The sequence below is a fragment of the Cryptomeria japonica genome, chromosome 7 (assembly GCF_030272615.1).
Source record: "Cryptomeria japonica chromosome 7, Sugi_1.0, whole genome shotgun sequence".
In the NCBI taxonomy this organism is placed as follows: domain Eukaryota; kingdom Viridiplantae; phylum Streptophyta; class Pinopsida; order Cupressales; family Cupressaceae; genus Cryptomeria; species Cryptomeria japonica.
Window position 1 is genome coordinate 51,689,937 of NC_081411.1, and position 144,179 is coordinate 51,834,115.

General features: G+C 37.4%; 1 protein-coding gene and 1 long non-coding RNA gene across 3 annotated transcripts; one reads left to right on the top strand and one right to left on the bottom strand.

The window, feature by feature from the left end:
* Positions 1-46,912: 46,912 nt before the first annotated feature.
* LOC131046468 (2-alkenal reductase (NADP(+)-dependent)-like) lies at positions 46,913-108,655 on the bottom strand. 2 transcript variants are annotated; one of them, XM_059209364.1, is made up of 5 exons: positions 108,354-108,655; positions 78,626-78,803; positions 52,382-52,548; positions 52,057-52,139; positions 46,913-47,434 (listed from the first exon to the last, which is right to left on the bottom strand). In XM_059209364.1, exons 1-5 carry the CDS (start codon positions 108,582-108,584, stop codon positions 47,056-47,058), a joined length of 1,038 nt encoding a protein of 345 aa, XP_059065347.1. In that variant the 5' UTR covers positions 108,585-108,655; the 3' UTR covers positions 46,913-47,055. The 2 variants fall into 2 exon arrangements, with proteins under 2 accessions (XP_059065347.1, XP_059065346.1); XM_059209363.1 differs by lacking the exon at positions 108,354-108,655 and adding an exon at positions 106,552-106,776.
* Positions 108,656-115,928: 7,273 nt separating this feature from the next.
* On the top strand, positions 115,929-116,378 carry LOC131857177 (uncharacterized). The gene is made up of 3 exons (XR_009358579.1): positions 115,929-116,007; positions 116,127-116,195; positions 116,304-116,378. It is a non-coding gene; the product is annotated as an uncharacterized LOC131857177 (long non-coding RNA).
* The last annotated feature ends 27,801 nt before the right edge of the window (positions 116,379-144,179 follow it).

Genomic DNA, 144,179 nt, shown 5'->3' on the forward strand with positions numbered 1-144,179 from the left:
TTATTCCTCCCCGAGGAAGCACAGTCTATGAACAAATTCAGAAAGTGGAGGATGGATCTGACACAGAATCAACAAAAACCATCAAAATGGTATCCATCATCAAAGATTTGTTTTCACCCTACAACATACCAGTTTACAGTACAGATAAAATCTGGGATGATGCCTATGAAACTGATTCAAATGAATATGAATGGGGTACCTGCTCCAATGCTACTACAGACATCTCTAGTGATACTGATTCTATATCTATCTCCTAAGAAGAACATAACTTAGAAGATAGTCCTCTGGAATTTGGACCGCAGAATATCTATGACACCGAGGAAAGCGAACAGGATCATTATGAGCAAGTATATGTAGAGGATAATACCATCGAAGACCTCGACAAAATCCTGAACTTCTTTAAAACCAAGAACCATCATGATGAAAACTCTGTCCTAACACTCACAGTAGCCGAACTTGATCCACCTAACGATTCCTTACCACTTGTCTTTCCTGACCTCATCGACTGGGATGAACCTGAAATCCATAATATACCAATTTTCCCAAATGACGAATCTATTATCCATTACCTATGTACTATAAATCCGAAAACAGGCTCTACCAATGAACAAAATAATGATGTCTACAAGCCAGGGAGTGCCAAGTCTCTCAGTCGCAAAAATGAACCAGATAAAGGATCTGATGCTGAAAACCAGACAATGGCAGCTCTAGATCATTCAAAAGTAAAAATAAAGGACGCATCAGGGGGTAAAAACCTTTTTAAGGCACCTAACGATGGGAGACTTGACACTCTTCCTAAGCACTTTCATGAGCGATCACCCATATTGATTGAGCCCACTCAATCAATCAACATTGGTACCACAGAAGCAATTAGGAACCTACACCTTGTAGAATCTCTGACAAAGGAAGAAAAATTAGCGTTCATCATTTTCTTTAAAGGATAGCAAATCAACTTTTCTTGGTCATATGCTGATATGCCTGGAGTGGATCCACACTTAATCATGCATCATCTGTCCATTTCTACAGGAGTTAAGCTAGTCAAGCAAAAGCTACAAAAGATGAATCCACAGGTGGCACTTATGGTCAAAACTGAACTAAAGAAATTATTAGACGTCGGATTCATCCAACCCATTGACTATGCGGAATGGATTTCCAACATCGTTCCAGTATCAAAACCAGATGGTAGTATCAGAATCTGCATTGACTTTAGAGATGTCAACAAAGCTTGTCCAAAAGACGACTTTCCTTTGCCTAGTATCGACATCATTGTAGATCTCATAGCAGGCCATGCAATGCTCTCACTAATGGATGGTTTCTCAGGCTATAACCAAATCAAAATCACCCCAGAAGATCAAGATAAAACCACGTTCACCTGTCCTTGGGGAGCGTATTGTTGGAATGTTATGCCTTTTGGCTTAAAGAATGCAGGGGCCACTTATCAAAGAGCAATGACCACAATATTCCATGACATGATGCACACATTTATGGAAGACTATGTGGATGACTTACTAGCTAAATCCTTCACCAGAGCAGAACATCTTGGCATCCTAACAAAAATATTTGATCTATTGGAGAAATTCCAAGTCAGGCTTAACCCTAAGAAGTGTGTCTTCAGGGTTACATCAGGCAAGTTACTAGGCTACATAGTCTCAGCTAAGGGTATTGAAGTAGATCCAGCAAAGGTACAAGCCATCATGGACATGCCACCACCAAAGAATATCAATCAACTCAGATCTCTGCAAGGATGACTTCAATCAATCAGGTGATTCATCGCTCAGCTAGCCGATAAAAGTCTACCATTTAACCATTTACTACACAAAAATGTACCATTCAAATGGGAGGCTAAGTGTGCAGAATCTTTTTACCAAATCAAATAGTACCTGATGAATCCACCAGTTCTAGTACCCCTGGTCGCAGGAAAGCCTCTTATTTTATATATCTCAACCACAGACATATCACTAGGGGCATTATTGGCACAAGAGGATCAACAAGGAAAGGAACGCACCATATATTACATCAGTAGAACATTGAATGGCTATGAACTCAACTATACATTCATTGAAAAGGCTTGCCTAATAGTGGTATTCACATCTCAGAAATTCTGACATTATATGCTAGCACACACCATCAAGCTAGTGGCAAAAATTGATCCTCTCAAATATCTACTCAGCAAGGCAGCTCTCGCAGGCCGATTAGCTAAATGGGTCATGATTCTCAGTGAATGTGACATCCAATACACAGAAAGACGAGCCATCAAAGGACAAGCAATTCCAGATCAGTTAGCCGAAGCACCCCTACCAGGAAAACACACCATAAAGGTTGAATTTCCAGATAGAGATGTTCTTGCTCTTTCTACCAAAAACTAGACCCTATACTTTGACGGATCCTATACACAACATGGTTCCGGTGCTGGCATTCTATTCATCACTCCTGAAGAACACACTATACAAAGATCATACAGACTTATGTTTCCATGCACCAATAATGTCGCTGAATATGAGGCACTGGTCATAGGCATCAAAATGGTCGTAGAATGGAAAATCACAGAGTTAAAAGTCTATGGGGACTCGCAACTGGTCATCCATCAAATCAACAATGACTATCAAACAAAGGACGACAAGCTCTTACCCTACAAGCGAATGGTGGATGACTTCAAACAGTATTTTGTGCACATCACCTTCGAGCAAATACCAAGGTTGAACAACAAAGCAACTAATGCAATGGCTACTATCGCTTCATTATTACAAATTCCAGAGCAAAAAAGTCGTTATGAGTTCCTGGTAGAGCAACTGTTCTCCCCCGCCTATGACCACTCTGAATCCCATGTTATCTATGACTTAACTGGTTCAAATTCTCCGTTATATGGACCAATATACGACTACCTCAAACACAATATCTTACCCATTGACCAATCCCGCAACCAAAAACATAACTTTATCCAACAAGCTACTCGTTACACCCTTACCGCTGATACTTTATATCGTCGAGGTCTCGATGGTACTCTTCTTCGTTGTCTTGATCGTAATGATTCTGATTCTTCTTTACACAAGCTTCACGAAGGTATTTGCGGCACACATTCAAGCGACACTACTCTTGCTAAAAAGCTTCTAAGGATGGGATACTACTGGCCTACAATGGAGAAAGACTCATATCACTTTGCCAAGAAATGTCCTAAATGCCAAATCCATGGTAATTTGATACATGCACCAGCACAAGAACTGCAGCCATTTACAACATCCTGGCCCTTTTGCCAGTGGGGACTGGACATCGTTGGCAAAATTCATCCTTCATCTTCAAATAGACATAAGTTCATTATAACAGCAACAGAGTACTTTACCAAATGGATTGAAGCAGTTCCCATGACCACAGTAATCGAGAAACAGATTGCCTCTTTTATCCTCAATTATCTGATCTGCAGATATGGTATTCCAAATTCAATCATTACAGATAATGGATGACCCTTCAAGAATCAAGATGTCCAAGAACTATGTGAAAAATTCAAAATCCAACATAGGTTCTCTACACCATATTACCCACAGGGAAATGGTCAAGTGGAAGCATCTAACAAGACAATACTGAAAATCCTCAAGAAAACCGTGAATGATGCAGGCAAAGATTGGCATGTACAACTCAATCCAGCACTTTGGGCATACAGGACCAGCATCCGCACACCTACCGGAGCAACACCATACTCATTGGTTTATGGATCAGAGGCTATTTTACCCCTGGAGGTAGAGATCCCATCTCTCAGAGTCTCTTTGAAAGGCTTAATCCCAGATGAAGAGTATCAAGTTAACCGCCTACAAGAACTTGAGCTATTGGATGAAAGACGCTAACATGCTTATACTCATCTCAAAGCATATCAGCAACGCATGTGCAGGAGCTACAATCACAAAGTCATTCCCCGCAACTTCAAGGTTGGTGACCTAGTCCTTAAAGAAAATCCAAGAAATCAGCAAGATCGAGAAAAGAAAGGGAAATTTGAGCCTAACTGGTTGGGTCCCTATGTTATCATATCAGTTTATGGATCAGGTGCTTATCAGCTAACAAATTCTGAAGGCGATGTGCTCGACGAACCAACTAACAGCATCCATCTGAAAAAGGTACTATACTTAAAGTAGCCTAGTGCACGGAAAAAGCCCAAAACAAAAAAAAACAAAAAAATCAAAAAATCCAGAAAAAGCAAAAACAAAGTATAATAAAAACAAAGGGTGAAAACCTGGTAAACAGGCGCTCTTGTGAAAGAATGGCTCCTCCATCTATATCCATGCCATTTTATCCCTACAAACACTATCGGCCATCACCCGACACTTAGCAAATATCCATTCAGGACATACTTAGCGTAGTCACTATCCTGATTTATCTATATATATCCTCTTACCACTAATCCACCATGGCTTGGAATCACTGTATATATTCACATCAAGAGGCACACTCAGCTAGGGGCCTATAAATCATATCAAGATTGCAAACAATTAAGACATCAAGACTAGATGCAAAACTCAATAGCATGACATCCAACAAACCACTACGCTTCATCGCCAAACAAAACCAAACAAAACACAAAACTACCAAAGATGGATGATTTTCTGAAGTACTGAATGTTGCGCTATAGCATAAAATCTTAACTAGTTTTGCATTTTGAACTTTTGGCATTATTGGATTCTCTTCCTTGTCTCACTAAATGCTTCACAGCTAGAGGTCAAGGGGAACTTCCAATATTTTCTTAGTCTTCTGTCTGAGAGGCGATCACTTGTACTGTGTGAATACTTGCCTTGAGACGTGATACATCAAATATCACTGAAGGCCTGATTCCACTTCACGCATACAAATAATCAAATCTTGTCTATTTACGCAATACACACTCAGGTCGTCTTGGTTCAATTATACCTTGATGCTTGTGCTATCTTGCAAAATTAAATATCATGTAAATTTTTCTCAGGTCATTATGGTTCAATTATACCATTATGCTTGTATAAATTTTCAACATATCCTAAACAAATCAATGGTCAATGATGATATCTACAAAGAAAGCAAAAATATGGTTCTATCGGATGGCAAATACAGAACGAGGGATGCTCCAAAAACAATTAGTTACATATCATTTTACAATTAGTTGCACATCATTTTACAATTAATTGCATATCATTATTGCATGTCATTTTATAAATAATTTGCATATCATTTAGCATCATTTACATATCACGATACATTTAGCAGCATATTAAAACATACATCTTATTTTCAAGATACATCTCACAACATATAAAAAGCATACATCCTGCATCATGCATTACATCATATATTGCATCATCACATAAAATACCTCATATAACATGCATCCATATAAACACATCACATAGATCAAAAATGGTGTCGTATATATATCTCAAAAATAATCAAAATCTACAAAATGTGTCCAAACACTATGTCCAGTACAAAGTATAACAATGATCCAAAAATACAACAGAGACCCTGTCTCTCAAGTATGACTATCTCCTGACGGAGATGGTCTCGCTCCAGATGCACCCGCCCCTGGATCCCCAGGAGGGTCCTGTCTTGGTGGCCCCGTCACCCCTCGGCTCTCAGATCGCGATCTAGTATCTTGAGGTCAACTAGATCTCGACTATGCAAAACTCTGTACTCGGCGATCCCTGGGTACTGTAGCCTCATAATGCCGCCTATAATACTCGGCCTCCTGCACTCTCTGCGTTAGCTCTCTAAGGGTGTCTCTCAACGGACCACCCGCCGCTGCTCTCTGTACACTCGCCACCACCTCCTCCGTTCGTCCTCGCCGCTCTATCTCATTATCTCTCTCAGTGGTCAATTGAGAAATCTATCGCTGATAGGTCAAAATCTGCGCCTGCAGCTGCTAAACGGTAATCTGCAAGGTCCGGATCTGCACATCCTCCACATGACCTGGCACTCAAACCCGCAGCGGTACTTGTGCTGGAGGAACCCCTCCCACTCGCCTTGACCTCGGTGCTAGAGGTGGGAGTACAAATGTCTTCCTCCTCTGTGTCGATCTACTCAGCTCCTCCTCACCCCCCACTGCAGCTAGCACCTCCGCCACTCTCCCCTCTCTCTCGGCTCCAATAGCGAATCCTCCTCTCCCCCTCTCAATCCTCCCCTGCCGTACCGCTCTCTCCACACCTCTACCTCCCCACCTCCCTCTGGCTCCTCTACCTCCTCCTCCTCCATCCTCCCCATCATCTCCATCATCTCCCCCATCTCCCTCCTCCTCATCCGAGTCAAACGCTGGCCTCATCTCCTCCGGATCTGAGATCCTCGTGATCGCCCGCGCAGCAAACAAATGGGCGAACTCATCTATCATCCCTGCGTCCTGAATCTCTGGGGCATAGTCCCAAATCTGCCTGGCCAACCCCGTAAACTCCTCCACTGCCATGGCACTATCAATAGTCGGCCCCCAATCGGCCACATCTTGCTGCCACCGTGCATACAAACATGCTCCCTGAGGAATCCCCTGCTGGCGCCCGAACTGCCTCAAAACTCGGGTCACCACAAACCGCTCAATGACGAAGGGGGTCCTCCCAATCAGATACCTCGTCATAAATACAAAGGGCATCTCCAGCCCATCCTCTGCCCATACCTCACAACCTGTATACGGTCTCCAGGTGACCGTATCTATGTCGTCAAAAACCCTCCTCCAATGCTCTAGTTTGCCCAGCTTACGTTGGACAACTAGACCTCTATATCCGTAGGCATATGCTGCACCTACGGGCCTGTCTCTATCTGCTAGTGGCCTCGCTGTTGGAATGTGCTCCCAGCACCAGACCTGTAATAGGGTCACACCAGCTGACAAACTGCCGTACCCGAGGTATACTACCTCATGCAAACTCCAGTATAAATGAGCCAGCATCGCTGACCCCCATGCAAATCTCTGGCCCTGTGTGACCATCTCCTCCAACACTAACCCCCATCCCATCGAGAATCCCTTTGGCCTACGATCAGGACAAAAGAATCCCCCAATGAATCCTGCCAGTACAGATGGCAGCGGTGCATAACCCAATTCCAAAAACTCCTACCAGGGGATCTCATAGCCACAAACTGTGTCATCCTGAAATATGCGGCGTAGTGCCTCTGTGCCACCCTCCTCTAACTGCTCATAGGGAAGTAGTGCCCCTACTACAGGAATCCACAAAATCTGGTAGCAATCCTCCAGTGTCACTGTCATCTCTCTAGTGGCAAAATGAAAGGTGTTCATCTCGCTATGCCACCTCTCTGCCAATGCTGTCAAAAGCCCCCGGTTCACAGTGAACCGAGGCATATCCAGAAGAGAAGTCAATCCACATTTCTCTATAATGTCCAAATCTGCCTGTGACAATCGCGGTATCAACGTCCACGGTCTCGGGAATCTCTCCCTCGACTGAACAACACCCAATCGCTCCTGTCAACAAACAAAACATATCCAATATCAGTTTCCACATCAACACAAAGATATCAAAATCAAAGTTACATCAACAACATGAAACAATTTGCTCATCTACAATCAAAGTTCAAAATCCTATCATTTCATATCAACTTGTAAAATAACTCAAGTTCTCAAAAACCATATCAAAACTTGTAATACAACTCAAGTCTCCACAATCACATAAACTTGTAAAACAACTCAAGCTTCCCACCCATATCAGCTTGTAAAACAACTCAAGTTTCCAACCCATATCGACTTGTAATACAACTCAAGCTTTCCACACATTGAATTTGAAACAGAGCACGCAAATACATCATATTCTGATTAACAAACACGTTGATATCTATACATAACTTGGAAAATTGCAAATCAAAACAAGTTATACAAACACTCATATTGGATAAATTCATCAAAACATGACAGACAAACAAAACAAATTTTCAAATCGGCCAAAACTGCAAAAATTTTTAGATGCGCTAAAACAGATATTCAATGCGCTAAAACACCCCCACGCGCTAGGCTGCCTCTCCTACATGCTATTCTATCTAACCTATGCGCTAGATTCTATCCACATGCTAAATTTTTCACCCAATGCGCTACCTAAACCACCCCATGCGCTAGTCTCTACCTACGCGCTAATCTACCCCTCTTAGGCGCGACCCTTTTAGCCCTATGCGCTAGGTTAGTCCTACGTGCTAAACCCCCTTCCCTATGCGAACCCCTGTGGCCCCTATGCGCTAGGTTAGTCCTACGCGCTAACCTGTTGACGTGATGCGCTACCCAACACTTTCCATGCACTATTCTACATGCACGGGCTAACCTAATAATTTTATGTGCTACCCTATCTTTTTCGGACGCAACCCCTAAAATAGACCTCGATGCGCTACTCTACACTTCGTATGCACTATTCTAGACCTTAGACGCGCTAAACCATTAAACCCAAACTTTAAAATTCAAAAGCTCACTAAAAACGACAAAATAAAAAATCCAAAAGGGGTCAAAAACGTTGACTTACTGGTGGTCCATGCGCTATAGGTCTCCGGTACCTCCGGACGCGCTCGAAATAGTGTCGGTGATAGGGAATAGGCATTTTCTCTCCAGAGCAAATTCTCTTTCTCCAAAGTCAATAAAGCACAAATGAACCTAAATCAAGCCCTTTCCCCCTCTTATAGGAGGTAAATGAAATTAGGGTTAGCCGACTGGACCTGTAATATGGTCGCGGTCTCCCCTATACCATAAAATTTGTAACTTATCGGGAGATGAATCAATTCACACACATTTTACATGCATGAATACATACACATCATATGCAACTCATCAACTTAAATCAATTTTTTTTTATTTTTTTCAAAATATTGATTTATCTCCCGAGGGGGCATCACCATCAAATATCGAATCTGGGGCATCACATCAAATCTGGGGCACGACTGGCAAATCAAAAGAACGACACAAAAATTGCATTTGATCATAAATCATGATAAGGCATCATTTTCTTTGAAATAACATGTGCACACACGTCACTTCAAAGAGGGGCAAAATGTAGACATATAAAAATGACCACATTCCTAAATGAATATTTTATGTTCATTTCTCCATTTGATTAAATCCAATTTAATTAAATTATCCACATTCTTCTATTTTATTAAGTAAATTATTCAATTTATTTAAATTAAATTCACTATACCTATTTAATGAATAAATCATTTTATTCAATTAAATTCCCCCTATCCACTTTTAATTAAATTCAAATTTAATTAAATAGTTATCCCAAATTGAATAAATCAAATTTATTTAATTTCTCCAAATTGCAACCAAATTGAATTAAATCATTTAATTCAATTAAATCCTATTATCCCTCCATCCACTTGCAAAATCCCAAACCGCTTTCTAATTCCTTCTAGAATCTTCTAATCACTTCTAATTAACCTAACCCCTCTTCTAAAATTTGTCACATCCCTAAACAAAGGGAAGTCACTTCTCAAATGGCCCAAAGTCTTTGATACCCATTCAAGGCTTCAAGTCTTCAACCACTAAAATCCTCAAAGTCTTTGATAACCATTGAAGGCTTTCAACCTTCAACCACTTAATCCCCAAAGTCTTCAATAACCATTAATGGTTAACTCAAACCCTCCCACATGGTTAAAACATTTTTTTTGACTCAACCTCTACCCAACCCAAAGGTCTCATTAGACCATTAATGCTTTGACCATGATTATCTCTTAATCATTTGCACAAAGGTTTATCCTTGGATTAAATCTTAATCCATTGGGTAAGCCTAATTTAGACTTGACCCTTAGCCTTTAGATAACCATGAGGTCTTCTCAGGCCTTTAATGCCCCCAACCTCTTCTCTCAACCTAATCCTATGTTGACACTTGTCACCATTTCATTGGTGCCAATTGTGCACATGGTTCCCCAACTTTCAAATTTGGCCCTTGATTAAACCATTCAATCTTGACCATCCATTGCCTTGTTTGTGCTATAAATAGAGCTCTCATTCCTCCATTCTTAACAATCATCTTTCAAATTTGAAGCATCACACTTATGCTCAAATTCTTTCAAGCTTTCATTTCATATATGCTCATCATTTAGCCTCTTTTAGATCAGAAATTAGACTAAATATGCATGTTTAGAATAAGTCCTTTATCATTTTAGCTCAATCATAGATTAAATATATCATGCTAGGATAGTATTCATACTAATCTTGTCATCTTATCATCTAGTTTATTGCATTTCTAGAATCATACATAGCTTACAACACATCTCATACTAAAATCAATCAAAGCATCCCTCGTTCTTACAGTTACCATCCTTGAACCATTTTGCTTAGTGATCTGAGAGCAAAACATTGGTTTGAGGGACATTGTGAGATAGAGAACCATGGGACCCACCTTGGGAAGCTGAGTAATACGTTATTACTCCATAGCTTGCACCAAGAAGTCCTCTGTGTGTGTGTGGACAAGTCTTTTACAATATTTTCATATATTGAATTCTATCAGCCCACTTTTCCCGCATACACATACATATAGAATAAAGCATATAGAAACATCTAATAGTCAATTGACACAAGTACAATGAAGTAAAATCAGATCTCGTATATATAATAATGTCAAGTATAAGGGTACAAAATGATGTCCAATGACATGTACAAACTCCCATTAGAGCAAGAATCGTATCGGCTACAAAAAATGGGTGTGTCTACAAAAACATATCCCAACTACAAAAAGAATCATCTAGCTAGCGCCCTCTCCCTCATCACCTGGTGGAGGAGCAGGAGCCTAATGCCTGAGATCTTGGCATGGTGCCTAAGCTCCCTCTGATCTAGCCATATACTGTGAATAGGGTTGCACCTGCTGTGCAACAGGAACTGTGACACTATATGCTGCCACATAATATGCAGCCCTACTGCTCTAGAGAAGCACCTCCTATCGTAGAGACTCTATCTCTGCTCTTGACTCGGCTCTCAATGCTGTGATCTAGTGATCACACTCAGCCCTAACCTCCACCAGCTGTTGGTCTCACTCCACCAGTTGAGTCTTAGCCACTATCAACTGTGACTGCAACTCTGCAAGATGTGCTCTCATCAACCGTCCTGTGTCAGCCCCTGCTCTCTTGCAGGCTCTCCGTCACCATCTCCACCGCCATCTCCACCTGTGGCTGCACCTTGCTCATCCCACTACTGCCAGACTTGCCTTGGAGCTGCTCACTCCTCCTCTCCACCACCCAACCTCACGCCTACTCTCCCAAGGGATCCACCCTCACCCCTCTGTTGTCCAACATTAGCTCGCACCCCGCTGCTGCTAGCACTAGGATCACCACCAGTCCGTCATGGAGCCTCTAATCTCTGTACCTATCCCTGACTCTAGCTCTGTCCCTGTGCCGGTGCGGGGGCATCATCCTCCTTATCCTCAATATGAGGAGCCTGCTCTCCCAGATCTGTAAACCGTGGGAATGGATGCTGCTGAAAGTAATCCCTATACTGGGGCAATACCCCCACATCTACTATATCATCTAGGTAATCCCACCTCAAGCGGTGTAAACTTGTCAGCTCTTGCATCGCTAAAGCATAGGATAGGCTAGGTGACCATCCCTATCTTTCCTCATTGACATATCGAGCATATGTTGTATACTCCTAAGAGATCCCCTGAGGTCGATCGTATTGCCTCATCACTCGTGAAACAACAAATCACTCCACAATAGTTTGTGACCTCCCAATCAGTGGGTGTGTAACAAACAGGTCTCTATGAACCACTCGCCAGACATCCCATGACTCCAACCCTCTGTATGGTCTCCATATGATAGCTATCAAATCATCGAGCTGTCATCGCCTAAAGTCTGTCTTGCCCAACTGGGGTTGTGTAATATATCTGGCATACCTATAAATGATCGGCTTCCCTGGCTCTCTGCTATCATTAACTATCGGCCAACAAACCGGAAGGTGCTCCCAAGCCCACACCTTTAAAATGTACACCCCTGCAGCCATGCTCCACCCATCTCTATAAAAAATCTCATGCATCTCCCAATACATGTGGGCCAATAGACAAGAGCCCCATCCAAGTCTCTGAGGGGTCTCTATCAACCTCTCGAGCATACGGCCCCATCTGCTCTGGAAACCCTGTTGCCCTCTATCTGACATCAAAAAGCAACTAATGAAACCTGCTAGGACACATGCCAGCAAATACTCCTCACTATACCTGCTCATCAATATATCCCAACTCATGGAATGAGTCAAGATATCGGGATCCCTGAATACATTCCTAAGAGCTTGTAGTCTAGGTAACAATGTAGTATCATAATCCACCTTATCCCCAGCAAAAGGGATACGAAGGATCCTGTACACATCCTTGGGAGTGATAGTCAACTCCCTAATTGGCAAATGAAAGGTATTATGCTCTGAATGAAACTACTCTACCAACGCTATGAGCATCCCGTGGTTCACATGGATATCAGGTAACCTCATCAGGTGAGTCAAGCCACACATATCAACATGAGCCTACTCAACGTCAAACAAATCATGAACTAAAGCCATAGTGGGAGGATATACACATCTGAAGAGCACAGGAGGTAAACACACCTACAAAAAAACCCAACAAAGATCATCAGAAAACATTCTAAATGAGCCTACAAGAGAAGTTAAACATCACGCAAATCCAAATAAGTCAAATTTCATGTTTACACTTTCAAAAATTATCACTGTCTTTTGAACAACAAAACACAGTCAAGCAACATATCGTACAAGTCAGGAATGGCTCTCGTATGAGAAAACAGCCTCAAACGACAAACTTTTACACATCGTACGACAAAATTGTCTTCTAACCGACTTGTCGTATGACATAAGGGTGAATCCTGTATGACAAATCTAATGGCTTCAAATGATAAACGAAAATTTGCTAGTTTCTCAAATGAGATAGGATCTTGTCTCGCACGATAAACCACAATGCCTGACCCAAAACCCATGAAAAACATGAAAAATGCAAAAAAAACCTCAAAATTGAAAACATAAACAGGCTTAAGATCAATCACTTACCGCTGGCTCGTAGTTTCGGGGTTGATTATTTCTTCTCTGGCGCTCAAATCGATGCTGACGAATAAGGACCACAATTTTTCTTCGCAGAAGGCTTTTTGAATTTTCAAACTTGGAGGGTTAAAATGAATTGAAAATGACATTTTCGTCCTATATATAGCCTAAAACCTAATTTTTCAACTTGCTTCGATGGTTATGAAAATTGTACCCTTAGCTAATGTTCCTACTCTGATTCCATTTTTGGGATCAAAATCAAAATTTGAGATCATCTTGCTAGTCAATTTCAGAATTTGGTCGACTTAGCGCTCTTTTCATCAAATGCTCATTTTTTTCTTTGATTTGCGCTTAATTTCTCAATTTCAACATTGAATCTCACGAATCAATTTCGCAATCAATGCAATCTTCAAAATTCTTCAAAATCAATTTGTGCTCACATAACTTATCATTTCTCAAAATTGCCTAAAATCAAACACTCTTGCTATCTTTCGATTTCGCTCCCGAGGGGGCATACAAGTGACCTTATGACCTTACATCTTTAATGTCGAGATAATTTTTCAAATCTTCATCAAAAGTCGAGCAAAATCTTTTCAATTAAAGAAAATCAATTCTTATTGCTAAGGGGCATCTCAGCTTCATCGCTTTACATCAAGTTGAGATCTCTCAACCATCTGAATCAAATCAATTGCTAGGGGCATATCAGTTTCATCGCTTCACATCAAGATGATATTTGTCTTTCATCTAAATTAATCTCTTAATGCATATCAGTTTCATCGCTTCAAATCAAACTAATTATTCGTTTAAACTCAATCAAAAGTTTAAAGAGTTTCTTTGATCACACTAAATCTAAGCAGGTGTTCAGTATTCGTTTCTTGATCAAGCTGAATGGTTCATTCTTCGCTCATCATGTCTTGATCAATCAAGTTCAAGATCGATTTTTATCATCACTCACTGTATCTAAGATCAATCAAGTTCTAGATCAGTAAGATCCGTTTCTTGATCAATCAAGTTCAAGTTCAGTATCTTTGTTTTCTATCGTTCCTCAGTTCAATTAAGTTCGGGATCGGTATCACTTTAATCAGACTTCATTCAGCTTTGTCGCTTTGAATCAAGCTAAACACCTTGCTTTTCATCTAGTTCGTGATCAATCAAGTTCAGAACTGGCATCTCCTAGACATCACACATTCTTTGAACCAACGCGCTGCTCACACATTAATTCAAAGAGGGGCAAATGTAATACCCTAAAATTGGTCATCTAAACCATGGGCCCCTAATCTCGACAACATCACCAATGTCCTAACCAAAGGCAATTAAATCAATCTTGAGCACATTATTAATTCTTTAATTATCAAAAATCACATGGCAAATCAACTACTCAATATTAATTAAATATTTATTTAATTAATTGAATCATTTCCAAGAATATCTATTTGATCAATTATCCCATTTTAATTTATTAAATATCCTTGCATATTTAATTAATTAATAAATTTGCCATTCAATCATGCAAAAAGGATTAATTTATTACAAGAGATGAATTAATTTATTACAAAGAGTTGAATTGAAAATAAAACAAAAAAAAGAATTGAATTAAGAGAGAAATCAAACTTGAGATATTATTTCTTTTTCTAAATTTAGAACTTGAAATCAGAAAAGTAATTTAATTGAATTATTGAATTATTCTCTAAAATTGGAACTTAAAGCTTTTCAAAACAGAAAAAGAAGTTCAGTTGCATTGAAAAGACCTTTTTCTTGAATAAATTAAAGAATTGTCTATTTTATCATATATGTATGGAATTAATTTATTATTATTTTCCAATGCAACTTGAACTTCTAATTTGAATGCATTTCAATTAAACTATAATTGGAATCTATCTCAAGGTTAACTAAATCTGATTTCTCAATTATTTTCAATTAATCCTAAATCGAGCTTTTTCTCTTGTGATTCTCTATAAATTCAGTCTTCAGCTCTCATTCCAATTCGCCCTAGAGATTTTTGAGAAAACACTTGGAAATTATTATTACGCTAATTTCGCTCTGGAGTCATAGAAGATTATTGTTCTTTTTTAGATTATTTGCATCCATTCTACATCCATTATCGCTTGCATCCATTGTTGCTTGAATTGATTATTATTGCTTGAATTATGCATCCATCTTGCATCCATATAGCTTAATATCATATAGATTAAATCCTTCGTCTTGGTGTAGTCTAGTTATTGTTATTGCTTATAAAAATTTGAGAGCAATCTTATACTCGCATCTTTTAGAAGGCAATTGGTTGCTTTGCTATGGTTTATTTCTTATTGATTATTGATTACTAACCATGCATATAATGACGTAATTGAAGTGTTTTTCTTGTAGCTACATGTTCACTTTTTCACACACACAATAAGGACAAACATCCTAATCAGGAATAGGAGCAGGTATAGTCATTCTCAAGAAACAAAAAATGATGTACCTAACAATGTATAGTTAATGTACAAACGTAAATAATATTTCCTAAGTAAACTTAAGAAATTGTGAAAAGTGTAAATGTGTATTTCAACACCCCCTTAAGTGTAACTTGGGGAGAGGTATGCAATATGAGATGCATTATGGGTCTTGGAAAATTGCCATGTTAGGTACCCATGCACAACTATAATGCAATGAAATGAAAATCTCTCACAAATGGAGAAAACGAGAAAAATACCGTGGGAGAAAACTTCTTTTCAAAAGAGAGAAAAAAAAATGTTGAAAAGTAAAAGTGAAACGAAGGAGAACTCTTCAAGACCCTCAAATTAATATTTCTTTCACCCCTAACATTGATTGCAAGAAGAGATAGCAAGGATATGATAAAGGTTTAGTGAAGATGTCTGCAACTTGTTGCTTCATAGGAAAATACTCCAAGGAAAGAAAACCATCCCGAATGAGCTTCCAAATTTAGTGCATGTGGATGCCAATATGCTTAGTGCATTGATGCTCCACTAGGTTACAAGAAATATGTATACTTTTTTTTTTATCACACCAAAGAGTAGGGGGTGATTAGTAGGAAGTCAAACTCAACCATCAATTGTCAATCCAAAGAACCTCTTGACTGGCCAAGGCTGATTGTTGATACTTATCCTTAGTTGAGGATAGTGAAATAGTAGTTTGATTCTTACAAGACCAAGCAACTGGATTAGAACCAAGAAAAATGAAAAATCTATAAGTAAAATTTTAAACATCATCACTAGCCCAATCCGAGTAAGTTAAGCCCACTATCTAAGTAGCACCTGATGTGTAGTAAATGCCAAACCACGTAGTGCTCTAAATGTAACTTAAGATATGCTTGGCTACCTTCCAGTGAATCTCATGAGGATCTTTATAGAAATGAGAGAAAAGACTGATTGCAAAGGAAATATTAGCATGATTATGTGTCAAGTACAAAATGTTGCCAACCAATTGCCAATACAAGGTAGCAATAATTGATGGAGTAGTACAACTAGTAGATAACACAACACCTGACTAAAAATGAGTGGTGGTTGTCTTGCAATCATCCATCCCAAATATTTGAATAAAATCAAGAGCATACTTCTACTAAAAGATAGAAATACCAACAAAATATTGATGAACCTAGATACTAAGGAAGTAATGCAACATACCAAAGTTAGTCATATCGAAGCACTCAAACAAAGCTGGTTGAGTGTCCTCAATCATGGTAGGAGAACTCCTTATTATTATCAATGCATCCACATAGAGAAGAATAATGAGATGATCCACCCCATGCCTGTGAATGTAAAATGTAGGATCATAGTAACATTTAGTGAATCTAGAAGCAAGGAAAAAATTGTCCTTCTCATAACAAGCTTTAGGAGCTTGTTTGAGACCATACAATGAATGGAATAGCCTACAAACAAGTGAAGAATCCTTCAGAAAACCTGGTGGTTGTTCCATATAGATCTCCTCCTGAAAATCACCATGTAGGAAATCACTCTTCACATCCATCTAATACATTAACGAACCCTAAGATGCAGTAATGGAAAGTACAAGATCTACAAAAGAAAACTTCATAGAATATACAATACCCTCAACTTGACAAAATCCCTCACACTAAACAAGCCTTATACTTATTAGTTATAGAACCATCATCTACAAATTTGGTATGATACACCCACTTGCATTGAATCAACTTTCTCCCTTAGAAAGAGGAACTAAATCCCAAGTATGATTTCCATTATGAAATACTTGAATCATTATAAAACTTTTGAAGATCAGTAGAAACTACATGACTCAAAAGACTAATACTTGTAGTATGAGAAATAGTACAATGTGTAGCACTGGTATCACCTACACGAGGACTAACATCCTTAAGAAGTGTATAAGTTTATAAAATTCGACTGGGTGCTAGTGGAGGGCAAGGAGAAGATAGAGTAATGTCGACAACTAGATAAATACCATCATAAAAAATATCATCATTAGGAAAAACATTATGAGGAGCATCATCATCATTGTCATCTTGAAGCAAAACATCCTCTAAAGAAGATCCAGGAAAAAGAGGAGAGGCCTTTGATGGAGAATCCTTTAGAGTGAAAGACTCATCAAATTGAACATCACATTGAAAATTTACCTCTCGAGGGTCAAGATCAAACAAACAATAACCCTTAACATCTTCACAATAGCCAATAGATATTAAATATTGAATCTTCTTCTCTATTGTGTTACACCTACAATCTAGAATGAATGTCCATGCATCATTCCAAAATACTCTAAAGTACTCGAAACCTTGGGCTTGACATGAGACTGAGCCTCTTTGGGAGTCATATTATTCACTCCCTTGGCATACATATAGCTCTAAATGTAGTTAGCATAATTGATAGCCTCTACCCAAAATGTTGGAGCGATGGACCTATATAGTAACATGGAATTGGACATCTCCCATGAGGTTATATTCTTCCACTTAGCCACACCATTTTGATGAAGATTGTATGACAATTGGTGGTAATGAATAGGACCTCTAGCACAACAGAATTCTTGGAATACCTGATTGACATACTCCCCCCATTATTTGTGGAAATATTCTGAAGGGAATGACCTAAAGTATTCTCCAAAAATACAAGGAAGGTTACAAAATTACGTTGGTTGTAAAATTAAGGTTTCACCAATTAATATAATAAAACCATTAATCTTACCTAATAATCATTACATTAAAAGAGGGGTGTCCCATAAATCTAGCCACAGTTCAATAGGAAAAGGGCTAAAATTATGGTTAGATTCACTTGTTTGTTTTCCAGCGCCTTTTAGTTGAAATTGGATTTAAATTGTAGGGTTTAGGGTAAAGCAATCGGTAATTAAGATGAAATAGTAATAACAGACTGCTATAGATATTAGACAAAGCTTGTATATAGGGATTCAGGTAGAAGAATAAGATCAACACCTATTCCTGAAATCTTACCTTGAATTGTCAAGACCAGGATGAAAGATTAGCCTAGTCCTATAGCCCCAAGATAGGCAAGTGGGATCTTTTTCGAATCAGGGAGATGCTCTGGATTGACTATTAGAGGGTCGGGAAATTTTTTGAGACCAAGATGCTAGGTTTCCTTGGTCCTCCGCTTTTCACTTCATCAAATTTTGAACTTGTTTGTTGTCATCAACTCTGTTAAAATCTTTTCTTACAACTCCTGAGTCAATTCCCTAGACATAGAAAGAGAGAGAAAGGGGTTTTAGATAGGGGTTTTCCTTCACTCAAACCCTAGTTTAGGAATTTACCTTGAATTTAATAATGTAAATACTAAAGTAAATGCTAGGAGATATACCTTAGATTTGAAATGGCTGATGAGAATATTGATGATGCAATGCTCTTTTGATATGATAACAAGTGTTGAATGTAATAACAAGACAAAAAATGAACATAAAAGACCTAATCAAACACACATGCTTACATGAAGATTGATGTGAATTTTCTCCATGATGCTTGAAGGATGGGATGTTTCCTTGAATACTTGAGAATTATTGATGACAAGTGTCATGCGTGTGAAGTAGGGTACCTGCAGCTGCAACACAAACACTCAATAGATCATTAAAAGCATGGTTAGCAAATTGAAATCAAATGAAAGATAAACCATGACAAAGCGACCTATCGCTTCCTAAGAGATGCGAGTATGGATTTTCTTTTAGATTTGGATAAGCAATCCCAGTGACTTGACTACACAAAGACACATGATTTGAAATGATGATGATATGCGAGCTAGATGAGATTGATTATGCTAAATTGATCCAAGAGTCTAATTAAGCTATGATGATGATGCAATTAAGATAGAAAATGATTGATTAAGCTATATGATTCAATAATTGTGCTAGAAAATGATCAAATTAAGCTAGATCTAAGCTAAAATTGCCTATAATAACAATTCTCAAATGACATTCTAGAATGGATATGCCTATAGTAACAATGCCTAAATTGATATGAGATGGGATCCTTTGTTATCCAAAATAGGGGATATTTATAGGATTTCCAAGGCCAGGGGTGAGGTGGTAGGAATCAATGGTCAAGATTGAGTTTGAAGATATCAAGGGTGAAATCAGAGAAGGTTGGAGAAGAGGTTGGAGGGAGGGACACTTGTCATCTCTGTGGTGACAAGTGTCAAGGAGCCTTGCTCCTAAGAGGCAAAGTGTCCAAGGGAGGAGACATGTGGCATAAGTGCCATGTGTCTCAAGGGGAGAATATTCATGCAATAGGAGGCTAGGATGTGCAAGATAGGATAGGGTTAGTTAAACCCAAGGTTAGGTGGAATGGTTGAGGTTAGGGGATGGTTAGGTTAGGTGGTTAGAAGTTAGGAGGCATGTGGGTAATTTGAATTTAAAAATTAAAATAATAGAAAAAGGTTAATTAACTTTCAACACTTCATAAATTGATTTGTTTTAATTAATTAGGGGATTAGAAGAAATGAATTTAATGGGAGGAGGATTAATTAATCAAAGGGAACTATTGAGATGAACCTATTAAATAAATCCTTAGATTTATTAATAAGTAGATGAATAGGAGAACTTAATCAAATTGCTAATGAATTAAATTAAATTGGGAAGGGGGATTAATTAAATATTTACTTATTCAATTAATTATCTTCAGACCATTTTTAGGTGTATATATTTTGCCCCTCTTTGAATCGAGGTGTGATGACGCGTTGATTCAAAGAATAATCCCATTTTGATGATGATATTGGTTCGATAGGATGCCCCAAACATTGATTGATAAATTGTAGTACGATGATGCCCCCTTGGGAGATCAATTGAGATAATTGACCTTTGGAGTGTTTGAATCGGTGCAAAATTGATTTCTCGATTAGAATTGATTTGATTTCAGCAAATGTGGTTGATGAATGTGCGAGTTCTTCGATCACTATGATGTGATTTTAGATGTGATTATTGATAAAGCTTGGTTGATTAGATTGATAAGATTGAGATTTACTCTAGTTTTAGGAATGACACTTCCTGTATAAGACACGAATGATCAAAGCGTTTAGTTTCAAGAATGATATATCTTGTATAAGACTTGATCAGAAGGTCTGGTTCCAAGAAAGATACATCTTGAATAAGATATGATAGAATAGATCAGATGTGATTGATTGATAAAATTGATAAGATTGATTGGATAAAGAACTGACAGTTTGTTGATATCATGTTGCAAGAAAATTCATATATGCTGATGTTGGCTTATTTGAGGGGGGAGCATAAGATTTGCGTTGGGTTGACAATATCTGGAGAGAGATGAGTTATTGGTATGATTATGTATACACCTATGATGATACATTGATGATTCCTAAGATAGATTGGCCTTGGATAAGATGAGATTTTATGATCCTATGCAAGCATGAAATGCAAGCTAAATGCAAATGCAAATGCAATGATGTGATCAGACTAGTTACTGGGTTATTGCATTTTGTCATCATTGAGCTTTTTAAAATGTGGGAAGTGAGTGCAAACATCAATGGTATAATTAAACCATGATGACATGAGCACCACTTTCCTGGATTTTGATATTGCAAGTTAGCACAAGCATCAAGTTATAATTGAACCAAGATGACCTGAGTGTTGCTTGCATAAAATAGGCAGTATTAACTATTGCTATACACAAATCAGAAATGTCTTCGATGATACTCTAATGATCATATCCTGAGACAAATTTGCACATATTAATGATTAATTTATAGACAACAAACAAGAAAAATATCACGTTCCTTCCTTGTTCCTCTAGCCAGAGACATCATGGAGGCACTCAACAATCATGATAGCGAAAATCAAGATAGAAAAGTTGAACCAAAGTGTGAAAAGCATTATCCTAAAGATATCATCCATTGAAAAGTGTGTGATGTGCTTAGACTGACATGTGATAGTTTGATGGTTGACAATTTGATCTCATATTCAATGTTGTATGTGTCTTAGTTTTTGCTTGACAAGTGTTGCCTAACTGTTGTTCTTCCTATTTGATTAAGCTCAAAATGATAAAAAAATTTGCCCCCAGCCAGGTGCAGGATTTTGCCCCAAGCCTAGACTCAAAGTCATTATGATATACCCAATGATCCAAACCATGGCAAGAAACCAACTGTGATGCCTACGTATGCACAAAGGCTTATTATGGATATGAGCAACGTTGATGGAAACTGAATGCAAGCGGAAGGATGCAAGAACTAATAGATGGAAGAGCTAGCTGACATATAGCACCTGTTTGCCAAGTTTTCACCATCTGTTTTTATTGCACTTTTTCTCATATTTGATTTTTTTTTGTTTATTTTTCATTGTTTATGCTGTTTTTGTATTTTTGTATTTTCCATTATTTTTGAATTTTTCTGCTTTTTCACTGTTTTTGGATTTTCCGCTTTTTCAAACATAAAACTTCTTCAGATGCATGCTATTGATGGCTTCCTCGAGTTGATCCCTATCTTATGTTGATAGCTGATATGATCCTGACCCAAATACTATTGTAACCAGAAACACACCTAACCAATTTGGTTCAAACTTCCCTTTCTTTTCTCAATCTGACTGGTTTCGTGGATTTTCCTTTAGTACTAGTTCTCCAACTTGAAATTCTCTCGGTTTGAACTTATGATTATAACTGCAACACATTCTTTTCTGATATACCTTTAAATGATCAAAGGCATTTGTCGTCATTCATGGGTCAATTATAACTCTTGCAATCTAGATACTCGTTGATCTTCATCTGGGATAAGGCCTTTTAATGATACTCGTAGAGAAGATATCTCTACTTCTATTAACAGTATTTCTTTTGATCCATAGAAAAGAGAGAAAGGTGTGGCACCTATTGGTGTGTGGATACTGGTATGATAGGGTAGGCCCATAAAGCAAGGTTTAATTGAATATACCAATCTTTGCCAGCATCATTCACTATCTTTTTGAGGATTTTCAAAATGGTTTTGTTTGATGCCTTTGCTTTCCCATTCCCTTGTGGATAGTAGGGTGTACAAAATCTATGTTAAATCTTGAATTTCTCACATAGCTCTTGTACATCTTGATTCTTGAATGGTCGCCCATTATTAATGATAATGTTCATGGGTATGCCATAGCGACATATGATGTAGTTCAAGATAAATGCAACAATTTCTTTTCCTATGATGTTGATGAGAGGTATTGCCTCAATCCATTTTGTAAAATATTTTGTAGCTACAAGGATGAATTTGTGACCATTGGATGAATAAGGATCTATCTTTCCTACTCGATCAAGTCCCCATTGGCAGAAAGGCCAAGATGTTGCCAAAGCATGAAGTTCCTGTGCTGGTGCATGAATCAAGTTCCCATGGATCTGGCATTGTTTGCATCTTTTAGCTATCTAAAAATAATCTCCTTCCAGAGTTGGCCAATAATAGCCCAAGCATATGAGGTTTTTCAAAAGGGTAAGACCACTTGAATTAGTGCCACAAATATCGTTATGGACTTCATTTAAGGCCTTCTCAGATTCTTCTTGTTCGAGACATCTTAAAAGAGTACCGTCCAGACCTCGTTTAAAAGGGTATCCACGACAAGAGTATAATGGCAGGATTGTCGGATAAAGTTTCTCTTTTGGTTTTTTGATAAGTTGGGAGGGAGGATATTATCTTTCAGGTATGTGTAAGTTTGGCCATAGCGGGAGGAATCATGCCTAACAAGGTGACATATAGTTTGGGAATCAGGACAATTATGAGTAGGGTAAAACAACTCTTCCACTAGGAATTCATAACACTCTTGATTTTCCTGTGTCTAAAGGAGATAAGCGAGTGTTGCCATGACATTTGTTGCTTTGTTGTCATTCCTTGGAATTTGCTGAAAAGTTATTTCGACAAAGTATTTATTGACATCATCAACCATCTTCTTATAAGGCATTAAGTTTTCATTCTTTGTTTGATAATCATTATTGATTTGATTTATGATGAGCTAAGAGTCTTGAAAGACTTAAAGTTGTGTAATGTTCCATTCTACAGCCATTTTGATGCTTGTAACCAAAGCTTCATATTCCGCTATATTGTTGGTGCATGGAAAGCTTAATTTATATGCTTTCAAAATTGTATCACCTTGTGGTGTAATGAATAGAATGCCTGCTCCTGATCAATGTTGTGTATATGAACCATCAAAGTATAATTTCCATTTTTTTGTGGTGATCGTTAGGATATCAGCATCGAGAAACTCAATGTGTAAAGGATGATCTTCCTAAAGTGGTGCCTCTACTAGCTGGTCGAAAATGACTTGCCCCTTTATAGCTTTTATATCAACATACTCAATATCAAACTCACTTAGAATCATTATCAATTTTGCTAATCTGCCTATTAATTCTGCGTTGCTAAGCAAATACTTCAATGGATTGATTTTAGCTATCAACTTGATGGAGTGAGATAGGAGATAGTGTCTTAATTTTTGAGAAGCAAAAACTACAACCAAGCATACTTTTTCTATTGTGGAATAGTTGAGCTTGTATCCCACTAGTGTTCTGCTGATATAGTAGATGGCTCATTCTTTTCCTTCATTATCCCGTTGTGGGAGCATAACTCCTAATGATTACTTTGGTGGGTGATACATAGAGTAACAACGACTTTCCTAGAATTGATGACATGAGGAGAGGTGGTTGCATGAGATAAGCCTTGATCTTGTTGAATGCATCCTTGCATTGATGATCCCACTTGAAATTAATATTTTTGTGCAAGAGATGAGTAAATGGTTGACATTTATTGGCTATTTGAGCAACAAATCTTCTCATTGGCTACAGTCTTCCTTGGAGTGATCTGAGTTGATGGATATTCTTGGGAGATTCCATTTCCATGATTTTTTTGACCTTAGCTGGATCCACTTGGATACCTCTAGCTGAAATAATGTATCCCAATAGCTTTCCTGAAGTGACACCAAAATCACATTTCTTGGGATTTAGTCTTAGCTTATACTGTTCTAACCTGTCAAAGATCTTTTCTAGTATTTCTATATGGTCTTCTCTATTGTATGATTTTGCTAAGATGTCATCCACATAATCTTCAATGAATCTATGTATCATGTCATGGAATATCATTGTCATAGCTCTCTGATATGTAGCACTTGCGTTCTTTTGTTCAAAAGGCATCATGTTAAAGTAGAAAGTACCCAACAGACATGTGAAAGTTGTCTTTTCTTGACCTTCAGGTGCTATTTTAATCTGAATGTATTAGGAAAAACCATCCATTAGCAAAAACATGGAGTGTACAGTAGTTAAGTCCATAATGATGTCAATGTTAGGCAAAGAAAAGTCATCCTTTGGACATGCATTATTAAGATCTCTAAAGTCTGTGCATACTCTGATACTTTTGTTTGGTTTGGAAATAGGAATGATGTTTCATACCCATTGAGGATATGCTATAGGTCTGATGAATCCAACATCCCCTAATTTCTTTAGTTTTGCTTTGACAAGAAGAGCGATATGAGGATGCATCTTCCTTAATTTCTATTTAATTGGTTTTTCTCTTGGAATGACATTTAAGTGATGCATAATAAGCTCTGGATCCAACCCTAGCATGTCTGCATATGATCAGGCAAAATTGATTTGTTGTCGTTTGAAGAATTCCATATATTGTTGCATTTCTTTCTCTGACAGAGAAGTCACTAGATGTAGGATCTTTGGTTGCTCTTGTGTGCCAATGTTAACTACCTCTATTGGTTTGATCAAAATGGATGACCTTTCTTGATAGTGCTCAGGTAAAGTGTCAAATATCCCATCTTTTGGTGCCTCGAGGAGGTTTTCACCATTAGATGCATCCTTTCTTTTTACTTTTTTGTGATCCATTGTTGCCAAGAAATGGTTTTCAACATTAGATCTGATATTGTTTTCTTTAGTTTCCTTTTTGCGACTGGGAGATTTGGCACTCACTTGAATGGAAGATGCGTTGCTGAAATTCCTGGTGAAATTTGTTGTGGGTTCGATTGCATTAAGATATACAGATATGGCATGGCCATTAGGAAAGGTATCAATGGTAGTATATCTTTCATTTTTCCAATCAATAAGTTCCGGATGGATTAGAGGTAAGGGATCTTCAGGTTGAGATGCTTTGAGGGTATTTAGGGTCATATTGAGCTATCAAATTTTTTGATATATAGGTCCATGTCTAGAACGGTACTCTCGTCAGAATGATCTCACACAAGGAGCTCTCGATCATCCTCGATTAAGTCCAAGTCAACTAAATGTGATTCTAGTTCAAGTGAGCTAGTTCCTAACGTTTGCCTTGCATACGTGTGAACTACATAGACTCCTACATCTTCTTTAAAGCAATTTATTTAGCTGATTCTTCAAAGTGATAGGAATCCCATTCCCATTCATTAGAATCTGTCTCACTTACAACTTGCAATCTACATATTTGTTCATATAGCATTTGATGTTTTTCTTCTATTTTTCTTGCTATATCTTTTCTTCTTTGATATTCAACATCTTCTGGACTGAGATTGAGTTCTGTCAGCCTTGCTATCAACTCTCCTTGATTTGTACTAGCTTCTTTCTTGTTTTGATTAAGAGTTAATGCTTCTTGGGAGATATTATTGGTTTGTTTCTCTTATTGATTAGGAGTTTGCTTCTTTTTTCATTTCATGTTTGTTTGTGCTTGTTGCTTGGTAGCTATTTCTTCCCCTTCAATTGCAAGTTGTTCTTGTCTGTTTTCATATTCACTTTTTTGTTGGCTAGAAAATGTGTTTTTCGGTAGAGTAAGTTGTCCATATCCTAAGCCTGATTTGTCTATAGCCTGCTGAGTATGAGGTTGGATAGGTTTTGAGATACCTTCTTGTCATTTTCCTTCAAGACCTATTCCAATGAATCCCATTTTTTGAAGAATGTTAAATCCTTTTCCATACTTTTCAGTGGGTATTTTAACATTGTTGATATTTTGCTGGACTTCTTCATCTTTGTATAGCCACTGCAGCACATCCTTGTCTTTTATTTCCTCTTATAGGGTCCCAACGCTAACAAATGCTCCATCAAATATTGGAAGATGTTTTCCAATTGGTTGTTGTTTAGAATTTGATGGTTTTCCATAGGATTTAGGAGAAAGTGGTAGTTACGATATTAAATATTCTTCATTCCCTTGATCTCTTAGCTACATTTGTCTTTCCATACTTGAAAAAATTGAGGCAAATGATTTTTCTTTGTTTTGTGTGTTTGAAGATGATGCCTCCCTATTATGAGGAACAATGACTTCTTGAGATGGTTTTAGATTACTGCAGTATTGAAATGGATTTGAATCTACTAAGATCGTGATTTCTTGTCCATAGTAGGGAAATTTTAGGCACTGATGATATGTTGATGGAACAACTTGTATGTCATGTATCCAAGGTCTTCCCAGGAGTATGTTGTATGATAAGTCTAAGTATAGAACTTGACACGCTGTGTCTTTCTCTAAAGGTCCCACTCTGATGGGTAATATCACAATTCCTTTAGAGGAACGTTCTTCTTCATCACATGCTTTGACGGTGATGTTTTTTGGGGGATCAATTGCATCTTTTGATAACCTAGATCACAGACAAGACTCAATGAACAAATGTTTAAGCTAGCTCCCCCATCTATTAGGACATGTTTAACTCGTGTCTTATGAATGAGAACTTCGATATGCAAGGGAGAGTTATGGGGATGTTGCAAGGAAACGTCATCTTCTTCAGTGAATGATAAGCAGTGAGCGGTTGTGAGGTGTCCCACCATGGTTTGGAATTGATCTATATCAAGATCTTTGGATATTGTTGTATCTACTAATGCTCATTCAAGAATTTCTTTATGTGCAGGTGAAAGCTTTAAAATTTATAAGATGGATATTTATGCGGGCGTTTTCTGCAATTTATCCACTATACTGTTGGTAATGGATGACATGTTTGTTGTAGGACCCAACAAAAAAAAATTGGCTTTGCATCTTGTAATAACATGAGCAGATTTGTGATGTTGTTTCTCTTTAACCACGATCACATTTACCACATTATCATATGCATGACCATGGTTTACCTTTGCTTTACCTTTATCATGTTGCATTATTGATGATTCACCCTTCTCATAGCTAGGAAGTGGATTTTTGAAATCTATATGAGATTCATTTGTCATATGTCCATCCATAGTTATTACTCCATTATCTATCAAATCTTGGATGACATGTTTCAACTTCTGACAATTATCTTTGTGATGTCCTTTATTTCAATGGAAATCATAATAGTGGCTATTGTTCCACCAAGGGGGGTTTTTTTTGAGGTTCATAGTTTCTTGCTTTTGGTAAAGTAATCAATTTGTTTGCAAGAAGCGTCTTTAATGCGGATCCAAGTGGTTCACCAATGTTTATAAATTTCCTTCGAAATAAATTGTTGATAGTTGATTTTTATTGATTGTTGTTTTGCTGAGCCTCTGCTGCGTGATTGGATAAATTAAAAACCATTTGTTTTGGTTTTACATTGTTGTTATCCACTATTCCATCATTGATGACATTACAATTTCTATTCCAAAACTTTGTCTTATCATTGTTGTTGATGTTATTTTTGTTTGGAGGATGGACTCCTTCTTTGTATATCTTCAATTCACCCTTCTTTATCATGGCTTCTTCCATTCTGATTCCATTATCAATCATCTTTCCAAAACTTTGATGTCCTTGCATTTTTAGATGATAACTCATTTGATCATTTAGGTTGTCAATGAATATGTCCATTTTCTCTTATTCTGGCACCGTACAAGGATATCATGAAGCTAATCATCTCCATCTCTGTAGAAATGTCATGAAAGGTTCTCCACTTTTTGTTTGGTATTACATAGGTCTAGCATTGTTACTTCATGTTGTATGTTGTAAGAGTATTACGAAACAAACTTATCCACCAATTTTGAGAATGATCCGATTCCAGGTGGAAGTTTGGAAAACCATTCCATAGCTAGTCCACTTAAGCTTTTTGGAAATAACCTCATCAAGTAGGTATCCTCATGTGCAAACTCCATACTCATTGGGCAAAATTCTTGGATATGATCTTGGGGATCAGTGCTTCCATCATAATTTTCGTATCTAGGAGTTTCACAACCTATAGTAAATGGTATCATGTTTAGGTTTCTGTCGAATGGATAGGGACAAATTTCTTGGAGTGAGTATCTTCTAACATTTCCTCTCTGCATATCTTGAATCTGGATTTACAGTGTTTGTATTTGTTGTGTAAGAGTTGTGATAGGATTATCAACATGATTTATTTTTATATAACCATGAGTGTGCATTATAGTACAATCTTGATCTCTTTGTGTATCATCTCTACCCCTTCTTGTGTCCACATTAGATTTGACATGGTTGAGAATTTCTACGTCATCCTTCTTGGGAAGGGAAGTTTCCTCATTAGTTCTTGTGTTATCAGTAATGGGGGGGTCATCAAATCTGAGACCAAAAATATCCTCATGTTGTTATTAGGGGAAGATTCACTTCTCTTTTGTGCCAATTTTCTCACGTCAAAATCTTGGGGGAGTGTAGCACTAGATTTCGCTAACATTAGGAAATATTTTTCTTTTTCTCCTTCCAATATTTTCTCCACAAATTTATCAAATTTAGGATATTTTCTAATTTCTCTGAGATGTTGCTCTGTTATTTCCTCTTCTTCTTGTATTTCATTTTCATGTTCCATGTTTCTATGATTTTTTCATTATTTCAAATGTTTTGATTTCTGTTTCTATGATCTTCTGTCTCTGCGCTCTAGTTGAAATGGGCATACACGTGTGTTGGATATTGTGCAAGGATTCGATTGTCTGAAAGTTGTTTCAATAAGTGATCAAATGTCAATGTATATGTGATAGAGTGATAGGACATGAAAAGATAATTCAAGTGTTTAAAAGTTTTCAATTTTTTTGATCTTTGATTTTGGAGTGCAATGATGATGATTTTGATAAAACCAAGTCCAATAGGAATGATATATCCTATGATGTGGGACAAGGTTATCCTGACCAAGCGTTGCAATTTCGTAACAGAGGATGATAGATCATGATGAGAAACTATGTTTGAGTGATTAGTTTATCAAAGAAGGTGATAATGCACTTTGAGATGTTTAGATCTTGAACTTGTTGAAGGTGAATACTTGAAAATCTTGAGGTGTTTATTTTTAGAATTTGATTTGATAGATGATGACTTGATCAAGCGAACCAAGAAGACAATTTACGCACAAAATGATAGATATCAGGTGTTTATGCTCATGACAAATTTGAAAAAGACACGCAAGAAGACAACTCTAGACCAACAGAGATAGGAATTCGTATGACAGTTTAGACAACCCTAGACGACAATTTAGATAGGCCCATATGATAAACTAGGAATCTCGCACGATAAAAGATCAAACTTGTACGAGCTTTCTCATAGAACCAGATGACAAAAGATAACACAAAGATCTTTATTATGATGAATTGTACGATAATTCTCGCTGGACCATACGATAAATTAGATTTCGCGTATGACAAATGCATAAACTTGTACGACGTAGGACAAAACAATGACAAAAATGTTTGTTTGGACAAATTTTTGATCAATGAAGTTTGATGTTTTGCTAATATTTTCTAGTTTTAGATGTCTAATTTTCTTTATTTCAGGGATTGAGACACAACAAACACGTGATATGATAATTGACCTCAAGCACAACACGCTAAATCCTAAGGAGGTTGGCTAAGAGAGAAAACCTCGGCTTGCAAACTCAGATACACACCCAATAGGTAATCAGAATACGACCATTGAGTCTCATGCAATGGATTGTCAACGTCGTATTATCTGACTCCAAATGCTAATGGGGGAACGATATGACAAGTGTCTTGGGAGAGTTACTATCTCTCTTGCACAAAGATTATCCCCCTTTCGGAGTTGAATCCTGTAGCTTCTATCTTGGGGTTCTTAGTAAGAGTTTCCGTTTGAAATTACCCCTTGCAATCACGCAAGAGTGATTGAGGCCTATAGCCCAACAAGGTACCGAAACAATAAGTAGGCATGCAAGTGTGATTTAGACCGCGAGGCCCTACTAGATGCATGGTATGAGAGATCTCAAAAGAGAACTAAAATAATCCTTGTAGACACCCAGAATTGTCCAGTCTAATTAAATAAATATTTTATTTATTTAATTATCTAAGCTTAATTCTTCTATTAATTAAATAAATCTTTATTTATTTAATTAATTCATTTATCCTCTTCTAGCCTTATTTCTCATTTAAATAAATACATTTATTTATTTAAATTATCCTTTTCCTAAATTAAATAAATATTTTTATTTATTTAACTATCCCACTTCTTCTATTAATTAAATAAATCTTTATTTATTTAATTAATTCATTAGTCTTTTCTACCCATGACACATGTCATTCATCTCTTAATTCCTACACTACCTACCCCTTTCATTATTTTATTATTTCTTTTACCTACCCTCTAATCATAGCCGACCTTTTACACCTCTCAATCTTATCCCTCCATTTCATATAGTGTCTTCTATATAAGGAGATGCTTCCTTCATTATCAAACCCTAATCATTCTATGCATTCTAATCATCTTTTATGCACTTGACTACACTACGATCCTACTTGCAACCACATTCCGTTCTTTGTTGAGCTCTTGTGCACATAAAATCTGAGAGCAAATATATCAAGCAAGATCAATGGAGATAGGAAGAATGGAGATTCAAACCCTATTGGACATGTGATGGTATCATCTTTATGATTTCGTTTGATTTGCATTGTCTTAGGTAATCTTCATATGTTATGGTGGATCTTTGTTGTTGTTAGGCTAGGGTTTTTGTGGTTGAATTCATTTAGCCTTTCAATATTGTTATTATTGTTATCCATTTTCACCATATACAATCCTATCCTCTGAGACTTTAATCCCAAGAGGTCTATTTTTTAGAGTGAGTCAAAAATCTTAAGTCTAGCTATACTCACTTGGGTCATTCTCACAAGGTGATTACTTTTTCCCACTATGACAGGCCTGCTAAAGGTAATCAAATCTCAAACATAGAAGCGCTTCAAGGGTCAACATTTTTGATTGTCCAAATAGACAAAACCTTATTCTGCTACCTTTTAGACAACTTATCAAGTATAGAAAACAAGATGTTCATTTACCATTAGCAAAATAAGTGTGCCTAGAAAACTTAAAGAAGACACAAAGTTTGGTTGAGTCCTCCTAGACAACCTGCAAAACAGATACATTAGTATTCATGTTGTTTTGATGAAATGGAATTTTGACACATGCAATCTTTGACTATCGTCTTGCAAAAAGCCAATTAGGCTGTTGAAAAAATCACAAACAGACCAAGGTTAGCATTAGTAATAACCAAATTTAGGCATGAAAACCCTAAAATGCAATCTATTTTGAAAACATGTAAGCAAAAATTCGTACTACAATTCTCACATGCTCATACGACAATTCTTACATGCTCGTATGAGGGCACAAAGGAGCTCATACGAGATAGAAAGGGAACTCGTACGCAATTATGAATCAGACTTGACCATAAACCTGTGAGATTGAAAATTTGATGATGCTAAGAGGCCAAAAATGAGATTTCCAGCCCCATGATGGGTGCCAAAATGTTGTGCATGTGAAATAGGGTACCTTCACCTGCAACACAAACACTCAATAGATCATTACAAACATGGTTAGCAAATTAAAGTCAAACAAAAGATAAACCATGACAAAGCGATCTATCGCCTCCTAAGAGATGCAAGTATAGTTTGCTCTCAAATCTGGCTAAGCAATTCCAGTGACTTGACTACACCTAGACAGAGGATTTGAAATGATGATGATATACAAGCTAGATGAGATTGATTATCCTAAATTGATCCAAGAGTGTAATTAAGCTAATGATATGCATGATTAAGCTATGATGATGATGCACTTAATATAGAAAATGATTGGTTAAGCCACATGATTCAATAATTATGCTAGAAAATGATCAAATTAAGCTAGACCTAAGATGCAATTGCCTATAATAACAATGCCCAAATGATATTCTAGAATGGATATGCCTATAGTAATAATGCCTAAATTGATATGAGATGGGATCCTTTGGGCTCCAAAATAGGGGATATTTCTAGGATTTCCAAGGCCAGGGGTGAGGTGGCAGGAATCCACGGTCAAGATTGAGTCTGAAGATATCAAGGGTGAAATTGGAGGAGGTTGGAGAAGCGGTTGGAGGGAGGGACACTTGTCATCTCTGTGGTGACAAGTGTCAAGGAGCCTTGCTCCTAAGAGGGCAAGTGTCCAAGTGTCCAAGGGAGGAGACATGTGGCATAAGTGCCATGTGTCTCTAGGGGAGAATATCCACACCATAGGAGGTTACGATGAGGACATTAGGATGTGCAAGATAGGATAGGGTTAGTTAAACGCAAGGTTAGGTGGAATGGTTGAGGTTAGGGGATGGTAAGGTTAGGTGGTTAGAAGCTAGGAGGCATGTGGGTAATTTGAATTTAAAAATTCAAATAATAGAAAAAAGGCTAATTAACTTTCAACACTTCATAAATTGATTTGTTTTAATTAATTAGGGGATTAGAAGAAATGAATTTAATGGGGGGAGGATTAATTAATTTGGATTAATTAATCACAGGGAACTATTGAGATGAACCTATTAAATAAATCCTTAGATTTATTAATAAGTAGATGAATGGGAGAACTTAATCAAATTGCTAATGAGTTCAATTAATGTTGGAAGGGGGATTAATTAAATAATTACTTATTCAATTAATTATCTTTAGACCATTTTTAGGTGTATACAACAAGTACTTGACTAATGCATGCATGATGGGGTATTTTTTTGATATCAAATTGAATTGATAGGATGTTCTTATATAGGGTTCCCTAAGTAAATTATTGATTAGGCCAAGCTCCAATGGTCACATTGAGGCATGGGGACCAAAATTCATTGGGGAGGGGGAGAGACCACCCATATTTAAAATGGATCCTGATTAAGGGGGACTAGGGCACCATGGCACCATGGTCCAGGAAGGGGTACAACAACACTCTTATGCTCCAAAAGTTGGACAAGAAGCAATTAAACATAGGGCATAGCCTTGAGATGAGGCCCACTCAACCATGTATGCAAGTGATATTAGATTCAGAGTAAAAGAGGCCAAAACAAGCCAAGGGGGAATGAAGATGGGACATGCTAAAGTAGGAGCACAAATATGACGTGTGAATTGTACTAGTTAAAATTTACAATGCTACATTTAGCTCCCAATTTAATGGGAGTATGAGCCTATGAAAATACCCGTGGTAAAATTTAAAGATGAGGAAGAGGGAGAGGAGAAATTGGGAGTGAGATCACAAATAGATAAGACATCACTAATTTTGAGGAACCAAGCCCACAATATTAGGATCTTAACTCACCCAATCACATACAAGGACACACAAAACAAGGCAGACAAAAAATCCAAACAAAAACAAACAAAGACAAAAGACACACAACACAAGGGGTTAATAGTAAAAATAAAAATCTCCAAGTCAACTAGGTGAAGAGACCTCGATAGTAAAAATGTCTCAACCACTAATCTCATTCTTGGAATGCTATTACCAGAACACAAGTGGTCACATTAAAAGAGAAAGATCATACATCAAATGATGAAATAGGATCCAACAAGTAGCAACGATATGAGCTCATGGGGAGGAGAAAGGAGAGAACATGTATGTGACAAGATAGCAAGTTATGTTATGCTAGATGATTCATGAGGAGACAAACAAGATAGATAGTGAAATCCATAAGCTAGCAAGTTGTGTTAATCTAGGTGATCCATTAGAACATGAATACCTATGGGAAAACAAGCTATGTTATGTTGTATGATTCATGTATAAAAGGAGAGTCAGAATAGTCTAGCCAATTATATTATCCAAGTCCCACTAATCTTGAAAATTCTACACAAGGAGGGTTGAATAATCTAGCAAGATGTGTAATGATAGTCAACCTACCTTGAAGAAGTTGAAAAAGAAAGAGCTGAAAGATCTAGTGATTTGTGTTATGATAGTCAACTCACCCTGATGCATATGTCACCACTTGGTCTGAGGAGTTAAGCATCTCGTCAAGAGTTAGGTCTGATTTCAAGCATGCAACAACCTATATAAGACTTGTAATGAAAACATAATATGTCTAGTTTTAGGAACATCTCATTTAATAGTTAGGTCTAGTTTCGAGCATATGTATATTTTGTAAAAGATATACAAAAGGACTATGTCTTGTTTCAAGAATGAAGCACCTCGTCTAAGAGTTAGATCTAGTTTCAAGCATGCAAAATAAAAAAATATGGTACAAGGAGGGTGTGCTGTATGTCCCCCCTTAATATGTCAACATAGCAGTAGGTTGATGTCTTAAGGAAGATAGAAATAAGGATACACACCTTCCTCACCAAGGAGATATAATTTAGGCAATAATGGACATAAATCCAAGCTAAAGAGGCGTGACTTTTATATGTAAGGAAAAAATAGTTATCAAAGAAATAGATCTTGCAACAAGTGTAAAGGGAACCCTTTGGATGAGAAGGAGGAAGAGATATTTTCTCAAAGACATCTACATCCAAGAAGAGATTTTGAACAAAAATAACATCATTGACCAAAATAAAGGAAGGAAAACAAGAGTTCACACCTTCCCCCTATTTCTAGGTAAAGGGATTCTTGATGAAGGATAACGTTATTTTGACCCAAAGTGTTATTTATAATAAGTATACATCATGAAGTGAAGAAGAGGTTGTACTTAAGGGTACATACCTCTTACATAAGAGAGAATCCTTGAGAAAACAAACAACTTCATACAAGGAATAGCATTGTATCATTAGAAAACACCACTGATCATAGGAAAAGTCGATCCTTATAAAGGATAGGAGATATAAGATAGAATGAATGAATCTTAATAATATGGACAAAGAGAAGGATTGCACTCCTTCTAAAGAGAGTTTATACATAAAAGACTCATCACTTCAAGCAAAGAATAGATCCCAACCGAGAAACACACATGTACTTACATGAAGAACAATTCAATGCAAGAAAAAGACATCAAGTTATGAAAAATACAATTCAAAGGAAGAGGCAATCTTTGAAAAGAAGATAGAGAAATGAGAATATACTATCCTTGGACCCCAAGCGAGGAGACAAGGAAGAATTATGTTGTTGTCCAAGTATATGATTGGAATTGAAGATGCATCACCACACATGACAAAGAGCCCTCGATAAAGTTAACTACTAATGTCATCAGGTAGGGAGCAACATAATAGGATGAATGGAGCAAATACACTACCTCTTTGCCAAAGAAAATTTCAAGATCAGTCATAAGAGATATGGGAGCTTGATCATATTGGTATTAAAAAAATCCTTTAAAAACTACAATTTCCTAGAGAATGAGAATAACAACGATAAAATGACAATACTCATTACCTTATTTATTCTTATTATTATATCTTATGAAAGAAAATATCACATGCTTATCATACTTCAATATCCAAAAGATTCTTGTAGATAATTTTTCTTCATTGTCAATATCGTTAGGTCTTATCTCTTGAGATGGAGGACAAGTTGTGCTAGTGGAAGGAGAAGAATGATTTTTTTGAGATACAAGAATTGGTTTGATGTAGAAGCATGTTTGGATGGGTGATAGTTTCTATGTCTTGAAAATAATCCTTAAGCATTTGAACCTTATGAGAATCCTCCATAGATGTCTAAGAATTAAGATATTCTAGGCCTTCTTTAGTAAATTGTGTGGGAGGGTCTACATGGATCTTAATTCCTTGTTCATGTTTTCCAAATCCTTGTCCTGTATAGCCTTGTTTTGAAATAATATCATATACAACTGCATAAGATGTTATCAATTGTGAAGGAGAAGGGTTTTCATTATGTTTTTTTTTTAAATTGTAGTGTAAGGACATAGAGAAGAGTCAAAGGGCCGATTAAATGAAAAAGAGATATTTGTTGTAGGGAAATTCTCCTTTCTAGCCTCATTATTTATGTCCTCTTTGATAGGAGGGAAATAAGTGTCCTTATTATATAAGGCTTCGTCTCTGCTTAATGTTATGTGAGGAGAAAGGTCATGAATAAAATGCATAATATCACCTTCCCTACAAATATGTTAATGATTAAGATAAGCCCTAGGAGAATAAGGAGGATCTAGAGAAATTGATATACCAACATTTTGACCTTTCCCCCATGCACTAGAGTATGTGTATGAGAAGAAGATGGTGTCATGTTTCTCTTCAATGCTTTATCTCCATTAGAGAGATCATTGATAAGAGTATTGACTCTTACTTCCTTCTTATTAGATACCCTAGGAGAGGTACAAGTTTTAGCCTTTTCTATGTCATCTCTAGGATTATCATTGTCCACAAAAGATTTTTTATGATCTAAATATGTAATATACTTTCTTAAAAATATCATCATGAAATAACATAGAATATGAATAAATTTTTTGAGAAATGATTTGCAAGTAGGAAATATTTCAAAATTCTAATGATGCCATATGCAAGAGTACTATGAATGAAAAGAAGTAACGTAAAGTGAAAGAAACCATTATCCAACACATGATTTTGGTAAATTCAACTAAGAAGAAATGTAGCCACATGTGAAATAGAAAATTGATCAGTTTTAGTAAATTCCATCATGAAAAAGCCCAAATCAGATTTGAAGACACGATTGAAAACTTATGAAACCCACAAGTCAAATTTAGAAGAATGATTAGGGGTTTTATGAATTTAACTTATAAATTTATGTAATTTAATTACAATAATGAGTACAAATATTAATTTTGAAGTGCATACAAATCACACCTGAGACAATGAATTAGAAATAAGCATGAAAAAAGTCAGGTTCACCAAAACACATTGGTGAACTAGCTATCAAATGAATGTGACTATGTGTGAATAAGCTATACGTTTAAGAAATGATTGGAAATATGAATCAATTAAGTGCATATGAATCAAATCTAAGGATGAAAATCATAAGTGTTGCAAGCATGAGAGTCAGATTCACCAAAATGTGTTGGTTGTAAAATTAGAGTTTCACCAATTAATATAATAAAACCACTAATCTTACCTAATAAACATCACGTTAAAAGAGGCATAAATCCAATAGATCTAGCCATAATTCTATTAGAAAAAGGGCTGAAATTTTGATTAGATTCACTTGTTTGTTAACTAATCATATGCTAGCGGGTTAATGAACTAACGATTCCCTCCCTCCCGATGGGTGGGGGGCTAAGGGTACTCTAGCAAGTTAATTAATCATATTCTAGCATATTCTAGCAAGCGAATTAATTACTACCCCCTACTGTTTTAAAGGTAAGGGCTAGCAACTATAATTCTAAAAAGCAAGCTGATTAATGAACGTGTAAGGGATAGTAACATAAATTTCATCTATAAAGGAGGAGTTTTGAGAATGACGAGGCCTAACCAATCCCCCTCCTTCGAAAGGAGGGGTATTTGGCCTCGGGGAACAAGGGACAACAATTAATTGCATATTAATATAAAATTATAACTGTAGAATAAAGAACAAGAACAAGAGACAAAGAATTCTAATTCTCATTTCCTAATAGGAAGGATAAGAGACAAGGGATGAGGGACGAGGGAAAAGTTTTTTTATTGGAAGGGCTGACCGAAGGGACCCCACCCCTCAGGAAACCGTGGGGGTGAGGGGAAAGTTGTCTTCTTCTTGGCCTACCCCTACCCCAAGCCCCCCCCCACTAGACAAGGGCTTTCCTTCGTCTTCGTTAGTGAAGTATCCCCTTAGGGATATACTTCCCTCACTCAGTACTTCTGTCAAGCACCTCTTCGTTCATTGTTTTTCCTTCCTCTCCTATCTCTATAGTTCGGGCTTTCTTCCCCTGCGCCTTTATGGACTCTGGGAGAAATCCCTCCTCAGAGTCAGGAGAGTAAGTCAATCAATTCACTCCTCTTGCCCTTCGTCTTTAGGTAAGGGCCCCTCTTGGGAGGGTCCCCTCCCTTAAGCCATCAGGTCGGGTCCTCCCCCCGCTTGACTTCGTCTTCGTTGGTTAAGTCTCCCCTAAGGGGGATACTTAACAAACTCAGTACTTCAGTCAAGCCTACCTCTACATTCTTTGTTTTTCCAATATGGGATGACCGGGAAAGCCGCATGATATGGATGGGATAGGTGGTTATGCCATAGAAAATAGATGGAGGCCGCTCGACCATTTGCCAAGGCTTTGAGGACTCGACCAGGCTATAGTTGGGAGGGTCAACTGTCCAAATTATATACGTCACATGTTATTCGCGGTAGGCTGATGCCATGGCAGTGGGGGGCCCCTACTATTCTAAGGCTAGTTGGAAAGGGTGGGCCCCTACTATTCTAAGGTGCACCGTATATAGACAGCTAAGCTTTTCAACTTCGATAGCATGGATACACTCGCGAGCAGGATACATGTGACGTATATAGACAGCTAAGCTTCTAAACTTCGCACAGAACACTAGCCAGGTAGTCGGTATCTCGAAATTAGGGAGCTATAGTTGTACCGAACATAGCTTTCGATCGTTGGGTGACCAATGAAGAATCACTACTCAGCTCAGAGCCAATAAGCTACGCAGCCTCAGTGAGAGGTAGCTTAAGTGATAAAATAATGGATAATTGAGACAAAATAGTAATAACTTACTTTTATAGGTATCAAATAGAGATACAAATAGGGATTTAGGTAGAAGAATAAGATTAGCTTGTTCTTGAAACTTCAAGTTGAATTATTGGGACCAGGGTGCTAGTTCACCTTGGTCTTGTAACTTCGAGAGAGGCAAGTGGGATTTTTTTTGGATTCATTGTTAGAAGCTACACCAAAAGTTTTGGGACCAGGATGCCAGGTTGTCTCGGTCTTTTCTTTTTCATTCTATCAAAATCTATCTGTTATCATCAACTTTGTTGGAGTCTTTGATTATAATTCCTATGTCAATTCCCTACACATATAAAGAGAGGAAAATTGGTTGTGGATAGGTGTTTGCCTTAGGTCAAAACCCAGTTGAGGAATTAACCTTGAATTGAATAATGTAAATACTAAAATAAATGCTAGGAGATATACCTCAAATTTGCAATGATTGATAAGAATATTGATGATGCAATGCTCTTTTGATATGATCAGAAATGTTGAATGTAATAATATGACAAACACATGAACATAAAAGACCTAATCAAACACCCATGCTTGTATGAAGATTGATGTAACTTTTCTCCATGATGCTTGAAGGATGAGATGTTGTGTTGAATGCCTGATGATGAATACTTGATTAATGCATGAAGGATGGAGTATGTTGTTGATATCCATATGAATTGATAGGATATTCTTATATAGGCTTCCTTAGGTAAATTACCAATTAGGATGACCTTGAACGGTCACATCGAGGCATGAAACCAAAATCCATAAAGGAGGGGGAGAGCCCATCCATATTTAAAATGGGTCTTGATTAAGGGGGACCAAGGCACTGTGGTCCAGAAAAGGGCGCCACAACATCCTTGTCCTCCAAAAGTAGGACAAGAAGCCATTAAACTTAGGGGACAAGGACGTTAACTCAACCATGTATGCAAGTGACATTAAGTTCAAAGTAAAAGGGGCCAAAATGGGCCTAGGGGGAATGATGATGAGACACACTAAAGTAGGAGCATAAATATATGGTGTGAATTATGCTGGTTATAATTTACGATGCTACAGAAATGTTGAAGAACCTCATCCTCATACATCAAAAATTACACTTATGTGTGCCTAGAAAAGTCATCAATAAAGGTGAGCACATAGTTGGCCCTAAAAAATGTAGGAGTGGGGAATGACATGAGGTCACTATACACCAACTCAAGGGGAGCCAAAGCTCCTGTGGCCAAAAACTTAGGAAATGGATCCCTATGATGTTTGAGAAGAGCACAACCTTGAAAAATTCCATCTGAACAAGAGATATTAGGTAAACTAATCACCAACTATGTGCTCATTTGTTGTAGATATCTATAATTAAGGTGCCCAAACAATTTGTGCCAAATCTTGCTCAAAATTTGCATAAGCAATAAGGCATGATCCTGATAAAGACTCAAATCCATCAAACCTATACAAATAGGCTGCATGATCAACTGTGCTCGTAGCAATGACCTTCTCAGGATCTTTCATCTCTTGAATAGTCACATCAGTAGGAGAGAACCCAACAAGTCTTCCAACACCGTGATGAGAAATCTGATAAATGGTTCAAATTAGTTTATGTGAAATATTAGGAACAAGAAGAACATCCTTAATGCTACCATCCTATATTGGAATTGAGCCTATCCCCAAATTGGAATTTAAGAAGAGTTCACAACGACAATATGTAAAATACGTCTGTCAAAAAGAGAATCAAGAAGATCCACATTATAAGTCATGTGATGATAAGCACTAGAATCAAGAATCCAACTATAACTAGTAGAGGACAAAGCCCTAGCTAAAAGAACTTGCCCTTTTCCCAAGGAAGAAGACATAGGCATAAAATTATTTTTCTTCCTCATAGCTTCCTCCAATGTTGCTACCCTTGCAAAACAATGTGCATCAGTGTACTCTGACTTGCCACAAAAGGAACAATTCGGGACTTCTTCTTCTTAGACTTAGAAGACGATTCTCCTAATTTAGGAGGAAGAGGAGTAGTCTTCTGATCATGCTTTGACTTATGCCTGGATGGAGGCTCATCACCGGTAGATAAGTTTGTTTTGGGCTTCTTCTTATTCTTACCCTTGCCCTTGGAAGATTGAGCCATGAAAGCATGACTCATAGGAAAAGCATCCATTTGAATTAACTTGGCTTGCTCCCTAGTCAAATGACCACAAAACACCTCAAAGGAAGGAATCTTATTTTCTTCTCCTATAGCATCCTTAGTAGAATATAAGGTAGAGGAAAACTCTTAGAAAGGGCCTCCGAGCTTAAATAGGATCAAGAAAATACACTTCTTATCTTCTTTGGCATGATCACATTGTTTCAACTACGACAAAATCAGCTTGAATTGTGCAAGGTATTCTTGAATAATGGGAAATGCATTTGGATAGGGAGAAGTGAGATTAGCTTCAAGCTACAAGATTCCAAACTAATCTACCTTACCGTACAACTCTGCAAGCTTATCTACACCTCTTTAGGTTTGTCACCACTCAACAATATGAAACAAGTTATCTGATAATGAAAACCTATGAGTCCTTTCACCTCATCCATTTTGTTCAGATGAACAAACTTGTCGAATTCTTTGGTGTACTTAGGTTGGTTGACGTCCAACATTCGCCAAAGACCACAAGATTGCAACAGTTAGACCATTCTAAATTTCATGTGATAGTTGTGTAGAGTGAGCAATTCAATCTTTGAATTTGACATTATTTATGATGGGTTGAAAAGGACTCCATATGCAAATAGTTATGCAAGTTTGTAAAAAGACACATTGGAAGACTACAATGTCCCCCTATAGCTCCATATGACCAAAAAAAAATTAAAAAATAAAAAAAATAATCAACTAAGCAGATAAAAGGGGCCCCTAAGGGGTCAAAATACTACGTGGGTTCCCACACAAGTGAACTACCAGTTGCCACCAAGAGCTACGTTACATTTCTCCAACTACAACACCTCTATGCGTGAGAAATAATGAACCTTGGGAGTGCTCGTTTGTATTAAGGAGCTGCAGACTATTTAAATAACTAGGAGACTACTAACAAATGCGATGTGAGACTAAAACTCCAATACCAATGTGCTTGCCTCCGAACTGTGGCCCTTATACCCGTCCACTCCTCAAACCCTTACACGATAGAATTGAGCAAATAAAATTTCGAGATGATTAGAAAAGCTTAAATCTTCAGAGAAATAATTATCCGCCAATACAGAAGTGAATACAATAAAACACACAAAACTCTTGCGATGGCAAAAAGAAATCACACTTCTGCGCAGTCCAGACTATGATGCGATGGGAAAATGTACTCACTGCCAATTAATGTTGAATGCATTCAAAAGTAAATGCTACTCATAGATCCTTCATATCAAACGCCTTAAGCAATTGAGCTTTTAATTTGTTAGTTATAGCATATCATCAACATATAACACACAATAATGAATAAATCATTTTTCTAACTTTTAAAGTAAATACAATTATCATATTTATTTCTTGAAAGTTTTGGCTCACCATGAAAGAATCAAACTTCTTGTACCATTGCCTGGGTGAATACTTCATGCCATATAATGACTTCTTGAGTCTTCAAACAAATTTTTGGTTTTGTTCCATATATATATATATATATCCTCATCTAAATCTCCATGTAAAAATGCCGTTTTGACATCTAGTTGCTCTTATTCAAGATCAAGTAATGCAACTCATTCTAACACAACTCGAATAGAAACAAGCTTAACAATTGGTGAAATTTTTTCATGAAAGTCAATACCTTCCTTTTGACAGAATCCTTTTGCTACCAATCTTGCCTTATACCTTTCAATTTTATCTAGAACACCCTTCTTCAGTTTCTAGACCCATTTGCAACAAACAACTTTCCTACCCTTTGGAAGTTCTACCAAGTCCCATGTTTTGTTCTTCTCTAAGGCATCCATTTCTTCTTTCATTGCTACTTTTCATTTATCATTTTTAGTGCTATCCATGGCTTCTTGATAACACCTTGGTTCCCTATCATTAGAAACCAAAGCAATAGTTGAACAAAATCTTCATACCTTTTAGGCATGTTTCTAACTCATGTAGACCTCTTTAGAGGTGGTTGTGGTATTTAAAAATTTTCATAAATGTTTCTTGCTCCTTATTTTCTGTAGATGGTTAAGTTTCCAACTGAACTTGTTGATATTGTGGTACTTGTTCCCACTCCAAATTAACTTTTACAAAATCTAATTTAATTCGAGAAGATTCATCAAACACTACATCTCTTCTAATGATGATCTTACGAGTAGTAGGATCCCATAATCTATATCCATTAATTTCATCACCATAACCAACAAAAATGCATTTCTTTGATTTGGGGTCTAATTTAGAATGTTGATCCTTTGACATAAGAGCATATGCATCACAAAAAAATAAATTTAGTTTGAATAATCAAAATGATGATTTGTCCATACTTCTTTAGGAATCTTACAATCTATTGCAACTAATGGTGATTGATTTACTAGATAGCATGCTGAATTAACTACTTTTGCCCACAATTTTTTCTCTAACTTGGTATTACTAAGTATGCTCCTTGCTCTGTCTAGAAGAGTCCTATTCATGTGTTCAACAACACCATTTTGTTGTGAAGTGTAAACTATGGTTTTATGCCTTTTGATCCTAGCTTCCTTACAGTAATTTTCGAACTCCGAAGATGTGAACTCACCTCCATTATCTATTCTTAAACACTTGATTGTTTTGATAGTACTCTTTTCAATCAAAACTCTAAGTTACTTAAATACACTAAACATGTATCAAATTTATTTTGAAGAAAATAGACCACGCCTTTCTAGAGTAATCATCTATAAAATTTTCAAAATATGACGCTTCTCCAAAGGATGGGCCCCAAACATCTCAATACTTGTATGGCTACTAGTTTTAAACTTTTGTCTACATTGCTTCCCAAAGACACAATGCTTTCAAAAAATTAAATTCAAAGATTCTAAATCTAGAAGTAAGTTACGATTTATCAGTACCTTTAGCCCTTTCTTGCTCATATGACCCAACTATTGATGCCATAAACAAGTAGAATCATTTACTTCATTAGATTTCATTGTTGCTTCATTCATCTCAATAATCCCATCTAACTTGTAAGGGTTTCCAACTTTTGTAGCCTTCATGAAAACAAAATGCCCTTAGATACTTTCAACACTCCACCTTGACAAGAAAATGTATAACCATTACAATCCAATGGTCCCAAAGAAATTAAATTATTTTTCAGTTCTGATACATGTCTTACCTTTGTTAATGCCTTTAGAATGCCATCAAATATTTTAATCCTAATAATCATAATCCCAATAGTCTTACATGAAGCATTGTTTCCCAAAAGAACAAAACAACCATTGATAGCTTGGTAAGTTGAAAACCAACTTCTATGTGGACACATATGGTTAGAAGCACTAGAATATAACAAACCATTCTTTGTGATGTTGTAAAACATTACAAATAGATAAAACTTCATTGATCACACCTTACTTGCCTCTACCAAATTTTCTTCATTTTTGGAGTCGTCATTCTCTTCTTTCTTTTTCTAGCAATCTTTCTTGAGATGCCTTGATTTATTGCAATACCAACATCTTCCCTTACTCTTTTTGCCTTTTGACTTAGATTTGGAAGTACCTCTCGAATTCTCCCTTTTTTCTATGGATTGACCTTTAGCCACCATTACTTTTGGTGTGGAGGCTTTTATATTAGATTTCCTGCATATCTCTTCAAACAATAAAGCTCCCACAATATAAAAAATTCAAGGATGTCAATTGTGCTAAAGCTAATAGAAGTGATTCCATGATTCGGGCAATGAACATGATAGTGTGATTGCCTTGTCTTCATCTTCAACAAATAAGAGTACATTGGAATCATTTAAATGATCTGCAATTTTTATACCTTCATAGAAAAATTGTTTAATTGCCTCTTCAAGTAGATTTGGTTTGTCAAGGATTTTGTTATGTATAGACTTTTCATTCTGCTCCATAAGGCTGCTATTGAATCCTTTCTGAAAATATTAAAAAGAACCTCATTTGCTAAACACAATTGAATTGTGCTAAGAGCTCTTGTATCTAGATCTTCCTAGTCTTCATCAGACATATTTGTTGGTTTCTTTGGCTTTCATACCAGAGTCTTATGCAAACCTTGTTGCACTAACAAATCACACATCTTGAGCTTCCAAAGCTTAAAGTTATTCTTACCATTAAATTTATCCACCTTGACATTCGAAAGCTTTTCCATTTGATGCTACAAAAACACCACCAAATCCTAACATAGATGTAAAAATAATCACTTTGATACCACTTGTGATGAATGCAAAAGAATAAACCCAAAACTATTAAATTATGCAGCACAAATTAGATGCAAAGAAGTAATAAGAAAAATGAAACATAATAATAGAACAACTCAAAAGACATAGATTTATGTGCTAGAATATTGACAATATGCCAAGGAAACATCCACGAGGCAACATATTGGTACTCATCGCTTAGAGGAAATAATAATTACATATGCAATCTTCATAGTTGCTGCAATATCAAATTGCTCTTACAATTCATAATAAATGTGTCTTAAGGATAATAAAGATATTTATAATATATTCAAGAAACTAGCGATCACTCAACATAGAAACGAATTAGATTTATTCCTTTAAAAAATTGGGGATTTTCTTTCAAAGATAAAGACTATTCTTTTTCCTGAAATGCGAGATAAGATTTTGTTTTATTTATTTTTTCCATGTTGTCACAATCCAACAATGTGAATGGCACAAGAATCACCAAAAGAATGTTTGCACTGGAAAAAAATAATGGCACTTCAAACCTAGCGAAAACTCATTCAACGGGAAGGGGTTGCAATAATCATCACTTTGATATTATGTTGATGCATCTAGGAGCCTGTGTTGGAAGCCAAAAATCAAACCTTCACCAAACAATGAGAAGAAACAAGCAAGAATCTATTTCACCGACCAATGACCAATTGCATTGATGAGAATGATATATCATACATTGTATAGACTTGTGCTTATAAAGCAAACTATGGGAGAGAATTGTACATGTGATAATGACAAATGCCCCAATTAGGAAGAGAAGTAGGCATAACCACTCCCAAGAAACAAAAAATGATGTACCTAACAATGTACAAGTGTAAAGAATATTTCCTAAGTAAACTTAAGAAATTCTACACAACATAAATGTGTACACCAACACATATAAGAACATTCATTTTTTACACAATGACAACTAAGTTCATTAGACATTAACAATATTATTCCATATTCAATTTTAAAAATTGATACCATATCCATCACATTTAATTTCTAAATACTTGATAAATTTAACTAATCAAAATTAATTTATATATAATAAATATGAATGCAACAAATTTCATTACACCTATATATATTATTTATTTCAATGACAAACCATATCATAAATTGCTTCAAAAACACCAATTGTTCAAATTCACTCAAATGTGGTAATCTTTATATGTCCACCCATAAGTTAAATATTATTATTAGAATCCTTTGTATGATGGCACAAGCTATGGAGTGATTCAATTTTAATTTAATTAAAATTCGAGATAAAAGTCAGTGGATTAATATAAAGATAAACAAGGCATGTGATCCTTACATTAATAGGATTATAGGAAAATCTTGCTATAATTTATTTAGTCTTGAAAATGGCAATATGTATTATAAAGATTTACAAAGAGAGACATTCTCAAAATCAGATCATTTTGTAATATTTTTTCAATATTAAATTGGGTTGGTCTATTTTTAAAATTAATTTAATTATAAATCATTACTTAAAATTCATCACATAATTTTTTATAAAGATTTGGAAAATGGATTATTTATAATATATAATTTAATATGAAAGATCATCTGTTAGTGTAACAGTGAAATGGTTACATTGATTGCGGTGCAACCAAGGTTCGAATTCCTGCCTGAACCAAAGCAGTTTGTAAGATGCATTAAATTCTCCAAGTCAAATTAATATTTAAGAGATAACATTATTTGGTTGCATTTTTATGCAAAATTAATCTTCCCAGAACTGCACTTGCAATTCCATTACTCATCATTGATATGAACTACTTGCTTGCCAAGATTTTTACCATGAAACAGCCCCACAAAAGCTGCTGGTGCATTTTCAAGTCCTTCAGCAACATCTTCAATGTAAGTTATCTTCCCTTGTTTGATATAATTTATCACATTCTCCAGAAACTGAGGGTACAAGTGCATATAATCAGACTGAAGGAAACCTTCCAACCTTATGCGCTTGGGGATAGCCAGACTTATGTATTGTATGCCTCCTTCATTCTGAAAACTCTTTTGAGAGATCATACCACAAACAGCAATACGGCCATGGACTTTCATATTTCTAAGTACTGCATCAAGCATGCTCCCTCCCACATTGTCAAAATAGATGTCAAATCCTTTTGGAAAATACCTGATGATAAGAAAAATATGTAAATATTAGCTTGATAGTCTGCCAAGAATGCAATACAAAAAGAAAGAAAAGAATACAATTTATGAATTTATTATACAACTAAAAGTGGTTACCTAAAATGTACAGATCAAGTAACTTAAAATTAATAGATTACATTTCCTAAAGCATCTAGTTTTTAGCCTATTGCATTAATCACAATTCCAAAGCAGATATGATGGAATTGGAAATTGTTAAATTTTGTCATTATTATTTACACTGATATCATGATATTGAGAGCTATCTAATAAGTGTCCTAATGCTAAATTAAATCTGCACTATTTTAGGTGAATGGCATGTTCACGCATGAGGTCCCATTGATAGTATTTAGCCTCTATTGTTTGACATATGTTGCTATTATATGACATATGTTTAAGAAATAAGGAAAACTAAAATTTTGATGACTTGGCCCTTACCAAATCAATGGCATCTTGGATTTTGGAATAGACGGATTACAACAATTGGATAACATAGTTTGCAATGCTATATCAATGGAGATTGACATAAACACTATTATACCAATCCAAAATAGAGTTGCCTTGAAGGAAAAGCCAACATTTTGAAAGGGGTGATGATGTTGGAAGAGAAAGGGAAAGCCAAAACATTCAGTATAGATTGTATCACAATTCACAACAAGGAGGTTACAAAGCCTCTTAAATCAAAGAGACACCATCCAAAATAGTAGTAGTAGATATATGGGTCATGTCCTATTGGATAGATATTTGTATGAGTAAAGATGCAATGCAACAAAGAATGGCATGGATGGTACAAATGAGAATATGAGATAGAAGATATAGGAGAATAGATAAAGAGTATGTGTTATATATAAAGGAGATAGTAAAAATCTTGTTGGCATGCACATAATGATTAATGATAATATAATGATATTGGAGTTCTTTATCTAATGTGTTATGACTTATGAGTATCTTAATTTCTGTATTCTATTAATTAGTTAAGATATAGTCCAGATTTACTCCTTACTCTCTTTCTATGGTTGAGTTTGGGGCATAAATACTATATACATAAATTACTTGGTGCTCAAAACTTTGGTCTATGTTTCCCATTTTTATTGCTAACACTAACAATAGAATCAAAATGCCACATTCAGACACTTTTCTCCTTGATTAATCTATTAAGTGCTTAATCCTTTCACTTTATCTCCTTCTAGTCTCAATCTATATCAGCTTCTTCATTTGACTTTTTACACTTCATAAAATTTTACAAGCCAAGCTTGAGACTAAAATTACTCTCTTTTGTAGTGCTTAAATCATATTAAAGTTTCCTCAGCAAATAGCTAATTCAATTTGATATTGATTGCAATAATTGATGATTTCAAGCATTCTTTTTGGGTTTCCCTTGGGTTTATGGTGCAAGAGCACCCAATAATCTTCATGCCTCCACAAGGCAACTTTAAGTCTATTATGTTTTGGTAAGGTCCTATGAAACCATTTTGTGATGTTTTGTAGTCAACCCATGTAATTGGAAACCCTTTTGGGTCCATGATGCAAAGTTGTTAGAAAATTGTTAATATTGTCATGAGGAGGCAAAATGTTGTCATTATGTGTCCAATGGCATTCTATCATTGTATTAGTGCCTATTAGGCCTCTTCAAACATATTTGTATGTTGGCAATATGCTCAATTTGGTTAAGTGTTGTCATTGAAGTCAACACTGTATCCCGGTTGGATATGGTTTTGCTATCCCGGTTGGACCTATCCCAGTTAGACTTGGTGCTTATCTTGGTTTTGGTTGTGATTCTGATTCGGTATGATAAGATCCTTGGATTTGGTTTTGGATGCTTATTCTGGATGGTTATATGCTTGCCATATTCTGTTGATTCATGATTTGGTGTTGCTGAAGCTATCACTATCGTTCCCGGTTGATATTTCTTGGTACCGATTAGCGATATTTGATGATTTGGTTAGATGATTTTGATCCGGCTTATGGGAAAAGTTTCTATCATGTTGAAGATGCTTATTGATCATGTCCTAATTGTTTGATGGCTTTGCATTGGCTAGCATGCTATTATGATGGTCCTATTTGGATCCAGTTAGACGTTTTATGTTATTGCACTGAGGGTTTCTACCGATTGGTGAAACGTGTTGGATATTAATCTTAATGGAATTTTCGGTGGATGTAATTGTTTTAGAATTTGAATTAGGTTCATTCTATGTAATATAAATCATAATATTGGTCTGGTGGTATTATGGGATATAATTTTTGTAATTATGGGTTTATGGGTTTAGGGTTTGGCCGACCTTATCAATAATTTTGATGAACTATATTTATAGGTGACTTATTCATGTAATTTGATATGTTATGCGAATAGATGGTCATGTTTGCATTATCTTAAACAAATTTATGTGCGAACAAAGCTAGATCATTTAGTGAAGGGTTATAAGGATTTGATGTTGTAGGGCAGACATCTGTGCTTAACCAGAACTGTATCAAGCATTAGTGGATGCTACTTTCATAGTTCATCTTTCTCTAGATTGTAGTTCGATGTTTTGTAAGTTAGTGTGACCTCTCTTTTGTGATGAGCTGTGAGCTCTAGGTGGTTGGCCTGATTGCAAGTGCAATCCCCATTGTAATTATTTCACATACTACTGCACAAAAGTATTATCTAATTGTGGGTAGGGTTTTCCACCATGGCTTTCCCCCTTACAGGGTTTTCCAGGTCAAAAATATTGGTGTTGTGTGTACTGTACTTCCATGTTTTATCTTTCATTGTGTTGGTTTCCTTGTGCTCCGGTATAAAGTTTAAAATATGTATTAATTGTTAATATTGGTAGAAAACTAATTCACGCCCACCCACCCCCTCTTAGTTTTCTCCAGGTATCTGAATTGTCTAACAATTGGTATCAGAGCAAGGTCCTCTTTGTAGAAGCTTAATTGCTTGAGGAGATCCAATGGAATTGGCATCAACTTCAAACTCTACATTCAACCCCTATTAGAAGGAGAGTACCGGATTTGATGGTACAAATTACAAAATATGGAAGGAGCGAATGAAGATTCATTTGAGATGTCTTGGCGCTGAAGTGTGGGAGATAATGGAGAAAGGGTATATACCTCATGATCCTAATTCTGGAACACCGAAACCTGCTGATGAACAAAAGAGAGCTGAAAATAATGTCAGAGTGAAAGAAGCATTGTTAAGTGCCCTGTCTGATGAAAAGCTATTGAATATCATAGAGTTGGAGAATGCAAAAGAGATCTGGTTGAAGCTTGAAACTCTTTATGAAGGCAACCAAGCAGTAACAATTGAAAAACTTGAAGGCTTCCGAGTGAGAAATGAAACTTTGAAGATGGAAGAAGATGAGAAGATTAGTTCTTTCATGGATAGAGTAAATGAGATTGTCATGGGAATCAAATGTCTCAAAACAACCACACCATTATTTTTCATATGTCTTAGAGCTCCTAAAAGGGTGCTTGGATCTACATTTTGTTTGTGGATATTTGCCTTGTCTTAGGAATTGTGCCCTATTTGGTCAAAATAGAGGGCTAGAAGGAACTAGGACAGTTTTTGGAGAAAGTATAGTAGTTGGAATAGTCAGTGGATTTGAGGGTTACTAAAGGGTTGTAACATGTCAAGTTTACTCACTATTGGGAAGGACACCAAAATGAAAGAGAGCTAGCTGGGATAGGAAAACAACGACCTGAGGGAAGCAGCCAAGGCGATGATGCTCTTGGTACAAAATGCTGAGGAAACTATGAAGAGTTTTTAATTAACTTGTAATGTTGGGCTTGGGGCCAATTTCTTGCTGGCCTCTTGCTGTCCCTTTCTCTGTTGCTGGTTTTTTTGCTAATCTTTTGCAGCTGTCTTGTTTTGTTTCCTTTTTGGATATCTTTCGAATGTAATCGGGTTTCGGGTCCCTTAAAACTTGTTTTTACTTAATCAAAAACATGTCAAGTTTACTTGTTTTAAATGTTCCCATGGTTAGTGGAGTCATATGCCGCATTAAGCCATTGGTTGGTGTTTGTAGGCAATGAGGCATAGAGTCATTATGAAGAGAAGTGAAGGATGGTAAGGGAGTATTGTTTGGGAATCTAATACATAGTGAAGCCAAGTTTTATTGAAGTCTTGAGTCCTTTCAAAAGTTTTGCATTTGAAGTCATGGTGAGTTGTCACCTATTGGATAGGTGAGCTGGGAGAAAAATCTCTGCTTGTTGGTTTGATGTGCCTTCATAGGTGGTTGAATTGTTGTTGATTTGGAACCTATTGGCCTACTCTGCATCAGTTTAGAGTAGTTGATGATGGATTATAGCCCCTTTTATCATCATCCTAAGTTCTTATGAAGGATTCTTATTTTTGGGTGTATGATCTCCTAACCTATTTACACTCCTACAATTTTGATACTTTTTTAGATCTACTATTATTTTCTGACTTAAAAAAACTAGAAACAAAACTACTTTTCTACTAAGAAGACTAAGAAATTGAATGTAGTTTCTTCTATTCATTATCACATTCAAGAAAAGGTAAGAAAAGCATCTTCAAATTTTAACACATATAGGATTTTCAATAGCTTTCACAATTGAAATTTAGAAGAGAAAAAAGCTACCAAACTATTGAGTTTTAGGATGACAAACCTTTTCAGAGTGGCATTCATATCATGCTCCTCCTTATAGTTGAAAGCATCGTCAAAACCCAACTTATTTTTCAGTAAATCCACCTGACATGCACACAATGGCTTTTTAAGTTACGAAAGTTAATGAAAATGAAATTATTGTTTATATATGGGTAGCACTAATGAGTGTCAAGATATATGCAGTCACCATAGTTCCATACTCAATCTAATATTTTTTTCTTAAATCTCCGTGGGATTCATTATCAAGAACAAACTTTTGGTATGTGATAGGAAAAATATAAGATTTCAAAACGTAGAAACTACTAACTTTATAAAAAAAAACCTACCTTCTCGTTACTCCCAGCACACCCGACAACATAGCAATCCATCAACTTTGCAAATTGCCCAACAAGCTGGCCAACTGCTCCAGAGGCTGCAGAGACAAAAACGTGCTCTCCCTTTTTAGGAGAGCAAACCTCAAAGAATCCAGCATAAGCTGTTAATTCAGGCATTCCTGTCATAAGGATTTAAGAATCCTGTAAGACGTTTATTGACTCTTGAATAGTGTAATATAATCAGAATGTGATTCAGATATTATAGTCGTTGGCCCTTGTTTATCTTTTGGAGGCATTGAGACTTATCTAGGTCATGTTGTAGATTTTGTGTGTATTTTAGTTTGATTAATGTAGAATAGTACTATTTGTGTTACATGTATGTAATGACTTTGTAAATATTCTAATAAATTATTACCAATCGTTATTTTTTATTCTTCTTTACATATTATCTTAGGGGATTCAAGGGTTCTTTAAGTTTAAATTTGATATTATTTATATCGTGTCTTTGTTGGGTGCAATAAACTAATTCTATTTGTGAAATCTCCTTGTTATTGTGTAGATAAATAGTTCTACTTTGTAAAATTTCCTCATTATTTTGGATCTAAGGGGTGTAGTAAAACAGTTATACTCGTGACATTTGTGCCAAGGCTAAAGCTCTTTAAAGATTGATATGTGAGGTATTTGCATTAATTGTGAAAAAGTAATAATGCATGTTTGGGGATAGAAGGGAATTTGAGGGTCTAAGATCTGTAAGTGTATTAGAATCATCTTTATATTATTTTTGAATCTACCATTTTTTTTGTAAATTTGACTTTGTATAGGAATTGGCACCATTCTAGTGGTTGAAGTTGATCATGTTGGTGTTGGAAATAAGCCACACCTGGACTGATGATGGACTAGTCCAAGAGGGGCTAGTAGCTTAGTGGTAGAGCACTCCAGCAACGTATGGAAGGTCCTAGGTTCGAGTCCTAGCTGGTCCATGTCTCAACAGACCATACACATATATAAAGGAGAAAAATCATTTAATAAATTAGTATTTTTTATTTAATTTTTTTATTACTCATTTCTAAATATTACAAGTATAAACAAATATATAAGAATGTACCCTAATCTGAGATCCCTCGCCTTGTATACACCAACAATTTATCTCATAGTCACCATGCTAGATGCTTGTGTTGTATATACAATGAAATAAAATATATAATGATGTCCCTAGGTTTTTTAGAGCGTAAACCATAGGAGATATCCAATATCTCTCATTCATTAGCCCATCCTATTATTTTTCTTGGTCATAGAGACTCACAACCTCTTGGAAATTGTTAAAACCTAGATGGAGAGACAATTTCATTATCAAAATTTAACTTAGGGGAAGAAATAAGATCATCACTAATAATGGAGAAGAAAAAAATGTCCATCTTAACCAAAAACTATAAAATTGAATAAAGAAAGAAAGGGAGAATAAAAGAAATGAGAAGAAACCAGTCAAGAGGCTCCACCATAAGAGACAACATATTATATATAGTTTACATATCTATGCTTAGATATTCAATGCCTTTAATAATAACTCATATATATCCATTTGTATTTGAAGAAAATGAGAAATTGATTAAGAAGTCAATTCTTAATTAAATTCATACTAATGTCCACATACTTACATAATTTATAATTTTATTCCTATAATATTTATTTATAATTACCCAAAAGTGAAAGAGGTGATGAAAATAGAGAAAAACCTAAGGGAGAAAGTCGTGTAAGCAATTGTGGTTAATTTTTCCTAAAAGAGAAGAAAAATTATATAGACCATGCAACTCAAGTCAAAATAAAGAGGTTCAATATCCTCCACTTCCAAGATGAGGTATCCAAATAGAAGCTTAAAAGGAAACATTATAGGACATACTTAGAAATTAAAACACTCAAGTGGAGAAAGAAAGGGAACAAATAAAAATACAAATGATATATATAGATAGAATAGGTTATTCTTGAGACATTAATGTGTAATAAAGTAGGGAAAATACTAAAATTCAAAGAATATATAGGGAGATTAATCGGAAAAAGGGGATATTTCACAAGGTATAAGGAAAGTAGTACAAAATGAGGAGATAACTGGAGCAATTTCTTTTTTCACTACCTTTACTAAATATTTTTCTAATTGATCTAATGTAAAAAATTATGGAAAAAATTAGCACATAAAATCCAAATCCAACTAGTACCAGTTAGAGTACCAATATTTCCAATATCTCCATCTAGATCATAGTTGGAAATTTGATGAATTGCCCTCTCTTAAAATTATAAATAAGGTATGTACTACATATAATTACAAGAAAAGATATTTTCAAACTACATGTAGATATAATAAAGGGCATGGAATCCTCCATAACCACAATCAATACCCAAGTAGTATAGCTTGTCAAGAACGACTCAAAATCATTAGGCTAACAACTATGATAATTAATAAATAAAATGTCAATAAAAATCTAGATATTGGAAGATATAATTATAAAAAACTTGTATAAGAAATAGAAAATAAAAAAATGAAGATATAAGGAATAAGCATTCCACCAGAAACACCATGCTAGGAGTAAAGGCAAAGAAAATGTAGATGAGAACTAATTTCATATAGGGTATCTTTCCTCCTCTAGATCACTTAAATTCAAATGAACCATTTTTTTTTTTTTGAATCCACTACCTATAATGAAATAAAAGATCTACATGAAAGTATTAATAAGTTTAGATCTCACATAATAAATACCAAGATATAAACGATTAGTGCAAGGGACTGTAGGCTTAGATAAAATAATTAAGGCAACTGGTTAGCTTGTAGATGACAAGTGTGATAGAATTGTTAAAATAATGTATGAAAGTCATTGACCATCAACATCCAACTAAGAATTATATAAGGTGAGACCAACCTCGTGCAAATTTGTGAGTAAATCAAACTATTGTACTCATCTATATAACAAAAAGACCACACATATGTGCAATCTACAAGAACATCTTATCATGAGAAGATATTAAAAAATATATATATATTTTTTAAAATATTTAAAAAGTTATAGGATATAGCCAATGTATCTTGAGGACAAGATAGAGTGGTGTTGAAATAAAAATAGAATTTTCAATATAGAGAATATTAAAACTACTCCAAGTGAAATGTTACACATTAAAGTAACCTACAACACATATAAAAGGTATATAAACATTCACAAAATTATATATAAGTAGAAGATAAGATAGTAAGAAAATATAGGATGTAAGAAGAGAAGAGATATACAAATTAAATGTATTAAGAAAACAAGGAGGGTTGCAAATTATTGGTATGCAAGTGAGGATGTTCTATTATATTAAATCCTTTTGTAATCTATCATGTAATGTCTAAATTCTGTTACCATGACTCTTACTAGGGTATAGATAAAATTCTTATGAAAAAAACTTAGATATTAAATTTGTGCCCTGTACTTTCTAACATTCACATTTTTATTTCTATTTCTCCATCATTTCTTATTCATTACTTTTTATAATTATTTAATTGTCTATTTTCTAATAAAATCCATATTTTGATGATTTGACAATGGTATATAACAATCTAATTTTATGGATCATTATGGATTCCCATCTAATTCCAGAGGGTTTCAGGGCCCTTCAAAACCCAATCTAAGAAGTTTTGAGTCACCCCAAAACTTGTTTTATCCCTAATAAAAAAGAATCTAATTTTATGGATGATAATCAAGGAGAAATAAAATAATAATGTAAAGATCTTATCAAAAGAGAGTGTTTTATATCTCAACAGATTAAATATTATTATTGTTGATACTGTTATGCTCCACATACTCGCCCCCTCCATTTCATGCCTAGAAATGTGGGTCCCCCACTTTTCTTTTTCCTTTTCTTTCTTCTTGTGCTCTTCCTTTCATTGCATTTGTTTTTTCATTGGAGTTTTAGGGTCCCGAAAATCCAAAGTGTGTTCTTTGTTTGCACTTCAGGACTTCAAACACCTGAAATCCCGAAGTTCCCCCTATTTTTTGTTCCTGACAAGACCTCAGAATCTTGGGGTACCGAAGTCTTGTCCCCGTTCTTGTTGCTCCCTTTTGGAAGACTTTGGGATCCTGGGTTTTTGGAATCTCGAGCCTTCCCTTTGTGTCCCTCCTTGGAGCCCCAGAACCCTAGAATACTCAGATTCTGAGTTCTCCTCATTTTGTTGTCTTTCTTTAGAGTTTCAGAACTCTAGAGTTTCAAGGTCACTTGTTTCAATGCTTTGGTTTTTTGAGCTCTCTTCCCCTTCTAGTGATTTTGTGTTTTTGCGACACACTTTGTGTCTCCTCTCTCCCTTCATCCAGGTAGGCCTCTTCCTCCTTGCCTTGTATTTGTCTTGGGTTTTGGTTTCTTGCTTTCTCTTTTATTCCTTCTTGTCTGTGTTTCTTTTCTTTTGTTTTGTTTTTCCTATTTGAATAAGTCAATTTCTTGATAGTTAGGGTGTTTTATTCATTTCCTCGGCTTTCCCGGATCTAGGGTTCTCTAGATCCTAGTCCCTTGGCCTATTTGTCTTATCGAGACCCTAGGTTTATGGGATCCTAGAGTCCCCTCTTGGTTTACTTTTTCCCTACTCCAAAACCATGAGTTTTTGGGATCCCCAAGGGATGTCTAGCCCCATGTGTTCCCAACTTCAGAACCCCAGGTTCCTGGGATCCCAAGGACTTTTTTGTTCTTGATTTCTCTCTTTTTCCTTCTGCTTTGGAACCCCAAATTCTTGGGATCTTGAAGTATCCTATGGGCTATTTCTTCCAAATCTTCGTAGCCCTGGGACCCCAAGATTCCAAAGTCTTTCCATAAACCTTTTACCCTCCACTTCAAGATCTCGAGATTCTAAAGTACCGAGTTTTATTGCCAAAGACGCCTCGAAACCTGGGGATTTGGGGACTTTGAGGTGAGTTCTTTTTTGGGTTTCCAACTTTGGGACCCCGAAATCTCGAGAACTCGAAGTCTCGCTACTATCTACTAAAGGGTTTATTCTAAACCTGGAACCCCAGGACTTCAGGAGTCTAGAGTTCACTGGTATGACAAGGATATTTCTAAAGTATTAATTATGTACTCTTTTGTGCACTGTAAAGAGCTCTTATGGAAACATCAACTACCCCAAGGAAGAAGACCCAAAGTGAAGTGAAGCATGAAAAGAACCCTGTTACAATAAATGACCAGTACTGGGCCAAACATTGGTCTCTAAATTTAAAAGTGAGGTAGAGTGGATTACTAACACGAAGATTGGGCATGTTGAATTGGAAGCCATTAGGAAAGAAGTGTCGGGACATAACCTAAATTCTCCATACAGAAGAATACATTGGTCTTGACTTGTTGAAGCTACAATTTTTCCTCAAATAGTCCAATAACCTAAATTGATTCTGGCAATCACTCAACACTACAACCGAGACACTAGGAAATTCATAGACAACAAAGGGAATGTTGTGGTGAATCTTACACCTGAAATGCTTGTCATGACATGTGGTATCCTTGGATATGATGAAGTCCTCCAAACAACTAAGGAAGAAGTTTACATATCTTCAACAAGAATGTAGCCATTAATAGGTACCACATAAATGAGGTATAGTTGAGTGAGCCAATGAAGTCAGGATTGAAGGCTACAAATAATATTCTAAGAGCCGATTTTGGGGATGCACCAATGGATTTAATTATCCTGCTAAGTTGAGTCTTTGGGAAAGAGGACATCAAACATTATCACTTATGGATGTTTCATTTTATTGATACCATCCTTAAAGGGAAAAGATATTTTGATAGGGCAAGCATTATATCAAACAACATCCATGAGCATATATGAAATGTGATTAACACTAAGAAATTCTTCATGACCTCCTATGTAGTTTGGGTGGTGTCTAGAAGCGACATCTACCTTGGATTGAACATGAGTGGCAAACTAGGAGAAGGATCTAGGGAACAAAGAGCATGGGAATATTATACTCAGTTACCCATCCAACAACCTAAGTATTACTTCAAAAGGGTTAATAACGCCTTCATATATGCATTCATATATAAATTGATAGGTGATGTGGGGTATCGTCTCACTCCTAAGGCCATGAAGTTGATACAAGAATGGGGAACATAGTTCATCCAGAACCAACTAGCCATATATATCTGATTGAATGGATTCACAAGAAAACCCCTACTTCTTCCTCGTTATTGCAAAAAAAAGATTATTATTCTTCATTATGCAAGACAAGTTGTGGGACTTCAGTCTCTCATGACCCGAAGCATAAGACTAGGGTCACATTCCCAATTATTCTTGAGCAATACAAATGCCATAATTTACAAATGGCAAAGCCAAGTATTCATGAGGTGCAGGATCTCTCCCTTAAGGAGTTAAACTATGGCAGGCTGAGGTATGACACATTCTAGAAACTCAAAGAAATGTTGTCGGTGGCATATGAAGGGCACTTGGGTAGGAATGTGAGATAGTTTCGAAGCTAGGCAAAGAGGGTTTTACAAGTTAATAGCGGTCTGGAAATGAAGGAATTTGACATTTTGGATAATATTCTTAAAGATTTCAGAGATGATGGAAAATTATTGGACCCATCATATAATGAAATTATGGTAGACAAAATGCCTCTCTCACCAATAAGATGGTCAGAGAAAGAAAATCTAAAGATTGAAGATATTTTGGAACAAGTTGTTGCATAAAGTTGACAATGGTTGAATCTTAGGCTTTGACCAAGTGCCATAAGGGAAAAGAAGAAAGATAGGGCTGCTAGCAATCCTTAGTAAAAAATAACTAAGGAGTATGTGTAGAGAACAAGATCATAATAAAAAAAAAATACTCCAATGGGTGAAGAAACCTCGACCCCCACAATTGGCAAAGTAGAATTGATGAAACAATTTGATTCAAAGATGGAATCACAACTTCTCAAGACAACAACTGAGCATGGCATACCAACCTAGATAGTCATTGTACCTCAAGCCTCCATTACACCCATTTCTCCTACTATTGTTACTATTCCAGGAGAAGGTACATCTTAGGGTCAAGATGACCAACCTGCCCATTCCTCCCATATTCCTACAATAGCTGCTACCTATGAATGGATAGTCATTCATAACATTGATTTATATTTTGACAAAGATGATGAGACCATTTCAATAGTTGTATGAAATAAAAAGAAAGATAAAATGCAAAGGCAAGTTACCTCAGAGAAACCCCAAATAGAAACAGTGATAGAGTAGGTGCGTGTTCCCTCCTAGAGTGATCTGCTCGCTCAAATACCAGCTGATGAACCCAATGACCAAGTGGTGGAAACCACCCAAATGAAAGTATGTGATGTGTAGGTGGAAACCATGGAGGTGGATAAACAAGGTGAACAAGATGATCGATTGGTACTCACCCCTCAAGACCAAGAACAACTTCTGAAACAACTAGAGGGAGGCTAGGAAAGAAAACAAGATGAAGAAAATAAAGAGGTCTTTGAGAAAGAGGTGGGGAAAAAAATAGTGGATTTTTCTAAGCAGCAATAGTGAAGTTACGAGCAAGTGCTTTAGGAAAACCTAGCTCAAAAAATTTCACAACCCTCGCCACTCCATGAAATGCCTGCAAGACACCAATATGAGCAACAACAAAAGGAAGATGAACAACAACAAGAGGGTGAAGAAGAACAAGAACAAAAATTAGAGGCCCATTTAGTGACTGCCCAAATCACCACACAAGGTGAGTAACAAGATGATAGCATGCCACAGTGCCTCAACTTTAGTTTTCAAAAGAAAAAGAAGGTGGTGTTGCCTAGTATCAACTTATAGGAGGCAGTTCCTGAGTGACCAAGGAGAACTAAAAGGGATAAAACTCTCCACCATCTTTTCAGAAGTGACTCAAGGGATGTAATAGCTAGTGTAGCCACTTCGGTACAAGGCACAAAATGTGAAGAAAAAGCATCCCCAAGGTACCAAGACTCCCAAGTAAACCTTGGAAAACAAACTAAATGGGGGGAGATGGCCTCCCTTGATGCTATCACCAACATGATAAAAATAAGGATATCTATAAGGAGTATAAATCCAAGAAACAAGCCAAGGCTCAACTGCAACAATATAGGCAACTACTTATAGAGATGTCAAGGACACTAGATTCAAGAAGAAGTGATGCCTTATAGGTTCTACTTCAACACTCCTACAAGAGGAGGTCAAAGCATTATATGAGATGAGAAGGGTGGTGACTACTATAAAGACTTGGGCAAGAGATCAGCTAAGAAAGATAAGAATGTTCTTGCAAAAAGCCATGGAAATGCATGAAGACGCTCATCTCCTAGAAAGGGGCCTCATCCTCCATTCTAACATGCTTTCAAAGCAAGCTAAGGTGCTTAGAAAAATAAAGGCATAAGGGATAGATGTGATGAGAGCAGAAGATCTATTAGGAGGCGAAGATCTGGATGGTTTGTAGTCTTATATTGACATGTTATAATTTAAGGTAGATATTCTAGATCAGTGTAGAGTGAAAGTGCTCAAGGAGCACCTTCCTTTTGTAAGTTTGCTTGATGAATATAAACTATTTGGCAAAAGTGTTGGGGAAATATGGGCAGGATTTCATGCAATCAGGGTCACTCAACTAAGAAGTACTTAAACAATGAGAAGCATATGTATCTGAATACTTCTCTTCAACTATTGAGTTTGACATCGCTCTCATGGGTAGGTACATGCACTTGATCATCTAGTCTTACCACGCTATGCAAACAATGGACAACTTGGTTAATAAGATGGAGGAACTTAGGGAGAACTTTATAGTTTTCAAATTTCAAATTCATCTTGTACTAGATCCACCACATAATTCACTAGACTGTTACATGGTAAATTATCGTAGTTACAAGGAGGGCAGACAACAAGCTCGAAATTGACTGGACTAGTGCGCTCTTGTTACTACAAAGAGGAAAGGCATAATCCAGGAGATGATTGCAGTTTTGAGAGAAGGCTTTAATTACACTTGTCATGCACAATAATATTGCCAAGATAGAAGAACACGCATGGAGACTCTACATGTTACTTCACTTGGAAAAGACTGACTATTTGCATGCATGTAGTGTTTGTTGAGTGAGGTTCCAAAGCAGTGACTTACACATCGACTGCAACCCCCACCATTTTGTAATTGGGTTATGGGCATAGTTTACTCCTAGAATATAGGGGGCCATATACTATAAATGTAACGAATCTGGGGTCTAAAAATTGAAGCTTGGAGGCCATAGTTAGGATTTTATTTATAGTATTATCATTTCCAATATTTTAAGTTTTAAAATTTGTTAAACTATCCAAGTATTAGTGCTTGCTGGTACCTTTATTTTCATAATTAATCCATGCAAGATTCTTTATGGATCACATGTTCCATGATCTTTGTTGAATGAAGTTGATATTTCTTTGATTTGGTATCTTCTCTCAAAGCAGATAGCACAATTGTTCTGGCTTTTGTGAATTTTATTATTATGATATGTGAAGTTGATGATCAACTCTTTCTGTGTGTAAGATTGTAGACCCTGCATGTAGATGGAAGTTTCACCTACTACTAGATCTAGTTTGTTATTGATAATGTCTGGTTATTTGAAATATTTATTTCAAGTTTAGCAAGCTTGCATGGTTATATTTGTTTCCTCTTCACTCTTTATATCTTTTGCATTTTATTTCTAAGTGGATTTGTGTGAGTGTCTTTTATAACCAGCATACCACCTTGATCAAACAAGTTACGTGAACCTTGAATTGCCCTTGCATAGTTGTGACCCAACAAACATGACCTTAGGGATCCGTGATTTTGTAATCCTAGCTCTTTTTAGGAGAGGCTCCAATATTGCAAAGCTTGCATGTAGGTGAGTATAAAAGGCCCATAAATAGATACATATGGTATTCACCTAAGATAGAAGATAGTACTAAAATTATATAATCAAATTCTTGATGCAATTAAGTAAAATCAATGAATACACGTGCTTGATTTTGTGACTAATATATTCTAGTAAATGTGTATATAGGATTAGTAGCTCAAAGATGCTAGTTTATAAAGACCATGTCATGAAATATATGATCTATATGAAGTTTCAATTATTATGTAGAAGAGAGACAACACATATGATCTATATGTAGGGTCCTTCCATTCTCTACAATCCTATTTTTATTTTTATGAAATTTGATCTTTTCACTCAAATAAGAGTCAAACATGCATACAATCATACTTTTTTAAATGTCTTGGAGCTTTAGAGGTTTTTGTACATATATTATCAAGTACTTAAATGGTAAAAATTTAGAATGTTAGTTATGGTTTGAAAGATGATAGCACAATACAAAAAATACCTAGCCAAGGGGAAGAAATGAAGGCTTATATTGTTCAATATATAATAATAATACTCTAATAATTTAACAAAATTATTTAATTACCAAAGAAAGTGAAATTTTATTTTATTTGAAAGTGGCTAGGGAATAATCTATGATGCTTAGAAGTTGGGAAATAAGACACAGGGGTTAGAAGGGAGATTTTGAATGTGAATTAGAAATTCCAAGAAAGGATATGAAGTAATAATTAGGGTGGTGGGAAACGTTAAAAATGACAATAATAATATGTTGATTTATAAATTATTGAAGGATAAACACAAACAAGATTTACCAATAGGAGAAATGTGGATATAAGAATGAAAAGATAAATATGGACTAATATAGAAAGAAATAAGTTGAAGTAAACCCACAATAATGATAGAACCTAAGAAAGATAAGTTCAAATAAATAGATACATAACTTAAAAATAATATGGAATGATATATTATATAAAATAGGAAAATAAAATATGGATAAAAGTAGGGAAGTTTTTTATTATGGGAAAAGAAGGTTTTGAAGGGTCCCAAAACCCTTTACAAAAGATTACAAAAGATAGATCAAATAGAGTCCAGTCATAACAAAATTACAGCCAAAACAACCAAATAGGACTGAGAGACAACATAAGACAAACAAAAGACCACTTAGCCCACAAAAACAACAAAAGGCTAGCAAAATTACAACACAGAACCAGCAACAGAAAAAAGATTAGCCCAGATTTTAAAGGTTCTCCTCAACATCAGCACTAAGTTGGTGCATCTTCTTGGCAAAATTCTTTAAGTCCAAAATATCTTGAGGCAGCTCAATGGCTTTCTTCTTCATACTGGCACAAGTGCACTTTCCTGGAGGACCCAAATCTTCAACACTAGCAACCATCTCCTTATCCATATCCACAACAACCTTGTCCATGTGAGATTTTTCCAGCTTGCTGACCATGGTAGACATAGTATCTGTAGAAGCCTTCACAATGTTTTGACTAGTTTCCATAATTCCCCTGAGGGTAGTCTCACACTTTGCAATTCTGGCCTCCATATCCATAATTTTTTTGTCAAATATTTCCTTAACACATTGAGTAGCTTCCATATTCTTGGCTAAACAATTTGTCATCACTTATTTTTCACTTTCAATCCACAAAATACCAGCTGAAGTACCCTCAACCATCTCTTTACCAGCATTGATGGGGTGAGCTCTCACAATACTATGCAACAATGTTTTAGCATTAGCATGCATAACTTCCATCTTGGAAGATAAATATCGCTGCTTAAGATTGATGTTTTTGACTTCATAGAAAACCCATCTAAAAAGATGAAAAACCTCCAAAGAGCAGTTTTTGGCGACATTAAGCACATCAAATGGTATCTCCTATTTAGGATGAAAATCCTGAGGGGAGAAATCCACTGAATTCTGAGAATTCTACTCTACGCCATGAGATGAAGAAGGCACCTACACATTTTGAGTTTGGTCCATGGAATCCTGGTCATTAGAGCTAACATAAACCTTCAAAGTGGCTTTTTGAGATTTACCCTTGGGGGGTTTACTTGAGCCTTCCCCACTAGCACCAGGGGAACCCATACTCACACCAGCAACAACCATCTTCACCCTAGTTTTGGCCTTTTTGCTAGAATGAGGGGCATAATCCCCATCATCACTATCAGTTTCCCATCCTTCCGACTGCAAATCCTCACTACTATCAATATTTTTAGCAGAAACAGGGATGGCTTACTGGGGTTTTTCAAAAGCCCTATCTTTCAAATGCTAAAAAATCAGAGTAATTAACCCTTGATGTAAAACGGGATTAACATGGGGTTTTCCTTGAAATTGACAATAATTGCATTCAAAGAAGACAACAAATAAAAAGGGAATGACATTTTCTCATTATGATGAAAATGGTTAAGGAGCACAAAGTGATACCCGTAAATTTTTGTGAACTTGTCGTTCAGAGTGAAGAACTCCATAATCACCTTCATAAGTCCTCACCATATGGCTTTAATATGCTTCAGCTAAAAATAGGTCTTATTAGCTTTCACCAGGCATTCCCGTTCCTTCTCCTTCTTGGGGAATCTCGTTGCAGCAACATCAAAGATTTTTCTATCTCTGTAAAACTTAATCCCCTCTGTAGACATCCCCGTCACTTCAACAATAAGATCTTCATTAATCTTAGTTATCATACCAAATAGATGCACCTTACCATCCTTTCATCCCTTCACAAATTGTCTCATAGCACTTTAGTTGTGTCCATGCAACTTCTCCAAAAAAGTTACTGTTAGGGATCCCACAGATACTGATAGGGGGGGGTGAATTAGTATCTAACTAGTAATTAGAATTTCTTAACTTAAAACATGCAAAACATAATATAACAATGTACCGGTATGCAAGAAATAATGCAATAAATAGAATCAAGAACATCCACATGAAAAGCACACCATAACATAAGATTTTAACGAGGAAACCCAGTGTGGGAAAAACCTCAGTGGGATTTGTGACCCACAATATTCACTCACTAGCCAGTAAGAGAATATTACTTACAATAGGGGCCTGCACATGCAAGAAGGCCAACTACCTAGAGGTCACTGCTCAATGGGAAGTCACACTAACTTACAATAAGGATTATACAAATCCAATATCTGTACTGCTTTACAATAGCATCTTCAATGCTAGATTCAGTACCAGTTCTTGCTCTATTCTTTACATATACCTCTTAACCTATATTTCGCACAATAGGTCTGCTTAATATTTTCTTTAATGCTTACATATCTCTTTTCAAATGTCTACAATGATCTCTTTTATATATAAGAGTCATTTTACAAATTGCCAAGTCGGCTTACAAATATTTTCAATAATAAACAAAATATAATATAACAAAATCCTATCAGCCTTTGTGCCAGTATACTTCCTTTCTTCTGTGTCGGTGTCGGTGTCCTGAGTGCCGGTGTAGAGTGTGATCTGCTGATGCCGGTGCACTAACTTGCTGGTGTAATGCCTTGCCGGTATAATGTCTTGCTGGTGCCATAGGATTGCAAGGTTGCCATCAATGACAAAACCTTCAATCACATACAATGTCTCATTGGAGTGTGCATATGCCAACAGTTACCACACCCCCCTTCTATAATCTATGCCAAATGGTAGGATTCTTCTTCTAGTTAGCATAGTTAGGATGTTCCACCTGGCGCTGCTGACCCCCCATAGTATTAAAAATCATATCAGAGACAACCAACTTCAAAAGAATAGGGTTTTCAACAGAATAACTAGCAACGAATTCAAAATCAAATAGTTCCCATAAAGCATGCGAAGTCTGGCAGTAATAATAGCAACTTAAGGCAGCCAACCCAAAAAATTGCCATAAAATGATGATAAAATTAATAGCTTTCATCATTGAAAATAGTAGGGATCTCCTCATATCTGTCATGTGTTCAATCATGCATAAGGAGTGACCAAACCTCAAAATCCAAGGTGTCTTCATTAAACCACACCTTCCTAGTGTTAATTCTAACCCATGTGCTAGCAAAATAGTCTGCTACACAATTACCTTCTCTAAAGTTATGAGAAATATAATACTCCTTGAAAGTATTGATAATATTCTTGGAGGCATTAATAATATTTTCAATCATCCATGAAGGTGAACTTTTCCCCTTAAGACATTGAATAATATTATTCGAATCTCCCTCAATCCACACCTTCTTGCATCGAAACTTCTTAGAAATTTGCAAATTTTGGAAGGCACACATGGCTTGAGCAAGGTGGTTGGTCTGAGTACCCATGGGGAGTGCTACCACTGCAATACACCTACCATTCTCATCCCTTATCACTTCCCCACACCTAGCTAGACTAAGATTACACACTGAAGGAGGGAAATTCCACACACAATTATCTCTAGTCTTATACCTCTATTTATGACATTTAGGAAGAACCAATCTCCATTCCTTAGAAACAAAAATCTCAAAGTCATTGATTAGGATTGAACAATACAAGGATCCAACATTGAAGACCATATTAACGTTCTCAAAAATATCTCTGCAAATATTTTTTGTAACCACATTAGGGGGGAGAGAGGAATCTCTGAAAACGTGATTATTTCTCTCCTTCCAAATCCTCCAAGAAACATGAGGGAAAATAAAGGACCACAACAACTTGATGGAAGAATTAGAAGAGGGCCATCTCCATTGTTGAAAGAAATCCAAAATCTGCTGAGGGAAGACAAAACTGAGGCCCCACTTTTGGAACACACAACTCCAAATTTCAAAAGAAAAAGAGAAGTGAAGAATGGAATGAGAAACTGATTCCTCCTCCTGCAAGAAAAGAAAGCATCTATTAGGGAGTAGAAAATCCCTTTTACATAAATTATCAGTAGTAAGAATTTTATTTTGAACCATAAGACAAAAAAAAATGTTAAAGGAGTAAGGTTATTCACCCAAGCTTTCGCCCAACAGGGGGGGAGAAGGAGCAAGAGACAACAAAGAAACAACATAATCCACCGAGAATCGGCCAGAAGAAGTTCCCTTCCAAATGAGAGAGTCCTTAGAGTTTAGACAAGGGAAACAAGAGAGAAGAGATAGCTCGATAGGAAGCAAGGGAGGAAAAGCCTCTAAAAGATTTACCCAGCCAAAATCTCTCTAGTAATCAACAACAAAAACACCAAAAGCAACTTTGCAATCATCCATAAAAGGAGAAAAATCTAGGAGATCACAGAGAGGACCAAAAGGGAGCTAGGAATCTTCCCAGAATATGATAGTCTTGCCATCTCCTAGCTTCCAAAACCTTCTCTTTGAAGCAACCTTCCTGGCCTTAAGAAAATTATTCTAAAGAAAAGATTCAGAAGGGAGAGCGACCACATTAAAAAATTATTGCAAAGAGGGGGAGTAAAACAAATACTTACTACGCTAGATCAAGTTCCACATGGTTGTTTTCAAAAATTCTCCAAATCTGTTTATCCAAAAGAGCTTGATTAAAGGATTAGATACATTGAATACCCAAGCCACTTCTGAATTCTTTCAATAACTTCACCAAATTTGGAAGGGATTTTGAAGAGACTAAGAGAATAAGCAGGGAGATTTTGAAGAGCAGACTTCAAAAGTTGAACTTTCCTAGCTTGACTTAATAAAGCACCTTTCCATCCAACCAATTTTTTATTGAATCTATTAATCAAAGACAACCAAAAAGAATCTGGCGATTTCAAGCAAAGGGAGAGGCCTAGATAAGTGGAAAGAAAGGAACCAATAACACAACCAAGAATATCTGCAATCTTTCTTTGTCTGTTATCTAAGGTATTGAAAAAGAAAAGAGAGCCTTTACTCCAATTATCAATTGACCATATGCTTTTCTATAAAGATCAATAGCATTCTTCAAAGTTCTAGCTTCCTTGATAGAAGGAATTCCCAATAAAATGGTATCATCAACTAATTGCTGGTGGGAGCACACAAGACTGGATGAAGACGGTCTCAAACCCTGGAAAGAGCCATCTATAACCATTTTCAACAAATACCTTCCAAGAGCCTCTGCCATAATAGTAAAGAGGATGGGCGAAATCGGTTCCTCCTGTATCAAACCTCTGGAAGATTTTAAAAAGCAAGAGGGGGATCCATTAACAAGAACTACAAAGGAAGGCATGGAGACTAGCTGCAAACTGAGTTTAATAACTCTATCACAAAATCCAAATGCATGAAGGATTCTGGAAAGAAAAGGCCAAACAACTCTATCATAAGCTTTAGAAAAATCCAACTTCATAAGAAAGCCCTCTTTACGAGACACCTCCAAGGAATTGACGTTCTCATGCATAGTAATGATAGAATCCATAATCATTCTACCAGGAAAAAATCCATTCTATTGAGGAGAAATGATATCCGACAAGATGGACAAAATCCTTGGCATGAGAACCTTAGAAATAATCTTATAGAATGAATTACAAAGGCTTATTGGGTGGAAGTTATTCATAGAATTAGCCCTAACACATTTAGGAATCAACACAATAAAGGTATAATATAGTTCTTTGAGCAACGATCCAGCTCCAAAAAATTCTTTCACCCCATTCGAAACATCCTTTTCCACAATATTCCAAAAATATTGAAAGAAAAAAAATAGAAAGCCATCTGAACCAAGGGCCTTGTTACCATCAAAAGAAAAGATAACAACTTTAATTTCATCTTTAGAAGGAATTGTAGTCAGGAACTTATTATGCTCTTCTTTCAGGATAGAGGGGATGGCTCCCAAAAGAGAATTTTGAGCATCAACATCCAGATTAGCCTTAGTTGAGAGAAGGGACGAAAAAAAAGAGAAGCCTTCCCACATATCTCCTCTTCTTTCACCAACACACCATCATCCACCACCAGCTTGAAGATCCTATTGACAACTTTATGTTTGAGGGCAGATAAATGAAAAAATCTTGTGTTCTTATCCCCAACAGACAACCATAAGGCCCTAGATCGTTGTCTCCAAAAGACTTCTTCCTTAGCTATGACATCATGATACATTTTAAGAATATCATTTTCCTTTTTGAAATATCCTGAAGAATAACCCTCAACTTGAATTTTATCTTGAATGTCTTTCAACTCACATTGAATAATAGATTTAGAAGTAAAAAGATTGCCAAATACTTTTTTATTCCATCTTCTAACATTATGTTTCAAAAATCTGATTTTTTTAGCAACTCTAAACATAACAAACCCAACCATAGGTATATTCCACCATTGCATAATACAATCTTCCAGCAGGGGGTGGGACAACCACATTTTTTCAAATCTGAAAGGATAGTTTCTCTTACCATCAATAGCCTCTGCAACAAAAGAGATGGAGAAATGATCCGAACCAACCCTAGGGAGAGTCATAATGGAGAAGACATACTTAACCAGCCAATTGCTAGAGATAAGAGCCTGATCAAGACAAACTTGAATTAGATCATCACCCATTCTCCTATTGGTCCAGGTGAATGAGGCACCTTGAAGGTCAATATCATGTAGAGATTGAGCATCAATAAATGCCATCAGGTCCAACCAACTATCCATTTGGATCTGATAACCTCCATACTTCTTAGAATTTTGAAGGCGAGTATTAAAATCTCCCATAATAATCCAATTTCATTATAGTGTGTTGGTAAACAAATTTGTCCCTTTCTTGAAACCTTAACAATTATCTTCTTTAAGCAAAATATGACTCTATTTCACCCTTTTAAAAGGAAACAAACTACCAACAGTTGGATGAATTAATAAAAACTCAACTTGTGCATTAGAGGGCAGCTCCTCGAATGATTTGCAATGAATTTATTATATAAATGATATGCTAATAATTTTTACCAGAAAGCATTGAAAGGCTTCAGCATTCATTCATCAACACAAATAAATGCCTTCAAAACTGTAAACATAGGAAATTTTCTGAAAGAATACTCAAAGAGAGTTCATAGACTCTAATTTACAAACATACTTGTTGTACAAATTCAAAACAAAACAGAGGCTCAACAAATATTGATGGCTAACCGATACTCTCTCATGCCTCACAGGGCAATGTGGATCAAGCAAATCAATACAATGTGAGTCGTCAAACAACTAATAATAACCATGAACTGAGGGAAAAATCCAGAGATAACTAATCACAAAAGTATATCATGCCCATAATAACTTTCTCAAGAAAGATTACGAATCTCAGAACACACAAATTCAAAGATTGCATAACATGATATTTCATTGATAATTAGTCATTATATTTTCCAAACAATTCATTTGAGAAATCAAAATATTGTCTACTGCTCCTAAAAATCACAGTTTTTGGAACCCTTACAAAGACAAGCTTTCCAGCTTAAATAGCCCCCAGGCTCATAGTTCTTACATAATCAAATTACATTTACTTTCATCCAAGTGAAAGAAACCATTTGAGAAAACATAAAAGAAAACTAAATTAACAACCACTAAGAGGCTGACATTTCATCTTTAGATTAGCTAGGCTTCCACCATGGCAGAGGAGGTTACGGATCTGTCCTGCTTTGCCGCAAAACCACACCATTCCAGGTGCGTTGCCGAGAAGTTTAGGATGACTTGGAAATAAGGAAGACCAATGTGTAGGATTCTCTGCTTCCACATTTTTTTGTCCATGTTTACCTATGCAACTTTTGCCTTGTGAACCTCTAAGTGGTCTGAACAGATGATGAGCATCGATTCAATCCTTGCCACCTTTGAAAATTCATTTGTGGTCAAGGATTTTGTCGTCTGAATGAACTGGATCCTATCTTGAAAAATCTTGGTCATGTCTGTAGCCTCTTCAATTTTCTTGGCGCCCTCCTTCATGAGCTAGATATCGATACACTTGAGGTCTTTCTGCATCATATCGATCAAGTCGGTCAATTCTTTGAGCAGCTTGGTGGATTGTTCATGACCTTGGTTAATGATCGAATTGTGCCATTCCACATTTTTCTTTGACATGTACAACACATTATCATCCAAATTCTCCACCGGTTTTTCAGCCAAGAATCTCATCACTCCATATTTCTGAACATCGTTCATCTGTGCAAGGACTGCTACCCACTTGGTCCTTTCTTTCTCCCAGGCGACCATTTCTAGTTCTAGCTCTTTACTCATGGTTTCAACATCTTTATAAACTTTAGCCATATTAATAATATAATCTGACCCCTGTTGTATTATTAGGTCCAACCATTTATTGAACATCTCTGTCACTACCCTGTTCCTTTGAACCTGATCTAGCATTTTCTGGTTGACTGGAGATTTAGGGTCAAATGACACTGGTATCTATGACAAAGGTTGGGGGTTTGGATCATGGATGGCATTGATATACTCGGCCATCAAAGTAACAGCTTGTTTCAATTCTCTTTTGTCTTTTTCATCCTTCCACGTTCTTGAAATTATCGGCCTTTTTGTGGATGATTCCAAATGCCTAACATCTACAACCTGTGAAGCAACCCCCAAATCTATCTTTTCCACAGCAAAACCCTCCTCAGTATCTTTGTTTGCATCTTTTCCTAGGATTGGTTTGGCTACTTCAGTCGTCCAGTGACCTGTTGTTTCATCTACATCGAGCATTGCCTGTGTTTTGAGTTTCTTTGGCTTTGACGCCTTTCCTAAACATCTGCTAACCATATCCTCCATTGGGATTGTAACCAGCACCACACTCCGTTTCTTTCCAATGGCAGCTTCCAACCATCTTGGTGCGTTTGCAGGTCCCTTAGGTGGTGGGGTTGTTTATACATCTGGTGAAGTGACAATGACCATGGTGTTCATGGGGTCCTGTTGGCTTTCTTCTCCTTTTCTCATGTCCATTTCCTGTATTTCAGGTTCATCCAGATTTTGTGCATCCATTATCTCTTCAACCTCTTCACTAGGGTCTAAGTATACAACAATCCATTTTGATATGGGCTCCTTACTCTTCTTCTTACTCCTGGACCGAGTTACTCGAGCAACTGTGAGACCGGAAGATGGTGACCTTTTCGACCTTCTAGGTTGAATTTTCTCTACAATAGGCTTTGAAACACTTGCAACATCAACAATCTCGTTAGAGGCAGAAACAGGAGATTGAACCACAATGTGTGAATCAATTCTTAGTTCATGTGGGGGCATGTGAGGTCCCTCCTTAAACTTTTGGTTCCTCAACCATCTTTCTATTCTCCTCACAACATTGAAGGTTCTAGTTTGAATAATGTCATCCTCCTTCTTGCTCCAATCAATTTCTGAAATCAGTTTTCCTTGAATCTTTGTGTCAAACTCAGGATCTAGAACATCCTCCCTTGTATCCTCTGATACTCTGGATATATTAATTGGAAGCCTCATGGTAGTTATTTGCTACAAAGTGAACTTGGACCATAGTCTCTTCCTTACCTCATACTCATCATTGCAGTTCTCCTAGTAATCCTCTAACTGAGGTTCATGACAAAAATGACTATCTACATTTAGGTTTTCCATTGCATAACCCCTACTATCAAACTTTTGCCTTGCCACATATGGCTGCAGGTTCATCCTTTCGAATTCTAGTTCTAGGTTTAAGGCATCTGATATAGACTTACAGCTATAGTATCCAAGTTCAACTAGGAATACAACTCTAGACTCGCCCTTCACTCCTAATCTTTTATCAATGTGGGCCATTTGCCTACTCACCTCTATAAGCAAGTACCTGTCAAAAGCATACATGGGCAACTTGAATGGTTGGCCCTCAAAGCTACCTACCCATATGTAAGTAAACCAGGGAAATTGAATAAAGAAACTTCCATATATACTAACAAATTCCATAGCTTCAGCAAACATTCTCTTGTTCACATTCCCCTGAAGCTCAAAAACAAGTCTTCCCGCGAAGACTCCATTCCATCTATCAAACTGCTCAATGTGTCTTTGTTGTTGTAATAGAGGATAAAAATTATACACCCTCATCCCATCTATCCAAGGTTCATTAGGCAGACTAGGCCAATCCCTTGTACAAGCTAGTATGTAGAAAAGATAAGAAGACATATAAAAACCTATCATTCCGACACAATTACTCAACCCTTCATGAAGTCTCTCTGCAATTACCTGAGACCAATCAAGATACATGTCACCAGATAACACCACTTGGATGAAAAAGTACATCCAATCTTCCCAATAGAAAGAATGTGAGTTTCTCTTCACCTTGTTTAGAAGTATCACAATATCTCACACTTCTATGATGAAGTGCTCTCTGGTCAGGAGTTTTGGTAGCCGTGACCCTCCTTTTTGAACTTTTAGGAGCCAATTCCTAGCAACCACACTTCTTTTCTGAAAAGTAGGCATACGAGTTCCCTATAGTCCAGTCCTCATATTCATCCTTATGTGGAATTCCCATTGTCGCCATTACTGTTTCTTTGTTGATTTTGACCAGAAGCTCACCATTACTAGTTATGATGCATCTATTCTCTGTGTCATATCGGTTCATGCAAGCCATCACTAAATCCAGACACGGTGTGGCAAGCGGAAATGCAACAGCTTCCACAAGACTTCTTTTCACTATTTTCTCCATCAATGACCCGATTTGAGGCCAGTTCTTGGCTCTTTCTAGGAAATACCCTAAATCGACATGAACCAAGGAGGTGTCTTCTAGCTCTGGTAAAATACTCACTAGACATGAGGTCCGACCAAGCTTTGGCAGCATTGGCCTCATATTGCCTATCTACTCCCTTAACCAAGAAATTCTAAAAACAAGACAGTATCCTACCCCAACAATTTAGAGATTTTCCTTTTCTATATTGATAAAACCTCAGAACTTAAAGAAACACAACTTAGGAGGAATCAACTGAACTTACCCATTACCACCATGAAAACTGGAAATTCTTTCAGAGAATAGAGTTGGTTTTACCTTCAGCACCTCCAATTTACTCAAGTATGGCAGCTACAACCCTCTCAATTATGGAAATAACTTCACACACATTTCCTTCAATCAAACGGGAAAATATCTATAAAGCCACACACACGCTTCATCATGATTTACCCAAGTGTGCAAAGTAACGGTGAAATGACAAAACTCTAACACCTTCTTAATTATCCATCACTTCCACACAAGTAGCTCGATGCACTCATGATTACTTTCCATATTTATAATTTTAAACTACTGAAAAGAGAATATTCCTTCTTGTTGCACCACTTTTATTTTCACCAAAAATCCTTAGAGTTAATTTTGAAATGAACCCATGAACCTTGAACCATTTGAACCTTTTGACAAAAAGTTCAACGGTACAAGTTCATTTAAGTGATATAACAGTGAGTGAGCGAAGCACACAACAACACTGGGAATGAGCAACAATAAGGACTATTAAACATGAACCTTGAACCTTTTGAACTACTTGAGATTTTGATCAAGGTTCAAGGCTGCATATCAACTTAAAACATATGGACCCACGCTCGTTAAATAACAATACATTGTCGTGACTCACAAAAGGCATTTGGAACCTTGAACCTTTTGAACTGCTTGAGATTTGGTTCAACGGGTTCAAAAATTCAAAGACCACAAACAAAAGTGCACTTGTTCACACGACAACAAAGACCACAAATGACTCTTTTACAAAACACGCTTTGAACCTTGAACCTATTGAACTTTTTGACAAAAAAGTTTAATGGTTCAAGTACGAGGGAAAACAAATGACCTGACAAAAGAGAAAGGCACAAAAGGCAACCCGCGAGTATGAACATTCAAAGGAAAATAATTGCGGGGGAACTAACACAGTGCTTGGAGCGATGAACCTCTAGTTTCTTCCAAAACTTATTCCCAGCTGCTTTAGAGTTGGGAGCATAGATATTAGAGAGAACCCAAGAAAAATCATCTCTAATATGCTGAAATCTAACAGAAACCAAATTGGAATCAACATCCAAGCTTTCACCCTTTATGTAATTCAAATTCTAAAAAATAGTAGTCCCACCCAAAGCACCTTCCGAGCTACTACCAACAACCCCACAATGCTTGAAAAACTTCAGATTTTCCACCTTTTCCCTAATCATTTTAGTTTCTTGTATAAGGACAATATCTAGCTTATGATCCCTAATCATGTTACGAACTATATCTTGTGTATGGGGCGCATTAAGTCCTCGTATGTTCCAAGAAATAAATTTCATTTTTTACGAGGGGAACAAACCTCATAGATGGTCCTTGGACTACCATCCACCAAGTTACACCTGCATTTTTTCTCTCTCAACCATTTAGTAGATTTTCTACCATAAGTGATATTCGGTGTACCAGTATCAGCTTTATGTTTCTGCCTTGTAGAAACACCAACATGTGGAACCACAATAGTCCTTCCAACCTTCTTAGATTTATTTTTCTCAACTTGGATAGACGGAGCTTCACCCCTCACATCCTCTTGGGTCAGCAAGTGATTCTCTTTCCTTGATTTTAATGGATCGCTCCCACTACCAAACTCCCTCTGATTTTCCTCCAACAAGTTTTGGGGGAGAGGGGAACTCTCCTCTGCAGGATAGGTAGACTTCACATTCTCCTCAAATTGAGAGTACATGCAATTCACAATCTCATTCCGATCCTCCTTTTCCATGCTCTTAGGACTGGAAAAAGAAGCTCTAACATCATTAAGTCCAGCCTCAATTTCTCCTTCCTCAAGCTATTGAATAACTAGGTTAAGCATATGACCATCTTTAACAAAACGCTCTGTATAACCAGAATCATCCTCAATATTACCTTTTGCCATATCAGATCTCTCCTCCTGTTGGGCTTGCAATGTAGTCTTGATAACATCAGTATCTCCATCTTGCTCTAATTAAACCGGACTAGAAGATTCAGATTCCTTCAGGTTCTCAATACTACCATCTTCATTTTGAGCCATCGTTGACATTTTTTTCTCTCCAAATCTACTTATGCGGGCCATTGTTGCATCCATAATTTTCTTTAGGGGAGGCAACAACCTTATTAATCTACATAGGATATTTTTTAGCCCAATTCCTAGATTTTTTACATTTAAAACAAACAAAAGGCATAGTCTCAAACTCAATTGGCTGGGTCCATTTTCCCAACCTAGAAATGATATCCACCGAGGACAGGAGATCAGTATATTGATTAATACAAATGCAAATCAGTGCATAAACCATTCTTTTCCTAGCTATCGTCATTGAGTCAACAGAAAGAAGTTCCCCAAACAAGCTAGCCAAACCCTTAAATACATCCTCATGCTAGAACTCCAAGGAAAAACAAGGCAATCTAACCCAAACAGGGGCAGAACCAAAAATACCATCATTCAGATGTAGATTAGGGGACCAATGCTTCAAAGCCAACAAAGTCTTCCCAGTAACCCAAGGGCCTCCACAAAGAACATCAGACAAGTCTTCGTCACAAGAGAAGGCAAAGGAGAAAAACCCTTTAGCCATAGTTGTTATTTCAATCTACCCTTTCAGGCGCCATCTCCTCTTAGCGAAAGATCTAACAACATCAATATTAGGCCTAGCACCCATAAATTTTCCAACTAATGATAAAGCCATAACAGAGATATTTTGATCAATCATAGAATTAGGGACAACAATCGCAAAACACCCAGAAGCCAGATTCAAAATACTATTAGTAGGAGGGAAAGCCGACTTACCACCAGGTTTGATATCAAAGAGGGAGGCCCAAGGTTTACTCTACCCCCCCACATCATGAGGTCCCTTTCCAAGGTCATCAGGAATCCCCACCTTATGTGGGTCCCCATCTTCAGAAACTATGTTGTCACCCTGATCGCTCTCAGTCTTTTCACCCACCTGCTATCCTTGAGTGCCAGCATTTGCAACACTCCCCTGCAGATTCGTCAAAATCGAAGGGGAAGGTCGCCCGCCCAGGTTCCTGCTCAAACTTCCCATAATCTAAGAAGTTCGAGAAAAGTAGAGAAGTTAACATCTATTAAATCAAGTTTTTTCCAGTTGTAATGTCTTTAATTATGCATTAAGAAACCTATATCTTTTTGAAAACTGAATAGTTTTTATCTTTAATATTTTTAGGAAAATAATAATAATTCATTCTGAAATTTATAAAATATCATAATCTTAGTAGCTAAATAACAATGCCAAATTTAACTCATCAATTATCTATTTACTAAGGATATGTAACTTCCTCATCTCATAATAAAATATATAATATAATATGATGATGAGTTTAAGAATACAAATCCTTATACTCATGTAGTTTAAATGTTAGGCAATAGTTTACTTATTGTTGAGAGGTAAATTTATACACATTTACATTTTGAATTAAGGTATTTCTTTTTTATCTATGTTTCATTTTAAGCCAAAACAATACTATCAATTTCTTATTTGGTCAATCACTCAAGTATAGACAAAATTTTGACCTTCTCATTGCCTATCTTGATCTTGAATCTACTTTTCCAATCTCACTACTAAAGCATATGTCCTTGAAATAGTATTCTTATATTTGCAAAATAATTATAAACATCCTTTCAATCAATCAAAAGGTATGTTAAAAATAATGCATCATTATAAGATTAAAGAGTTGCACACAAAAATATTTCAATATTATTTTATTCATATATACATGTATTTACTAAAGTAACATAATCATTCCAAAGATTGCAACTTAACATCAATTGACTTCTTTAATTTAATTCATTAACCTATCACTAGGAATAATACATACTTAAACTATCAAAAGTAAAATGATAGATACCTTCTCTCTAACAAATTCCTACATAATATGTATATATTTATTTATTAATTAAAATTATTATTATTTAAATACAATTTATTTTATGCATATGCAATTATTATACAAAGGCCTTCTAATTATCTAATTCTTATGTGAGTCTTGCCAACTCGACAATCACACGTGAATATGAATGTTTTTTCTTCTTCCCTCACCATATGTTTCTACCTAAAATTAATGTTAACAATAGAAAAAGGTGAAAAAGGCTATTTGTGGACCTTTTTATCTATAAATTCATCATTTTACGCATTATTGTTTCTTGTACCTAACATCTATACAAACATATTATTTCAACTCCAAAGCACCTTGGTTTAGGAATTTGTTTCTTATTATCAAGAAGACTACATTGAATATATCTAGTCTAAAAATCTAATATTTTATGAGAATAATATTTAAGTCTTGCATCCTTATTTCAAAGTAAATGGATAAAAAATCTTTAATTTTTATTGTAAGATATAGTCGATTATAAGCTACTTAATAATCATGGATGTAAAAATAAACAATTAATCTCTTCTAATTAAAAGAAATAAAACCAATGGTATATTAATATTTTAGTGTATTATACTACATTTTCTTGACTCTCTAAAATGTTTTAAAGATTTGGTGGTGTCAAAGTAAATAAATAAATAAAACTATTTAAGAAACAATGTGGAATTAAAAAAGTTATAAATTAAGATTAAAAATACCTACATAACTTTCTTCAATAAATATATGGACAAAACTCTTAAGTTTTCTAGGCAAAGATACTATTTGAAAAAGAAATAGATATGAAAATAGTATATAGATTTGAGAAAATAGATTACATACCTAGAATTCCCACAAAATATGAAAGTGGTAAATCAATTGATGAGATCTTTGTTAAGTTATTTCCCTTTGGTATTATGCTATAATCTTCCCACCCAGACATTCCAGATACCAAATCGCCCTCTTTAAAATTTGGATGATTTGAAAGTATCACTTTAGCAACTGCAAAACCTTGTAAAACCTATATAAAGAAAAATCAATAACTATATCAAATTATAGTTTCAACATTCTTAAAATTTCTACAATTCTAATTTATTTTTAAAAATACTCGTGAAAAAGTATGCTTTCCTTTCTAATTTCTACTTACAAATTGCAAGGATTATTTATCATTTTGACTACTAAAATTATGTGTCCTTGTAATTATAAAGGATACGACATAGAGTTTTAAAACCTCATAATCTAGCATACAATGTCCTTTTTAATTTATGTGATCAAGAGAAAGAATTCATATGCATAAATTTTCACTTCTAATAATCTTGTATCCATGGATCCTCAATATGTCAATGCTCTAAAGGTCTTGCATTACATAGACATACAAAATATACCCATCTCTCATCCTTGAAACATCTTGAAAAACCATAGTGATATTACAATTGATATTTTGTTATGTTCATAGTTTGTGTGTTGTATATATTTTATAGTATTTTTAGTTATGTAATCATTGATTATATGCTAAATACCTTTTTTTCATTTTCATGTCTTTTATAAAATTATTTGAAATCTAAATAGTGTATTTGGATGTTTCCTTCTTGAGAATATATTATATAACTTGCAAAGAAACATAAAAATAGGTTTTGATCAAATAGAGATGGATGGTCAATGACTTAAATATTTTGAATTGTTAACATAATTTAAAAACTTAATTGCATATTCAATTTCGAAAATTTATTGTCATGAAAATTTAAACATAGATTTTTAATTATAAATTTATAAATATTAATCATGATGTACAAATACATTTCTAAATAAAAAACATTGAAGAAAACTATGATTGTAAATTAATATAAAGTTCTAATGTATGATACATGTCATGGTTTCATTGCTAATAGTTTTGATCATAGGTGAAAACCTAACGAAAGTTGAAGCATGTTCATAAATTAGAATGGGATAATTATATTGTGATCAAATTGACTAAAACTTATGTGGAAGCTAAGCATAAGATATGGTAGTCTCTTTGGTGATCCATTAGATTATGTAGCCAAGACCGAGGAGATGAATTATTTTTAAGGTATGGTAAGTTGAATGAAGCAATTGGAGAAAAAATGATGATTCAATATGAATATGAGTGGTTAATAAATTTCTGGAGGCCTAGGACTAATTTATAAAATTCTGATGAACATGTGGTACAAGCATCTGGGCTTACAAGATATGAGCACCATCTAAAAATATATTTTTCAGTTTGTTTGTTTCAATATTGATTTATTAGTTTCTCTTTATCTGTTGTGGGATAGCTTAAATCATGCATATTAAGGTTTGATTTCTAGAATAAAAAGTGTTAAATTCTCACTGACATTCTCTAGGTTTAATCTATTGTTTAATGTGTGTGATTTAAAACTTACCATTGTCGATCAATTGTAGAAGTTCCTACCAACAATCTTACAGATCTTGTCACACAAATTGCCGCATTTTATGATACACACACCCCAGAACCAAGGCAGTTCAAGCTCACAAATATTGATGTGAACGCATTAGTTTGATGATTGCAACCTGGTGGTTATGTTTGAAAAATGTGGAAATAAATGTAAGACATGTGAATATTTGAACAAGGGCTTAATTGAAATTTGGTCGCATTGATTGAAGGATATGTACAACATGAATGGATTAAGACACTTTCAAGCAAGTGAACTTAGCAGATTCAACACTTTCCCTATACTTGCGTATTCTTGAGAAGGGTATGGGCATCTTACAAACAATTCTCAAACCAACCCTTGTGATCTATTTGACTGAATGCCTTTAATGATAATATTGGATTTACTATGATATTGCTATCAGGGTTCAACTGTGTAGTTTTTTAGTCAAACTCATTGACCCATGTGTTCACGAGTAGTGGTTCACAAGAACCCATCTCTCATGTGGAAAATACCTCCTAACTATCAATATTGGATTTGTTGAAGACAATTGAACCAAGCAAATGTGGAGACAGATTTTTCAAACATTCCCTAGCTCTCGCGCGACCTATTTTGATTGGGCTAAGATATCCATCAAATCACAAAGGATTTGAGAATTTTGTCAGATGTTATGGTTGCAATTAACCGAGTAGGATCTAGAAACAACCGACAATAAAGGGAGAAAGAATTGAAACATCACAGAGAGGGGGAATCGATAATCATTTAATGACACTCATCAATAAGCAAAATAGTAGCTTGTTTTAGCAAAATGGAGACAAAGAACAGTAAGATAACAATTTGATGTTTTAAAAATAAAAAATAGTCTATATCTCAAAAAATTAACTTCGATCAATTTTATATAAATATAATTTTAAATAATTTAAATTAGAACAAAAATGCAAAGGTATTAGCATAATTATAATAAAAATAATAACAAATAAAAAATTCTCAAAAAACTTTTAAGAATGAGCTCGAATCAAATAAAAAATAACATTCGTAAGATCATTTGGTCAATACAATAGTAAACAATAAAAGAGTACAATTCAAATCTATTTTTCAAATGTCACAATTTTAATTTATCTGTTTGATTTTAATTTATTTTTCTTATTAATTTTACTTTAAAACAATTATTATATTAAAATATAAAATTAAACCTATTTTATCATTGAAAGATCTCTAAATTTTATCCTACATCGAACCTACAAAACAAAATGCTTTTAATTGTTTGACAACGAAATATTGAATTTATTTAAAATATGAGAAAACCAAATACAAAGACAATTGAAACTCTATATTCACTATTCAATCTCACTAAATATTTCGATTTTCTCCATAGATATAAGTAATGAAAATATGCAGTGTTATCATAATTTGATGTAACAAAGAAATCCAATGCTACATATAAATAAAACATTAGAGTTAATAATCGTTCCATCGCCTTGACGACTTATCTATCTGCTTCTCAATTTCTCAAATTCTTTCTACAATTCAGAGAAAATAAAAGGTTTGCATCCTCATGAATTATCTTTGTTCACAACCACCTCTGCGATCTAGGCATCTTATACAAACTCTTAAAAAAGGAGAACCAATAAACGATTTTGCAACCACCTTAGTCCCTTTAAAAAAGTTGAAAACCCTAGTCATAAGGAAAACAAAGCCTTGCTAAAGAAAAATCATGTTCTAAAGAGTTGATAAGGTTGAAAGTTTGTCTTATTTATACCTCTTTCATAAAGTTAAAAAAAATTATCAATCCTTGGTGTCTTTTAAGTCATGTGGAAATTTATGGTGGTACAAAATAACGGTCGTAGTTGAATTAGTTTCAAAATGACACAAAAAGTCAATAATATGAAATTTGTGAAAAATTACAAATTGCAAAAAAGTCATTAGCGCAAGTTTTATAATCTCATTTTGGAGTCAATTTAACAGCGTCCCAAAATAAGTTTAATATATAGAAGTAATTTTAATCTTGGAATTTGTTTAATTAATCCTTAAATAACGATTGACTTTGAATTATATCGTGGCTATTATTGAAATATGATAACATTATTTTGATTTTTGTGTACAAAAAATGAAATTATATAACTTAATTACCACTAGTAATTAGCTATTATGGAACTAAGCATGTGTTGTGATAGTGAATGGGTGGACCAATGGTCCAACTTTCTTTTATTTGAATATTATGATACAAATAAGTACTTGTTATAATGTTGGTTTATTTTTTATTTAAATTTTTTAAAACTTGTTATGGGTATCCTTGTATAAGTTGCATTGACATATAGGGTTTAAATAAGTTATAGGGTGCAAAATTTTCGAAGAAAAAAATAAGTAGCTTTATCCATTCATAAATAGAATAATTTATAGAGTTCTAATATAGTAAAAATTAGAATAAAGTTTAATTACGCTAAACAAGTGTCACATAGTTGGCGAATACTTACATAAGAAATTAAGAGGAATTTTGTTGTCATTCTTAATATTTTGAAATGATTAAAAAATTATGATTTTAAAAAAGGGTTAAAAATACAATGATTTAAAAAAAAATTATAAATATAAAGAGTACATACAATAGTTAGGTTTTTGATAAAAAATATTTATATTTATTTTAATTTAAATAGTGTGAATCAAAACCCTATAATTGATTTTATTATCTGTATTTTGAAAAATAAAAAAAAGTTAAAATTTATATCTAGCAAAATCTTTTTATTTACAATATTATAAATAGTAAAAAAACTAAAAAAATATTTAAAATGAACATTTTTTTTTAAAATATAAAAAATTTATCCTCAAAAATCTATCATTCCTAAAAATTTACTAATACCACTTTTTTTCATAAAAAATATAAATCTCAACTTTATAAAAATCAAATTTATTTAAAAAAAATTATAATCAATTATAATTGATACAAAATAATGATGATTAATCAGATGCAATAATATATATTAATAATATTATATTCATAATAATTATTTTACATTATATTTTGTATTAAACATATAATTAATAATTTATATTTTATGTAATGTAGTTTAAAAAAAATATCAATATCATTTGTTCCCCTTCAACAAGCGAATCAATCCCCATATAATGCTCCATCAAAATGATACGTAAGCAATAATTATAATTTATTTATTTTTAACGTATGTGCGAAAGAAACTTTTGATGTTAGATTTCCGAAATTTTTTTGTGGCATCTATGTAGTGGTGGGTAGGACCCATGAGATTGTTTTAACCTTCCAATGGGCAAGAGCTCTTGAGGTAGATTTTGATGCTTGTGGTTGTTTTTGGTATTAAAAGCAACCAAAAACGAGGGGGTTGACCCATAGGAACAACTAAAAGGCCAGTGGCAGAACCACTATCCGCAAATAATCAACAAAGTAACAACCTTTTGCCTCTATAAAAAAAAAACCATTCTACGAGAGTTTATCAGAGTTAAAGTATTACTAATCAGAGTTTTAGCCATTTGCCACGCAGGGCAATAAACAGAGAAATATAAACAAAAGCATAAACTAACCCTATCCACCCAAAGGCTACTAGACATAGACAAAAAACCAGTAATCCTCCACATGCAGAAAATTATTTCTTTTTCCCATGGCTCTTCTTGGGGAGTAGCTTTCTAGCCCATTCCTTGGTGAGGAATTTGAATAGGGCTTTGTAGTCCTCATCATCCTTGTCTTTCCCTTTAGTCGTGCTTTCCTGCATGAGGCACAGAGTGGTAGCCGAGCATCGCATAACATTCAGAGCAAATTTGGAAACATCATGCATCTTGGACTTCGCCGCCTCCAGTCTGCTGGTGATCACCTACACATTATCAGAGAGGGCCTCTATTTTTTTCTCCAACTCCGCCAAGTTGGTTTCCTCCTCCTCTTTCACGCTACTGGCCTCCTCCACAACCATCATTTTTTTCAACTTGAAGGTCGGGGAGGGGAAATTTGATGGCTCCAAACTCTTGGATGATGTGGGGCTTTCTGAAACCCGGGTGGAGCTCACAGGATGAGGGGTCAGGTTATGATGGGGTAGAGCCATTTTATCAGTCGGAATCGAATTACTAGTGTCATGCAAAGAGGAGGGGTCTCTCAGAGATTTTTTCGAGGGTTTAGAAGCCATCCTGCTAGAATGACGGGGGGTATTGTTCTTTAGTAAATTCCATATTAGAGTCAATCTCTTGAATTTTGACTTTCTTGGGAGTTTTGCCCTCCTCTGGGGAGTGTTTTTTGTTTTTCTTGCTGCAAGAGCCAATTTCTGGGAGCCGAGGAGAGCTAGCATCATTAATAGTAGGAGGGTGGGTCGAAGGGCTAGTATTAGTCACGTTCTAGACAGAGATGGAATGGGGTGGGCAGAGGGCGAGGTGAAAGTTATACAGGTGGAGAATGAGGTCTTGGTGAAGGATGGGAAAATCTTTCCCTTTTTTCTTAGCTTCAGCTATATCCTTAACATTAGCATCCATAGAATGCAGTAAGAAGAACATAATGGAAATGTAGTCTTTATTCCTCAAATGGTTTAGGAAAGGGAGATGGTAGTAATAGAATATGCCATACCTTCCCTCCAATGTAAAATATTTTATCACGATATAGCAGACCTCGTCCCACGGGTGAGAGAGCTCCTCCCTGTTGAAGTCGCCCGCCCTCTTGACAGGGTTTTCGCCTTGGCAAAATAACTGATTAAGGCTAGTGGAATCCGTAATACGGCTCTGTTTTTTCCATTTCCTTCCTTCCATAGAAAGACCTGTCGCCTGGGCTATAACCTCTTCATTAATTTTGAACGAGATCCCCCCATGGTCACCCTTCTGTCTTCCCAGGAAGTCACAAATTGTTTGGATAGTTTTTCGTCATTTCCCTTCATATTCTCCATGAATTTATCAATGCCGCCTTCCGAGTAGACAAACCACACCACCGGTTTTACTTTGAAGTCATCCACTTTATTGGGTTCTAGTCTGAGCCTGTCCCCCCCCATTCTTGAATCCTCCAGCTTAACAAATTGAAAGTGACTTCCAGAAAAAATGCAGAGCCGAGGTAGGCTTAAGGCAGAGTTGATAAAATAACTATGCCGAACTTGAGCTAAGAGGACATAATAATCAGAGTGATTATTATCTCTTATTTCCGAGTAGATATCAAAAATAGAAAATCTACTCGTAACGTGCGAACCTTCAATCAAGCCAATGTGATTTGACATTTCCCTATCATCGCCTTTATCATCGCCAGTTGGCTTTGTCCGAGTAATAATTATCAAATAATCATTCCCGATGTATGTACTGTCATCATAAATCCATCGCTTGTGGTAGTGGTGACTCAGCTTGCCTTTGATACGTGGCCATCTGGGATAGTAATGGACGGGATTCCCATGCCAACTTAAAATTTGAACGAAGGTTTCCTTCATCTTTGGGTAGATAAAACGGTCCCTTCCTAGGTATAGGCCATTTCCTTTTCCAAGATTACCTTGGTGGTGACCGACAGCAGACTGGGGTCCCTCCAACATTGTAAGCCGTTTTGTAGCCTTCCCAGCACTGCCATGGAATCGACAACTTTGTTTCCTTCTCTAAAGATATAGCGGATGGTGAAGTCCTCCAGGTTGACCAGAAGGCTCCTAACATCGCTCAGAATGGATCCCACTCTCCAACCCACTGATGAGTTCCCTTTCATTGATTCCACAATGATCTGAGAGTCTTCTTCAATTTCCAGTTGTTTAATTCCTATGGAGTTGGCCAGTTTTAGACCCCATAGGAGGGCCATTCCTTTAGCTTGAGTGACTGTATTGTTCTTTAGGTTGCCTGCATAAGCTACTACAGTGTTCCCCAAATGATCGCGGATGATACCACCCCCCGCTTGACAATTGCTTTGGGATGAACCATCAAAATTCAGCTTAAACCAGTGCAATTTAGGGGTTGACCATCTGGTCGTCCTTCTTTTGTTTTTGGCATTGTTGTTGAAGATTTCAAAACCAGGGGGGAGCTTCCATTTTTCAACAATTTATTTCTCTATCCAATTAGGAGGATAAGGGGGGGGTTTCAATTTTGTCACCTCTAAGTTTTTAGAGATCATCTTAAAGAAAATGTGAGCCATGCTATCAGGGGGGGTCTCAGTGTCTTTGAAAATTTTGTTGTTTCTTTCTCTCCATAAGGCCCAGCAGATGTGCGGTGGTATTTGTTTCCATAATTGAATGATGAGGGGGTGATGGGAGGGGGGGTCCAATCAAAGATAAAAATTTTAATGTCCTTCTGGAAGACCCAATAGAGATCACATTTCTGAAGAGTGTTAGTCCATAGATGTTCAGCAAGGTGGTAGAGGACAAATAGGTGGTCAATAGTTTCCTTGTTAGCTTTACACAAGATGCATCTGTTGGGGATATGGAACCCCCTCTTTTTCAAGTTATCCAGAGTGAGGGTTTTACCATGCATGAGGAACCACCAGAAGAAATTTATTGTAGGGATTAGTTGAGGGTTCCATATTTTCTTCCAGCACTCAACATCCGCAGGGGGTTTCAAGAGCTGACTGTAAGTAGACTTTACCGAGAAAGAGCCCGATTGGGTCTCTTTCCAGATAAAGATGTCTTCATGAGAGGACAGGGGGATTCTAGTTTCCAACAAAATGCTCTACAAGTCCTAAGCAAGAGGGACCAGGTTAGGTCTGTTGCTGAAGACGTGGACAATGTCCTTCCAACATTTTCTTCCTGGTTCCAAATAATCCGCAATATAATCCCCCAAGTGACCCTTTAGGTGGTGCATGATTTGATGGAAACGGGTGTTAGCCAAGGGCCTATCCTCTATCCAAAAGTATTCCCAGAATCTCACATTCCTACCATTTCCCAGTTGCCATTTCAGTCCTTCTCTTACAATCAATTTTCTCTTCAGGATGTTGTTCCATGACTTGGATCCTTGGGGGAGATTGGTTGTACTCAAATTGTAATAGAAATGCTCATGGTCTAGGTACTTTGCTTTGATGATGTTACACTAGTCCACCTCACCTTTAGCCAGGGTCCACCCAATCTTTGCAATTAGCGCCTTATTGAGGGTATTTATCTTTCTTATACCCAAGCCTCCCATTGATTTGGGTAAGCACACGCTATCCCAATTGACCAAAGCAAGGTGCTTTTTCTCTACCAGGCCTGTCCATAAGAAGGTTCTTTGGATTTTCTCAAGTTTTTCCCCCATGGCACCTGATATTTTAAACATGGAAAGCAAGTACACAGGAATTCCCTATAGGGAAGCTGCAAGGAGCTGGAGCTTTCCCGCACTACTAAGGAACTTCCCTTTCCATCTAGCTAGTTTATTCTGCATACGTTCCAGGATAGTGTTCCAGAAGGTGGGAGTAACTTCCTTGACTGTGAGGGGGGGACCCAAGTAGGTCCCCAGAAGAGCCACCAACTTGCATCTGAGGATAGAGAGGATTCTAAGTTGGAGGACATTAGGAGTGTTGAAGAAGAAGAGGTTACTCTTCTCATAGTTGATACATTGTCCCGATGCCTTGGCATAGTTAGCAAGTAATTTCTTCCACCCTTTAGCCTCCATGATAGAAGACTTACCAAATAGGAAGGTGTCATCCACGAACTCTTGAATATTAGATGGGGGAAGCATGGAAGCAACTTTGAACCCTTGGAGCCTACCATTGGTGACCAGGTTGGCCACATTCCTGCTCAATACTTCAGCTATCATGATAAAAAGATAAGGGGATAGAGGGTCACCCTGTCGGATGCCATTTTTTGCTTTGAAGCAGCCCCTAGGAGTCCCATTAATCAAAACCGAGAACTGGACCGTGGTAACACATTCTCGAATCATATTCACCACCTTTTTTGTTAAAGCCCAGTTTTAAGAGAGATTTGAAAAGAAAACCCCAATTAACCTTGTCATAAGCTTTAGATATATCAAGTTTAAAAGCCATACCTGGTATTTTGCTTCTATCCATGGAGTGGATTATCTCATGAGTGGCAATGATAGCATCAAAAATTTGGCAACCCAGGACAAAACCTTTCTGGGACGGGCTAATAAATTTCACCAGGAGGGGCTTAATTCTATTAACAAGGACCTTGGAGACTATCTTGTAAATGGTATTGCAAAGATTTATGGGTTGAAAATATTTCAAGCAACTGGGATTTGTGGTCTTTGGGATGAGGAAAATGTAAGTGTTATTGATCTTCTTCAGCAATCTCCCCATCTTAAAGAAATCTTGCACTACTTTGGTGACATCATAGCTAACAATGTCCCAGTAATCCTGAAAGAAAGTCGGGGTGGTGCAGGAGCACCTAGGTCCTATCTTTCTTGTTTTGCAAATTTTGGCTTGTACTGACCCTAGCCAAGTCAGTGGTGAATAAGGACTCTACGAGGGTCCAAGAGTGAGTATTTAGTGTCAATGTAGGCCTAGGTTGAGTTCATTTTACTTAGGTTTGCATTTTTGTGTAAATAGTGTGTTTGAGTAGGTTTTTGGCCTTTTTGTTGGTCAAAGGTGTCAAAAGTTGGTAAAATAATTTGAGAGAGATAAATAGGTTTTGGGAATGTTTGAAATGCCACATGTGATGATTTATAATAGGTCTCATGAGTTGGAGAGGCCAAAAGTGGAAAAAACGCAAAGTTGCAAAAAGTTGTCATGACAACTTTTGTTGTCATAACAATTTTTTATCCTGAAATTGGTCCCACGTTGAATCTAGGGATTTATAAAATCCATGGGAGGACTCCACATGTGGGAAGGATATAAAAACCCTCTCTTACATGTTTACCAAGGTTGGTGTACTTGGATTATGGAAGCAATAATCAAAATACAAGATTTTGGACTGCACTTTTCATTGTTTTTGTCAATTTTTGCATTCTTTGAAGGCTTAATGGATTGAATCCATGAATCCAATGATGGATTGAGGTTTAGTAGTGTCTTTTAGGGTAGGGTGTTCATTTTAAATCTTTTTATTTAGCATTTACTACTGTTTAGGTGATTTGATTCACAAGTAGCCAATTTTGGCTTGTAATTAGCAGTTTTTGCTAAAATGGGTGCCCCATAAAATCCCACTTTGTGTTCATCACGAAATTTTGGTACATGGTAGGAAACCCATTGTAAAGTGTACATATGAAAGGAGAAGGTCTGAAAGTGTCATTTTCTATTTTTAACATCTTGCTCTAGGCGAGCCCAGGAGCAACTCGGCTAGAGTTGGCAAGATGAAAAGTTAGCACAAATGCAGAGGTGAATGTAAATGAAAGTACCAAGATTTTTGGGAGTTTTAATATGTTAGTAAAGGTCTTCTTGTGCAAGATGAAGCCTCAAGAGTTCCATTTGAAGGTCCAAAGATAAGATTTACTTGCTGTTGCCAGTCAAGTGCCTAGAAGCCCTTGAAATTCTCATTTTGGGGTTTTTGTATGCAAAGAAGGGATGGAAGCTTAAAACCACTGAAATCCTTTGGGGTTGAGTGAATATTTGAAGAAAATCCATTTTATTTTGGGGGTCCTTTGGATCGTTTTAGCCCAGGACCTCAAAAACCGGTTCTAGGAGGCCTAATTGGGCTCTTTCCCTTGTAGCCTTTTCTAGACCAATTTTTGAAATCGGTAAGAAACCTTTGGACAAAAAACCACAAATGGACCTTGAAACCATTTAAAAACATGAGAGAATAACCCTCTACACCTCTACAACATCTCAAGACCTTTGGAGGGCATTTTGATGAATTTGAGCCAAGAAGCCATCTTTGAGCATATGGGAAACATAGCAAATTGGTAGGGTTCCTAGCAAGGACACTTGAAGAAAACACCTTGGAGTGAGTAAGAGAAATCCCTAGAAGAGATTGATAAGGACTTGTAGGTCTAGAAAGAAACTAGGCCTGGTGAGTTGGTGAAATTGAGCAACATCAACTTAGTGAAGTGTTGAGCAGGCTAGGTGAACCCTATCAAATTGGTATCAGAGCGTACAAGATTTGGGATAGTATAGTTGATGTCCTTGTTGTCAGGAGAGTCAGTTGGAGACAACATGGTGACCAATGCTGAATTAGAAAGGAAAGTGAAAGATTAGGAGGAAGACAATAGGCTCCTAAAGGAAATGTTGGAAAGATTGGAGAGTAAGCTTGGTGATATTGAGACCAAGGCAGAAGAAGTGTATGTAAAAGTGGAAGGAGTAGAAGGAAAGGGTAAAGAAGTGGCAGAGATAGACAAGATACCTGAACCTGATCCTATCTTAGAGAAAGAACCTTTCTTGAAGGTATTGAAGGCCTTGAGTGGCAAGTCACTGGAAGGATTGCCATTGTTCACTGGCAAGATGGAGGCAGAAGTGGTCCTAGAATGGATAGAAGATATGGAGAACCACTTTGAGTGTGAAGGCATAAATGAAGCCTAGAGAGTCAAGGTAGCCAAGTCTAGGATGAGAGGAGCTTCTGTCACATGGTGGCAATTTGTACAAGATGAGAGGAAGAAAATGGGCAAAGCACCCATCTCTTCTTGGAAAGGGCCGTTAGTCAAAATCAAAGAAGTCTATCTCCCTGATGACTATGAAGTGCAAATTCATAGGAAGAGGAAAAACTTAAGGCAAAAAGATCTTGATGTCAGTAGCTACACGGAGGAGTTTCACAAACATAGCCTTAGATATCATGTGGTAGAAGAGGAGAGTCTCAAGGTTGCTAGGTACCTAAATGGTCTACGGTGGAACATCCAAGAAGAAATCAGTCTAATGAGCCCAAAAACAGTCCATAAAACCTTTCAAATTTCCCTTAAGGTGGAGGAAAATCTGAAAAGAAGACATGACTCAAGAAACAATAGGGGTAGAGGTAGAGGAAAAGACAATAGAGGCCAAAGGGGAGGCTTTGGAGGAAGGAGTTCTGAAAAAAGAGCACAAGGAGAGTCTAAACTCACTGAGCAGCAAGATAGTGGCAGCAGTAGAGGAGGATACAATAGAGGAAGGCGATCCAACATTGGTTCTAGAGGAAGATCCAGTAGCCAAGGTAGAGGTTCCTCATACTTTACAACAATGAAGTGTTACCATTGTAACCAACTTGGTCATCCAGCATATAGGTGTCCAGAGAAGGGATTATCATCACATGGTGGTGAAAGGAGAGTGAGAAATCTTCAAGAAGAGTCTTCAAGTAGCAAAACATCAGAAGTTGCCTTAGAGTCAGAAGTGGGTGACAACTTGATGATAAGGAGAACCTTGATCAAGGAACCAATTAGTGAAGAACCAAGCCAAAGAAGGTCCTTATTTAGGATCAAATGCAAAATAATGGACAAGGTATGCAAAGTAATCATTGATTCAGGATCCACAAACAACATAGTGTTAGAAGAGGCAATGAGTAAGCTCAGATTGCAAAGAATACCTCACAACAATCCTTATAGAGTCACTTGGTTGAACAAAGGCCAACATGTTCTAGTTAATGAGCAAGCATGGGTGGATTTTACCATTGGAAGGTATAAGGACAAGGTACTATGTGATGTCCTGCCCATGGATGCATGAAATCTTCTATTAGGAAGACCATGGAAATTTGATAGACAAGCTATCCATGATGGAGCCAAGAATGCATACTCATTCAAGAAAGATGGAGTAACATTCAAGATTCAGTCTATCCTTGAGGAAGGTGAAAAAAGGGTAGCAGGTCCTAATGTCCTTTTGGTGAGTGAAAAGTAATTCTTGAAGAAACTTGAGGAAGGTGAAGGTGTAGGGTTTGCACTAGTGATGAAGCCTGAAGAGGAAGGTAAGAAAGAGCAGCAAGTTCTACCAAAAGAAGTGCAAGATTTGTTGGAGAAGTTCAAAGGCATTGTAAGTGATGGGCAACCAGCCGCATTACCTCCCAAAAGAGCCATTAGCCACCAAATAGATTTCATTCCCGGAGCATCCTTACCTAACAAGGCATCCTACAAAATGACTCCTTAGCAAAATCTTGAGATTGCAAAACAAATCCAAGATCTTTTAGATCAAGGCCTAATTAGGAAAAGCATTAGCCCTTGTGCTGTCCCAACTATGTTAGCACCAAAGAAAGGTGGTACTTGGAGGTTGTGTACTGATACTAGAGCCATAAATAGGATCACCATCAGATATAGGTTACCTATTCCTAGAATAGAAGACCTAATGGATTGTTTAGGGGAAGCCAAGTTCTTTACCAAGATAGATCTCAAAAGTGGATACCACCAAATCAGAATCAAGGAGGGTGATGAATGGAAGACAACATTCAAAACAATAGAGGGTCTTTATGAATGGCTTGTAATGCCATTTGGCTTATCCAATCCTCCAAGAACCTTCATGAGACTCATGAATGAGGTGATGAAAGACTTCATAAGTAAATTTGTGGTGGTTTACTTAGATGATATTCTCATTTTCAGTAAAGATAGAGCAGCACATCTTAGCCATTTGGAAAGTGTATTGAAAAAATTATATGATGAAAAGATAACCATGAATTTGGAGAAATGTGAGTTTGTTAAGTAGGAATTGGTGTACCTTGGTTTTGTGTTATCTCAAGGAAACCTCAAGATGGATCCCAACAAAGTTGAAGCCATTGTAAATTGGCTCACTCCGAGATCAGCAACAGAAGTGAGAAGCTTCCATGGATTAGCCCAGTACTACAGGAAGTTTATTAGGCAATTCAGTGCTATATGTGCCCCACATGCTAGACACCATTAGAGGTGGTATGAAGGCCAAGTTTCAGTGGGGTGAAGTAGCAAACAAATTTTTTGAAACCCTGAAGGAGAAAATAGCTACTCAACCGGTGCTAGTGTTGCCTAGTTTTGAGAAACTTTTCCTTGTAGAGTGTGATGCAAGCAATATTGCAGTAGGTGTTGTCCTAAGCCAAGAAGGAAGACCAGTAGCCTTCCATAGTGAGAAGCTAAGTGATGCCAAGAGGAATTACTTCTCTTATGACCTTGAGTTGTATGCTTTAGTGCAAGCATTGAGAAAATGGAGACACTATCTCTTACCCAAAGAGTTTGTGGTGTACACGGATAACCAAGCATTGAGTTTTCTGAATTCCCAATAAAAATTAAGTCACAAACACATGAAATGGGTGGAGTATATGCAGGCCTATACATTCACCATTAAGCACAAGAAAGGAAAGCAAAACTGGGTAGCTGATGCACTAAGTAGGAGGCTCTTAACAGTCCAAGAAATCTAGTTGAGAAGCATAGGTGTGGATAGTTTTAAAGATTTGTATGCAGAGGATGAAGACTTCTCAAGTGCCTACCAAGTATGCAAGGAGTATCAAAATCATTTCCATAGTGAATACTCAGATTTCACTTTACAAAATGGGCTATTGTTCAAAGGTGGACAGCTCTGTGAGCCTAAAGGCTCAATGAGGGAAAATCTTATACAAGAGAAACACAATGGCAGCCTTAGTGGTCATTTTGGAGTCAATAAGACTTAAGAGTTGGTTCAGAGATTCTATTATTGGCCAAGGATGAATCAAGATGTGAAAAGGTATGTGGAGACTTGCATAGTTTGCCAAAAAGCTAAGGGTACTTCAATAAATGTTGGTTTGTATCAACCTCTTCCCATACCAAGTAGACCTTGGGAATGCATTAGCATGGATTTTGTGGTAGGTTTGCCAAAGACAAAGCAAGGATATGACAACATTTATGTCATTGTGGATAGATTTAGCAAGATGGCTCATTTTGTGCCTTGTAAGACCACTCATGATGCATGCCACATAGCTCAGTTGTTCTTTAATGAAATAGTAAGGATACATGGTTTACCATTGAGTATAGTTTCAGATAGAGACTCCAAATTTATGAGTCATTTTTGGAAAACATTATGGAAAAAGCTTGGTACAAATCTCTCTTTTGGATCAGTCTACCATCCTCAAACAGATGGGCAGACCGAGGTGGTCAATAGAAGTTTGGGAAACTTATTGAGGTGCCTTACCAAGGAGTATGGGCAAACATGGGATCAAGTACTTGCTCAATCTAAATATGCATACAATGACACCATAAATAGGACTACCGATAAAAGCCCTTTTGAAGTAGTCTATGGTGGGCACCCAAGAGGCATTTTTGAGTTGAGGGATTTAGGAAGTGCGGAAATCAGAAGTGGATATGTAGAGGACTTTTCTCAGTCCATGAATCAATTAGGCAAGCTTTGAAGGAAAAAACAAGCAAAATCAAACAAAAAGTTGATGAAAAGAGGAGAAACCTACAATTTCAAGTGGGAGATCTTGTGATGGTGCACTTGAACAAAGAAAGGCTACAACAAGGAGTACCAGACAAGCTACAAATAAGAAGGATAGGTCCATGTGCCATTCTAGCCAAGTATGGTGAAAATGCATACAAGGTGGATCTACCTAGTGACATAGGCTTGTCATCGATTTTTAACATAGCAGACTTGGTTGCATACAAGGGGCCAATCCAAGGTGCAAAATGTAGCCATTCAGAGGTTTTAGATGATACACATAACCTTCAGTTACCAGCCAAGCCTAATCCTAAGGCCGAGAAGGTGTTAAGGTTAAGAATTGCCAAGAAGACTAGGCATCAAGCCTATTAGGAGGACCTCATTAAATGGAAAGGTATGGATGATGCTGAGGCTACATGGGTGATGGAGTCATGGTTTTAGAATCTTGGTATTGATCCAACACTGATTCCTCAAGAGGTGACATGATCTCTTTTTGTTAAGGAGAATGGTGCAGGAGCACCTAGGTCCTATCTTTCTTGTTTTGCAAATTTTGGCTTGTACTGACCCTAGCAAAGTCAGTGGTGAATAAGGACTCCAAGAGGGTCCAAGAGTGAGTATTTAGTGTCAATGTAGGCCTAGGTTGAGTTCATTTTACTTAGGTTTGCATTTTCATGTAAATAGTGTGTTTGAGTAGGTTTTTGGCCTTTTTATTGGTCAAAAGTGTCAAAAGTTGGTAAAAGAATTTGAGAGGGATAAATAGGTTTTAGACATGTTTAAAATTCCATATGTGATGATTTAGAACAGGTATCATGAGTTGGAGAGGCCAAAAGTGGAAAAAACACAAAGTTGCAAAAAGTTGTCATGACAATTTTTGTCCCGAAATTGGTCCCACGTTGAAGCTAGGGCTTTCTCAAAGCCATAGAAGGACTCCACATGTGTGAAGGCTATAAAAACCCTCTCTTACATGTTTACCAAGGTTGGTGTACTTGGATTTTGGAAGCAATAATCAAAATACAAGATTTTGGACTGCACTTTTCATTGTTTTTGTCAATTTTTGCATTCTTTGAAGGTTTAATGGATTGAATCCATGAATCCAATGATGGATTGAGGTTTAGTAGTGTCTTGAAAGGTAGGCTATTCATTTCAAATCTTTTTATTTAGCATTTACTACTGTTTAGGTGATTTGATTCACAAGTAGCCAGTTTTGGCTTGTAATTAGCAGTTTTTGCTAAAATGGGTGCCCCATAAAATCCCACCGTGTGTTCATCACAGACTTTTGGTAAATGGTAGGAAACCAATTTTATAGTGTACATATGAAAGGAGAAGGTCTGAAAGTGTCATTTGCTATTTTTAACATCTTGCCCTAGGTGAGCCCAAGAGAAACTCGGCTAGAGTTGACAAGATGAAAAGTTAGCACAAAGTGCAGAGGTGAATGTAAATGAAAGTCTCAAGCTTTGGGGAATTTGTAATAGGTTAGTACAGGTCTCCCTGTGTAGGAGGAAGCCTCAAGAGTTCCATTTGAAGGTCCAAAGACAAGATTTACTTGCTGCTTCCAGTCAAGTGCCTAGAAGCCCTTGAAATTCTCATTTTGCGGTTTTTGTATGCAAAGAAGGGTTGGAAGCTTAAAACCACTGAAATAATTTGGGGTTGAGTGAATATTTGAAGAAAATCTATTTTATTTTGGGGGTCCTTTGGATCTTTTTAGCCCAAGACCTCAAAAACCGGTTCTAGGAGTCCTAATTGGGCGCTTTCCCTTGTAGCCTTTTCTAGACCAATTTTTGAAATCGGTAAGAAACCTTTGGATAGAAAACCAAAAATGGACCTTGAAACCATCTAAAAACATGAGAGAATAACCCTCTAAACCTTTCCAACATCTCAAGACCATTGGAGGGCATTTTGATGAATTTGAGCCAAGAAGCCATCTTTGAGCATATGGGAAACATAGCAAATTGGTAGGGTTCCTAGCAAGGAGACTTGAAGCAAACACCTTGGAGTGAGTAAGAGAAAGCGCTAGAAGAGATTGAAAAGGACTTGTAGGTATAGAAAGCAACTAGGCCTTGTGAGTTGGTGAAATTGAGCAACATCAACTTAGTGAAGTATTGAGCAGGCTAGGTGAACCCTATCACGAGGGGAAGCCATCCGGGCCCGGGGTCTTATAGGCCCCCATAGCAAAGACAGCCAGGTGGAATTCATCAGTAGAGATGGGGGTAGTTAGTTGTCGATTTTCGTCCTCATTGATGATAGTCAGAAGCTTACTCACAAGGCCACCCTGGAGAGCAATATCACTTCCACCATCATCCGAATATAGCCTTATGAAAAAATCAGACACACTCCATCCAATTAGGGAGTCTCTAGTGATCTCCTGGTCAGCTTCATCCTTGATACTTTTGATGTAGTTTCTTCTCCTATGAATATAGGCTGATCTATGGAAGAAGGCAAAATTTCTATCCCCTTCCTTCAGCCACTGGATTCTGGATCTTTGCTTTCAGTACACCTCCTCCTTAGAGAGGATATCCTTCCAGTTCTTGTGGCAGTCTTCCTCCTCCTTCAAAATGGGATCCGGGGGGTTACCGGTAGCCATGATATTCTGAATTTGTTCCAGTATGGAACCCAAGTCCTTTCTTTTGAAGATATCCCCGAAGGTGGTCCTATTCCAACCTTTGACTTCCTTGCTCATTAGCTTTAGTTTCTCCATAATTCTGAACATAGCAATCCCTTGGCCTGGGGTAGCCCACCAAAGTCTAAATAGATCCCTGAAGTCGGGATGTGAGGCCCACATGATCTCATAGAGAAAGGGGGGGAGGGGCTGGTAGGGTCCGTCCTTCCAATGGAATAGAAGTGGGTTATGATCAGAAGCAGTCCTTGGGAGAGTTTTTAGATAGGAGTTATGGTCGATGTCCCAGTTGGTGGATATCAGGAATCTATCCAGTCTGACTTGGATAAGATGTTTGCCTTTCCTATTGTTCGACCATGTGAAAGGAGCACCCTGGAGGTCAATATCCATAAGGCTAGAAGCATTGATGGAGCTGGCTAGATCACCCATGCTATCAATAAAATCTTCAAGGCCTCCACACTTCTCAGAGGGGTAAAGGGGGGAATTGAAATCTCCCACAAGCATATACTAATCCTTCTAATTAGCCACGATGAGATCAGAAATTTCCTCCCAAACAAGCTGTCTTCCCAACTTGGAGTTGGTAGCATAGATATTGAACAACTGCCAGCAGTGTTCACCATAATGAATAGTAACCGCTAGGAAATTCTGGGAGCTAGTGAAAAAACTTACCATTCACATTAATGGGTTCCCAGAGGGTGGCAATACCCCCAGAGGCACCCAAAGCATCAAAATACTGAAAAGCCGCCCCAAGCCAGAGTTTACCAGCAACAGTAGCAAAGGTTTGGTAGGGAATCTTGACTTCTTGAAGAAGACAAATATCAATTTTCATCTCCAGAATGAGTTGTTTTATGGCGAACTGATTCTAGGGACTGTTCAGACTCCTTATGTTCTAGGAGAGGAACTTCATTTCTTACTTTTATTGAGTCCATCAAGGGTCAGTTGTCTGCCCTTTGCAATGTCCCTGGCCATAACCTTGTATCTCAAGACTCTTTTCGAGGGTCTACCAACTTTATTTTCAGTACCCCCCACATCCGCTTTCTTCGCCTTGGCTTTCTTCTTCTGGGTTATCCATTCTTTATTGTCCGCCAGAGGGGATCCGAGAGGAGACACCTTCAATGGAGTTGCCACAAGAGACATAGCCACATCCGAAATGGAGGCATGGAGGGATGAAGGTGTGGGGGAAGTAGAGGGCATGATGGGGATGCCATCTAATAAACCAGGGGGTGGGGGGAGGTTGGGGGAAAGGTTGAGATTCATCACCAATGGGATTTCACCTTCTTCCAAGGGAATGATTGGGTTAAAAGTCTTAACAGGATCCACAGGGGATTTTAGAATTTCTAGGATCTTGTCTATGTGGGGGTAGTCCTCAGAGATTTCATTCACACTGGTCAGCTCTAGAGGAGCCGATGATGATGGGGCACTAGGTTGATGGGATCAGCCCAGATAGCCTTATCTTTGAGCTTGGGTTCAGCAGTCATAGGGGCTTTACACTCATTATAGGAATGGCCTTGTTTATTGCACTTCTGGCAAAAAAGGCTAGCATTTTCATACGCAATAGCCTGGGACTATTTTCCCAATTTTGATTTTAGGGAAATAAAATTTGGAAAGCCTTATTAATTGTAACATTAACATAAAAGTGATCGTATACCAACCTAGATTTGTTGAGAGTGACCGAGTCTGCTGAGACATAACTGCCAAACGAGTTCCCTATCCAGCGGAAACTTTGTTCATCCCAGAACTCGAGCGGGAGACCAGGGAGCCTAATCTAGACCCTTGCCATGCGATTTAGTTCTGTTGAGGGGTCAAAACCAGGCTTCCATTTAGCCAGGGTTAGAAAATGCTTGCCATAAGGCCATGAGCCTGTCAGGACATAGATCAGATCCTCCTCGGCATTGAACTTGAACAGAAAGAGTCCCCCCAACATTGTTGAGATGTCAAGGCTTCCTTTAAGCTTCCATTGAGATTTTGCCCATCGCCTGACCATGTCGATAGATGGTCGGAAGGAGAAGAACCGACCAACGATTTCCAGGTGAAGGGAAGAGGCGATTTTGTCCATAAGATTGTCCGGGAGCTTGATCTCTATTCCATCTTCCGTTTGGGAGAAATTGGCCAAAGCAGCTTCAGGGGTCGAATTTATGGACCCAAGGAGGGCATTCTTCCAGCTAAACTTAGGATTCTTCTTCCCATGCTCCACATCCACCTGTCCGGTGGAAGTTTCCGATTCGGAATGTGGTATATTCCTCCCTTCACCATCCAGACCAGAATCAGTCAAAACTGGCGAAGTGGAAGGGGTGTCAAACTTGGCGTTTTCTTCCGTATGACCCACAAACCGTGGGGTCCTCTTAGCCGGAACAACAACATGCGTTCCAATGATGGTCTCGGGTATGGGGTACAATTGCAGGGAGGGGGGGACCTCCCCAGAGGGGGCGGTCATCCAGGAGAGCAGATTCAAACGAGGAAAAGGCGGGAGAGTTGCAGAGCCCACAAGATTATTATTTTTGCCAATATACACAGGAATATGTTGACCCTTGTGGTTGTTACATGTGATTTTCATTTCGATTAAGTTTTGTTTTCCAAGTTGAAAGGAATGAGCTTTTCTAGGTATTGAATCTTTTTGCAATTGAGAGTCTTAAACCACACACACTAAGAAAAATATTAAGCCTAGAGGATGATAGTCAACTCTGAGTGTTAAAACATTTTTAAGTTTTAAAATCAAACCTTAGTGTGTGTGATTTAAGTCATTAGCTGCAATTGGGTGTAATCACTAGAGTGAAACTTGTGCTGGTAAAAATTTAGTGCTTAATTCCTAAATCTTAACAGATAAATTTTTTAATCAAACCAAGTATTACAAATTGAGATGGGTTTATATGAGTTTGTACAACTTGAAGTAGACCTGAATAGATAGGTAATGTGAATAGATATTCATCAAAAAGTAGCTCAAGACAATAGTTCCCTAATTAAATTGATTCCATACAAAACATATTAATCTTAGAAAACAACCCATGTTTGATATACAACAGAAAAAGAAAAAGAAAAAGAAGAGAAAAATAAGCAGCATAACTTGGGCTGAATAGTGCTTGACTCACCCTTAGCCTTATTGCTCAAATGTTCAATAAGAAACTAAGGAAAATAATGGATAAGATGATATGGGTTCAAACTCCATGCTATTATTGTTGATAAAATTTTAGAAAAAATAAATAGTAAAAAATAGATAAAATAGAACACAATAACAAAATAAACAAAAGACACCAGAGAATTATAGTTGTTTCCCTGAAAGGCTACATCCACTTTCAAATGGAGGGGCCATCTCTTATTATTTTCTATATTGAATTACATACACAACTCTGTCTCACACACACATAAATAAATCCTAATTCACCGTCTATAACAAGAACATTCTACACCTTTTCATGCATACCGAAAGAGGCACTGGTTACATGCAGGGAGACAGCAGTTGCAAGCAGGGAAGCCGTCAAAAAATGGGCTTCACACAACCAATAATCTCCCACTTGAAGACCAATGTAATCAACAAGAGAGATTCTTAGAGATATCCCAGGTACATTAGGCTTATTATCATGTCAAGACAACATCAAGAGAATCTCTACAGAATTCAAACTTCTCTCATGGTACAAACTTTGTTAAAACATCCACCGGATTTAGTTTTGTGTCAATCTTCTCAACCTCCAGTTTACCTTCATCAAGAACATGTCTAATAAAATGATATCTTAACTCTATATGCTTTGTTCGACTATGAAAGGTAGAGTTCTTGGCCAAGTGAATAGCACTATTGCTATCACAAAACAAAGTGAAAATAGTTTGTGTACACCACAATTCACCTAATAATCATTATAACCATATCATTTCCTTTGCTCCTTTAGTTAGAGCGATGTATTCAGCCTTGCTAGAGGAAAGAGCAACCACTCATTGCAAATGTGAGACCCAACTGATCGCTACTTTGACAAAGGTGAACACATAACTAGTAGTAGACCTCCTCTTATCCAAATCTCCAGCCATATCCATATCAACATAACCACGCAATTAAGTGTCCTTACTGCCGAAACATAAAACATAATCAGGGGTACCTTTCAAGTACCGTAGAATCCATTGAACCGCTTGCCAATGAGATTTACCTGGATCACTCATAAATTTGCTTACAACTCCCATTGCATGAGCAATATTTGGATGAGTACAAACCATGGCATACATGAAACTACCAACTGTGGATGAATACGTAATACTCTTAATTTGTTCTTCATCTTCATGAGTTTTAGGACACATAGCGGAAGACAAGTGAAAAAGATCAGCCAAGGGAGTACTAATAGACTTTGCATTTGACATACTAAACTTTTATGGAACTTTAGAAATATATTTTTCTTGAGATAATCTAATTTCTCTCCTTTGTCTATCTCAGATTATATTCATCCCAAAAGTCCTCTTAGCTGCCCCTAAATCTTTCATGGCAAAACGATGAGCCAAATATTGTTTCAATTTGCTAACGATCATCACACTAGTGCTAGCAACCAACATGCCATCAACATAGAGTAAAAAAATGACAAACTCACCATTTGCAAGTTGCTTATAATAGACACATGGGTTTGATTTAGAATGAATAAAATGTTGCCGAGTCATGAAGCTATTAAATTTCAAATACCATTGCCTCAGGGTTTGTTTACGCCCATACAAACTCTGCTTCAATCTGCAATATAAATGTTCTTGACCCTGCTATGCAAAACCTTCAAGCTACTCCATATACAATTCCTCTTCAATATCTCCATGAAGAAACATTGTCTTGACATCCAGTTGTTCAAGTTCAAGGTCCCAAACAACTGCCATGCCCAACACTGTACAAATTGTGGTCATCTTCACCACTGCTGAAATTTTTTCATTGAAATCAATCCCCTTTTTTTGATCAAAATCCTTCACCACTAATATGGCCCTATACTCTTATTCCCTCCATCTTCTTCTTTCAAATGGTAAAACCATTTATTTTTCAGAGGTTTTCAATTTGGTGGAAGGAGAACCAAATCACATTTATCATTGTCATGCAAAGACTTCATTTCATTGTTCATAGTCTCCATCCATTCAACCGAATTTTGATCCGTACAAGCTTTTTTGAATGTAGTGGGCTTTGCTTGATCAAAGAGCAAGAGATCATAATCATCATATTTAGATGGATGCTTCTTCTCCTGGTTAAATCTTCTTAATGGTGGACCCAGTTGTTCTACATTTGTTTGGTATTGCACACTGCCCTATTCTTTGTCCCCAAACTGAGCTTGTGTGGAAACTCCATGAGTTTGATCCTGAATATTTCCTCCAGTCTCCGCCCCTGTATACCAAGAGTTTTAACTTAGTAAACCAAAGGAGGTGATTGTTGTATAGTCAACCCTCCTTGCGTTGAATTTGAAGACTGCTGCAGAGAGGACGCGACAGTCAAAGGGGAGGGCATGGGAAAAAGACAGCTCGCAGGTTGAGAGGAGGGCACGAATGGAAAAGAGGACGCAACTATGGGGAGAGGGTGCGTAACATAACTTGGAGGCTGTGTGATACAAATTGGAGAAGGCGCATAAGTATTAGAAGGCAACGATGAAACATTTGGAGGCAACAAACAAGCAATAGAAGGCTGCATAGTAATAGATGAAGGTGGCGTAGAGATTATTAAAGGATGGAAAAACGAAACAAAGGTTTTCGTAGCAATGTTATTCTCAAATAAATCGACCTAAATATATTCGTTTGGAGATGAGCTCTATTTTTGCAAACCTGGGAAGACTTTTTCGTTAAACACAACATCTCGACTGTGAATAATCTTTTTGGTGACAGGATCCCACAACCTGAAACCAAACTGATCCTCTCCATATCCTAGAAACATGCACTTCTTCGATATGAAATTAAGTTTCGTTCGCTGCTCCTTAGGAATATGCACAAAAGCTTCATAGCCAAACACACACAAATGAAGATAAGAAATTCTTTTGCCAAGCCATCTCTCTTATGAGATATCAAAATCCAAATGAGATGAAGGAGCGTGATTAATTAAGTAAATATCAGTGTTACATGCCTCTGTCCAAAAATCTTTCCCCAACCCGACATTGGAGAGCATACATCGAGCCCTCTCAAGAATCATCTGATTCAACGTCTCAGCTACACCATTTTCTTGAGGGGTGAACGGGACCACCTTAATCCTATGAATGCCATTATTTGCACAAAATTTGTCAAACTCCGAAGTGAAAAACTCTCCCTCATTATCAGTTTGCAAGAATCTAATTTAATGTCTAGTCTGGTTTTCAACAAGAGTCTTAAAAGTTTTAAATTTCGAAAACATTTCCGATTTTCTATTCAACATATAAATCCATATTTTGCGAGTGAAATCATCAAGAAAAGTGACAAAATAATTTGCACTGTCAAAGAGGTTACCTCCGTGGGACCAAAAACATCTAAATGCACAAGTTCCAAAGGAGAGGATTTCTTGTCATGGTTTGTCCTCAAGAAGCTGGTCTGATTTTGTTTGCCATACATGCAATGCTCACATAACTCCAAATCAATTGATTTAAGGCCTAGAAGCTAATCCTATTGAAGCATAACTTCAAGACCCTTCTTGCTCATTTGGCCGAGCCTCTTATGCCAAAGTTCGAAATAGCTATTCGCAATAACCATTGTTGCTCCCAGTTCACCATGGCACTCTAAAACATATAAATTTCCTAATTTGTTTCCTTTTGTAAATACCAACAAACCTTTGGTTATTTTCCAAGAATCTAAAGAAAAGTTAACATTGAACCCTTGAGCATAAAGTTGACTTATAGAAATCAAATTTCTTTTAAGTGTGGGAACATGCCTGACATCCTTTAATATCCATTTATGACCATTGTTTAAAGGTAATAACATATCACCTTTTCCTACTATTTCACATTCTTTGTTATCTCCAAGGAAAACTTTGCCAATTGTACCTTCTTGATAATTTGTGAAAGCACTCTGACACGGAGTAACATGGAATGAGGCACCAGAATCAAGTACCCACAAATTTGTATTCATGTCACTTGCTAATAGGATCAAAACACCATCATCTACAACATTAACTTCATTATTGCTCACCTTATCTTGAGCCTTTTTTGTAATTCCAACAATTTTTATTTGTGTGATTGGATTTGCCACAAAACCAATAAGCACCATTTCTTCCTCTGGACTTAGATCGTTTTGTAGATTTGGACCTTCAATCTTTAGTTTTGTTTCTATCTTGACTCCTTCCCCTATTGTTTGTGCTTACAACAGTTAAGGCATCACTGAAATTTGGTTCTTGATTCTTCCTTCTCATGTCTTCACCGAGAAGTGTGTTAGCAACTTCATCTAATTTCAATTTACTTTTGGCAGCCACCGAAGTGCTAACTACCATTACTACCCCTTCCCAATTGTTTGATAAAGAACATAATAAAAGAATGGCTTTGATTTCGTCATCTAAGGTTATGCCTACTAAATTTAATTGATAACCAAAGAATTAAACTCATTGAGATGATTTGATATAACCCCACCCTCTTTCATTTTTAGATTATATAACTTCTTCATAATAAATATGTTGTTTGATGTTGATGCTATCTCGTACAATGAAGACAATTTATCCCAAAGCTCTTTCGTTGTCTTCTCAGAGGAAACATTGAATAGAACATTACTTGATAGCGAGAGAAACATTGTTGCCCTTGCTTTCTCATCCATTTTCTCCCAATCTTCGTCTAATAAAGTACCTTGCCCTTTCGATTTTCCATGAAGAGCATTCGAGAGGTCCTGTTTAATCAATAGTAATTCCATCTACACTTTCCACAGACTAAAGTTCTTGCCCGCAAACTTCTCCATTTTCCTACATTACCCCAAGTTTTCGGGACGACGGGACTGGGGGACGGGGGGACGAGTTTTCAGGGTGACAATTTTTTTTTGCCAAATTTGGGGTTGGGGGGTGGGGCGGGGGGAGAGGGACGACAAAGGGGACGGCTATATAAAATATAGGGAAAGTTTAAAATATATAGGAAAATTCTAAATGTTCATATGAAAACATGGATAAAGCATGCATCTATACATTATATTCATATGAAAACATGGATATAGCATGTGTATGATACTATGAAAACATTTTAGAATGCAAACATCGAACATACAACATTATCAATAGACTCAATACTCAATATGCACTCATAATTCAGAATTTCAATTCATTCACATTGTCAATATGCATATCATAATAGATATTAAAGAAATAACATGCAAAATGCCCAAAGGCCACACTACTGCCATATTGTTTCATTGTCAATTGCGATATGGAAATCAAAATCGTACTAAGTAAATACTAAAAAGCAAAGTATAATATTTATTATTTAATATTTTATTATTTAATTTATTTTCTATTTATAAATTTTAAAATTTATAATATGAATTAATTTAAAATTATAAATATTTGATATGAATTAATAAATTTAATGTTGCCTTTTAATTTTTGATAGAGGGCCCATGTTAGAAAAATAATAAAATATAGATAGTCGTATTTTGATTTCATAACTATTCAAATTCAATAATAAAAAAATTGATAGTCGTTTTTTAAATTTTTTCAATATAGAGGGCCCATGTTAGAAAAATTTAAAAAAAATTGAAAATACGACTTTTTTTTTTTAATATTTTTCCCTAGCTCTAGATGTGGGGGACGTCTAGCCATCCCCAATCTGTCCCCAGCCGTCCCCCTGTTTTGGGGACGTCCCCTCAAAATTCTGACAATTTGGGGACGGGGGGGGGACGTCCCCTGGCCGTCCCCAAGTCCCCGAAACGTCTCCGGGACTGGGACAGGGGTTTTCAGGTAGGGGACGCGTCCCCGGGTTTTTTCCATTTGTTTGTTTTATCCATTGCTTTGAAAATTCTTCACCGATTTCCACTAGACTGCTTCAGCATCGAGCTCAACACTAGACTCTGATACCAATTGTTGATAAAATTGTAGACAAAATAAATAGCAAAATAGATAAAACAGAACACTAACAAAATAAACAAAAGACACCAGAAAATTATAATGGTTCACCTGAAAGGCTACATCCACTTTCAAATGCAAAGGCCACCTCTTATTATGCCGAGTTATGCTGAGAGGCATCTACAATGACATCAAAATGTCTGTAAACAAAAGTCCATTTTTGAAACAATTTGACATGCAAATGACTGGTAAATGCATGAAATATGCCATGTTTCAGTTTTTGTGTAGAAGTTATTTTATTACTCTAAATAAAATAGAACCCTGGCCACTTGTCTTCAACTAGATTCACAACTTTTTACATGCAGGAGTATAATGGATTTGTAACACTTGATATTTAGTATTTTAGAAGAACATTTATTTTACAATGATTCTCTTTTACATATATTTTTTTAATATAAATATACTAGTTATTTTCTATATTGAATTACATATAGAACTCTGTCTCACACACATTAATAAATCCTCAGTCACCACCTATAACATCAGCAAGCACAAGAAATTAAAAAAAACGTTAACATAAAGTCATTAACATAATTAGTAGCTACTTTTGACTGCAAATATAATCAACTTGAGCAAGCACAAGAAATCTCTTATTATGTACCAAATAGTTTAGCTAAAAACCAGAAGAAGAGGGACTTTGAAAAAAAAATGGTGAAAAGAGGAGAAGGAAAAGCGCATGCTTACTGATCCAGGGGTGAAGGGAGGTATGTATGACTTGTGGTAGTTCCCCATTCTGCCTCTCATGTAAGGATCACATGACAGGTACAAGTTTTTCACTACAACATCCTCTGTTCCTTCTTTCACCTCCAAGGCAAGAGTGCTGGACTTGAGCTCCATATCAGATTCCTTTGGTACATCTCTAATGTAATCTTTAAAAATCACTTGCTTGTTCACTACCTCTTTTCCCATTTCTACTTCTGTTTCACAAAAAAGCTTGAATACGAAGAAACTCTTCAAGCTTTTTCAAACTGCAGTGTTGTTTCTTTATGTGCGTATGAGAAATAAACAAATGTATGACAGATTATGAGCGCGATAACCGTTTATAAAGACTAGATGTGGGAGTTCAAATCTTAATTACTGATCAACGGTGAAAACTGATTTATGTGGGAAAACTTGGTAAAAATATACCAGTAAAAAACCACAAGCAAATTTGTCTTTTATATTGATTCTCAGGAATTACATAATTGCAACAATCTTAAAACTATACATCAAAACATGACTTCGAACAACCTAAAACAACTGAGTTGTAGAGTCCTACTTGAAGACAACTTACTAAGTATAGTAAGTATGACTCACACAACTACATTAAAGCGCATGTCAAAATTACTATTTATAGAAAATTTCCTAACAAAACTTTCTATTTATAGGAAGTCTCAAAAATTTTTGCCATGAAAGGGCCCAACCACTAGTGAGTAATCCATGATGATGCAACCACTGCTACCTAAGAAGGCCATGATGACTCAACCACTGCAAGTGGGAGTCCAAGATGACTCAACCACTGCAAGCTAAGAGCACAATTTGGACTTCACATTCCAACATAGATTGACTCCTCCTGCAGTTAGGTGTAATCACTAGGGCTAACCTGATCTCTAGCTTTAGTAAACAAGGGATGACATCTTCTACATAATTTCTCAACCATTGAGTTTTAAACTTGGGCTGGATGTTAGTTAGTGAGTGCCTAATTCCTAAAGCTTAACAAGTCAAGCAAAAATTTACAAACTAGGATGGGTTTATATGAGTTTGTATTACTTGAAGCAAACGGTCAGCTTTAAATCATACACATTAAGCAACATATTAAGTCTAGAGGATGTCAGTCAATTTGTAGTGTTCAACACTTTTAATCTAAAATGATTTACTTCGTTAAAAAACAGACCTGAATAAATAACTAATATGAATAGATATTTATCAAAAATTAACTCAAAAGAATACATACATGATAGTATAGGAAAAGAAACTCCCTAGTAAAATTGCTGCATACAAAACAGGCTAATCTTAACAACCCATTTTATAAAAGTGTTTGATATACAACAGAAAGGGAAGAGAAAAATAAGAACCATAACTTGGGCGAGAAAAATAAGACCCATAACTTGGGCTGAATAGTGTTTGAGTCACCCTTAGCCTTGACAGCTCAAAAGTTCAACCAAACAAAATAGCTATAGTAAAGGATAAGATAATATGGGTTCAAACTCCATACTATTATCAGCGTCTTAATTAGACACCATCTCACTTAAGATTTCAAAAAACCGTTGAAACCAAAACAACCTTAAGGTCACTAACATAATTAGTTGCTACTTTTCTCTGCAAACAACTCAATTTGGAAAATAAAGTCACTAACATAAGTAGTTGCTACTTTTCTCTGCAAACAACTCAGCTTCAGCAAGAACATGAAATCTATTTTTATGTTCCAAATAATTTAGCGAAAAAACAAGAGGAGGGGCTTTGAAAAAACAATGGTGAAAAGAGGAGAAGAAAAATGGCATGCTTACTGATCCAGGGGTGAAGGGAGGTATGTATGACTTGTGGTAGTTCCCCATTCTGCCTCTCATGTAAGGATCACATGACAGGTACAAGTTTTTCACTACAACATCCTCTGTGCCCTCTTTCACCTCCAAGGCAATAGTACTGGACTTGAGCTCCATATCAGATTCCTTTGGTGCATCTCTAATGTAATCTTTAAAACTCACTTGCTTGTTCACCACCTCTTTTCCCATTTCCATTTATGTTTCACAAACAAGCTTGATACGAAGAAATTCGTCAAGCTTTTTCAGACTGCAGTGTTGTTTCTTTATGTGCGGATAATAAAAAATAAAGAAATGTGTGGTAGATTGTGACTACGATAGCTGCTTATAAAGACTAGATGTTGGAGTTCAAATCCTACAGATAGAAATTAATTACTGATCAATGGTTAAAACTGTTCTTAAAGATATAAGTAATTCTGTCAAGCGATGTGAACAAATGAAAATATCATTAAAAAGAACAACTGTGTTCATACTCTTATCAATAATACCGCGTTAGCACCAGATTGCAAAACATAGTGGATGCACATCTGTCACTCAAAAACTTTCGATCAAGACATTCAATCATAACAAATCCACTACCCTTTGTCTGACCACCCCACTTTGATGGATGTCACAAATCATTGCGGTATGGTACCTAGAGATATCCAAAGCTCTGCTAATAATTGTGGACCACTGAAAAAAAAAAAATACCTTTCTTTTAACATTGTGTTTTGTGGTGGTATAAGTGTGGTTTACACAAGGAAGATTAATAGGGGTAGGAGAAGAGGATATAGTAGTTGAGAGTGTTTCAATAGTTGTAATAAAATTTGTTGATTTAATGTTCAATTTTTTTAATAATATAGTATTAATAGTTGTGACTTTAACGTGGTTAGTATTGAACATTGGTATTTATAATTAAATGAAATACAATCATTGGTTCTAAAAAATAACATATCATGTGATAGTACATCAAGACGTCAATAAAACATAACTTAGTGCACAACTAACTTTTTCAGGGCCTTTTTGAACACCTTAACAAAACAAGCATGTTGATGTGGCATCATATTCGATGATGTAGAATTGAAAAGCAAGGGACTTGCCAAGTACTCTACTGTAAGAAAGTACAAGTGATTTGAAATTTCTATATATAATTTTGAGAGACATGAAATTAGGGTGCTCAACTATTGAGTAATCTTCCCTACTCAAAGGCTTAAGGAATTGTTCTTTTTTAGAGGTGAAATGGGTGAGGGCTGATGTGATTAAAAACTATGGCAGCAATCAAGAGACATCAATATCTAATTCAATATTTTTCAAACATGAAATGTTGTTTCTTTATTTGTGTATGAAGGAAACAAGGAGAAAAAAAAAAGATTTTCATTCTATTGTTAGTTTATTGATGGTTCGTTGGTCAAATATTGATATGTTGTGTTGCCATGCTCTATTTGAGCTCCCAAAGTTCCTATCGCAATGATAGTTATTGCCTTTCCTTTTTGAGGTTTTTGTCACCAATAAAGGTAGAGCTAGTTTACATTTGCTATTGTTCGAAATAGGCTCTCATTATGTTTTTGGTATCAAAACCGCAAGTGATTGGGTGAATGTGTAATGGGAAGAATGCCACAAAGAATGATATACAAAGGAGGTGTTAGAAGAGGTGGTCAAAGAGGCCATGATGAAGGGAATCTCGAGATGTTGCAAAATATTACAAGACTGGATATTATAGAGAAAGCACAAAGGAGATGAGTGTCAACTGATGAGATTAGTAGTGTTGAGAAAGAAGAGGAGCCACAAGAGGTTGATATTGCTTTAATAGAGCTGAAATGAGTTTAGTGTCCCCTCTAGATCTCATGAAGAAGCCTATCAATTTGCTATTAAAGTAGAAGAGAAGCTTTTGAGGAAGCACTATCAACTGGGAAAATGTATAGAAAGAGGTTGTAGAGGAAGAGGACAACATGTTATCAAATGACAATACCACCATCAAGTTGAAGGGGCCAACAGTTCTAGTGGATTAGACAATTCGAAAAGAGGAGGCTATCAAAATAGAGGAGGTAGATCATTTAGAAGAGGTGGTTATCAAGGAATAGGAAGAGGTTTCTTTCGTAAATGTTTTAAGTGGAATCAATACGCTTGTCATAAAAATTTGGAGTGTCCTAAGTTCCTACAAAAAGGATGTACAAGGCTTGAAAGAAGCAATCATATTGTATAAGAAGATCAAGAAAGTGTAGGATCACCTTCTCATCATAATGAGGAACCCAAGATAGGAAATTATTTTATATTAAAAAAGTGTTGTTGAATCCACCAAAGGAGCATCAAGAACTAGCCCGATAGTGCATCTTTCCATTTTTTTGTAATTTTTACTTCTTCTTCAGGATACAAAAGATTAATAATCAAACAGGAACTTCTTCCATCCATAAGGGCGCCTTTTCTCATTATGCTTCATGAGATGTGGATGCATCTATTATGGCTCCAAAACGACAGTACAGATTGACTAACACACGTGTTTTACACCATCAATTTTGCAATTAACGGCTTTGATTGACTAACTTGTTGCTAACACACTATACGAAAGGTCCATTTTGGAGCCAGAAAATAACTTATAAACTAATACACACTATCTCAATTAAAATATATTTACATAAATATATCTAGTAAAAAATAAAATAAGTACAAAATTTAATTTACTTAATCAAATACATTAAAAAATGGACTTCTTTGCAGCTTTAACATGCAATATTAACTCTGCATATTAAAGGCTTCAGCCCCCATGGGAGTAGAGTCCACATCGGAGGCATCTATTCCGGCTCGAAAATGATACTACAGATTTACTAACACGCATGTTAGTTGAGCATTTTTACACCATCGATTTTGCAATTAATGTTTGTGATTGATTAACCCGTCGCTAACACGTTGTACGAAAGGTCCGCTTTGGAGTGGGAGCACCTATTGTACAACATGTTAGCATTGTGTTAGTCAATCGTTTCCCGTTGATTGCAAAATCTACAATGTAAAACATGCGACTAACAGGCATGTTAGTCATTGCGTACTATCATTTTGGAGCGGTCATGCGTGAAAGCGCATAATGTGCCTTGTTAGTTGATATCGTAATGAAACTTTTTATTAGTTGTGTGCATCATACGAATCCAAGGTCTTCATAGGATAGCATGATATGGATATGTGTAAGTGTACAAAAATATCCACAAACTATGGTACTTAGATTCTAGAATAACATGGAACATGTGGTAGATGAATTTAGTTATTAGAAAGCACTAAAAAATTAAGGCATAGGTTGATAAAAATTCAAATAATTTATAGACGTCGCTATTAGTCTGACAGATTCGCATGTCCATTTTGGAATCACGAGTATCTCAATTTCAAATATGGAGGCCAATTTTTCTTTAGAGACAAGCAAAACATAGGTCGCATTTTGGGGACGAATAAGCGATGATAGGTTGATGAACCTGTTTATCTATGAAGACACCAGATTCCTTTCCGTGTTGGAGTTGATCCTTGCACCTAAGTATGTAGACACTGGATGGAAGTACATAATGAATGTGGACATAGTGTCTCTGTTTATGGCATGATATCTAGAGCTCTGACCTATTTTGAAAGTCAAAGAAATCATGAACAGGTGTGTCAAGAAGGAATGGCTAGGGGGCATGGAAGCTTTATTAGGTTTGGCATGAGACATGGATGAATTTGAAAGTGTGGATAGAGCATGGATTCACGTGAGTGAATTCACTCCTCCCTTGCAACCGTTCTTTCTCTAGAGCACCACATTTGATAAAGAGGTGAGAAGAAGTGTAGCACGGGCTGGAATGTATGGTATTGTGCAATACCTTGAGACGGTTGATGTCTGGCAAGCACGTGTGGAGATGGAAAAATGGGGACCTTGGTCAGAATATAGAGCACTTGTGCAACGAACGGTTCTTGCGCGCACACCATGACGAGGTGGACCTTGTGGAAGAGGAACAACTAAGAAGGGTTATGTACTGCAATTCGGTGAAGGCTCCAATAGGGAGACATAAATGAACCAAGTTAGGAACATGGAAGTGCTGGATGTGGAACAGGGCATGTCATTGTTCACGTGAAGTAGCGAGATGGAACATACAACCTTTTTTGAAGCAAGGATTGTGTTTTTTCAATAAATATTTTTGAATGTGTTATGTATGGACCATTATGTATACCGGCTTTGATGGTCTAGTCGGCTAGCCATGGAGGTTTATCTTTTAGAATGCAAATGTTTTCAGAATTAATATAAAATATAGCTTTACCGGACAAAAAAAAATTGTTGACACCAACTGATACTCTTATCTTCCCTGTTTTGAAATTGTTGTTAGCATTTCATTATATATGGTGAAAAACATATGTTTTTGATTGTATGTGCATCAAATTGTTCTATAACATCAAACTCAAGCATTTCAATATATATGACTACAAATAAAATTAAATTATTGTAGCACAATTGAGTTTCTATTCTGGCTCAGTAAGAAATTGGAGGATTTCAATATATATGGTGGAACAAAACCGATAACCTTATCTTCCTCTTCTGTGCTCGGCTTTGTCTCCCTCATCAGATATCCACATAACCCAAAAATCCTCTCACTGATGATTTGAGTTATCCCGATGACTTAGTATTTATACCTTTCGGTAATACCCACCATTCAGTCGTTGATCCGCGAAGAGTAAAAGGACTCACAGCTCTTCATCGCGGTCTACTGACAACCGTCAGATCAAATCCTTACCACTCGACCTTTAAGATCCCTTCATCACTTAACCGCTAGCACTAGACCCCGCCACTAGCGGCTTGTCGTTGAGTCACAATGGGTATTCAACATGCAACTTCCCATTGCGGTATCACAACCGTCATTGGATCAAATTAGACCTACCTGACTTTTAAGAACCCGATGCATATGTTAAAAAACCATACTTAGGAAAATTAAAGCGATCCAACTTAAAAGATGAAACCCGCCTAGACTTAAAAATCAAATGGCCCCTTTTCAACGACATAAAGACCCTTCCGGTTAAGTGGAGAAAAAGGTAACGAACAAACAAATTTTCTTTAGAGACAATAAGACATGAAGGTTTTTTATCAAATGTTCTCAAAATTACTAAACCCAAAACCTTTAGAAACCATTGTCTTGCAGACAAGGAACAATCTGAAAAATTATGAAAAAATTTAGGGATATCAAGAATATTTCAACAACATCCAAAATACTGATAACAGCGACTCTGATTGGGGATGGTTGGACGTGAGATCAAGACAAGATCCTAGCAAAACTCTGGGACGCAGACCAAATCAAAACCCTAACCAAAGAAAACCTAATATATACAATTCTTACAGCTACTGTGCATGGATAAAAAGAATTATGAGAAGTAGTGCTTCAAGAATTGTCCATGCACTGGCATTTCCTGTAGCTCAACATTTATCTTTTGTAGAAAGCATGAGTCTTTTCCATTGATATCAGGGTTAGTGCAGGATCAAGGGGGGCCAAAAAGTGGTGATGTGAAAAAAATAGCCTTCCTCACTCGCCTAAAAACGCAAAAATTCGTGTTGACTTTTTGCTTGGCCTAGGTGTCAGTACACCTTGGCCTGGTAATTACCTATGCAATTCGGATATTGGATAAAATCGGATATCCGATTTTTATTTGTAATTTTAATTTAAAATATATATTATATGTTATGTATTATATAATACGTATTATGTGTTACGTATTATATAATACGTATTATATTATATATAATATAATACAATATTATATTATATAATATAATTTAATATTATATTATATAATATAATATAATATTATATAATATAATATAATATTATATAATATAATATAATATTATATTATATAATATAATATTATATTATATTATATAATATAATATTAAATTATATTATATATTATATAATATTGTATTATATTATATATTATAATATAATATAATATTATATTATATTATATTATAATATAATATAACATAATATTATATTATATAATATAATATATATATAATATAATACAATACGTATTATATAATATAATAATATATTATATAATATATTATTATATTATATATGTTATTTAAAAATAATTTAAGTGTTGAAATCGAATATCCGATTTTCTGAGACTTTTATATTTAGACAACAACAGTCCCATGAGTCATTTTTAACTCATGGGTCGCGCGAATTTGTCAAAATCCGATATCCGCTCCATTCGATATCCATTTTTTTGACAAAAAATTGCTAAAAATTTGATTTAGAGGTAAGAATTTTGTCGTTTTGAATCATTTTCATTCATTTTTTGTATTTTTGGTGAATGTTTATTTGATTTTTCATTGAAAATATGGTTTTTTTTTCATGAAAACTAGGTTTTTTTTAAATCAAATACCTAATTGTTTAAATTTGTTAACTAAATTTAATTGTTTACATTCAATTAGGTTAAAAATGGGAGATAACAATGAAAACACTGACCAACCACAACTACAACAACCAAACCCTCATTTGCCAAACCCCCCCTCAATTCAAGATTTGATTGCACAAAATTTGAATGAATTGAGGGGGATTGCAGAAGTATATCGTAGGATCCCTCGTCTAAACCCATTGTTTAATCCTCTCACGTCGATCGTAAAAAGAATGGAAACCATGACAGAGGAGCACGATGCCGCCCTTTTGTGGCGAGATTCTATGAAGGAAAAATATGCAGATGGCTTGTCGTATAAGGATATCAAGGATCTTGAGATATCTAAAGCCGAAATCACCTCATTGTTTGTCAATCCCCGTACTGGTCAGCCTGTAGATCCCAAAAAAACAAAACTTTCTATCAAATGGTGCACAAATGATGGGATTGTGAAAAACTTTTGGGATCGTTGGTGGATGGTTTTCGACAAACCACCCAACAACAATCTTGATATCCCCTTCTATTTCATAAAAAAATTGTATGCTGAGTTTGTTTTATAGAAATATGTGAACTACTTTGACATCCAACCTTTCCAGGGTGTAGGTTTAGGTATGCCCCAAAATAGACCTGGGGCAGTCAGAGTAGTCCAAGGCCCATATGTCCCCCCTCCTCCTGTTGATCCCCCACCTGCAGTTCAACATCCTGATATCATTTGTGAGGCAGCTTCACGGACCATATCGGCTATTCACTCTTTGAGTAGCCTTTTGGTTTCTCAGGCTGCATCAGTAGCTCGGCCTACTTTTGATAGTAGCGGTGCATCGGGTGGTGCTGACACATCATCCTCGGCTCCACACATATGCGTGCCACATAGTTGTGTCATGTGTGGGCACGTATGCTTGGGTCCAGTTGGACAACCCATTGATCCTGCTATGGACAGTGCAGATTATGAGGTGCATGAGATGCATGATGCACCAGAGATTATTACATAGACTGGAGGATACCCTGGGGATTACTCACATGCTAGAGGTGAGGAGGCACCGTCATCATACATTGATGATGTATTGGTAAGATTTGTGTTTTCACAGTTCATGGTATATTTTAATTAAATATTTATAAATTAGATAATATTAAGTACTAATTTTTATTTACATGGTCTATTTAACAGTTGATGACCAAGGATGAGTTGAGACAGATTTAGGAGGGCACCTTGTTGGCCATTTCATTTGGCCTCGATAGCTTGACGGTACATATATTATTGCACCTAGTCGTTTGTATTTTATTGTACATACATGCTCATCATTTATATTTGTATCAATTAGATTATGTAGTAACTTGCATGTATATCTTATTTTACTCTTGTAGGGCACAAGCAGCACGAGTGCAGTGCAGTGTGATCTAGGATCTGGTAGTGCAATTGGAGACAAGGGAAAGGTAATTGAATGCAAATATGATTGAATGAATAGTTTAAATAACTTATAGTGATTATACATGTCTAGACATAGATTGATAGTTTCATATACTTGTTGTGTATATATACAGAGAATCCTTGGCTTCACATCCTTGATGACTACACCCAGTATACCTGAAGAAGAAGAAGAGATGCCTCGAGTAGATGTGTGTTTATTTTATTTTTTGATTAGTAGATATAATTTGTTATTATCAGTGACAATTATATGCTAACTTGTATCAATGTCATGTTTCTAAACATATGTAGGTTGTTTATGAAAATATTCAAAACATACCTCGTCTACCGAAGACATACATCAAGAGTCTTGCAAATATATGTAGGTTGTTTATGCAAATATAAACATATGTAGGTTGTTTATGAAAATATTCAAAACATACCTCCTCTACCGAAGACATACATCAAGAGTCTTGCAAAGCTGCAGAGAAAACGTGGAGATGAGGTAAACATGAATAGTTTAATTAAATAGTTCATTTTTATGTTAACTTTTCGAATGTGAACTATATAATATAACTAATATTAATCGTGGTTTGTTTTTCTTGTGCAGGATCCTTCAGAGCCGAGCAGTGCGGCGAAGAGGATCGATTTTGATGATCCATCAGCAACTTAGGATGTTATAGATAGTTTTGGGATGCTTACATGTCTAGTTGGCATGTATATTTTGTATATGGACATACATTCACGTATTTAGACATACATTTTGTTTCAGTTGGTGTTTATGCCATATTTGTGTATGGACATACATTCGTAGTCATTCGACATTTTTATATATACAGAAGTTGATATTCAATCATATAAATTGTTGCTCATTTGTGTGTGGTGTTATCATGGAAATCTTTAATCTTCATTCCAATAATTAACAATGGTTAATAATGGCTATTTAATGAACAATACAATTCATTTCATTTCATCGTAAGTGTTGTTTTTATAATGAACAATATAATTCATTTAATGAACAATACAATACAATTTATTTAATGAGCAATACAATTCATTTAATCAACAATACAATAAAATTCATTCAATGAACAATACAATTCATTTAATGAACAATACCCTACACATGCTCCTATTTTGCACCCCCACTCGATCAAACGCTCGGTGTCATACCCTACCGACATCGTCCCTTGAGCGCCCTAAGTGCTCAAAATTGTCAAAATTTGGCGGGCCCTAACTCGGAATCTGTGGCACTTGTGAACAATTTGTTTGAACCTACGAGGCCACAAGAGGGGTCTCTACAAAAGCCTATCTCGGTTTTTCAAGTTTCCCTATGGTTTTATTAGGGCAGCAATTTTTCGGTCGGCGAAAAATCGTCAGTCTCACTCAATGGAATGTTGTCGCATGGCCAATTTCTCATTCAGCTCATCGCGATGATGAACCATTGGCTCCAACATGTCTATTTAGGCATAATTACCCTACGCATTTTTGCCCCCCCACTCGATCGAACGCTCGGGGTCATACCCTACCGGCGTCGTCCCTTGAGTGCCCTAAGTGCTCAAAATTGTCAAACTTTGACGGGCCCTACCTCGGAATCTGTGGCACCTGTGAATGATCCGTTTGAACCTATGGGGCCACGAGAGGGGTCCCTACAAAAGCCTATCTCGGTATTTCAAGTTGCCCTATGGTTTTATTAGGGCAGCAATTTTTTGGTTGGTGAAAAAATCGGCAGTCTCACTCAATGGAATGTTGTCGCCTGGTCAATTTCTCGTTTAGCTCGTCACGATGACGAACCATCGGCTCCAACATGTCCAGTTAAGCATAATTACCCTACGCATGCTCCTATTTTGCCCCCCCACTCGATTGAAAGCTTCATACCCTACCGGTGTCATCCCTTGAGCACCCTAAGTGCTCAAAATTGTCAAACTTTGACGGGCTCTAACTCGGAATCTGTGGCACCTGCGAATGATCCATTTGAACCTACGAGGCCATGAGAGGGGTCCCTACAAAAGCCTATCTCGGTATTTCAAGTTGCCCTACGATTTTATTAGGGCAGCAATTTTTCGGTCGACGAAAAAATCGTCAGTCTCACTCAATAGAATGTTGTCACCTGGTCAATTTCTCGTTCAGCTTGTCGCAATGATGAACCATTGGCTCCAACATGTCTAGTTAGGCATAATTACCCTACACATGCTCCTATTTTTCCCCCCCACTCGATCGAATGCTCGGGGTCATACCCTACTAGCGTCGTCCCTTGAGCGCCCTAAATGCTCAAAATTGTCAAACTTTGATGGGCCCTAACTCAGAATCTATGGCACCTGTGAACAATCTGTTTGAACCTACGGGGCCACGAGAGGGGTCCCTACAAAAGCCTATCTCAGTATTTCAAGTTGCCCTACGATTTTATTAGGGCAGCAATTTTTCGGTTGGCAAAAAAATCGTCAGTCTCACTCAATGGAATGTTGTCGCCTGATCGATTTCTCGTTCAGCTCATCGCGATGATGAACCGTCAGCTCCAACATGTCTAGTTAGGCATAATTACCCTACACATGCTCCTATTTTGCCCCCCCACTCGATCGAACGCTCGAGGTCATACCCTACCGGCGTCATCCCTTGAGCGCCCTAAGTGCTCAAAATTGTCAAACTTTGACGGGCCCTAACTCATAATATGTGGTACCTGTGAATGATCCATTTTAACCTACGGGGCCACGAGAGGGGTCCCTACAAAAGCCTATCTCGGTATTTCAAGTTTCCCTACAATTTTATTAGGGCAGCAATTTTTTGGTTGGCAAAAAAATCGTTAGTCTCACTCAATGGAATGTTGTCGCCTGGTCGATTTCTCGTTCAGCTCATCGTGATGACGAACTGTCAGCTCTGACATGTCCAGTTAGGCATAATTACCCTACGCATGCTCCTGCTTTGCCCCCCCCCACTCGATCCAACGCTCAGGGTCATACCCTACGCATGTGACATCCATGAAGGGATATGAAGGGATATTTTGTAAACAATCAGAAACCTTTAATGATAATCAAGTTGAAGCCTTGAGATTTATGCAATATGGTTCAAGTCCAAAACTGTACCCTGAGAGCATTTTGATTTTACTTATGTCTTGATCTGTTATTAGTATCCTCTAGATTATGGATTTGAATTGATGTTCTCAATTAGTTATTATCTGTTCAGCTTTTCTTCATAAGGCACAACCATCTGGTGGTTATCATATGAGGACAACCATCCATGACTTTCAAAGTAATTGATATTTATTCCTACACCTCGCACTCACAAGATTAATTATAAAATGACATTTATGATTCATCAAATGCTGACAAAGTCTAATCAAAGTTCAACTTCAAGATGTATACAACATATCATATTCAACTTCAAGATGCATACAACTTACCATATTCAAGCTCATGCCAACCACCACTTGGATATTGTTATATGTTGATTAAAGTACAATATATGTAATAAAACCATATAGTCTTACAAAAAAGCCATCATAGACCATCTATGTCGATTAAAGTACAATTCATTTGTAACAGGGGCACACTCACAATCTGAAGTTGCAAAGCCCTGTGGGAAGCATCAAATTAGAAATTTATTAATCTAACTCATACTACTATCAAAAGCATCAAAGATGCTACTGCTAGAGAACACGATGCTCCATTGTGGAGAGAATATTAGGTGCATCTGATGTCAGCATCTGAAAATGAAACAATGTTATTCAATTGCCAAAATCTAACTGACTTTATTTTATAAACCATTAATGAATAAAAATAGACAAGGTTACCTGAGTGAAAGTTCGATGACCACTTTGACTAGTAGGTGTTGATGTTGAAGGCCCAACATTAACCTATTTACCTAACTATCAATGTCAAATGTTTGATTCAATAGATCATCTGTCATGACAATTTGATCCATTGCAGATGTGTCCTGGCCACATGCATTTGAATCATATTCATGATAATAAATACAATAAGACCCACAATTTAATCTCATTAATGCACAAAGGAATATGTACCATCACCAAGAGAGGGTCTCGTCAACAACAAATGATCTAGCATGAACCTGTATTTTTAAGAATTGTTAGTCTACACATAAAATGCATGGATGAACCTAACGGATTTATGATAATCACTTCAACTGAAATGCATGATAATAAATGAAAAGGTGGGATCATATACCATAAAAATACGTCCCTTCGAATTATATCAACAAAACCCACTATGTTGACGCAAAAATCATAATGTGATACTGTTGTATATCATCAAAAAATACCTTCATGAACATAAAGGTTATGCGATAATTATATCATAAAAAATTATCAAATAGTGTTCTCTAATAACAAAAATTGTAAAGCTCATCAAATGCATGATAATAAGTCGTGTTGCAAAAAAATGTCCCTTCCAATTATATCGAGTGTACTCGCTATGTGCATGCAAAAACCATGTTGCCAAAAAAAAACGTTCATCAATAGACCTGCATTTTGAACACATCCTTAATATACATGTAACAAACTTGAACATTAAGGTTTAATGATCATTGTTTGAAATGAAATGCATGATAAAAAAATAAGGCACCATTAAAGACCTACTACTTAAGTGTGCTTGAAGGGTCATCTCTTTGTTTAAGAGTATCCAGTATTGCTTCATGATCAGCAGTAGTCACTGTCCATAGCTCTTTGGTCTTTGGTTTTTCTTGATGCTTCAACAACTTGACATTTGTAGCTATAATAAGGTGTGAATACATTATAATGGTTTTGTGTCTCTCATATTCTTCAAATGCAGGTATGCCATTCTTTCTAATCATGTATGTTCGCAACCAAGTTCCCACAACAACAACTAAACCTGTAGGATATGTGAACCCATCATCATCTGTCACTGGTTGTGTTAGCTTTTGTTTTCCCTATACACATCGTGCCAACCAATATTCTGATCTCTCTTCATTCCCTTGCGGTGCAACAACTGCAAAAACATGTCCTGGTTGTACAAGATCCGATAGACGATCATACTCAAGTGAACTTTCCATGTCATCATTTGACAAGGATATTGTTTGAGATAAAGGAGTTAGATAGTGGGGAACCCACGTATCAACCCACTCACTTGACTCGCACTGATCCCAATCACACTGAAGACAACTTTGATAAAAACAAGCCAGCGCTCATGCCCAAATGGTCCATGTACTTGCATCTGAGCTGAGAAATGAATGCATCTTTGAAGAATCTTTAATTGTTTGACAATCCAATCTATCTCCCACTGTTCCCTCCTCAACCAACCAAAAGAATCTGCTCACTGCTGAATCAAGAGTACCTCCATGTGACAATGCTGAACTACACCAATCAACAATAGAACATGCATCAGAGAAATTTGCACCTGAAATCCTCAATTGCTCCTTAACTAGAGCTCTCTTCAAACATGCACCTACTCCATCATGCTCTCCCTTCCCATGCCCCGCCTCAAAAAAACACCAAATATGAGGTATATGCCTCTCCACATGCATTCTACTCAACCAATAAAACATACGCGCATTCTTGAATTGACCCGTACAATTATCTAACCATATTATATGTCGGTCAATTGCAATATCTTTCTCATGCAAGAACTCAAAAAAATTCTCGAAAGAATGTTACACATACTCGAAGGAGTGTGATCTATCATCGCTCATATAAAAATGATACTCCCTAATTATCTTCCTATCCTCTTCTGTACTATCAGGAGCATGTCTATATGTAATGTGAACAAAAATATCAATCTGGACTGAATTGTAGTACTGAGACTGTACCTCATTCTGTGGTTGCAATGTATAGTTCTCTGCAAAATCAACCACTGATACAATAGTGCCAATCGGGAAATAGTTCTTACACATCCTAAACTATTGATCCAACCACTGAGACCTATGGGTGTGCCTTGCATACTTGTAGAAAAGATTTTCCTTAAAATCCAAAATAAAATCAGCAATACTCACTTCTCTTGAGACTAATTCACATCTAGAACCTTCACCTCCACTCTTCACAGTATATTTCACTATCTTGTATCTTTTTTTCTCAACATAATTATTTCCAAACTCATGTTCGCTGCCCTCATGAAAACATGAAACAAACTTTGACAACCCACCGCATTCTGAGCACTTCTCATTCAAACAATAATTTCTATAGAAATAGCAGCCATCATCTCTAGGGCATAAAAATAGATCTTGCAAGTCTCTTGATGATCTCGGAAATAACATTGCACCACACTCCTGCAACATCTCATTAGTATGCATCGTAGAACGAATATGACATAAAAGTTCATGGTACATTGAAAACTCCACATGGTACTTGCAACAACAGGTATTGCGAATCTTAAGAGGAACACAATAAAATGGTCTCAAAGATTCAAAGGCCCTTTGTGATATTTGCAAAGTTGGATGTAATTCACAAAAAAATTTGTACAACATTGTTTGGCTTGATTCCAAGAAATGTTTGGGATGTGGTGTGCGGTCTCGGTTGCCAATTCTTAATTTCAAAACGTCCTTTACATTGGGTGACACTCTAGAATTAGAGTGCCAAAATTTTTGAATCTCTTCCTTCACATTGTCAGTCAACTTTCTATCAACACGTGGAAGCCTCCCACCAAATGCCCATGTATCTTGTTGAAGTAGATCGTCAAGTCTTTGTCTTCGTGCAAGTGCTCTAACCAAAGTTTTACGGTTTATGTTAAAATCAACACAAGTTTGTCTCATTTGATGAGCCTTCCTCAATTGATGGCTTACTAAGGAGGTTGTAATCACTCTTTGAGCGGCTCTCTTATCTCTTTCTTTGGTATTCTTTCCAATAGAATTGAGAGCGTCAAATAGATTTTTTGCAGTAATAGAATTTCTCTCCGTTTTCTTGTTCATACGAATCTTCAATTTGTTTAGCAATGGTCTCATCTTTATCATCTTTAGCAATTGAACAAAGAGTTGGCATTTTGCTCGGTCAATGGCTGTATTGCTAAAATTTTGGTTGAAAAGTTTTTGTAGCCCACAACCGAACGGTTCTTGTTGACCTCTTGCTTCAAGATTCGCAATAATGTTCTCATCGATTTCAATAACCATTTTGGGGTTCTTGAAGGTCTTGGATTGGAATTTGTCTTTCATCCATGAGAGGGTCTTCATTTCTAAAGTAATTAGGTGTTACATATGGTTCACTTGGTGAGGCAATTCCACCTTCAATGTTAAAGTTTTCCACATTTTCACCTCCTATGTCAAAATTTTCCACATGTTGAGCATTTTCATTATCACTTTCAACATTTTCAAAATTTTCAATATTTTCACTTTCAAAATCTACATTTTCATTTTCAATAACTTGTGGCACATTTTCCACATGTTGAGCATTTCATTATCACTTTCAACATTTTCAAAATTTTCAATATTTTCACTTTCAAAATCTACATTTTCATTTTCAATAACTTGTGGCACATTTTCAATTTCAATTTCTCTTCAGTTGAAGTAACATTAGCAATATTTAACATACCTTGTCTTCTCCTCCTATGACATTCTCTATCTCTTTCTCTATACACTTCAACTTGGTCATTTGAATGTTTTCTTTTGCGTTTAGACTTCCTATGACTACTACTCCACATTTCCCTCCACACATATGCTCCTTCGTGATTGACAATGTAAGTTTTCACTTTAAGAATCTCCCAAAGCACTAATTTGTCTCAAGCTATCTGCAACCCCGTGATCGTCGACAGAAAACATAGGACCTAGACTGTCGGCCCTTGGAATCAACAAAATGGCCCACAAACCCTTTTCTTTTTTTGGTTTTTAGTACCAAAATTGGATATCCGATAAAATCCGATATCCAATTTTATTGGATATCCGATTTTAGTACAAAAAAATTCCCGTTGCTTCCATTTATGAACTAAAACTGCCACATGGCAGAAATCCGATATCCGATTAAATCAGATATTCGATTTTATTGTCATATTTTAGAGAGAGAGAGAGAGAGAGAGAGAGAGAGAGAGAGAGAGAGAGAGAGAGAGGAGAGAGAGAGAGAGAGGAGGAGAGAGAGATAGAGAGAGAGTGAGGAGGAGAGGGAGAGAGGGAGAGAGAGAGAGGAGGAGGAGAGGGAGAGAGGGAGAGAGGAGAGAGAGAGAGAGAGAGAGGGAGAGAGAGAGAGAGAGAGAGAGAGAGAGGAGAGGAGAGGGAGAGAGGGAGGAGAGAGAGATAGAGAGAGAGATAGGAGGAGAGGGAGAGAGGAGAGAGAGAGAGAGAGAGAGCGAGAGAGGAGAGAGAGAGAGAGAGAGGGAGAGAGAGAGAGAGGAGGGAGAGGAGGGGGGAGAGAGAGAGAGAGAGGAGGAGGAGAGGGAGAGAGAGAGAGAGAGAGAGAGAGAGGAGAGGGAGAGAGGGAGAGAGAGGTAGAGAGAGGAGAGAGGAGGAGGAGGGAGAGAGGGAGAGAGAGAGGAGAGGGAGAGAGAGAGAGAGAGAGGGAGGAGAGGGAGAGAGGGAGAGAGAGAGAGAGAGGAGGAGAGGGAGAGAGGGAGAGAGAGACACACACATATGACCCCTCAACGACATGATTTGGTGTCTTAAGGGGTCCGATGGTGTCGTTAGGGGTCATATGGTGTCCATAGGGGTCATATGGTGTCCCATGAACCCTTATGGACCTCTTAGGACACCATATGACCCCTAATGACACCATATGGGTTGCTTTGGGTCAAATTGTGTCCTAAGGGGTCATATTGTGTCTTAAGGGGTCATATGGTGTCCCAAGACACCATATGACCCCTATGGACACCATATGACCCCTAACGACACCATAGGACCCCTTAAGACACCAAATCATGTCGTTAGGGGTCATATTGTGTCCTATGACCCCGTACGACACAATATGATCCCTAATGACATGATTTGGTGTCTTAAGGGGCCTATGGTGTCGTTAGGGGTCATACGGTGTCCATAGGGTCATATGGTGTCTTGGGACACCATAGGACCCCTTGAGACATAATATGACCCCTAACGACACAATATGACCGAAAGCGACCCAATATGGTGTCATTAGGGGTCATATGGTGTCCTAGAGGTTCATGGGACACCATATGAACCACTAACGACACCATCAGACCCCTTAAGACACCAAATCATGTCGTTAGGGGGTCATATTGTGTCCTACGACCACCCGTAAGACACAATATGACCCCTAATGTTATGATTTGGTGTCTTAAGGGGGTCCTATGGTGTCGTTAGTGGATCATATGGTGTTTTGTGACACCATAAGACACCCCTTAAGACACCAAATTGTGTCGTTAGGGGTCATATTGTGTCCTATGACCCCGTAAGACACAATATGACCCCTAACAACATGATTGAGTGTCTTAAGGGGTCCTATGGTGTCGTTACGGGTCATATGGTGTCCATAGGGGTCATATGGTGTCTTGGGACACAATAGGATCCCTTAGGACACAATATGACCCCTAACGACATGATTTGGTGTCTTAATGGGTCCGATGGTTTCATTAGGGGTCATATGGTGTCCATAGGGATCATATGGTGTCCCATGAAACCTTATGACCTCTTAGGACACCATATGACCCCTAATGACACCATATTGGGTCGCTTTGGGTCATATTGTGTCCTAAGGGGGTCCTATGGTGTCCCAAGACACCATATGACCCCTACGGACACCATATGACCCCTAACAACACCATAGGACCCCTTAAGACACCAAATCATGTCGTTAGCGATCATATTGTGACGTACGGTGTCCGTAGGGGTCATATGGTGTCTTGGGACACCATAGGACCCCTTAAGACACAATATGACCGCCTAACGACACAATATGACCCAAAGCGACCCAATATGGTGTCATTAGGGGTCATATGGTGTCTTAAGGGGTCCTATGGTGTCCCAAGACACCATATGACCCCTATGGACACCATATGACCCCTAGCAACACCATAGGACCCCTGAAGACACCAAATCATGTCGTTACGGGTCATATTGTGTCCTATGGGTTCATAAGACACAATATGACCCGTAACGACATGATTTGGTGTCTTAAGGGGTCCTATGGTGTCGTTAGGTGTCATATGGTGTCCATAGGGGTCATATGGTGTCTTGGGACACCATAGGACCCCTTAAGACACAATATGATCCCTAACGACACAATATGACCCAAAGCGACCCAATATGGTGTCATTAGGGGTCCTATGGTGTCTTAAGGGGTCCTATGGTGTCTCAAGACACCAAATGACCCCTATGGACACCATATGACCCCTAACGACACCATAGGACCCCTTAAGACACCAAATAATATCGTTAGGCATCATATTGTGTTGTACGGGGTCGTAGGACACAATATGACCCCTAACGACATGATTTGGTGTCTTAAGGGGACATATGGTGTCGTTAGGGGTCATATGGTGTCCATAGGGGTCATATGGTGTCTTGGGACACCATAGGACCCCTTAAGACACAATATGACCCCTAACGACACAATATGACCCAAAGCGACCCAATATGGTGTCATTAGGGGTCATATGGTGTCCTAAGAGGTCATAAGGGTTCATGGGACACCATTTGACCCCTATGGACACCATATAACCCCTAAGGACACCATTGGACCCCTTAAGACACCAAATTATGTTGTTAGGGGTCATATTGTGTCCTACGACCCCATAAGACACAATATGACCCCTAATGTTATGATTTGGTGTCTTAAGGGGTCCTATGGTGTTGTTAGAGATCATATGGTGTCTTGTGACACCATAAGACCCCTTAAGACACCAAATTGTGTCGTTAGGGGTCATATTGTGTCCTACGACCCCGTAAGACACAATATGACCCCTAACGAGATGATTTGGTTTCTTAAGGGGTCCTATGGTGTCATTAGGGGTCATATGGTGTCCATAGGGGTCATATGGTTTCTTGGGACACCATAGGACCCCTTAGGACACAATATGACCCCTAACGACATGATTTGGTGTCTTAAGGGGTCTGGTGGTGTCGTTAGGGGTCATATGGTGTCCATAGGAGTCATATGGTGTCCTATGAACCCTTATGACCTCTTAGGACACCATATGACCCCTAATGACACCATATTGGGTTGCTTTGGGTCATATTGTGTCCTAAGGGGTCATATTGTTTCCTAAGGGGTCCTATGGTGTCCCAAGACACCATATGACCCCTACGGACACCATAGGACCCCTAACGACACCATAGGACCCCTTAAGACACCAAATCATGTCGTTAGGGCTCATATTGTGTCCTACGACCCCGTACGACCCCGTATGACACAATATAATCCCTAACGACATGATTTGGTGTCTTAAGGGGTCCTATGGTGTCGTTAGGGGTCATATGGTGTCCGTAGGGGTTATATGGTGTCTTGGGACACCATAGGACCCCTTAAGACACTATATGACCCCTAATGACACAATATGACCCAAAGCGACCCAATATGGTGTCATTAGGGGTCATATGGTGTCTTAAGGGGTCCTACGGTGTCCCAAGATAGCATATGACTCTCTCTCTCTCCCTCCATATATCTACCTGTACTCGGAATGGGAAAAACAAATCCTCATGCCGACCCGCGTTCCCCTGAGGCCTATAGGCAATCTGTGAGGAACTGGGGATCTGTGCTATCATGGAAATGTCTGTCATTGCCTTCTGAATCAAGGAACGCCATTCCTGCACATTAGCTGTGGCAGTAGAACAGATTTTTGTTAGTACCATTCTTTATCATCAGAAAATTAATCAATCAATATAAACATACTATACCTGGATCTCCCTCGCGCCAGTAGGGATCATGATATGGTAGCATCTGTGACTGAGAACCGCTAGGCTCCCCTCGCTCGTATACTCTATCCACGATGGGTGTAGGCTGGACGGTACTGGTGACAGGTCTCCGTATTGCCTCATGTTCCTCCTGTTGGGGAATAAGAGGTGGATCCAGAGCTATGGTGTCGTCTCCTGAATGGTGAGGAGCTACATCTGACTCCTCCTCATCATCTCTATCCTCCTCCTCATCGTCCTCCTCATCCTCGTCCTCATCCGCATCATCACCTGCATCCTCCTCGTCCTCCTCTCTATCTGCATCCTCATCCTCCTCCTCCTCGTCACTGGGTTGATCACCTGTAGGTGGATCAGGATCTTCCGCCTCCTCATGATCCTCTCCCTCCTCTGGCTCCTCTGACCTGGATCCCTCGTCCTCGTCTCGGTCTCCATGTCTCCACGGGCCTGGATAGCCTATCGGATGATCTGGTGGAAAGATAGGACCTGGATATGATCTCATGAACCATGAAACATATCTGCGCTGTGCTCCAGGCTCTGTAGAATAGTCAGTGACTACATCCTGATCAAATCCCTCTAAGTCTGTCGTCTCAATGTCATCTACCGTCGGTCTCGCTACTGCTCCAGGTCTGGGAAGGACCCGTGAGTGTCGAGTATAGATGGGCACATCGGCTGGAACACACTGCTCTAGTCCGAACTGCCTCCGTACTCGGTCAAAGTAGAAAGGGACTATGATGTGTGCATATCGTCCCCGCAGTAGGCAGTTCCTCTGTAGGCATGCTAACTGTCTCTCCATCCCATCCCATCTGTGCATCAGTAGGTAAGGTCTCCACACTATCACCTCGGATGTCAGTCTGTCAATAATCACTCTCCAATATAATAAATCTCCAAATCTCCACTCTCTGGTAAGTGGATAAGCGAACACCCTAGGTCGCTCGCTCGCTGTACTTAGTGGAAAGCTGACGGGCCTGGTGCATGTGAAGTGCTCTAAAATCCACACCTATAGAAGTGTGCATGTCATCAAACTACAACCCTGTCCGAATACATACTCCCCAAGGTCGTGATAGAGATGCACAAGCATACTCCGACCCCACGCATACACTCTCCTGTGTCTCTCCATCGCTCTGATACACCATGTGAGGCCCCCATGCATGTGTGTCCCTCCCCCATTAGGGCAGACGGCTAGTGCTATGATGGCTATCATAAGGTGTCTCAGAAGTGGTACCTCCCCTGTAGGATGTAAGAGCCAGCTGACCATGATGCGACCTCTCGTCTCGCTCGGCATGACTCTCCCTATGCAATACACCTGCTCTCTCTGATGATCCTCCGCTGACCGATCGGTCGCGTATGTAACTGTCGCTCCTCTGATAGGAAGATGAAGTATACGATACACATCCTCGAGTGTGACCGTCAGCTCTCCTACTGGAAGGTGAAAGGTGCATGTGTCAGGATCCCATCGCTCCATCAAGGCCATCAGCATCGCAGGATGAAATCTAATGGCCGGCATCAAAATCACGTACCACAATCCTACAATCGATAGTGTGTCTCTCTCTGACTGAGTCAGCCGCGGAATCTGATCTCGCAAAGTGCGAAGAATATGTCCCGCTGTGTGCTCTCTCATGTACGGGAGACCCTGCAACACGAAAACATGACGATAATCAGTACTCGATCATCAAAATTGCAAATGCAAACCGTCGCACATCGTATGCTAGCCTCGGAACCTCTCGCCAGGCCCTGATTGGGGACCATGGCGCCCTATCAGGGACCATGGCGCCCTGTCAGGGACCATGGCGCCCTGTCAGGGACCATGGCACCCCTGTCAGGGACCATGGCGCCCTGGGGGGACCAGGGCGCCCCTCAGGGACCATGGCACCCTGGGTGGGCCCCGGTCAGCCTTCGAGGCCCGCATACGATCACGGAAAAGTCAAACATGCGAAAAATCAAAAGTCAAACGTTCAGTCAACTCACCTCGTCCAGTGGCTCGTCGTTGATCACGGCCTGGCGCAGGATCTCGATCCTCGTGGGACGCTCCGGTCATCGTGAAGGCATGATGATGGCTATGTGGGCTCCGCTGCACTGAATAGCATCCTGAAATTGACAAAGTGACGAATACAAGTGTCACTTTCGAGGTATATACTCTCGTTCGTTTATTCTTACTTTTTGAAACCCTAATTTTTCCTCTGTCATTCATCTTATCATAACTGGAGTTTGGGAGATGCGATTTTCGAGCCGTTTGTTGCGTTGGGATCGTACTTTCCTTCCCCTACTCTCAGGATGTTCCAAAAAGTGCTCTGATGAAGCCTATTTAGTGAACACCTCTCATCAACACTCTCTTACACAATTTGTCGCAAGTAAACATGCTACCCTGTTTCACCTCCCTAAATAAGCAAGTCGAAACAGGGGGGGGCATATAGCTACTCACAGATTTCATCACTTTCCCTAGTAAGCATTAGGTGATTTTGTGATCTAACGTTTGTTTTGTAGGGTGCAGTTCCTAACTGTGTACTGCAGATACCGCTGGGGGCTTCGTCCGACAACTTATGGATATATCCTTTTTCAAATGATGTTTACTTTTCTGTACTTTAGCTTGCATATGCACGTAGTACTCATATGACCGCTAAAGTGGGGGCTAAATGTAGCGTCGTAAATTGTACGCACTCGCTAGGGTGGTACAATTTCACACCTAGTTTAGCACCCGCCTTAGTGCATTTTGCATTCTGCATTGCATTTCTCCTTAAGCGCTTAATTAATCAAATGAATTAGGTCTAAGGTCCTATTTCATCATTCTCTACATCACAAAGTTGGGCCCTTTCACTAAAGCGCGCCCTTCACATTTTATTCCTCCAATACATCACTTAATCAAAAACCCTAATTAAGTCCTATTCCGAACTTGGGGGCTTGGTTTTGGGGTCAAAACATCTCGAAATCACCTGTAACTTCGGGATTCTCTCTAAAATCATCATATCCGACGGCCCTGAAAATTTGGTGAAAAATTGTCGGGACCATGGCGCCCGTGCACATGGTCCCGGACATTTTTCCCGAAATTTTAGGAGCCCGATCCAATCATAAAATAAAGCTTAACCCCAAGAAATTGGCGGGATATTCAATCTCTAGGTCGGCCAAAATACGAATTTACGACCTAGGGTTTCATACATAAGAGCTCTCTTTTTTCATTTGGAAGGATCGGATTTTTGTTTCCAGGAACTTCATATGCAGCGAAAGAGCAGATCTTTGAGGACTTCAATAACACTCAACATCATTTTATCAAGCATCTATCAAATTCATTCATCCACTTAGGGCTTGGAAGACATTGAAGAACAATAGGAGATTACCGACTGAAGATTGGCTTGTACTCCTCCCTTGAGGGTTGGGTATGATTTCGTATTGTTTTCATGTTTTTGCATAAGCTTTGATACATCATTTATTCATGCTTTAGATCACATTGCATCTTGATTTAGAGCATTTACATTATCATCTACAAGCAATTAGGGTTTACTTTCTACGTTGCTCTAGTTTGCTCTCTTGCATTTTGGACCTTGCACACACACTAGGTCTGCACACACAATACATTTTACAAAACAACTTGGCTATTCGTGGAGGTGGAAATCACCGAAGCGGGGGTTTGACTAAGGCAAAACCCTATATAGCCGCCCCTCCCCCTTTTCAGATATTATTGCAGGTTTCGAGATTCGGACGACGCCGTGGGATACAGATCCGGAGAGAGAAAGCTGAGACAACACTCTGTGTGAAATTACAGAGCAGGAGACCGGGACAGGGGCGCTGGGCGCCCTGGTCCCTGGGACAGAGGTGCTGGGCGCCCTGGTCCTTCGGACAGACAGTGTACAGACAATTTCCAGACAGTGTTTCAGGGTGCAGAACAGTGGTTTCTGGTGCAGTTTTCAGGACAGTGGCGCCCGCGCCCCCGTCCCGAACATTTTCAGTCCGATTTTGATTCCGGGTACATATCTGCATTCTTATTTTATCCTTGTACTTACAGCTGTTCATTGTTTAATCTCGATTCTGCAATCTTGTTATTAGTTCATACTTGCATTTTGAGATTAGGGTTTGAACTTGCATTACTTGATCTTACAATTTCAACAAGGGAATAGAAATCCTAATAGATATCCCGTGGCTCTCTCTTTCACCAAAAGAAGTAGCCAATTGTGCGATATCTCTAGGCTCTTTCGTGTTCCGTAATGTGTGTCAAAAGGTAGGATTAGGGCATGATTAACCTAGTCTCGCTTTTTCCCCCACACATGGGGTATGTGCACAAAGATGGTGGTCAGAAAAGTGGATACCACCCAAAAAAACATGGAAAAACAAGCAGCGCGTACGCGGTTCTAAAATTTGAAATGATAGCATACACGCTTAGGTTTGTTGTTCCTGAGCCTAGAGAAGGTAGTGCGTACACGCTGCTTTTAGGGAAAGTAGCGCGTATGTGCTACCTCTAAAAAAATAAGCACGTACATGCTACTTATAGGAAAATGAGCACGTATGCGCTAATAATCCCCAAAAGAACTGTGTACGCAGTTCCTGTCAAAAAAAGTTCTTAAAAAAAACTGGGTCTTATTTTCCTATGAATAGAACATTTTTAGTTTAATTTTTCTTCATTTTCTCTCCTAAACTGCGAATAGGGTGCTAGATTTCTCTTCCAGACACTATGGATCAAGGTTAGTTTTTGTTAATTTTTGTCTTTCTTTCTCGTTTGTTCAATTTGTTTTACATTTTGAATTTAATTTCATTAATTTTGATTAGGTTTTTTCATTTTTTGTTTTAAAAACCAGATTCTTTTAATCCACAACAAGAACAACCAAATGCACCTCCTAAAAACCCACAAGATACACCCCCAATTCCTCCTTTTGACCGCACACCTGAAACACAAGAGCAATTAATTAATCAGTTAGGACAAAATACGTCTAAAATCAATAGACTGATTGTTAAATTGAAAGCATCCGAACTTGAGCATCATCAATCCCTCGTCACTAGCCTAGAAACATTAGCTAGTGGTGCCATAGTTGTTTCCACACAAATTACCAAATGGGGAAGCTTTAGGGATAGGTGTCATCAATTCTATGCTGATGGGCTATCATACGAGGGAGTAAGAAACAAAAATATTAGTAAACAACAAATATGTGCCCTTTTCGTTGATCCCAAAACTGGTCAGTCATTACCTCTTAATGCAAAGAGGTTTCCCATACATTGGTGTACCAATGTGCAGATGAAGAATATTTTTTGGCAGAGGTGGTGGATGGTCTTTGATGATCCACCTTGTAATAATTATGAGGTACCATTATATTTTTTGAGAAAAGTATATTGTGAGTTTGTGCTCAATGTGCGCCCAAACTATTTTGACCTGAGAGAGTTCCATGGTAGAGGTGGTGGCTCTGCCCAAGTTAGACCTGGAGCCCATAGGCGATTACCCACGGAAAGTTGTCGCCCCCTAGAACCCAAACCCAATGTGCATCAGGTTGTCCCAATAGAGCTAAAATAGTCAATGGAGCTACAGACTCTTCAGGTGGACACAATGTTGACCGGTGCAATCATCCAGCATGGGATGTCGTTAGCACACCCTATTGTATTGGATGATGAGCCATTAGTTGCTCCAGGTGGCAAGAGAGAGCCCATCCACCTTATGTGTTTCAGTTGCTCAGGGATATGCTTGAGGATAGATGATCCAGCTGGTGCAGATGGATCCACATCTCATCTGTACATGATTTGTGGGAGTAGATGTCAGGCCCACACGGCTGAGGATTTCACGCTGACAGATGAGTTGATGGACATGGTGTTTGCCCATGAGCGATAGAAACAGGTGTGTTGATTTGAATTCATAGCAATTTATTTATCAGTCACTTTAAATTTGTAATTACATAAATGAATTTTCATTTATACATTGATTTAAATTGAGACAAATAATATGCATTTCAAAATGTAGCAGTGGTATCCCATACTCCTCCCCCAGTTACTACAGTTGCAACTTCGACGGCTGAGGTATAAATTTTGTAACATGTTAAAATAGAATAGTACACTTTGAATTCAAAAAAATATAAGATATACTAACTATCTTTAATGTTTGGTCCAATATTTGGTTTGTAGGTGTTGCCAGAGGACCAAATGTCCCAGATTGATGACATCACGCTCTCAATGATCGATTTTGGCCTACAAGACTATACGGTATCATATTTTGTACAACCCTTTTTATGTATTGTTTTGATGGAATATGCAAGTCATTTCATTTTAGATTTTTAAGATTATATTTAATTTATTATTTGTACTAATATCTCATGTTAATTTTGTTTTTTAGGGTACCCCTCCGCGTCTAGGGCTCGTCCTAAGAAAAAGAATTCCTCGAAGACGTCAAAACATGGGAAGAAGGTAATTGAACACATTTTTAATTGTATAATTTTTTGAAAATGTTGAAAGCAAGTATTAGTTGGGGTTTGTAAGTTGCTTAGTGTTTTTTTATCTATTTTACATGTACATCGACCATTGAACTATGTGGATTTGTTGAATGCACCTGATTCGCCTGTGGATCAAGAGAGGGTGTAGGTATGTATCTCTACTTTAATTTCTTGATTTCATGATTATATGCACGCGTACATGTGAACTTGTGATATATTATAATCTTATAATTTTTTCATATAGGAAATATCCATACCTATTTCATCAATGGCGAACCCTCCTCCGTGCACTAGAGAAGCATCTCAGGATCCGGTACACTTTTGTTTGATATGTAAATTTAATTGTTTTTAACCTATGATACTTATCATTATATTAGTTGTATTTAATCTTTTAACATTTTTTGTATAGGTAATAGCAATAGTTTCTCCGTCGATGGTGAGCCATCCTCAGTTGATTGGAGAAGCATCTCAGGCACATGTACGTCATTGTTCTATATATTATAACTTTTAAGTGTTTTTGATATATTTATGTTAGTACATTGTATTAATTATACATTTAATCTACAATAGACCCCTTCGCGGTACGACCATAACGTGGATACATTTAAGTATGTCTTCAAGAAAACTCCTAAGAGTGACAAGAAGAGGAGAGCGAAGACATTAGCTCCTAGATCAGCCAATGAGCTAATCTACATTTAAATTGCAAAGGAATTATAGTTAAATGCATAGTTATGTTGTTAATTATGAACTATTTTCTATAAAAGAATTCTAACTTGGCTTTTGAATTGTGGTTTTGCAGCCATCTACAGAGCCGCGTACTGCATCAAAGAGGCTTGATTTTGATGATCCACCACAAGTTTAGGATCATATAGTGTTAGTTTTGGTCATAGAGTGACCAATACATGTAGATATATTCTACATTTTTATTGTATATCAATGTGGACATGGCATATGCCACATTTTTGTAATACTTGATGCCCTCCTAAATGGCACAAGGTTAGCAACTGATAAACAACACCAAAGACACGAAAACCGTTAGTGTTAGTCAATCAAAAACTAATCTAAAAAGGCATACCAAGAGAGACACTAAAAGCATGCTAATGTATCTAATAAACGAAACAAAGATTATGAGGCATCTCCAACTGCCTCTTAGCATGGCCTTAGCTCCTTCTCCCTTGTTCCTCTCCTCTCCAAGTTCCAAAATAGTGTAGCTCTCAGCAGCTTTTTGCACTATGGATGCTTATGGAGGATTGAGATTTAATAATAAGCTTCAAATATGAAATGAAAAGCTAAATACTATGCTATTGATGCTAACATGATATGTTTTAACCAAAATGATAAGATGTTAGATTGCTTATGCTAAATGCTCTCTAAAAATGTCTATAGCCTAAATGCATACAAGTTTTCGGGATCTGGATTATGAAGGAATGGGCTCTATTTATAGGAAAAATGGAGCAATGGATGGCCAGGATTGAAGGGTTTAATCAAGGGTCAAGCTTGAAAGTTGGGGATCCATGTGCACAATTTGTACCAATAAAATACTGACAACTGTCAACACAGGATTGGGTTGAGAGAAGAGGTTGGAGGCATTAAAGGCCTGAGAAGACCTCATGGTTATCTAAAGGCTAAGGGTCAAGTCTAAATTAGGATTACCCACTGGATTAGGAGTTAATGCAAGGATAAACCTTTGTGCAAATGATTAAGAGATAATCATGGTCAAAGCATTAAAGGCTTGATGAGACCCTTGGGTTGGGTAGAGGTTGAGTCAAAACAAATGTTTTAACCATGTAGGAGGGTTTGGTTTAACCATTAATGGTTTTTGAAGACTTTGTGGATTAAGTGGTTGAAGGTTGGAAGCTTTCAAAGGTTATCCAAGACTTTGAGGATTTAAGTGGTTGAAGGTTGAAAGCCTTTAATGGTTATCAAAGACTTTTAGGCTTTGAGAAGTGACTTCCCTTTGCTTAGGAATGTGACAATATCTAGGGGATGGATTAGGCTAATTAGGAAAGAGTTAGAAAAATCTAGAAGGGGATTAGATTTTGCAAGTGGATTTGGTGGGTGAGGGAAAATAGGATTTTATTTAAAATAAAAATTCATTTATTTCAAAATGTGTGCAAGTTGCATTTGTAGAAAAATGCAAGTGGGGTGGGGATAATGATTTAAATAAATGTTTTATTTAATTTATTTAAAAGAGGAATAGGGGGATTTAATTAAATAAATAGATTTTATTTAATTAATTGATTTGTATTTGGTTTAATGAATGAATTAAAATAAATTGAATAATTTATTTAATTAATAGAAGAATGTTTGGAGATGAATTAATTAAATATTAATTTAATTAATTGATGGTTAGTGGATTTTTAATCAAATAAATACGAAATATTCATTTAATTAAAATGGACAGATTTGTGTGACTACGTTTGCCCCTCTTTGAGACGGTGCGATTTATCGCGTCGTTTCAAAGAAAGAAAAATAGGTGTGAAGAAATGCCTCATAAAATGTGAATTTAATGGGTGGTATGCCCCCTCGAGAGATGGGCCGAAAAATTTCAAAAAAATCGGGCGATCTCTCGAAAAAGAATGAGAAGTGGAGGGGAGGTAGAATAGAAGAAATTAGAACTAATGATGAAAGAATGGGAGAAAATGGAGTGAATATGAAGAAACAACAAGCCAGCGAGTACCCTGAGGTCATGCAAGAGATACATAGTAGATGTAGTGTGGGGTTTGGATTGATGCTATACAATTGATCAAAATTGGTTGAACAATCTGGTGCAATCGGTTGAATTGCCCCGGTCAAGTCAAAGCGTGACAGTTGATGTCAGTTGGTCTCTTGGACATGATAAAGTCTGAGTAAGTGAATCAAAGTGACCTGATGTGACTTAGACAATTGATGTAATTGCCCGATGAAGTCAAGGTATATGAAGCAAAATACTCGTTGAGACTTAGACAATTGATGTAATTGTCCAATGTGATTGTGTTTGATTGGTTGATCAATTGATAGTATGTGCGTGTGATGGATGGTTGTGGGGAATCATGGCAACCCCGTTGAGACTAGGTCATTATGATAAATGCCTGATGTAGTCTAGGTTTACCATGATCGATTACCTGTTGAGACCCGAAGATACTTGATCAGAGTATCTGTTGATAGTCTAGGTGTGCGTGAGTTGATGTACCTATGCAAATAGAGTAACTTTCTTGGCTTATTGGATGACTTAGGATAGGAAACACAATCCGTCCTATCTAGAGATGGATGGTGATGAACGTGGCTTGATTGGGTTGATTGAGAAATGATGTAGGGTATGTGATGCTGATTATCGAGATGGGGAGGGTGAGGGGGGGGGTTCGATGTTAGATAGAAGAAATGGAGAACCTATGACTCATTCCTATGGAAGAAGAGGAAAATAGAGTATGCATTATTATGACTATGTATGCATGATATGCAGCTATTATGAGTGTATGGATGGGTTGAATGCAACGAAATGCAATATATACAGATGAGATGAGATGACGATCCATAGTGCTCTATTTTCATCATTGAGCTTTAAAATGTTGGAAGAGAATACAAGCATCTTGACATAATGATTCAAGATGACCAGAGTATTTCTTACATGGATTTGATATAGCAAGTTAATACAAGCAACTTGATATAATGGATCAAGTTGACCTGAGTATTGCTTGCGGAACAGACAAGGATTATCTCTGTTCATGCATGACTTGGATCGTCCTCCTTGATCTTAGGCTGATCATATCCTGAGACAAGTGCATACCATACTAAGAAATAAAAACCGTTATCCAATTTGGATGAGGAGGAACCAAAGAAGGAGCATTGTACGTGCAAACAAACAATATATACATAAAGAATAAAGAATATGGATCCTTGGTAATGGTTCATGTCCATATGGTCGAGGTATACGCTGTAGTCAGCAAGCCGTAGTGATCTATGACTGCATTTTGCATAAGATCACGTAGCTTAGTGAACTTCCCACGTAGACACCATTAGTACATGCCCCAAAACTTCATCGGAAATAATGCGCAAATGATACAAAACAATGCTGCAAGATCCTGATACAGATAAACGAATGATTGTACTCACAAATCAACCAAGTAGTTGATAGCTTAACATAATTTTCTTGTCAAAGAAAATGTCACTTTTGTCTTTGTTTTGGTAAGGAAGGATGCATCCTTGTTGAAGACAGTTTGGATTGTTGATGTAGATTGTGTGGTTGATTGGTAAATGGCCATTGTGTGAGTAGTTTGTCGCAATGTTTGTTTTGGTATCTGCATGGATGAGTATGTACAAGGTGTTGCCATGTTTTTGTGTGATTCTTGATGTTTTCTGATGTTTTTGGATTTTGTTGAGACATTTTTGAATGTTTTTGGATTTTGTTCAGACATTTTTGAATGTTTTTGGTATTTTGATGATTGCTTGAATGAAGAACTGAATGAATCATAAGACAATGTAGAATCCACTTCCATCAATAGTTTAAAGGCATTGCCCCCAGTTTTAGACATGACTTATGAAGAAGCGGGACGCAAGATGCATGAAGTATTTATCATAATTGCAGAGAAATAACAAGCCATGGTTTTTCGGATGGATCGATGTATGTATGAAGTAGATGTGATCGAAACAAGTCAGAAAGACAATGGAGCCATAGCCTTTACGAGTGGTGCCTGTTTGCCAGGTTTTTACCACCGTACTTACCCAAGGTGCCACCGGAGTGGTTGTTCACCGTTTGGATGCATGATTTTTCTTTACTTTTTTGAATGTTTTTGTATTTTCTTCAGGACATTTTCTGAATGTTTTTGGTATTTTCTGATATGTAGGGGAGCCTGATGCTCTGTACAGCTTAGGTATGAAACCGTTTGAGGTGCATGCTATTGATTGGATCTGCGAGCGGTTCTCCTTCTGATGTAGCCAACTGATATGCCCCGGACCCGAACACAGCAGTGACAACATATGGGCCCAGCCAGTTTGATTCAAACTTGCCCTGATGTTCTCTGTTTGGTTGGTTGCGAGGATTCTCTCGTAGAACAAGATCACCTACCTCAAATGTACGAGGTCTAACCCGGTGATTGTAGCTTCTGCTCATGCGCTGCTGATAGGCTTTGAGATGGTTGTATGCAACTTGCTGCTTCTCATCAAGTAACTCTAAGTCTTGAAGACGTGAGACTCTGTAGGCTTCGTCATCGATGAGATTGTGCAAGGAAACTCATAGTGATGGGATCTCGACCTCAATAGGCAAGATAGCTTCTACACCATAGACCAATGAATAAGGAGTTGCACTTGTAGGGGTTCGGATGCTAGTTCGATATGCCCATAGCGCTCGATTGAGTTGAACATGCCAATCATGACCGACATCATTGACTATTTTCTTGAGGATCCTCAATATGTTTTTATTGGATGCTTCGGCCTGACCATTGCCTTGTGGGTAATAGGGGGTGGAAAAGTGGTGTTGGATATGAAATTTCTCACAAAGTTCACGGACATCCTGATTTTTGAAAGGGAGACCGTTATCTGTGACAATGGACATGGGTACACCATACCGGCAGATGATGTAGTTGAGGATGAATGAGGCGATCTGCTTGCCGGTGACTTGGGTAAGTGGAACAGCTTCGATCCACTTTGTGAAATATTCAGTGGCGGTAATAATGAATTTATGGCCATTGGATGAAGATGGATGAATCTTACCCACAAGGTCAAGGCCCCATTGACAAAAAGGACATGGTGTCATGATTGGTTGTAGTTCCTGAGCTGGTGCATGTATCAGGTCGCCATGAACTTGACATTTCTTGCATTTTCTGACAAAGTAGTAGGAATCCTTTTCCATAGATGGCCAATAATATCTAGCTCGCATGAGTTTCTTGGCTAGTGAGGACCACTTGAGTGAGTCTCGCAAATTCCTTCGTGTACCTCTTCCAAAGCCTTTTTTATCTCATCTTGTTCCAGACATCGAAGGAGAGTACCATCAAGACCGCGTCGGTATAGGGTTTCGGCAATAATGGTATATCGAGCAGTTTGGCGAATGAAGGTTTTATGTTGGTTATTCGATTGGTTGGGAGGAAGGGTATGATCGCGAAGATAGGTGTAGAACTCACCGTACCATGGGTATTTAGGACCGACAAGGTGACATATCATCTCAGATTCAGGGATATCATAAGCGGGGATCCAAAGCTGTTTGACCAAGAACTCATAACGTGTTGAATTCTATGGAAGATCTAGGAGAGATGCGATGGTAGCCATAGCGTCAGCAGCTCAATTCTGATCTCTTGGTATCTGCTCAAAAGTGATAGTAGTAAATGATGTCTTTAAAGTGTCCACCATTTGCTTATATGGCATGAGTTTATCATCCTTGGTCTGATATTCATCTGTTGCTTGTCGAATGACTAGTTGGGAATCGCCATATACTTGCAGTTCTTGTAATTTCCATTGTATGGCTAACCTGAGTCCTGTGATCAAGGCCTCATACTCTGCTATGTTGTTTGTGCATGGAAATGTGAGCCTGTAAGACTTTGGGATGCTATCACCTTGAGGTGTGATAAACATAATGCCTGCCCCCGAGCCGTGCCTAGTGTATGACCCATCAAAATATAGTTTCCATGGTTGTGTTGTTGTGATCATGAATATCTCTTCATCTGGAAAATTGGAAATAAGAGGATGGTCGCCTGTGAGTGGTGCATCGGCCAACTGATCTGCAATAACTTGCCCTTTGATAGCCTTTCGGTCCACATACTCAATGTCAAATTCACTTAGAATCATCACCCATTTGGCCAAGTGGCCTGTCAATGCTGCTTTGCTGAGTAAATACTTGAGTGGATCAATCTTTGCAATGAGTTGTACTTTGTGTGTTAACAGATAGTGCCTCAGTTTAGTGGCTGCTAAGATTACTGCTAGGCAAGCTCGCTCAATAGGCATGTAATTGAGTTCATAGCCTACCAGTGTGCGAGAGATGTAGTAAATAGCACACTCTTTGCCTGTTGCATTATGTTGTGCCAATAATACACCTAATGCTGTACTTGTTGCTGAGATGTAGACTAACAACGGTCTACTTGGATCTAGTGGCATCAACAATGGTGGATTCATGAGATAGTCTTTAAGCATCTGAAATGCTTGTTGGCATCGGGCATCCCACTGAAAGCGGATGTTCTTGTGTAGCAGATGTGTAAATGGGTGACACTTATCAGCCAATTGTGCAATGAATCTTCGGATGGATTGAAGTCTCCCTTGTAATGTCCTTAGCTGACTGATATTCTTTGGAGGTGGCATGTCCATGATTGCCTTAACCTTTGCTGGATCGACCTCAATGCCTTTGCTTGAGACAATGTATCCTAGAAGTTTCCCGGAGGTTACTCCAAAGACACATTTCTTTGGGTTGAGTCGAACATGGTATTGTTCCAGTCTATCAAAGATTTTATCTAAGATGTGGAGATGTCCTTTTCTGGTGAGTGATTTTGCTAGTAAGTCATCCACATAATCTTCCATCATGGTATGCATCATGTCATGGAAGATGGTGGTCATTGCTCTTTGATAGGTTGCCCCTGCATTCTTGAGGCTGAAAGGCATTACATTCTAGCAATATGTGCCCCATGGACATGTGAAGGCTGTCTTATGTTGATCTTCTGGTGCGATCTTTATCTGATTGTATCCTGAAAATCCATCCATGAGTGAAAGCACGGCATGTCCTGCTGTTAGATCCACTATGATGTCGATATTTGGCAGGGGGAAATCATCCTTAGGACAAGCCTTATTTAGATCTCTGAAGTCGGTACAAATGCGGATGCCCCCTTTTGGTTTGCCAACTGGCACGATGTTGGAGATCCATTCTGCATAATCAATTGGTCTAATGAAACCAACATCCAGGAGTTTCTTGAGTTCTGTTTTGACTAGCACTGCAATCTGGGGATGCATCTTATGAAGCTTCTGCTTGACAGGTTTGGCTCCTTCTGCTACGGTGAGGTGATGCATGACTAAATCAGGATCAAGCCCAGGCATGTCCGCATATGACCATGTGAAGTTGATCTGACGCTTCTGGAAGAACTCTATAAATTTAGGCTGTTCCTCTGGAGTGAGAAGAGATGCCAGATGTATGATATGAGGATTTTCAGGAGTCCCCACATTGTATTCATTGGTTTCCTCGATAAGAATCATGGATCGTTCCTGTTGTGTACTAGCAGGGAGAATGTCAAACCCTTCATCCTCAGGCGCCTCAGAGAGGTTTTCACCATTGGATACGCTCTTTCTTTTTACTTTTGTCGGATCAAACAGTGCCACAGTGTGGTTTTCACTGAAAGATCCATGTTTTATTGTTATATTTTTGTAGCTGAAAGGTTTGGCATCCGCCCCAAAGTATGTTGCATGATTAAGTTCAATGGCAAATCCAGCTTTGTGATCCCCGCTTGGTAGGTTATCCCTTAATTCCAAAAAGTCAATGATAGCCTCATCGTTTTGGAAGAAGTCAAGACATGGGGGATTTGGTTGGTTCCATTCAATGAGTTCAGGGTGGATAATGGGCATTACTTCATTGATTAGGTTAAGTGCATTAGATGTATTAGTGAGGGTTAAGACAGTGTGGTGAAGGTTGTTGATGGTACTTTCCCTGTCAGAATCAGGCGTAGGATGAGACGTAGGGTCTGTGGAAGACGTTTCCAGCTCAGGAACCCAAGTGGTCTGTATCTGTGCTTCTCCATAAACAGGTATGTCTTTGCGTGGTGGAGGTGGTGATGTGTCTTCCTCATCTGAAGTATTAAGCTGTACTGAATCAAATTCCCACTCATGTGAGTCGATCTCTGAATCACTTTCCAGCATCCGATTGCTATACCATACTGGGATGTCTTTAGAATTAAACACGGCAGGTGTGATTGGTTTATGTATCTTTGTAGTAATCGATGTGGCAGGAAGTTTGATAGGGATGAAAGGATTTGTTACTGGAAGTATTGGTAATGGTGACTCAGTGGCTTCTGCTAGAACTATTGGTGCCATAGATGTTGTTGCGGGTTCGGATATAGTTGTTGCTGCGAATGGTTTTATTGATGTGATGGCTGCCGCGGATGGGATTACTGATTCGATTGGTGGGATGTTTGGCATTGGTGGTGGTTGTGGTGGAGTTGTGAGCCTCGATGGGGCAGTGGGGATAGTGCTTGATGGTGCTTTGATTATGAAAGGTGTCCTCTTTGCAGTAGGTGGGCAAAATGGTTTGCTGGGTTTTCCTTTGAATCTGAGTTTAGGAAGGATCTCTTTTTCAAAGCCAAGGCCTGTATTACCTTTGGGTTTGAATTCTGGTAGTAGAGGTTCATGTCGTCCTTGTTTGCAATATCCCAAAGCACTCTGACCATCATACCCCATTCGTTGCATAATGAGGAGACCTTTGCCATACTGATTCGTAGGAAGTGTAACTCGCAGTATGTCAGTGGTGATGGGATCTTTATAGATCCATTCCGCTAGGTCCTCATCTTGTGTTTCTTCCTCTTGACTCTTTCCAAGGATGAAAGGCATCAAGGCACATGCTGGCGTGATTAGTGGTTGTTGGAGTAACTTTGTGGTTTACCATGTGTTCTAAGAGAAGTGGGCATTTGTCCCACACAAAAGAGTTGACTCGGGTTGTATTCCCCAGGACCTTCCTCTGCTACTTTCATCTTTAGCTTTTCTTGCTTGGGTATAGGGCTGTTAGAACTGGCAAGAGAGGCGAGACTTATATATGATGTGGAGGAAATGGCTTCCCTATTATTAGGAACAATAATTTTTGGTTGATGGCTGATATTATGGCAAAATGCAAAGGGATTTGCATCGCCCAGGATGGTGATCTCTGCACCATTATGTGGGAACTTGATACATTGATGGTAGGTAGATGGAACAGCTTGCATGGCATGTATC

What these genes read in the sequence shown, in the direction of transcription:
- LOC131046468 (XM_059209364.1), bottom strand. Translation starts at nt 108,584, where the DNA reads ATGGAAATGGGAAAAGAGGTGGTGAACAAGCAAGTGAGTTTTAAAGAT. An exon ending in CTCCCTTCACCCCTGGATCA is followed by an intron (nt 78,804 to 108,353) that starts GTAAGCATGCCA and finishes TTCTTTATATAG; the next exon opens with GTTTTACAAGGTTTTGCAGT. An exon ending in ATATTTTGTGGGAATTCTAG is followed by an intron (nt 52,549 to 78,625) that starts GTATGTAATCTA and finishes TCCTTATGACAG; the next exon opens with GAATGCCTGAATTAACAGCT.